Consider the following 109,537-nt stretch of genomic DNA (forward strand, 5'->3'; position numbering starts at 1 on the left):
TTTCCACATTTTGTTGTTGTTACAGCTTGAATTTAAAATGGAATAAATTGAGATTTTGTGTCACTGATCTACACACAATACCCCATAATGTCAAAGTGAAATTTCGTTTTTAGAATAAGTATTCAACCCGTTTTGTTATGGCAAGCCTAAATAAGTTCAGGAGTAAAAATTTGCTTAACAAGTCACATAATAAGTTGCATGGAATTACTCTGTGAAATAATAGTGTTTAACATGATTTTATTTTATGACTACCTCATCTCTGAACCCCACACATACAATTATCTGTAAGGTCCTTCATTCAAGCAGGGAATTTCAAACACAGATCCACAAAGACGAGGGAGGTTTTCCATTGCCTAGCAAAGAAGGGCACCTATTGGTAGATGGGTGAAAATAAAAAAAAGCCAACATTGAATGTTCCTTGGTGCATGCTGAAGTTATCAATTGCGCTTTAGATGGTGTATCAATACACCCAGTCACTACAAAGACGCAGGCGTCCTTCCTTACTCAGTTGCCGGATACTGTAGGAAGGAAACAGGGATTTCACCATGAGGCCAATGGTGATCATTTTAAAACAGAGTTTAAAGAGTTTAATAGCTGTGATAGGAGAAAACTGAGGATGGATCAACAACATTTTGGTTACTCGACAATACTAACCTAATGACAGAGTGAAAAGAAGGAAGCATGTACAGAATATAAATATTTCAAAACATGTATCCTGTTTGCGATAAGGCACTAAAGTAAAACTGCAAGAAATGTGGCAAAGAAATTAACTTTTTGTCCTGAATACAAAGTGTTATGTTTGGGGCAAATACAACACAACACTGAGTTACAACCTACATATTTTCAAGCATGGTGGTGGTTGCATCATGTTATGGGTATGCTTGTCATCGGCAAGGACTAGGGAGTTTTTTAGGATAACATTACATTTAATATAGCTAAGCACAGGCAATATCCTAAAGGAAAACCTGGTTCAGTCTGCTTTCCACCAGACAGTGGGAGACAAATTCACCTTTCAGCAGGGCAATAACCTAAAACACAAGGCCAAATATACTTTGTAGTTACTTATCAAGACAACATTGAATATTTCTGAGTGGCCAAGTTACAGTTTTGACTTAAATCATCTTGAAAATCTATGGCAATACTTGAAAATGGCTGTCTAGCAATGAGCAACAACCAGAGCTTGAAGTTTTGCAAAAAGGCTCTTAGAGACTTACCCAAAAACACCCACAGCTGTAATCGTTGCCAAAGGTGATTCTAACATATATTGACTCAAGGGGGTTGAATACTTATCTAATCAAGATATATTATTGTTTTTTTTTCCACTTTCACATTTGATCATTGACAAAAAAAATGGACAGTTAAATCAATTTTAATTCCACAAAATGTGTAAAAAGTCAATGGGGTATGAATACTTTCTGAAGGAACTGTACATACCAGACATATGGTACATCATCTATATGGTACATACAGTAACCCATATCATATATAACATGATCTCAACATTTTTCTGTGTACAGGGTCTGCGTGCCAAAAAACACACCCTATATTCTCTATATAGTGCACTACTTTTGACCAGCCCCTATGGGAGCCCTATGGGCACTGGTTGAAAGTAGTGCACTACTTTTGACCAGCCCCTATGGGAGCCCTATGGGCCCTGGTTGAAAGTAGTGCACTACTTTTGACCAGCCCCTATGGGAGCCCTATGGGCCCTGGTTGAAAGTAGTGCACTACTTTTGACCAGCCCCTATGGGAGCCCTATGGGCCCTGGTTGAAGGTTGTGCACTACTTTTGACCAACCCCTATGGGAGCCCTATGGGCCCTAGTTAAAAGTAGTGCACTATATAGGGAATACGGTGCCATTTGGGATGGAACCCAAGACTCATTCATGGGTGTACTGTACGTTGTACTGTACGTTGTACTGTATTTAACACAGAGGTGTACCGTTTCTTATGAATATAGGATGTGATTGTATAGACAATGGTGGTTGTGTTGTGTCACAAGTTTGTTGTGTTGTTCAATTCCTCCTCATACCGAAAAAAAATGACGTCAAGTGTTCCAGCCACATTAGTCCACACTACAATGAGATTTGTGTAGCAGGCGTCAGGCGATGCCATGAGAACATGAGGGATAACATGTGGCCTTGCAGAATAAGTGTACATTTGTCTTGTATTCAAAAAGTTACAAAACAGGATTCTCCATTTGCTGCCTCTCTTTATGGACTGAAGGAAAAGTCTTTGTTATATCTACAACCATTTTTAAGCTATTACAGTAACATTGCTGTGGTCATAATAATTTATCCTAAGACAGTCAGTCAGTTGGGTATTCCTTGGCTTTCTCCTCAGACAGTCAGTCAGTTGGGTATTCCTTGGCTTTCTCCTCAGTCAGACAGTCAGTCAGACAGTCAGTTGGGTATTCCTTGGCTTTCTCCTCAGACAGTCAGTCAGTTGGGTATTCCTTGGCTTTCTCCTGTCAGACAGTCAGTCAGACAGTCAGTTGGGTATTCCTTGGCTTTCTCCTCAGACAGTCAGTCAGTTGGGTATTCCTTGGCTTTCTCCTCAGTCAGACAGTCAGTCAGACAGTCAGTTGGGTATTCCTTGGCTTTCTCCTCAGACAGTCAGTCAGTTGGGTATTCCTTGGCTTTCTCCTCAGTCAGACAGTCCGTCAGTCAGTTGGGTATTCCTTGGCTTTCTCCTCAGTAAGACAGTCAGTCAGTCAGTCAGTTGGGTATTCCTTGGCTTTCTCCTCAGTCAGTCAGTCAGTTGGGTATTCCTTGGCTTTCTCCTCAGTCAGACAGTCAGTTGGGTATTCCTTGGCTTTCTCCTCAGTCAGACAGTCAGTTGGGTATTCCTTGGCTTTCTCCTCAGTCAGTCAGACAGACAGTCAGTCAGTTGGGTATTCCTTGGCTTTCTCCTCAGTCAGACAGTCAGTTGGGTATTCCTTGACTTTCTCCTCAGTCAGACAGTCGGGTATTCCTTGGCTTTCTCCTCAGTCAGTCAGACAGTCGGGTATTCCTTGGCTTTCTCCTCAGTCAGACAGTCAGTCAGTCAGTCGGGTATTCCTTGGCTTTCTCCTCAGTCAGACAGTCAGTCAGTCAGTCAGTTGGGTATTCCTTGGCTTTCTCCTCAGTCAGTCAGACAGTCAGTCGGGTATTCCTTGGCTTTCTCCTCAGTCAGACAGTCAGTCAGTCAGTTGGGTATTCCTTGGCCTTCTCCTCAGTCAGACAGTCAGTCAGTCAGTCGGGTATTCCTTGGCTTTCGCCAAAGCAGCAGGGTCATTTCAGTCCACCCAAAAGCTGGGTAACTGGCACAGTTGGCACATGCTTGTTTTAAGGAAGGAGAGAGAAAGGGGAAGTAGCCAACTCTGCTCTCCCTCCATCTACATGGTTACGTGTGTCTCAGTAAGAGCAATGGTGCTAGTAATGCCAAGGTCGCAGGTTCGATTCCCGCTGGGATCACAAATCCCCAAAATGTCTGTACTCACTTTACTGTAAGTCGCTTTGAATAATTATCAAGCGTCTGCTAAATGACATATATTAGGAACAGGAAGCCAACCCTGCCCTCCCTGCATCTACATAGCCTCGATTCCAGGCTTAATGTCCCAGCTAGCACCAAAAGTTTTAAGGCCCATAGTGATTGTTAAAGCATGGTGATTGCCCTATGGTTATTTTGCATACGAACTTCCAAGGAACCAAATGTGCTAGCTGGGGTGAAACTACCCTCTAGACGGCGCCATTGTTGTTGCTGTTCTTCAGGACAGGAAGCTCAGGGCAGAAGCAGCCGTTAGTCTTCCAGCTGGTGTCTACGTCGCGGGCCCCGCGTCTCCTCTTTCTGCTCTCCCACCTCCTCGCCACGGGCTCCAGGAAGAGAGAGACAGAGGAGAGCAGGTAACACACCCCCGCCAGGTAGAAGGAGCAGTCGTAGGTCTGGGTGTAGTCATACAGGAAACCTAGAGGATGGAAAACAAAGGGAAGACGTCATTCAATGAAAAGAGAGAAACGGACATCCACATTAAAAGGACAGAAGACACCACCGCGAAGGGAGGAGGCCAATAACATCACCCCTCAATGAGAGAAACAACGGACACATAGATATAGAATTACTCCTCAATATACAACAGCCTGCTCCTCAATATACAACATGCTGTGGCCTGCTCCTCAATATACAACATACTGTGGCCTGCTCCTCAATATACAACAGCCTGCTCCTCAATATACAACACATACTGTGGCCTGCTCCTCAATATACAACATACTGTGGCCTGCTCCTCAATATACAACACATACTGTGGCCTGCTCCTCAATATACAACAGCCTGTTCCTCAATATACAACATACTGTGGCCTGCTCCTCAATATACAACATAATGTAGACTGCTCCTCGATATACAACACATACTGTGGCCTGCTCTTCAATATACAACATACTGTGGCCTGCTCCTCAATATACAACACATACTGTGGCCTGCTCCTCGATATTCAACACATACTGTGGCCTGCTCCTCAATATTCAACATACTGTGGCCTGCTCCTCAATATACAACATACTGCTCCTCAATATAAAACGCACAGCCTGCTCCTCAATATACAACATACTGTGGCCTGCTCCTCGATATTCAACACATACTGTGGCCTGCTCCTCAATATACAACATACTGTGGCCTGCTCCTCAATATACAACATACTGTGGCCTGCTCCTCAATATACAACAGCCTGTTCCTCAATATACAACATACTGTGGCCTGCTCCTCAATATACAACATAATGTGGACTGCTCCTCGATATACAACACATACTGTGGCCTGCTCCTCAATATACAACATACTGTGGCCTGCTCCTCGATATTCAACACATACTGTGGCCTGCTCCTCAATATACAACATACTGTGGCCTGCTCCTCAATATACAACATACTGTGGCCTGCTCCTCAATATACAACATACTGTGGCCTGCTCCTCAATATACAACATACTGTGGCCTGCTCCTCAATATACAACAGCCTGTTCCACAATATACAACATCCTGTGGCCTGCTCCTCAATATACAACAGCCTGTTCCTCAATATACAACATACTGTGGCCTGCTCCTCAATATACAACATAATGTGGACTGCTCCTCGATATAAAACACATACTGTGGCCTGCTCCTCAATATACAACATACTGTGGCCTGCTCCTCAATATACAACACATACTGTGGCCTGCTCCTCGATATTCAACACATACTGTGGCCTGCTCCTCAATATACAACATACTGTGGCCTGCTCCTCAATATACAACATACTGCTCCTCAATATAAAACGCACAGCCTGCTCCTCAATATACAACATACTGTGGCCTGCTCCTCAATATACAACATACTGTGGCCTGCTCCTCAATATACAACAAATACTGTGGCCTGCTCCTCAATATACAAGATGCTGTGGCCTGCTCCTCAATATACAACATACTGTGGCCTGCTCCTCAATATACAACATACTGTGGCCTGCTCCTCAATATACAACATAATGTGGCCTGCTCCTCAATATACAACATACTGTGGCCTGCTCCTCGATATTCAACACATACTGTGGCCTGCTCCTCAATATACAACATACTGCTCCTCAATATAAAACGCACAGCCTGCTCCTCAATATACAACATACTGCTCCTCAATATAAAACGCACAGCCTGCTCCTCAATATACAACATACTGTGGCCTGCTCCTCAATATACAACACATACTGTGGCCTGCTCCTCAATATACAATATACTGCTCCTCAATATAAAACGCACAGCCTGCTCCTCAATATACAACATACTGCTCCTCAATATAAAATGCACAGCCTGCTCCTCAATATACAACATACTGCTCCTCAATATAAAATGCACAGCTTGCTCCTCAATATACAACATACTGTGGCCTGCTCCTCAATATACAACATACTGTGGCCTGCTCCTCAATATACAACACATACTGTGGCCTGCTCCTCGATATTCAACACATACTGTGGCCTGCTACTCGATATACAACATACTGTGGCCTGCTCCTCGATATTCAACACATACTGTGGCCTGCTCCTCGATATACAACACATACTGTGGACTGCTCCTCGATATACAACATGCTGTGGCCTGCTCCTCAATATACAACATACTGTGGCCTGCTCCTCAATATACAACACATACTGTGGCCTGCTCCTCAATATACAACACATACTGTGGCCTGCTCCTCAATATACAACATACAAATCATTAAAATCCAGACAGAAAATATTTACACAAGAAGCAACCTATTATCACACAGTCAAACTCTCATTTCATTTAGTAAGTTCACCATTCTGCCATTCTCACTGTTAAACATCGCACAGTGTTCAACACAACGGCTCTTTATGTCAATCATTTGGTCAATCATCCCCTCAATATACAACATACTGCTCCTCAATATAAAACGCACAGCCTGCTCCTCATTTTAGATTCTATTTTTACGAACACACAAACACACGTTAATAACGTCAGCAATACCAGAGAGAAATTGACATCCCCCGACACAACACGTTATAATGAAAGAAGACACCACAGAAAAGGGAGACCGTTAGTAATGTCATTCAATAACAGCATACGTCTCACACGACGATATATGTCAGAGTTAACGGCACTCTTTTAATCATAACATCAACTGAACAATACATGGTGGGGAGGTGTGTGTGTGTGTGTGTGGGGGGGGGCGTAAACATAACTAACAATAAAGTTTCGGGTACATACTAACAGACAACATTATACAAGCTATGAGCATTTTCAGGTTTAGAACTGAAATACATTCTACACGAGGCTACTCTAAATTTAAGGCCCCAAGATATATTTTAAAAGTGGTGGTAATTTCTGAACGAAACAGAAGGAGACATTGTACATTACGTCCTGAATAAGTAAGCTCTATTTCTGGTCATGTTAGATCTTTAGTTCATCGTTATGTCTCTTTAGGTTACCAGCCTGAAGGGAAGAGAACAGCTAGGGCCAGCCCAGTTCAGTCCAGCAGGAATTGGATAGCTAACACACAGCCTGTATAGTTGTTTGTTTACCTTTATTTAACTAGGCAAGTCAGTTAAGAACAAATTATTATTTATAAATGACGGCCTACCCCGGCCCAACCCTCCCCTAATCCGGACGACGCTGGGCCAATTTTGCACCACTCTATGGGACTCGCCATCACGGCTGGTTGTGATACAGCCCAGGATCGAACCAGGGTCTGTAGCGACACCTCTAGCATTGAGATGCAGTGCCTTAGACCGCTGCGCCACGTCATATATAGCTGGAGGAAGAAGGGGAACGCTAACACAGCATTTATAGCTGGCTGTGGGGAGGGAGGGAGGGAGGGAGGGAGGGGGGGTGCCAGGTCATGGTGGACTGCGGTGAGTTGAGTTCATCCTGCAGGACTAGCAGCATGAATGGCAAACACAGCAGCATGCTATTTCCGGACCCCAATGACCCTGGAATGCAGATCCCCTCTCAGACCCTGGAATACAGATCCCCTCTCAGTTCTCAGGACAGCCTGACAAAGTGGGAGACCCTCCCACCCCTCCCCCAATCCAACCCCCGCTCTCTGTGTCAATCGTGTCGTCGTAGTTCTTGTGTAATTTTTATTATTACTTTAATGTTTTATTATACTTTCTATTACTATCTATATTATTATTATTAACACTGCATTGTTGGGGAAAAAGCTCTAAAGGTAAGAATTTCATTGTACTGTTTTACACAAGTTGTATCCTGTGTACGTGGCAAATATACTTTGAAACTTGGAAGTTCAAGGAGTACCTCAAATCAAATCAAATTTTATTTGTCACATGCGCCGAATATAACAAGTGTAGACCTTACCGTTAAATGCGTGCTTACAAGCCCTTACCCTCTCCTACAGATTGAAGTCAAAAGTCACCAGTTGGGGGAATGCAGTGTTATTTTTCCTGGAAATAGGAACACCAGTGTTCGTATAGCTTAGTATTAGTATAGTATTAGCTTAGTATAGTATTTTTTCATGTGGGAAAAATGAAATGAACACAACATTGTTTGTCTTTTTATTAATTGATTTACTTTTATCTCCCCAGTTGGTAGTTACAGTCTTGTATTGTAACCACCCGTATGGACTCAGGTCAAGAGCCATGCATCCTCTGAAACACAACCCAACCAAGCCACACTACTTCTTGACACAATGCCCGCTTAACCCAGAAGACAGCAACACCAATGTGTTGGAGCAAACACTGTACACATGGCAACCATGTCAGCATCCGGTTCACCACAGGAGTCGCTAGAGCACATCCCTGCCAGCCAAACACTCCCCTAACCCAGACAATGCTGGGCCAATTGGGCACCACCTCATGGGTCTCCCGGTCGTGGCCGGCTGCGACATAACCTGGACTCGAACCAGGATTTCTAGTGACACAGCTAGCAACTGCGATGCAGTGCCTTAGACCAGTGTGCCACTCGGGAGGCCCACAACGTTTTTCTATGGCTTAGCTCGCCTAGAGGGGCTGATGAAATGCGCTGCTATGCATTTCTGTCAATCAACCCACAAACGGCTAACGATAGGTTGATTTTCTCCTGGCTGTTTCTGTTTTCGAAACATGAACACACATGTTAGCTAATCTACTCAAACTTCACCAGTTAGTTAAGAACAGCTGTGGTCACACACACACACGCACGCGCGCGCACACACACACGCGCGCACACGCACGCACACACGAGTGAGTTAAAAAATGAATCACTCATCTGTCATTGTGTGTGCACGTGCATGCAATGCGTGTGTTTCAAGTTCCACGTTTTTATTGTCACGTGCACAAGTCTTTATTGTGTGTAACACTCTCTCACCTGCGAGAGGAGGTCCTGTCAGACAGCCGAGGCCTACGAAGAACATAGAAAATCCCATGGAGTTGTTGAGTTTCTCTTGCCCTACCAGATCCACCTGAGGAAAGAATTAACAAAGAAACATTACACACCAGTCCTAACTAACTAGTGTTAGTTTGGTAACAATCTAAGTAGGAACACAACCCAGGTATAATACAGTGCCCTCAAAGTATTCACACACCTTGAAATCTTCCACATTTTGTTGTGTTACAGACTGAATTTAAAATGGATTAAATTGAAATTGTGTCTCACTGGCCTACACACAATACCCCATAATGTGTCAAAGTGGAATTATGTTTGTAGACATTTTTACAAATTAATGAAAAAATGAAAAGCTGAAATGTCTTGAGTCAATAAGTATTCAGCCCCTTTGTTATGGCAAGCCTAAATTTGTTCAGGGGTAAAAATGTGTTTAACAAGTCACATAATAAGTTGCATAGACTCACTCTGTCTGCAATAATAGTGTTCCTGAGTGGCCGAGTTACAATTGTGACTTAAATCAGCTTGAAAATCTATGGCAAGACTTGAAAATGGCTGTCTAGCAATGATCAACAATCAACTTGACAGAGCTTGAAGAATTTAAAAAAGAATAATGTGCAAATATTGTACAATCCAGGTGTGCAAAGCTCTTAGAGACTTACCGAGAAAGACTCACAACTGTAATCACTACCAAAAGGTGATTCTAACATGTATTGACTCAGAGGTATGAATACTGTAAATTCGATATTCACATAACCAAATTTCATGGTCCCATGTCCATGGGTTCAGTTCTTATAGCCCTGGTGTGTTATGGTGACACCTAGTGGTGTAGCTTGGCCGACTTTGAGTGCAGCGCATTAGCGTATGTGCTATCCTGCATCTAAAATGTACAATGTGGCCATTTTTGAATGCAGCAACAATTTTTCCCATTAGAGTCAAAATGCTAAACTTGGAGTGAATCTGACGCATGGTTCATGAGGAAGAGATGATTGTAGATCATTTTGAGCATTAGCGTTACACAAATGTTGTTAATAGTTTCCTTGTTTTTTGAGATATCTTTACGAAATGCAGTGTGGGTCATATTTGGGACATCCATGATAGCGATGACAAGTGTCAAGTTGATAGGCTACTGTGGAGTGGATTTACAGTGGTTTAAATGGACATGTAAAATCCTTTTTTTTTTTTACTCGGACATCTTTTAACCGATCCCTTAGCTTTTTTTTAAGTAAGTTGAGACATGTACAATGGTCCCACGTTCCACATTTGGTGTCATTTGGTCCTATGGTTCATGAGAAGAAGGTATTTGAAGTATTTTTGAGCATTTTTGTGCTCATGTATGTGCTCATTTGTATCTACAGGTATAGTGTGTTCTTCTTTGAAAGCATCAACATTATTTTATTAAACTCTTTAGGGACTATTATGATGAGTCCAAATACCACATTTGGCTTGAATCTGACTTTTAGTCCATGAGAAGAAGATTTTGGATGATTATTTTACATAGTTACATAGTTGAAAAAGTTAATGGTTAATAGTTTGCTTATTTTTAAGATATCAATGCCAAACTTAACATGGTTCCCAGCAAGCACATTTGATTCCATTGGTTCTGGGAATGAAGCCATAAGTTTCCTGATCGGTAAAACTGAACGTTTTTAAAACGTTCTGAGAACGGAAGTGAAAACTTAGCCTGTTCTAGGAACGTACATTTTTAAATTGCAGGGAGGTTCTGAGAACATTTTACTATGGTTCCCTGAAAGTTTTCCTGTAAGGTTGTATTAACGTTCTGAGAACGGAAATTCTAGATTATTTGAAGGTAATTAAATAACGTTCTGAGAACATGTTTCAATAAGACTTCTAATAACACTGCTAGTTTGGGTTAACTGTTTTTGACACCAAGCATAGGCCACATGGAAATTAATTTGCTTAGACATTAATAATGCAAACACATGTATTTTTTATTGTGATACAGCATCAGTGAGATTTGAACCTATGATGTTCTGTTCTTTATCCATGAAATTAGTCCACCACGCCAACAGGATGGAGCTAGCAGACCATGTTTCTTTTAATTCAAACAAAGCTGTTAATTTTAGTATTCTCAAACAGACCCCATTTACAAGGAAACAAGCACTCATTAAGATCAGGTGTGGCCAATTAGTGGGCATGGCCAACACACCTGAACACACTTAACAAGATAGAGGAAAGAGAGAGCTTTGTTGACGCTGAGAACGGAATTTATGTTTTAAAATAACATTCTTAGAACGTTCTTTGAACATTACTAATGTGTTATTGTTGTTTTAATGGAAAGTTGAACCTGACTTTAACCCTTTCCAGCCCCTCCATAAAAAGATCTGAAAGATTTTTCTGATGGTTGTCACGTCAATATATCTGTACTAAAATAACTTTTTTCTCTCATAAAATCTCCTTTAGATAGGTTACGATATCTGCATTAATAAAATATGATTGGTTTAGGGGTTACGGGGCAGGAATTAGGCTCTCTCTCAAAAGGAAAAACTCAACACGAAAATGGCTCATTTGATGCTGCTGCCAGAGGGAGGCGCCGCTCCCCCTCTCAATCTGACAGGTTGTGACAAACTTTGGCAATGCCATCATTCAGATTTGGACAACAATATCAAGGTAAACAAACTGTGTATAATAAATTTTTATGTTGGTAATGATAATATTTACATCTTAGAGTATTTTTTCTGAAAGACAAGATGACTCTTTGAAATGAAATGTTGACGCCTGGTGATCTAACTAGCTATCACACTGAGTAGACTTGAAAAGTAGAATCAGCTTGAAAGTGAGTTTACAATTTATGAGGTAAAAATGTATAAGTACATGAAAAGCTTTGAATCAGAAATGTAGTTTTATCTATCTAGCAAGATTGCTTGCTAACTATGATGGCTAGTTAGCCTGTGTTGGTCAAGTCAGTCACCCAAGACGGAGCAATGTAGCCTACTTCATTTAACTCGTCTTGTCTTTTTGATGTTAATGTTTTCTTTGATAACTGTACAAAATAAAAATGTATTTGTCATTAGGTATTAGAGCTAAAAGAAAATGGCTGGCTAATGATTATATTTTGTCCCTAGCTAGCCAGCAAAAAGAGAGAGGGGTGCTGTGAAGGAAAATTGGATGGCTATATTTTACTAGCTAAACCTTATGATAATAGCTTATAAATAATGACATTGTGGTGGTCAGCTTGGTAACTAAATGTTCCTGGTCTAGCTGGTTTGCTACTTAAAGGCATAAATTGATCATAATATTTCAGTTATGGACTATCAGATATGCAATTATATGACATGTTTTCTCAAATGTGACTCATTTCAGGAAACTAGGTATACGTTGCAAGTCACTACTTCACAGGAGAGGCACTTGAACGTAAAATAAATGTTTTATCAAAATGTAGAAATGCCTTCTGGAACATGTGAACTTTCATGTGCTTTAATAACAAATGTGTATTCCATCCGTAAATGCTTATTAAATTGTTAAATTACGAGCCTAGTTGGTTTAGCCACGGAAAAAGGAAGGAACTTTCCTGCTAGCCATGATTGGCTGTGATAATGGATAGGCTGGACATGCCGGGAGATGAGTTTGGATTGGTCTGTCATGTAGCATGCTTCCGTTTATAATGTGAGCTGCATCGAGAACCACAAAAGTTTTGCTACTGTTCTCAACAACATTGATGCCCTGAATTTAGCAGGCGTTATCGACAGATCAGTTGCAAAAAGTGGCGGACTACTTTCTGCACACTCCACGGTCAGTGTGAACCAGAGTGTCTTGACATAACGCAGGCCAAAACCAAACGGAGTTAAATGGTCCCAGTCTGCCGTGAAGCGTTCATCCATGTATACCGGTAACCGTCTAACTACATTTTCAGATATTATACGTTTCAAATTTTGTCAGAAAGTAATTTTCATTGCAAGCTAAAGTGTACCGTTCGCTAGCTAGCGAACTTTAGCTTGCTGGCTTGCTAGCGAACGTTACGTGTACGATCTGTGAAGTAATATTATTAGAATCAGAAATCCATTTGAATTGCTAGTTATAGCCTAATGTTAGCTAGCTAACATTAGACCTAGTTGGTTAGCTCTTTAGCTACCTGGAGATTCATACTACAGCTATGACAATGTTTGTATTGGTAGTAGTATGAGTTGGGATTATGCCGGTTCATTGTTTCGATATCTAGCTAGCAACATGTGTAAACGAAAGACTTCACTTTGCGAGTGGAGTTAGCCAGGTGTGTCTGGGGGTAATTAAGACCATCTATTGTATTTCACAAACGTGTGTACATGTCTAGACAATAGTGACCCATCTAATAAGCTAGATGTGGCTGTGGGGTGGTTATAGCATTTCCTTCACAGGACCCATCAATTTAGACAAGTGTGTAAGGTAAGCGTCATCTAATAATTAATATTTTATACCGCTTACGCCTTCTGTATCCTGTGCATATGACAAATAAACATATATGTTATTTGATATAGTGTGTGTTTACCAGAGACAGTAATGTGAAGAACAACATGAACTGTACCAAAGTCAGATTAGGATATAGGCCAAGTATATTTTTACCTGGAGTTTTAAAGTTTTAAAGAATTCCTCATGAAGCTGGTTGAGAAAATACCAAGAGTGTGCAAAGCTGTCATCCAGGCAAAGGGTGGCTACTTTGAAGAATCTAAAATCTATTTTGATTTGTCTAACACTTTTTTGGTTACTATATGATTCCATATGAGTTATTTCATAGTTTTGATGTCTTCACTATTATTCTACAATGTAGAAAATAGTCAAAATAAAGAAAAACCCTTGAATGAGTAGGTGTGTCCAAACTTTTGACTGGTACTGTGTACTTAGATATCTCTCGCCTTGAATCTAAATCTTTCTGTTCATGCTCCATGTCCTTGTAAGCGTAAACGCTCTGTCTTGCCCGATAGCACATTTCAGTCGTATGATGTTGATACACAGGCACCGGAATCCATCCCTTTCAGGCCTGAACGTCCAGTTGGTTTAGATCTTGGCAGTGTACGTCAGGCAATCCGGTCGACCACTCAGGAAAGACTAAGGGAGATAGACTTCTTGTTGTTGTTGTTTGTCACACAGGCATTGGAGGCAGAGGTTTGTGGGTTCACAAATAGTCCGGGTTGGGGTATTGTTTTGGAGTGCCCGTCCTATGGTGATTCCCTCTGAGCGTGGCTAGAGGTTACACCTACAGAATTCTACCTGTTTCTTGGACTGCTCATTTATACCGGATTTACCGAACTGCATGACCTTCATCAATACTGGGGTACAAAGTCTCCTCAGGGTTCTTGGGCTAGAGCTTTCATGTTGCTTAATCACTTCAAAGCTCTGTTGGCTGCTTTACACGTCATGGATCCTGCCACTGAGGGTAATACAGATAGGCTTTGAAAACTGCAGTACTTACTGCACCACCTGATAACAGACTTGTAAAAAGCTGTATCAGCCAAACCAAAACATAGCCATAGACGAACACATGGTCAAATCAAAAGGGGCAATCAGGATTCAAGCAGTATATGAAACAGAAGACAACTAGGTGGGGATTTAAATGATGGGGCATTGCTCATCTGATACAGGCTACACTTAGACATCAAAGTTTACACCGGCAGTCGGGATGGTCATGTGGTTGAGGAATTAGTTGTGACATATGAAAACCAAGGTTACAAAGTTTGGTTCGACAACTTTTATACATCGTAAGTAGTCAGAGAACAGGGGTTCAATGCATGTGGGACTTGTAGGGTAAACTGGAAACAGTTGCCTGATGCATTTAAGTACTTTAAAAAGTGGGGGCGTCAAACCAAGCGTTGAGATATGTGTTGGTGTAGGATAGGGGGCAATGTATTGGCCATACAGTGGAGAGACACACACGTACTGTTACTTTCCTTTCCAATTTTCACAATGCAAATGATTCTACTCAAGTAACAAGGCTAGTCCGGAATAGGAAAGTGGTCCGCCAGCCTGCTGTAATCCACAATTATAATAGACAAATGTGTGGGGTTGACAAGTCTGATCAGTTGATCAACTCCTAAAATGTTTTGCAGAAGCCCCAGAAGTGGTGAAAAATACATATTTTTTCCCACTGTGTTGACATTGCAGTTGTCAACAGTTACCTTCGGCAGTGTAATCACACACCACCTGGCAAGGAAAATCAGCAAACTGATTAGAGACAGATTACATTCAGAGAGAACCTTACCGTCAGTTAGGAGGTATTTATATTAATGACAGGTATCCATCTTGTGACAGACCTTTGTCTGTAAAAACTATAAGCTCATCTTGTGACAGACCTTTGTCTGAGAAATAAGCACTAGTAAAGGGACTCAGATGTAGCGCAGATGTTCACTAGTAATTTTGCCTCTCTTGCATGTTTCCCTTCCCTGTATGTTTTCCTCTCTTATCCAAGACATCCTGCATGTCAGCCTCCCTTTATGTTTCATGCATGACTCTAATGTCCTTGGTGATGTAAAGGACTTGTAAAAATAATGTTGTGCTTTGGGAATTGTTCCCGTTCTGACTCTTTGTGTAATTGACTATATGCTAGTTGAATGTAGAAATTGAAGTTGTAAAAACTAATAATTGTTGTTATATGCCTTTCTTTGTTTCATATTTTGTAATTCCAGTTCGATTTTGATGATAGTAGCCCTGAAATTAATGTTGTATAATTTTATGATTATGATAGCGATTTAAATGTGTCTTCAATTTCTGGTTTGAATGAGACAATGTAATTCCCTAAGATTATTCTTTCAGCAAACAGGGAACAGATCCATCAAAGATCCTGTTAAGAATGGTTGGTCAGCGCTTAAAAAAAAACGTTCTCTCTCAATAGATATCACTAGCGCTGCATTCTAAATCCGAATCAGAAAACATTATTGCTATGGAACAAATGTTACTAGCAATTTCTCAAGAAATCTCTAATTTCCCCTGTATGGTTACTTTCTTTATCTTCATTGATTGGTGGGTGGTATCTAGGTCACCTTGAAAGAAAATAAGAACTTGCACGCTTTGCCAGTATCAACAGTAGATTATTAAGTATTGGCCTAGTATTGTCTCTCAGCTGAAACACTGAGTAAGTAAGCTCACACGCAGTGTGCAAGTTATTTTCTTCAATTATATAATCTAATTACCCAGTGAGAAGTCAGAAAATATGCAAATGTTTTATATTATTGAATTGGAATTTCAGTTAATTGACTTAAATTCTTCTAATCGACCCCAACCCTGACGGACTGGTTTCTTACCAGGACGGGCAGTAGCAGTGCCATGTAGCTCCCGCAGACCATGGATTAATAGAACCAAAACACTGATATTGATATATTGTATGGTTAGGCTTGTGCCTTGTGTGGTGTGTGTGTGTGTGATTCTTACCAGGACAGGCAGTAGCAGTGCCATGTAACCGCCACAGAAGATGGCAAAGAAGACAGCGTAGACCATGAGCTTGATGTAGGTGTTAGCGAGTGGGGCAAACAGGTTGACCACTCCACACAGGATCAGGTAGGCCTTGTGATAGTGGTACTTATGGAACGGGTTCTTATCCGCTAGCCAACCAGAGCCTAGCTGGGCTATAGTCTCTGTGATACCTGGAGGGAGAAGGAGTGGGAGAGGGGAGGGGGGAGGGGGGAGGAGGAGGGACAAGGAGAGGGGGAGGGAAAAGGAGAGAGGGAGGGAGGGGGAGAAGGAGAGAGTGAGGGAGGGAGTGGGAGAAGGAGAGAGTGAGGGAGGGAGGGGGAGAAGGAGAGAGGGGGAGAGGGGGGAGAAGGAGAGGGGAGGGAAAAAGAGAAGGAGAGGGGGAAGGAGAGGGGACAGAGGGAGAGAGAAGGAGAGGGGGAAGGAGAGGGGAGGGAAAAAGAGAAGGAGAGGGGGAAGGAGAGGGGACAGAGAAGGAGAGGGTAAGGAGAGGGAGGGGAGAAACATCTGTATTAGTCTGTATCAAGACTATTGATGACTTTAATGATGATTTTATATTATGTTCTTTGTCGTCAACGGATCACTTCATTACTCATGTACCTGTCCTATTTAAAGGTTGGTGGGCTGTTGAGTGAGTAGTGCTTCTAGAGACGCACAGACATAACAAGTAGCTTTAGCAAAATGTCAAACCAATGTGCATTCTGTTAGCTTTGTGGCACACATGTTTGGAATGCAAGGAGGCTGTGCTAGCCTTTGTCCAGGTTTCAATCAATCAGTAAATCAATCGGCTTTTTGAGAGAAAGAAAGAGAGAGACCAACCTCTATTAGAGAGAGAGAGAGCGACAGAGAGAGAGAAAGACAGAGAGCGAGAGAGTTCAGCAGCAGTCTTCAAACATGGTGTGACATCTGTGACATCCTCCATCTCAGTCTCCTCCCACACAGTCTCCCACAGAGTTCCCATCTGGAGTCCCGTGTTCTGTCTCGTGTTGGAGAGAATGTCCAGGAACATGTTCCATTTAGCAGGGCACCACGTTGTGGAACACTCCGATAGAAATATATCTAGCCTGAGTGCCAGTCTGTTTGTGCTATCATTACAAGTCCTTGTCACTCATTGTAATGTTTGGCATGACTATGACAGGAATGGAGTAAACAAACTTCTCTTACATGTAGAATACAGAATGACAGAGTCACAATTTCTATTTGTGATGTTTTTATCTGCAGGGTTCTAATTAGTGCAGCGGCTTATCATAAGCAACAGAGTGTTCCTTCATAATGACCTGACTGTGAACCGCTTCCTCCAACAGCTGATGGCAACAGCTGACGGCAACCGCTGACGGCAACCGCTGACGGCAACCGCTGACAGCAACAACAGCCGACAACAACAGCCGACAACAACAGCCGACAACAACAGCCGACAACAACAGCCGACAACAGCTTATGACAACAGCTTACGACAACAACAGCTGACAACAGCTTACTCCAACAGCTGAATATGATAGACAAATCAGTAGATAACAGCAAAACAAATATCCAATGAGTAGATAAGATCTGCATCAACTTCTGTATTCATGATTATCTGTCACATCACAGCTATTGATTATGTGTTGAATTCATTAGTTCTAGTGGCTGATAATGACTGTGCATCTAGAATGGGTTCATCCCAAATGGCAGCCTATTCCCTATAAAGTACAGAACTTTGTGAACACAGATCTATGGGCCCTATATATATATATATGAAAAAGGGTGCCATTCGGGATTGTGGCCTCTCTCTCTCTCCCATCTTTTCTGGAGTCAATGTGAATGTGATAGCTGCTGCAGTGGCTGTATTGATCCTGGGTTCAGAAATAGCTCTGGGCAGGCAGGCAGGCGAGCAGCATCATCCCATTGATCAATGAAATAAAGTAAACAGGTTCCCCATCCCATGCAGTCAAATCAGCGCTAGTCTACGGCCCAAATGGCAGCCTATTGCCTATATAGTGCACTACTGTTGTAGGGAATGGGATGCCATTTGGGACACAACTATAGTGATTTCCACTATAGATGGAGTACTGCAGTGATAAAGGCGCAGTGCAGGGACACACTGCAGTTAGTGGACTTGAATCTACTGTGGACTTATATCAGCTCAGATACTCTGCAGCATTATAGGGTTATCACAGTGTGAGGGTCTAGGAAAAAAATAGTAGAGTTGAGTGATAGCTTTTTTAAGCTGGTAATCTTTTCTAGTCTTATTGATTTGAAAACGTCAACAGCCTTTATCAGAATGAGAGTGTAGTTGGCTGATGGTCTCAAGAAAGGCCATCACAACACATGACTTAATAAAGAGACACCAACAGAGGCTCACTTCGCATAGGCTCGTTGGTCAAAGCCTATGTGGAAATGAATAGGGTTTTCTAGATAAATGACAAAAAATAAGGTCTGAGGTAAACACAGGCTTAGTAGATCCAATACATTTTGTTCTATGAGATATTCTTCATCAGCTAAAGTCACTTTTTGTGAATTTTGAAGCACATCAAACACATAAAGGCTTCTTAGTTCATAAAGATCATGTCAACTGACTAATTAACTCAGCAAAAAAAAGAAACGTCCCTTTTTCAGGACCCTGTCTTTCAAAGATAATTCGTAAAAATCCAAATAACTTCACAGATCTTCATTGTAAAGACTTTAAACACTGGTTCCCATGCTTGTTCAATGAACCATAAACAATGAACATGCACCCGTGGAATGGTCGTTAAGACACTAACAGCTTAGGCAATTAAGGTCACAGTTATGAAAACTTAGGACACTAAAGAGGCCTTTCTACTGCCTCTGAAAAACACCAAAAGAAAGATGCCCAGGGTCCCTGCTCATCTGCGTGAACGTGCCTTAAGCATACTGCAAGGAGGCATGAGGACGGCAGATGTGGCCAGGGCAATAAATTGCAATGTCCGTACTGTGAGATCCTTAAGACAGCGATATAGGGAGACAGGACGGACAGCTGATCATCCTCGCAGTGGCACAACACCTGCACAGGATCGGTACATCCGAACATCACACCTGCGGGACAGGTACAGGATGGCAACAACAACTGCCTGAGTTACACCAGGAACGCACAGTCCCTCCATCAGTGCTCAGACTGTCCGCAATAGACAGAGAGGCTGGACTGAGGGCTTGTAGGCCTGTTATAAGACAGGTCCTCACCAGACATCACCGGCAAGAACGTCGCCTATGGGCACAAACCCACCGTCGCTGGACCAGACAGGACTGGCAAAAAGTGCTCTTCACTGACGTGTTGCGGTTTTGTCTCACCAGGGGTGAGTCGGATTCGCGTTTATCGTCGAAGTAATGAGAGTTACACCGAGGCCTGTACTCTGGAGCAGGATCGATTTGGAGGTGGAGGGTCCGTCATGGTCTGGGGCAGTGTGTCACAGCACCATCGGACTGAGCTTGTTGTCATTGCAGGCAATCTCAATGCTGTGCGTTACAGGGAAAACATCCTCCTCCCTCATGTGGTACCCTTCCTGCAGGCTCATCCTTACATTACCCTCCAGCATGACAAATTCCACCAGCTATATTGCTCGTTCTGTGTTTTACAGCCTCTCTCTCTCTAGCCTGGTCCCAGATCAGTTTGTGCCATCTTGCCAACTCATGACAACTCAAGACCCCACATGAAAAAAAATGCTACAGTTTCCTATAGAATACTACACTACTTACTATAGAATTCCATACTAAACTGTACTATACTGTAGAATACTATACTACATACTGTAGTATCCCTCGATCATGTGTAGTACTTACTATAGTAAATACTACAGTATTATCAGCAAAAAAAGCACTGTAGTAAATACTGCAGTAATGTATGCAAAAACACTAAACTATAGTAAATACTACAGTATTTCATTTGCATATACCCCACCCATTCGTCTTCCCCATATCACAATTTGTGCCACCCATAAGTTATAAACCTACATGCCAAGTATAGTCCATATACAGTGCCGTGAAAAAGTATTTGCCCCCTTTCTGATTTTCTCTATTTGTGCAAACTGACTGTTATCAGATCTTCAACCAAAACCTAATATTACATCAAGGGAACCTGAGTTTACAAATAACAACAACAAAAAATGATATTTTTATTTATTTAATTAACGGAGTTAAGCAACATCCAATGCCCCTGTGTGAAAAAGTAATTGCCCCCTTACACTCAATAACTGGTTGTGCCACCTTTAGCTGCAATGACTCCAACCAAATGCTTCCTGTTAGTTGTTGATCTGTCTCTCACATGTTGTCCAAAAAGTTGACTAAAGTTTGCCAAAAAAGCACCTGGAAGCACCTGGGTGATCATCAAAACTCTTGGAAGAATGTTCTATGGACAGTATAACTTTTTAGAAGACATGAGTCCCGTTATGTCTGGCGAAAACCAAACACTGCATTCCATAGTAAGAACCAAGCATGGTGGTGGTAGTGTGATGGTTTGGTGTTGCTTTGCTGCCTCAGGACCTGGACGACTTGCCTTAATAAAAGAAACCATGAATTCTGATCTGTATCAGATAATTCTACAGGAGAATGTCAGGCCATCCGTCTGTGAGCTGAAGCTGAAGTGCAGCCGGGTCATGCAACAAGACAATGATACAAAACACACAATCAAGTCTTCATGAAAATTGATAGAAAGCAACAAAAATTGAAGTTTTGGAATGGCCTGGTCAAAGTCCAGACCTAATCCCCATTGAGATGTTGTGGCAAGACTTGAAACGAGCATTTCATGCTTTAAAACCCAGAAAAGTCACTGAGTTAAAGCAGTTCTGAATGCAAGAGCGGGCCAAAATTATTCTACAGCGATGTAAGAGACTGATTAACAACTAACAGGAAGCACTTGGTTGGAGTCATTGCAGCTAAAGGTGTCACAATCAGTTATTGAGTGTAAGGTGGCCATTACTTTTTTACCCCAGGGGCATCGGTTGTTGGATGACTTTGTTCATAAAATAAATGAAATAAGTATGAAATTGTTGTGTTATTTGTTCACTCAGGTTCCATTTATCTAATATTAGGTTTTGGTTGAAGATCTGATAACATTGAATTTCAAAAATATACAAAAGTAGAGAATTAGAAAAAGGGAAATACTTTTTCACAGCCCTGCAAAGTATTCCTTACAGGTTATATAATAACTTCACCATCCTCAAAGGGATATTCAATATATATATATTTTTTACCCCTCTACCAATAGGTGCCCTTCTTTGCAAGGCATTGGAAAACCTCCCTGGTCTTTGTCGTTGAATCTGTACTTGAAATTCACTGCTCGACTAAGGGACCTTACATATAATGTGTGGGGTACAGAGACCGGGTTTTCATTCAAAAACACCATTATTGCACACAGAGTGAGTCCACGCAACTTATTATGTGACTTGTTCAGCAAATTGTTTATCCTGAAGTTATAACAAAGGGGTTGAATACTTATTGACTTAAGACTTTTCAGCTTTTGTTTACTAACTCATTTTAAAATATATATATTTCTAAAAACATAATTCAAGTTTGACATTATGGGGTGTGTAGATCAGTGACACAACATCTGAAAAAAGTCAAGGGGTGTGAATAATTTCTGAAGGCACGGCATACCACAGTTTTCATTACTACAGTATTTACACTACAGTTAACTGTAAATACTACACTATACTACTGTAAATAGTATTTAATGTTGTGTTTTTAAAGACTTTAGTCCGGAAAAAAACTACAGTGAATACTACAGTAAAGCCTGCAAAAAACAGTACAGTGAATACTATAGTATTTACAGTATATCATAGTATACTATAGTATGTTTTCATGTGGGACAGCACAAACAGATCTGGAACCAGGACCTCTCTCTCTCCACTCCACTCTTCCTGGAAGCCAAACGGCTTGGGAATGGGAAGTGACAGAGGCTCTCACCTCTGTCAGTCATCCAGTCAGAAAAGACAGGCAGGTGTTTGTGCTACATGCCTCCCAGCGATAACCCTTAACAAGCTCAAGGTCCAACTACAAGGCAGAAGGATTGCTTTTCAATTCCTCTCACTTCAAAGAGACATTTAATCAAATCAAATGTATTTTATAAAGCCCGTTTTACATCGGCAGGTGTCACAAAGTGCTAGTGAGGTTCCCCTGTTAAAGCAGCCCACATGAAAAAATACTACAGTTTATTATAGAATACTGCAGTACTTACTATAGAATTCTATATTAAACTTTATCCCTCAATCATGTGTAGTACTTACCATAGAATGTTGTAGTATCCTGTAGAATACTACAGTAAATACTACAGTGTTATCTGCAAAAAAACAATGTAGTAAATACTACAGTAAATACTACAGTAATGTCCACAAAAACACTTCCCTTTTTTAACTATAGTAAATACTACAGCATTTAATTTGCATGTACCCTGCTCATTTCCTTCCCCCATGTCGCAATTTGCGGCACCCAGAGGTGAGAAACCTACATGCCAAGTATTGTGTTCCCTACAGGTTATTAAAAAAAAGCAGAAGCGCTGTATTATCTATTCAGATCCCAGTCATACATACCTACAGATTCTGGAATATTTGCACTTTTAGAGTTTCTCCAGTAGGTTTCCTGAAGGTGAAACCCTCCACTTCTATGTCAAAAAAGATATATAGTAAACACTACAGTAATATCCATAAAAACACTACAGTAAATACTACAGTATACTGAAGTCTGCATATACTATATTATAAACTGGGTGGTTCAAGCCCCGAATGCTGATTGGCTGACATATTTTTACTGCTCTAATTACGTTGCTAACCAGTTTATAATAGCAATAAGGCACCTCAGGGGTTTGTGGTATATTGCCAATATACCACGGCTAAGGGCTGTATCCAGGCATGGAGAACCTTAGTGGATGGCCTATGCTCTGAGTTAAAGGGTTTAACACAGTGAGGTCTTTAGTCCACAAAAACACTACAGTGAATACTACAGTGAAGTCCGCAAAAACACTACAGTGAATACTACAGTAAAGTCCGCAAAAACACTACAGTGAATACTACACTAAAGTCCGCAAAAACACTACAGTGAATACTCTAGTTTTTATACCATAGTATACTATATAATTTTTTTTAATGTGGGAGGGTTTTAAATCACGTTAGTCAGCCCTCTTTCCCCCCAGTCTTTCTCATTACTAAACAATCTCTGTTGGCTCATCTCCCCACCTCTTTTGTAAACATCCCCACCTCAATGATTATGAGGGAACAAAATCAACCAGAAACTTCAACATTGGACAGAAAATGTATAAATCGGGATGCCCTCCTGTTGCCACAGCAACCACTTTTACACACTAAGCCATTGCCTAGCGACCCCAGTGGATCTGCTGATGGTGGCCTGACATGAGGCCTGGCCTGGAGCATAGAAATGTAAATAATAGAATGAATAAACATGGACTGGAATGGGAATGTGCATTCTATTAATTATATTTCTATGGTCTGGACTATGGTGGCCCTCCTCTCGGTCTGAGCTCAGCTAGCTGAAAGGACCTCTTTCAATGGAGGTGGGGAGGGAGGGAGGGCGGAGGGAGGGAGTGAGGCTGGGGGACATGTTGGGTTTGTTGTGGCGTGCGTGGGTGGGTGGCAGTCTCTCTCTCTCTTTCTCTTTCTCTCTCTCTCTCTCTCCATTTGCTTTCTGGGAACATGGAACATGACATGGCAGCAGAATGTGAGACAGAACGCATGTGTGCTGAGAATAACTCAATGCTATCATCCCTGCTCCTCTCACAGACAGGCTCAGACTGACTTACTTTAATACACAAAGTCTGTGAGCAGCATAGGCCATCCATTTATGTTCTCCATGGCACCCTCTGCTCATTTAGAGGTACTTTGGGTTCAAGACGGAAATAGAGACATCCATACCCGCTGTTGAGTTTGTCTGGGGTCAGCATTCACAGACTGACTGGATCCCGGCCCATATGGACGAACCTCTGTGTTAGACCTACATTCATTCACATACCACTTCCATTCCCTAATCTCAGAAGCCAGAACCAAATTGTGTGCACTAGTTAGCTATCTACTCAATATGACAGTCTGTCACAAGATACATCTCTAGTCATAACATTCCCTCCATTACTACACACAGAGCAAAGGACTGTTGTAACAGACATTCTCTTGGGAAACCGTTTGGCTGAACTAGTTACCCACAATCATAACTCACTAATATAGCACATTCATCACTCCAACTGAAGACACATGAGGTTTAGTCCCAAAAAGGCACCATATGCTCTTAAATAGTGGACTACAAAAGTAGTAGAGATCTGGTCAAAAGTAGTGCATTATATAGAGGACAGGGACCCACTTGGAACAAAACCATAGTTTAGGCTAATAGAGGACAACAACCCATTTGCTAATTAGCTAGTACACTACAGTAAAGATCCATATCACCTACTAACATTTTACTAAAGTACACTACAGCACAAGTTTAAAGTTTTTAATTGTCAGTGTGCACAAGCACATTGAAAAGCCTTTCTTGCTTGCTTTTCCCCAAAAATGCAATACTGGTAAGCTATATACAGGGACAGTTCCAGGGTCAGTGCCAGCACCATATTACAATGTGCAGGGATACATGAGTAGGTGTAACGCCCTACCCAGAGAGAGGGGTTTTTTGTTCTTTATTTTGGTTAGGCCAGGGTGTTACATTGGGTGGGCGTTCTATGTTCTTTTTCTAGGTTTTTGTATTTCTGTGTTTTGGGCCGTGTGTGGCTCCCAATCAGGCACAGCTGAAGTTCGTTGTTGTTGATTGGGAGTCACAAATAAGGAGCATGTTTTTCCTTTGGGTTTTGTGGGTAATTGTTTCTGTTAGTGTTTTGTACCTGACAGGACTGTTTTGCTGTCGTCTTTTGTTTATTTTTGTAGTGTTCTCTTTTTCATAAAAATTTGTAATGATGAACACATCCTGCGCTGCGTATTGGTCCACCTTTTCCGACGATGACTTCTCTGTTTCATCTGACGACGAAGACAGCCGTTACAGTAGGAGGGTTAGATATGTATAGGGTTAAGGTGACTATATACAGGGACAGTTCCAGGGTCAGTGCCAACACCATATTAAAATGTGCAGGGATACTGGAGTGATAGAGGCAGATACAGTATGTATAGGGGTAAGGTGACTAGGCATCAGGATATATGAGTAAACAGAGTAGCAGCAGCTTATATGATGATTGTATGTTCGCGAGTGTAGAGTCAGTATGAATGTGTGTTATGTGTGTGTGAGCAAATTGTGTGTGTGTGTGTGTGTGTGTGTGTGTTAGAGCTGGGACGATACAAGTATTGCAACCTTTTTTTCCATGGCAAAAATGAAAAACACAAAGCAGACCAAACTCTTTGGTCCTTTTTAAAAAACCTTCTGTATATAAAATATTGTGTTCTATAACCTGGGAAATAACTACATGTGACTCTGGATGACATCATAATGATGTTTGTTTCCAACATTAGGGATGTTTTCCTAATGACGTTAAATCCGCTTTGTGTTTTCTTTCCTTGCCACATTAACAACTATCGCGATACTGGTATGGTCCCGGCCCTAGTGTGTGTGTGTGTGTGTGTGTTGGAGTGTGTTTTTGTTCGACCTTATGTTATTTTTAGTTCTACATTGAGTCTAACTATCTATGCATAGTCACTTTAACCCTGACCTACATGTACAAATTACCTCGACTAACCTTTACCCCAGCACATTCACTCAGTACCGGTACTCCCTGTATATAGCCTCGTTATTGTTATTTTGATGTTACTTTTTACTTTAGATTATTTAGTAAATATTTTCTTAATACTTATTTTCTTAAAACTGCTGTAACAGCTGTCTTCAGAAATGGACCAAGGCGCAGCGGGAATGTGGATACTCATGTTTTTTAATTTTAAAAAAAGGAGTAAAGTATCCACTGGACAAAAACAATAAAGACGACAGCAACAGTCTTGCAGGCACATACAACGCAGTGCAAGGACAACTACCCACAACCCCAAAGAAAAACACACACTCCTATATAGGACTCCCAATCAAAGGCAACTCAACACACCTGCCTTCAATTGGGAGTCCAATCACCCACACAACATTTAACAAACACAAACCCCCTGCCACATCCTGACCAAGACTAACACAATTACGCCCTCTGCTGGTCAGGACGTGACAACTGCATTGTTGGTTAAGGGTTTGTAAGTAAGCATTTCACAGGAAGTTCTACACCTGTTGTATTCGGCGCACATGGTAAATACATTGTTGAGTTTAGAGCTTGCAAGAAAGGCATTTCACTGTACTTGTGCACGTGACATTAAAACTTGAAACTTGAAAAACTACAAATAGAAGGATCAAGTCAGATAGTCCGTGTAGCCATTTTGTTTGCTATTTATCAGTCTTATGACTAAGAGAGAGAACTTGTTCAAGAGCCTGTTGGTGTCAGAGATGTAGCTCCGGTACCGCTTGCCATGCGGAAGCAGAGAGAAGAGTCTATGACCTGGGTAGCTGGAGTCTAACAATTTTCCCTGCCTTCCTTTTACTCCGCCTGATATAGTGGTCCTGGATGGCATGGGGGTCTCGGCGCCAGTGATTGTACTGGGGAGTCCGCACCCCCCCTCTGTAGCACCATAAAATCGAGGGAGGTGCAGTTGCCATACCAAGCGGTGTTGCACAGATCCATACCAAGTACTAACATGGTACTCCAAGAGCGTCTGCTAAATTATTCTAATGCAAATGTAAGTGTATGTACTTGAAATTGTTAAAAGCACATTCAGCCATCTGGCTTTAGCTACAGTATGCACGTGGTGTGTACAGCTAGGCTAGCGGTCTGGTCAGAGGAGAAAGATGTTTATACTGGGGTGTTCCCCTATATACTGCACTACATTTGACCAGGATCCTATATAGATAATAAGGGTACCATTTAGGACGCAAGCCTGGTTTTCATACAGAGTGGCCTCAGCCTCATACTACTGAGCTGAACTCGATGGCTCGGGCCACTGGGCCAAAGTTCAGGTTTTATATAAGAACGTGTTACATAAGACTACAGGGTCTGAGTCTGCGCTGCTACAGCACTCACAAATAATTCATAAATAGCGTAAGAACAACAAGATGACTATAGCTGAGGACTATTTTTTTGCCTCACTTCTAAAAACGATTTCTAAAAATCTATCCAACCACAACTGCACAGAAAGCTGGTTCTACCTCTAAACACAGTGCCCTGAAAACTACATATTTGAAGATATAGTATGTTTTGCATCATTTTCTAAAATGAAACCTGTCTCATAACCCCTGCAAAGAAAACTAGGTAGTCGGCTGAGCTCGTTCTACATGACTAGGCATACGAAAAACTGGACATTTGAATCTTGCATATATTCATAGAAACATTGTGGAACATTTGGCTCATTCAATTACTGTACTGGCTTTCCAGATTGATTGCCAATAGCTTGAGGTCGTTTGGATCAATTACTTTGCCAGTCATGCTCTGTTGGTTACATAGGCAAAATTGCCACGGGGGACATGGCAAAATGTGTTGAAATGCAGGAATCTAGCTGTTTTACAAAAACAATCTGCTTTCCCCATAACAATATTGTTATTATTTTGGGGGGGGTTAGGGGTAGGTCCCCCGGAGCCCCACATGCGTTAGTCCGGCCCTGCTCGGAAGCACTGCATGTCCTCTGCTCAGCAACGCAGTCTATAGACATTCGCACAGTCTATTCGCGCTCTTCCCTCACTCATTTCAGTCAGGGGCGATACGAGGGGGGAGGGCCCGAGGTGGCACCAGCCTACCCTGAAATATGATTGGTCACCCTTGGTGATCCCCCCCATTCTCATTGGGTCAGAGCGCAGTCAATCGCGGTCAGACTTGAAGAGGACAAAGACGGAAAGCTCGTTCTGGTTTTCCCGTTGTACGATATGAAAACTGACCCGGCACCTCTGGCAGGCTAAAGCAAAGGCACCAAAACAGTACCACGTCGTCTTCTGGCGCTGACCCGGCACCTCTGGTAGGCTAAAATTAACACACCAAAACAGTACCACGTCGTCTTCTGGCGCTGACCCGGCACCTCTGGTAGGCTAAAATTAACACACCAAAACAGTACCACGTCGTCTTCTGGCGCTGACCCGGCACCTCTGGTAGGCTAAAATTAACACACCAAAACAGTACCACGTCGTCTTCTGGCGCTGACCCGGCACCTCTGGTAGGCTAAAATTAACACACCAAAACAGTACCACGTCATCTTCTGCGCTTCTGTCAGAAGGAAAACTTACCAGAATTACCTAGTGGATACTGACTGAATACGGTCGGGAAACAGACTAGGGAGTCGGGATCAACATTCAACGACACAAATGTCCGTTTTTGTCCATGGTATGTTCACAGTCAATTATTATATACTGCTCAAAAAAATAAAGGGAACACTTAAACAACACATCCTAGATCTGAATGAAAGAAATAATCTTATTAAATACTTTTTTCTTTACATGGTTGAATGTGCTGACAACAAAATCACACAAAAATAATCAATGGAAATCCAATTTATCAACCCATGGAGGTCTGGATTTGGAGTCACACTCAAAATTAAAGTGGAAAACCACACTACAGGCTGATCCAACTTTTATGTAATGTCCTTAAAACAAGTCAAAATGAGGCTCAGTAGTGTGTGTGGCCTCCACTTGCCTGTATGACCTCCCTACAACGCCTGGGCATGCTCCTGATGAGGTGGCGGATGGTCTCCTGAGGGATCTCCTCCTAGACCTGAACTAAAGCATCCGCCAACTCCTGGACAGTCTGTGGTGCAACGTGGCGTTGGTGGATGGAGCGAGACATGATGTCCCAGATGTGCTCCATTGGATTCAGGTCTGGGGAACGGGCGGGCCAGTCCATAGCATCAATGCCTTCCTCTTGCAGGAACTGCTGACACACTCCAGCCACATGAGGTCTAGCATTGTCTTGCATTAGGAGGAACCCAGGGCCAACCGCACCAGCATTTGGTCTCACAAGCGGTCTGAGGATCTCATCTCGGTACCTAATGGCAGTCAGGCTACCTCTGGCGAGCACATGGAGGGCTGTGCGGCCCCCCAAAGAAATGCCACCCCACACCATGACTGACCCACCGCCAAACCGGTCATGCTGGAGGATGTTGCAGGCAGCAGAACGTTCTCCACGGCGTCTCCAGACTCTGTCACGTCTGTCACGTGCTCAGTGTGAACCTGCTTTCATCTGTGAAGAGCACAGGGCGCCAGTGGCGAATTTGCCAATCTTGGTGTTCTCTGGCAAATGCCAAACGTCCTGCACGGTGTTGGGCTGTAAGCACAACCCCCACCTGTGGATGTCGGGCCCTCATACCACCCTCATGGAGTCTGTTTCTGACTGTTTGAGCAGACACATGCACATTTGTGGCCTGCTGGAGGTCACGACGCTCTGGCAGTGCTCCTCCTGCTCCTCCTTGCACAAAGACGGAGGTAGCGGTCCTGCTGCTGGGTTGTTGCCCTCCTACGGCCTCCTCCACGTCTCCTGATGTCTACTGGCCTGTCTCCTGGTAGCGCCTCCATGCTCTGGACACTACGCTGACAGACACAGCAAACCTTCTAGCCACAGCTCGCATTGATGTGCCATCCTGGATGAGCTGCACTACCTCAGCCACTTGTGTGGGTTGTAGACTCCGTCTCATGCTACCACTAGAGTGAAAGCACCGCCAGCATTCAAAAGTGACCAAAACATCAGCCAAGAAGCATAGGAACTGAGAAGTGGTCTGTGGTCCCCACCTGCAGAACCACTCCGTTATTGGGGGTGTCTTGCTAATTGCCTATAATTTCCACCTGTTGTCTATTCCATTTGCACAACAGCATGTGACATTTATTGTCAATCAGTGTTGCTTCCTAAGTGGACAGTTTGATTTCACAGAAGTGTGATTGACTTGGAGTTACATTGTGTTGTTTAAGTGTTCCCTTTATTTTGTTGAGCAGTGTATTTAAAAAGAAACATGGAATGGGCATAAGGTAAGGCGAACTCCACCTATAATAAAACAACTATAATAAAACTCAGTTTTCATCTTTTGTGTCTTCATAATATAAATAAATATGCATGTGTGCATCATTATAATGCAACTCAGTGTTCATATTTTGTGAATTTGTTATATTTGCCTTCAAATACCTTCATTAATGATAATGGTGACTTATCCTTCCACTTACACTGGGTTTACAAAATACCCTTTCATATAGGCCTCAAAATACCCCATCCATACAATCCATTTGGGAAGTTTTCAGACCCCTTTACTTTTTCCACATTTTGATACGTTACAGCCTTATTCTAAAATGTAAATAAATGACTAAATAATAATCTCATCAATCTGCACAAAATACCCCATAATGACAAAGCAAAAACAGGTTTTTAGAAGAAAAAAAAATCATTTTTTTGTGGAAATATCACATTTACATGAGTATTCAGACCCTTTACTCAGTACTTTGTTGAAGCACCTTTGGCAGTAATTTACAGCCTTGAGTCTTCTTGGGCATGACACTACTAGCTTGGCACACCTGTATTTGGGGAATTTCTCCCATTCTTTTCTGCAGATCCTCTCAAGCTCTGTCAGGTTGGACGGGGAGTGTTGCTGCACAGCTATTTTCAAGTCTCTCCAGAGATGTTCGATTTGGTTCAAGTCCGTCTCTGGCTGGGCCACACAAGGACATTTAGAGACTTGTCCCAATGCTACTCTTGCATTGTCTTGGCTGTATGCTTAGGGGTGTTGTCCTGTTGGAAGGTGAACCTTCACCCCAGTCTGAGGTCCTAAGCGCTCTGGAGCAGGTTTTTATCAAGGATCTCTCTGTACTTTGCTCTGTTAATCTTTCCCTCGGTCCTGACTAGTCTCCCAGTCCCTGCCACTGAAAAACATTCCCACAGCATGATGCTGCCACCCCCATGCTTCACCATAGGGATTGTGCAGGTTTCCTCCGGAAGTGACGCTTGGCATTCAGGCCAAAGAGTTCAATCTTGGTTTCATCAGACCAGAGAATCTTGTTTCTCATGGTCTGAAAGTACTTTAGGTACCTTTTGGCAAACTTCAAGCGGGCTGTCAAGTACCTTTTACTGAGGAGTGGTTTCCCTCTGACCACTCGACCATAAAGGCCTGATTGGTGGAGTGCTGCAGAGATGGTTGTCCTTCTGGAAGGTTCTCCCATCTCCACAGAGGAACTCTGGAGCTCTGTCACAGTGACCATCAGGTTATTGGTTACCTCCCTGACCAAGGCCCTTCTCCCCCGATTGCTCAGTTTGGCCGTGCGGCCAGCTCTAGGAAGAGTCTTCGTGGTTCCAAACTTCTTCCATTTAAGAATGATGGAGGCCACTGTGTTCTTGGGGACCATCAATGCTGCAGACATTCTTTGGCACCCTTCCCCAGATCTGTGCCTCGACACAATCCTGTCTCGGAGCTCTACGGACAATTCCTTCGACCTCATGGCTTGGTTTTTGCTCTGACATGCACTGTCAACTGTGGGACCTTGAATAGACAGGTGTGTGGCTTTCCAAATCATGTCCAATCAAATGAATGTACCATAGCTGGACTCTAGTCAAGTTGTAGAAACATCTCAAGGATGATCAATGGAAATAGGATGCACCTGAGCTCAATTTCAAATCTCATAGTAAAGGGTCTGAATACCAAAGGTTTTCTAAAAGCCTGTTTTTGCTTTTTCATTGTAGGGTATTGTGTGTAGATCGATGAGGAAATTGTTGTTTTTTAATACCATTTTAGAGGAAGGCTGTATAGTAACAAAATGTGGAAAAAGTAAAGGGGTCTGAATAATGCACTGTATACCCCTCCATATGCACCCCTCCATATATACCACTCCATATACAGTTGAAGTCGGAAGTTTACATACACCTTACCCAAATACATTTAAACTCAGTTTTTCACAATTCCTGACATTTAATCCGAGTAAAAATTCCCTGTTTTAGGTCAGTTAGTATCACCACTTTATTTTAAGAATGTGAAATGTCAGAATAATAGTCAAGATAATGATTTATTTCAGCTTTTATTTCTTTCATCACATTACCAGTGGGTCAGAAGTTTACATACACTCAATTAGTATTTGGTAGCATTGCCTTTAAATTGTTTAACATGGGTCAAACATTTCAGGTAGCCTTCCACAAGCTTCCCACAATAAGTTGGGTGAATTTGGCCCATTCCTCCTGACAGAGCTGGTGTAACTGAGTCAGGTTTGTAGGCCTCCTTGCTCGCACATGCTTTTTCAGTTCTGCCCACAAATTTCCTATAGGACTGAGGTCAGGGCTTTGTGATGGCCACTCCAATACCTTGACTTTGTTGTCCTTAAGCCATTGTGCCACAACTTTGGAAGTATGCTTGGGGTCATTGTCCATTTGGAAGACGCATTTGCGAGCAAGCTTTATCTTCCTGACTGATGTCTTGAGATGTTACTTCCATATATCCACATAATTTTCCTACCTCATGATGTCATCTATTTTGTGAAGTGCACCAGTCCCTCCTGCAGCAAAGCACCCCCAAAACATGATGCCGCCACCCCCGTGCTTCACGGTTGGGATGGTGTTCTTCGGCCTGCAAGCCACCCCCTCTTTCCTCCAAACATAACGATGATCATTATGGCCAAACAGTTCTATTTTTCTTTCATCAGACCAGAGGACATTTCTCCAAAAAGTACGATCTTTGTCCCCATGTGCAGTTGCAAAGCGTAGTCCGGCTTTTTTCTGAAGGTTTTGGAGCAGTAGCTTCTTCCTTCTTCCTTGCTGAGCGGCCTTTCAGGTTATGTCGATATAGGACTTGTTTTACTGTGGATATACATACTTTTGTACCTGTTTCCTCCAGCATCTTCACAAGATCCTTTGCTGTTGTTCTGGGATTGATTTGCACTTTTCGCACCAAAGTACGTTCATCTCTAGGAGACAGAAGGCGTCTCCTTCCTGAGCGGTATGACGGCTGCGTGGTCCCATGGTGTTTATACTTGCGTACTATTGTTTGTACAGAGAAACGTGGTATCTTCAGACGTTTGGAAATTGCTCCCAAGGATGAATCAGACTTGTGGAGGTCTACATGATGTCAAGCAAAGAGGCACTGAATTTGAAGGTAGGCCTTGAAATACATCGACAGGTACACCTCCAATTGACTGAAATTATGTCAATTAGCCTATCAGAAGCTTCTAAAGCCATGACATTTTCTGGAATTTTCATAGCTGTTTAAAGGCACAGTTAACTTAGTGTATGTACATTTCTGACCCACTGGAATTGTTATATAGTGAATTATAAGTGAAATAAGCTGTCTGTAAACAATAGTTGGAAAAATGACTTGTGTCATGCACAAATTAGATGTTCTAACCGACTTGCCAAAACTATAGTTTGTTAACAAGAAATTTGTGGAGTGGTTGAAAAGCGAGTTTTAATGACTCCAACCTAAATGTATTTAAACTTCTGACTTCAACTGCATATAGCCCTCCATATATAGCCCTCCATATATACCCTCCATACATAGCCCACCACATAAATCCATCCATATATAAGACCTCCATATAGCCCTCCATACATAGGCCTCCATATATACCCCTCCATATATAGCCTCTCTATATACCCCTCCATATATAGCCCCTCCACATAAACCCCTCCATATATAAGACCTCCATATATACCCCTTCATTAACCTGTCATGGTTACTACTCCTGCCCAGAAACTAGAATATGCATATAATTAGTAGATTTGGATAGAAAACACGCTAACGTTTCTAAAACTGTTTGAATGGTGTCTGTGAGTATAACAAAACTCATATGGCAGGCCAAAACCTGAGAAGATTCCATACAGGAAGTGCCCTGTCTGACAATTTGTACTCCTTCTAGGGCATCTCTACTGTAATGTGACATTTTCTAAGGCTTCCATTGGCTCTCAGAAGGCGCCAGAAAGTGGAATGACGTCTCTGCAGTCTCTGGGCGAAAAACAGCAGTCATTTTTGTGAGTGGTCAGGCAGGGAACAATGACACTGGAGTGCGCGTCCATGAGACGACTCCATGTTTTTCTTTCAGTCTATGAATGAATATAACGTCGCCCGGTTGGAATATTATCGCTATTTTACGAGAAAAATCGCATAAAAATTGATTTTAAACAGCGTTTGACATGCTTCGAAGTACGGTAATGGAATATTTTGAAATTTTTTGTTACGAAATGCGCCCGCACGTCACCCTTCGGATAGTGACCTCAACGCACGAACAAAACGGAGCTATTTCAATTTAACTATGGATTATTTCGAACCAAAACAACATTTGTTGTTGAAGTTGAAGTCCTGGGAGTGCATTCTGACGAAGAACAGGAAAGGTAATTCAATTTTTCTTATAGTAATTCTGAGTTTAGTGAGCACCAAACTTGGTTGGTGTCAAATTAGCTAGCCGTGATGGCCGAGCTATCTACTCAGAATATTGCAAAATGTGCTTTCGCCGAAAAGCTATTTTAAAATCTGACACCGCGATTGCATAAAGGAGTTCTGTATCTATAATTCTTTAAATAATTGTTATGTTTTTTGTAAACTTTTGTCGTGAGTAATTTAGTAAATTCACCGGAAGTATGCTAATTCTGAACATCACATACTACTGTAAAAAGTTGTTTTTTGATATAAATATGAACTTGATTGAACAAAACATGCATGTATTGTATAACATAATGTCCTAGGAGTGTCATCTGATGAAGATCATCAAAGGTTAGTGCTGCATTTAGCTGTGGTTTTGGTTTTGTGACATATATGCTTGCTTTGAAAATGGCTGTGTGATTATTTTTTGGCAGGTTACTCTCCTGACATAATCTAATGTTTTGCTTTCGCTGTAAAGCCTTTTTGAAATTGGACAATGTGGTTAGATTAACGAGAGTCTTGTCTTTAAAATGGTGTAAAATAGTCATATGTTTGAGAAATTGAAGTTATAGCATTTTTAAAGTCAGATGCAGATACTCCCAGGTTTACATTGTTGTAACATGCAGGGTGCGGGTCTCCCTCCAGCGATGGAGGAATTGCTCCTGGCAGGCTAGTGCAGTGAGGTAAGGGGGAGGTCCTCGAGTAGGGCTTCCCCAACCCCTACCTGTACGATACCTGACAGGGGTGATGAATATGTCTGCATGTTAGTGCTGAGACTTGACTACTAGGGTTGAGTGGGATGCACCGACCGAGAGTGAACATTATTGGGATGGTCGTGTTGGCGGTTGTTGCTACCAGGTCTCAGGTTCGCCTGAGTGCGAGACTTTACACGTCAAGGTGGGAGCTCTCTCCACGCTCCTCGGAGCATGTAGTGGAATGGCAAGCGGCAATCATTATGTTGACATTACCAGGCCTCAGGCTTGCCTGAGTGCGGGACCTCGCATTGTATAGTGCGATGGTCTCCTCTACGTTCAAGACTCGAGGTGGGAGCGCTCCATGGACCTGGTGGGATAGGCCACTGCACAGTGCAGGCATAAGAGCTTGGGAGACTAGTGCGAGGAGGTAAGGGTAGGGCCCTCTAGCAGGGCCCCATCAGCCCCTCCTGGCAGGACGTCGGCCAAGGAATTAATGTCTCTAGCATGTCAGTGCAGTGAGGTAAGGGGAGAGCACTTAAGGTATTTGTATTTCGCGCCACGCTCTACCATTGGATATTGGTGAGGCGTTCCGCTAGCGGAACGTCTGTCCCTAACAGGTTTTAATACCCCTCCATATATGCCCTCCATATATAGCCCCTCCACATACCCCTCCATATATACCCCTCCATATATAGCCCCTGCCTACTTGCCCGGTATGGTCCTAATGCCTACAGCCTACTTGCCTGGTATGGTGACCTAATGTCTACAGCTTGTCTCAGGGGAAGGTTGATCGACTGTCTGAGACTCACCTGCCACAGAGATGATGAAGGAAGCGTCCATGGCATCTATACCCAGGTTCCTGGCCCGGGCAGACAAATGGAAGTAGGGGATGAAGTAAGCCAGCTGGCTGAACACCACGGACCAAGTGTAGATGCAGAAGAAGGGGTTCTTCAACAGGGAGAAGTCTAGGACTCTGTTATTTTTCACGGCCGGTGGGATGTGATCATCCACAGTGGTAGTGCCATTAGGTGAGGAGAACCCAAACACAGTGGAACCGTTTAGGCTAATGGTACCGTTCTGTTCCATGAGGCTGGGGCTGTCTATGGTGGCCGTGGGGGGTGATGCCTCCTGAACGTGCCCATTCACACTGTTTTGTACCAGCTTGGTCAGTTCAGGGTTTGGTGGAGGTGGGGGCCTGTGGTAGCTCTGACTCAACCCAAGTGTGGAGTCCTTCTCTGAGGTCTCAGTGTCCCAGTGCAGGGGTTGTGGAGTTGAAGGAGAAGAGTCTGATTTGGCGATGCCATTGGTTAACGTTGTGGATCTGTTAAAGCAGCATCCATTCTGAGGGCGGTCCTTCTCCTTCTCTGGACCTATCAGAGGGCTTTTTTGGATGGATGAAGATGAGGATGAGGAAGGGGGTGGTGCAGGCTTCACGTGTATGGGTCTTAGCAGCATCCCAGAGGCCACCAGGTTTAACATCAGGCCTCCTAGGATTAGCAGAGCTCCTATAAGAGGAGCATAGGGGTGTTACGGAGTCATTCTAGAATAGCATTATGATATTCCCATAATAATTAAATCATTTCCACATCCCAACAACAGATGTGTGTGTATATATGTGTGTATATGTGTGTATATGTGTGTATATCTGTGTGTGTGTGTGTGTGTGTGTGTGTGTGTCAGTACCTTGCCAGGCGTACTGATCCAGCAGCAGCTGAGTGAAAGGGGCGAGGGCGAAGGTCAAGCCCATCCCAGATCGCCCAATGGAGTATGCCGTCGCTAACCTCTTACGGAAATATGTTGCCGTGACAACAGAGGTGGCTTGGTACAGGAGTGCAAAACCAAGGCCTGAGAGGGGTTACATGACATACAATAGTATATAGACAGCAGTATGTTGACACCCCTTCAAATTAGTGTATTCTGGCTATTTCAGGCACAACCGTTGCTAGCAGGAGTATAAAACCGAGCACACCGCCATGCAATCTCCATAGACAAACATTGGCAGTAGAATGGCCGGTACTGAAGAGCTCAGTGACTTTGGCACCGTCATAGTTTCCAAAAAGTCAGTTTGTCACATTTCTGCCCTGCTAGAGCTGCCCCAGTCAACTGTAAGTGCTGTTGTTGTGAAGTGGAAACGTTGAGGAGCAATAACAGCTCAGCCACGAAGTGGTAGGCCACACAAGCTCACAGAACTGGACTGCCAAGTGCTGTAGTTGTCCTCAGTTGCAACACACACTACAGAGTTCCAAACTTCCTCTGGAAGCAATGTCAGCACAAGAACTGTTCGTCAGGAGCTTCCTGAAATGGGTTTCCATGGACGAGCAGCCGAGCACAAACCTAAGATCACCATGCCAAGCGTCGGCTGAATTGGTGTAAAGTTCAACGCCATCGGACTCTGGAGCAGTGGAAACGCATTCTCTGGAGTGATAATTCACGCTTCAAATCAAATCAAATCAAATTTGATTGGTCACATACACATGGTTAGCAGATGTTAATGCGAGTGTAGCGAAATGATTGTGCTTCTAGTTCCGACCATGCAGTAATATCTAACAAGTAATCTAACAATTTCACAACTACCTTTTACACACAAGTGAAAAGGAATGAATAAGAATATGTACATATACATATAAGGATGAGCAATGGCCGAACGGCATAGGCAAGATGCAGTAAATGGTATAGAGTACAGTATATACATATGAGATGAGTAATGTAGGGTATGTAAACATTATATAAAGTGGCATTGTTTAATTAAAGTGACCAGTGATACATTTATTACATCCAATTTTTAATTATTAAAGTTGCTAGAGATTTGAGTCAGTATGTTGGCAACAGCCACTCAACTTTTGTCCGACGGACAAATCTGGGTTTGGTGGATGCCAGGAGAACACTACCTGCCTGAATGCATAATCCCAACTGTAAAGTTTGGTGGATGAGGAATAATGGTCTGGGGCTGTTTTTCATGGTTCGAGCTAGGACCCTTAGTTCCAGTGAAGGGAAATCTTAACGCTACAGCATACAATTACATTCTAGATGATTCTGTGCTTCCAACTTTGTGGCAACAGTTTGGGGAAGGCCCTTTCCTGTTTCAGCATTACAATGCCACTGTGCTCAAAGTGAGGTCCATAAAGAAATGGTTTCTCGAGACCGGTGTGGAAGAACTTGACTGGTCTGCACAGAGCCTTGACCTCAACCTCATCGAACACCTTTGGGATGAATTGGAACACCAACTATGAGCCAGGCCTAATCGCCCAAAATCAGTGCCCGACCTCACTAATGCTCTTGTGGCTAAATGGAAGCAAGTCCCCGCAGCAATGTTTCACAATCTAGTGGAAAGTCTTCCCAGAAGAGTGCAGGCTGTTATTGCAGCAAAGGAGGGACCAACTCCATATTAATGCTCATGATTTTGGAATGAGATGTTCCACAAGCACATGTCCACATACTTTTGGTCATGCAGTGTATTTATGATCAAATACATTATGATCATCACAGATTCAGACACAGATTCCGATTTTCTTTTCTCATTAAAAACGGGATTTGTCACCAAATACCAAAATAAAAATGCAAGACAGAAAAAAAAACACAGTTGAAGTATATCAGATACCTAAAGACAAGTACTTTAGAGTATTTTACACATATATTGGACTCCGGCCTACTCTGCTCTGTACCTCTTTTAATCTCTGATAACTTACCCACAATCAGCCCCATGCTGATGTATAGGTATACCACGCTGGTGGCAAAGACACTCATGAGGAAGCCTACACCGACCAGCACAGCCCCAGCTATAGAGGTCACTCTGTTACCCAGCTTCACACACGATACAGCGGCCAGGGGACCTAACACAGGAACAAACAGAAAAACATGAAAATGTATCCCATAATTCATCCATCCAATCACGAAGCTCTTAGTAGGACAGACAGGCGTCAGATGTTGTCAGTGATGCAACACAAGAGCCAGACCCCAGACCCCAGACCCCCCGACCCAGACCCAGACCCCAGACCCAGACCCCAGACCCCTGACCCAGACCCCCCGACCCAGACCCCAGACCCCAGACCCATACCCCAGACCTCCCGACCCAGACCCCAGACCCCCCGACCCAGACCCAGACCCCAGACCCAGACCCCCCGACCCCAGACCCAGACCCCCGACCCCAGACCCAGACCCCCCGACCCAGACCCCCCGACCCAGACCCCAGACCCCCGACCCAGACCCCCAAGGGGCGAGTGATGTGGTCAGACTTTGGTTTTATGTGAACTCTGACCTCACACACACTGCACATTTCACACTGCACACTCACACATCTGAATTAAACACGCACACACACAGATACAGTACAGTGGAGGCTGCTGAGGGGAGGACGGCTCATAATAACGGCTCGAATGGAGTAAATGGAATGGCATCAAACACCTGGACACCATGTGTTTGATGTATTTGATACCGTTCCAATCATTCCTCTCCAGCCGTTATCACGAGCCCATCCTCCCCAATTAAGCTGCCACCAACCTCTGACCTGTGATACAGTAGTAGTCTGAGTGTTTTCATGTCATGTGAACTCTGACCTCCAGAGAGCCGCAGGCTAGACATGATCGAGCCGATCCAGCTGATACTCTCTGCCGACCCTCCGAACTCATCCTGGAATGCCACGAAAAAGATCCCAAAGGTCTTCAGGGTCCCCATCACCAGCACATTCACCTGGAGTCAGAGACAGACAGAGGGACACAGGTAGGCAGACGTACACACACACACACATGATCTGCCACACTACAAAATGCAGGGTTGGGGTTAGGGTTTGGGTCAATTCCCTTTCTATTGCAGTCAATTCAGGAGGTATACTGAAATTCCAAATTGGAATTCGGTTTACTTTTACAAATTGACTGGAATCTAAATGGAATTGACCCTAACCCTGAGTCATTGTATAACATATGAACAATTATATAAAAAGAAATGCTAGAAACATGTCCAATAGATAAACATTTGGAGAACCTCCAAAAACTCAAAGATGAGGAAAGAAGAAGCTGTACCAGGAAGCAGTGAAGTACGACCATCCAGCCCCAGCCACCATCCGGGGAATCCTCATAATGAATCTCCTTCTCTTTCTTCTCCTCTTTCTTCATACAGGCGTTCAGGGCATTATTCCTGTTGAACAGGCTGAGCTTGGCAGCCTTGGGCTCGCTGCAAACATACCACAACAATGCAACACTTTTCAAAGTAAACAATAGCTATGGAACACTTTTTCAAAGTAAAATGTTACAATGTAATGCTTACAAAAAAACATAATGGAACACTTTCAAAGGACTGTAAACCACCGCATCTATGGGCTTAGTTACTCAGCCTCAGCACATTCTGATAATAATCCTAATCATGAGCCGTACAGTAAATCTCAGCTAAACGCTTGATGAGAACATAAGAAAAATGTTCGGTATAGAATTATATAATCTACTGTATACTGTACTGGTATATATTGTACACGAAAAGCTGTGGTCATAAAATTACTTTTTATTTATTTTATGAAATAAGTCTTATTCCAAATGTACTGTATGTAATCAATACAAAAACCTCTAAAAGTAGTGGCTCATTTGACCTCTACTGACAAAGCTTTAGTTGTACAGTAGCTACCGTAGAGACACTGCAATGTCTTCATACGTTAAAGAATAGTTTTAAAGTAATCAACCGTGGCTACTTATTCATTATTTTTATCTCCTCTTGTTGTTATTTGGTTCAGTGATGGATAAGGACAGGTTACTAACTCCTAGTGGTTAGTGCAGACAGAGTCACTGGGCAGATAATTTCAGGGTTGTTAACATTAAGGCCTGTGACGATACCAGTACCATATTATTTTTTTCCATGGCAAAAATAAAAACACCAAGCAGACCAAACTCTTTGGTCTTTTTAAAAACCTTCTGTATGTAAAATATTGTGTTCTATAACCTGGAAAACAAATACAAGTGACTCTGGATGACATCATAATGATATTTGTTTGCCAACATTAGGGATGTTTCTTTAAGAAGTTAAGTCCACTTCATGTTATATTTCTTTGCTAAGATACTAAGGAGTATCGCGATACTGGTATCGTCCCGGCCCTAGTTAACAGGTCACTGGACCTTAGTGTTTTAGGTGTGTTTACAACACGTGTCTGAAGTAGAGTAGATCTCCTTGGTCCGACTGTCTGTGGGTGAATGTGAAGATTTCACACTAGGACCAATAGAATGGTCTAAATTAAAATGTGTAAGGAGTGGAACAAAATCCCTCCTGAGATGTGTGCAAACCTGGTGGCCAACTACAAGAAACGTCTGACCTCTGTGATTGCCAACAAGGGTTTTGCCACCAAGTACTAAGTCATGTTTTGCAGAGGGGTCAAATACGTATTTCCCTCATTAAAATGCAAATCAATTTATAACATTTTTGACATGCGTTTTTCTGGATTTTTTTGTTGTTATTCTGTCTCTCACTGTTCAAATAAACCTACCATTAAAATGATAGACTGATAATTTCTTTGTCAGTGGGCAAACGTACAAAATCAGCAGGGGATCAAATACGTTTTTCCTTCACTGTATAGAGTCCCCCGAGTAAAAGCACTGTCAACAACACTATACTTGTCCCAGGATAATGTACATTTCCTATAGTCACTGGTCAAGTGCAATGCTGCTGACAGCGCTTTACTCGAGGGGCTCGATAGATAGAGAGTTGAGGATACTGAGAGGTTGGGAGTTCTTAGAAACTGTAAATTATCATTTATCACCCATCTAGCTACACATGTTTGTGTGTGTGTGTGTGTGTGTGTGTGTGTGTGTGTGTGTGTGTGTGTGTGTGTGTGTGTGTGTGTGTGTGTGTGTGTGTGTGTGTGTGTGTGTGTGTGTGTGTGTGTGTGTGTGTGGGTCATGGATCACCAGCAAGGACATGAGGTCCCAGCTTTGTGAACATGACTCTGTGTGTGTGTGTGTAGGACCCCAGCTTTGCTAACATGAATCTGTAGCCTTGTGTCGCAAGGTTCTCCCTGGAATTAGGAGTGGTTGAGGAGATTGACTTGGTCATGACTCTTTAAATCTGTCTAAGCCAGCTGTGTGGTGATAATGACTAGCAGCCAACTGTGGGGTGGTAATGACTTGCAGCCAGCTGTGGGGTGATAATGACTTGCAGCCAGCTGTGTGGGCAATAATGACTTGCAGCCAGCTGTGGGGTGATAATGACTAGCAGCCAGCTGTGGGGTGATAATGACTAGCAGCCAGCTGTGGTTGGATAATGACTAGCAGCCAGCTGTGGGGCGATAATGACAAGCAGCCAGCTGTGGGGCGATAATGACAAGCAGCCAGCTGTGGGGCGATAATGACAAGCAGCCAGCTGTGTGGTGATAATGACTAGCAGCCAGCTGTGGGGCGATAATGACAAGCAGCCAGCTGTGTGGTGATAATGACTAGCAGCCAGCTGTGGGGCGATAATGACTAGCAGCCAGCTGTGTGGCGATAATGACTTGCAGCCAGCTGTGGGGCGGTAATGACTAGCAGCCAGCTGTGGGGCGATAATGACAAGCAGCCAGCTGTGGAGTGATAATGACAAGCAGCCAGCTGTGGGGCGATAATGACAAGCAGCCAGCTGTGAGGCGATAATGACTAGCAGCAGCTGTGTGGCGATAATGACTAGCAGCCAGCTGTGGGGTGATAATGACTAACAGCCAGCTGTGGGGCGGTAATGACTAGCAGCCAGCTGTGGGGCGGTAATGACTTGCAGCCAGCTGTGGGGCGGTAATGACAAGCAGCCAGCTGTGGGGCGGTAATGACTAGCAGCCAGCTGTGGGGCGGTAATGACTAGCAGCCAGTTGTGGGGTGATAATGACAAGCAGCCAGCTGTGGGGCGGTAATGACTTGCAGCAAGCTGTGGGGTGATAATGACTAGCAGCCAGCTGTGGGGCAGTAATGACTAGCAGCCAGCTGTGGGGCGGTAATGACTAGCAGCCAGCTGTGGGGCGATAATGACTAGCAGCCAGCTGTGGGGCGATAATGACTAGCAGCCAGCTGTGGGGCGATAATGACAAGCAGCCAGCTGTGTGGCGATAATGACTAGCAGCCAGCTGTGTGGCGGTAATGACTAGCAGCCAGCTGTGGGGTGATAATAACTAGCAGCCAGCTGTGGGGCGATAATGACTTGCAGCCAGCATGTGGGGGCGATAATGACTAGCAGCCAGCTGTGGGGTGATAATGACTAGCAGCCAGCTGTGGGGCGATAATGACAAGCAGCCAGCTGTGGGGCGATAATGACTAGCAGCCAGCTGTGGGGCGGTAATGACTAGCAGCCAGCTGTGGGGCGGTAATGACTAGCAGCCAGCTGTGGGCCGGTAATGACTAGCAGCCAGCTATGGGGCGATAATGACTAGCAGCCAGCTGTGGGGCGGTAATGACTAGCAGGCAGCTGTGGGGCGGTAATGACTTGCAGCCAGCTGTGGGCGGTAATAACAAGCAGCCAGCTGTGGGGCGGTAATGACTAGCAGCCAGCTGTGGGGCGGTAATGACAAGCAGCCAGCTGTGGGGCGATAATGACAAGCAGCCAGCTGTGGGGCGGTAATGACTAGCAGCCAGCTGTAGGGCGGTAATGACTTGCAGCCAGCTGTGGGGTGATAATGACTTGCAGCCAGCTGTGGGGCGGTAATGACTAGCAGCCAGCTGTGGGGTGATAATGACAAGCAGCCAGCTGTGGGGCGATAAAGACAAGCAGCCAGCTGTGGGGCAATACTGACTAGCAGCCAGCTGTGGGGCGATAATTACTTGGCTGTGCCAGCTGTGGGGCGATAATGACTAGCAGATAGCTGTGGGGTGATAATGACTAGCAGCCAGCTGTGGGGTGATAATGACTACTACCAGTGTGTCCCAAATGGAACCCTATTCCCTTTGGACCAGTGTACTATAAAGAGAATAGGCTGACATTTGGGACAAAGCCCAAGCCTGGACTTGGTCGCTCCATAAACCAGACAAAAACACTTTAACATGCGAACAAACTTGGCCTGAAACCAGTACCTTCCAACTACGTTGCAGACGCTGCATTGTTGGGCAACCAATTGCTACAAATATAGGATCTTAACTTGATTACCCTGTTGCAGGAGAGCCTACCTGAGGTTTAAAAAGGCTTCTGAACTATGACATTTCACCTATGAAATGTCAGACTTGATTTTCTCGTACGAAAAACATTTCGACCCCATACAAAAATGTTGATTAATTAATTATAATATACATTTCCTGTTGCTGCATGATTATTTTCTTGCTGGAGCAACCTGGCTCAAATTAAGATCCTACATCTGTATATCATATGATGTGGTTAGCTGGTATGCCAGTCTGCAATGTAGGTCAGCCTGGCCAATGTTTGGTTGTGTTGGTGAAACACAAAAGCATTCCAAGAAACACCTCCACATTTCCAAGACTCCTGCCAGCCCACCCCAGCTGCCCCAACTTCTTTCTTCAGGAACATCTATCCCAGTTAGACAACAGGTCCCCAATAGCACCTAGCAGTTTGCACTTGTATTTTCTCACTAAATCAAATCAAATTTCATTGGTCACATACACATGGTTAGCAGATGTTAATGCGAGTGTAGCAAAATGTTTGTGCTTCGAGTTCTGACAATGCAGTAATATCTAACAAGTAATCTAACAAATTCACAACAACTACCTCATACACACAAATTTAAAGGGATGAATAAGATTATGTATATATAAATATATGGATGAGTGACGGCCGTGCGGCATAGGCAAAGATGCAGTAGATGGTATAGAATACAGTATATACATATGAGATGAGTAGCACTAGCACTGCCTTTGCTGCTAGCTGCCTTATTGAGGAAAACATTTACTTACTATGACTGTGATATGTGGTTGTCTCACCAAGCCACCAACTAACTGTAAGTCACTCTGGATAAGAGTGTCTGCTAAATGACTCAGATGTAATGTGTAATCAACAGCCATACACTGAGTCAACAGTCTTCAAGTGAAATACATACTGTATCCTCTCATACAACAACCAACACGTTGCAAAATATTCCACACCTCCATTGATTACTGACACAATCCTGAACTAAGGCCAGAGGTCAAAGTCTCTGAGCTACAGAGGGTCATTCAAATCAGCACACAGATAGGTGATGGATACTGTCTGACCCCTGACAACACTTCCTTTTGGTGTCTGTTGACCTCGGTTGGTACTTTGCATCATACAACCCTTATATAATTCAAGGCACTTTGATGAATAGACCATTTAAAACACCTTTTATGGATAGGCCAGGATAAAAACGACCTGACGCATTGTAGTAGTTAGGCCTAGGGTAAAGATATCCTATGGAGGGCTTGGTTTTTATTCACATGAAAGGGAAAAATAGCAATCTTTTTTCGTTTGTTGGTCTATTCGTCAGAGTGCCTTGAATTGAAAATATACTGCACATCCTAAAACACACACACACACACACACATCCATACTTGCAAACTTCATTTGGCTTGGTCAAGTATCCGCCCCTACTCGCATACTTCATTTGGCTTGGTCAAGTATCCTCCCCTACTCGCATACTTAATTTGTCTTGGTCAAGTATCCATCCCTACTTGCATACTCAGTTTGGCTTGTTCAAGTATCCATCCTTACTTGCATACCTCATTTGGCTTGTTTAAGTATCCGTCCCTACTTGCATACTTCCCTTGGCTTGTTCAAGTATCCATCTCCAAGAGAACCTCTCAAAATTGCTTACCAAAGATGCACTTCTCCAAAAAAACACATTTTACCATTACTTACAGTACATTTGGAAAGTATTCAGACCCCTTGACTTTTTCCACATTTTGTTACGTTTCAGCCTTATTCTAAAATTGACTAAATATTTTTCCCCTCATCAATCTACACACAATACCTCATAATAACAAAGCAAAAACAGGTTTTTAGATATAATTTCTTTTACATTTATTAAACATAAAAAAACAGAAATACCTTATTTACGTAAGTATTCAGACCCTTAGCTATGAGACTCGAAATTGAGCTCAGGTGCATCCTATTTCCATTGATCATCCTTGAGATGTTTCTACAACTTGATTGAAGTCTACCTGTGGTAAATCAAATTGATTGGACATGATTTGGAAAGGCACACACCTGTCTATATTAGGTCCCACAGTTGACAGTGCATGTCAGCAAAACAACTAAGCCATGAGGTTGAAGGAATTGTCCGTAGAGCTTCGAGACAGGATTGTGTCGAGGCACAGATCTGGGGAAGGGAGCGACAAGTGGCCTGGTGGGTAAGAGTGTTGGGCCAGTAACCGAAAGGTTGCTGGATCGAATCCCTGAGCTGACAAGGTAAAAATCTGTCATTCTGCCCTTGAGCAAGGCAGCTAACCCACTGTTCCCTGGTCACTGTGGATGTTGATTAAGGGAGCCCTCCACACCTCTCTGATTCAGAGGAATTGGGTTAAATGCAGAAGACACATTTCAGTTGAATGCTGTACAACTGACTAGGTATCCCCTTTCCCTTCTTAAATGAAAGAAGTTTGGAACTACCAAGACTCTCCCTAAAGCTGGCTGCCTAGCTAAACTGAGCAATTGGGGGAGAAGGGCCTTGGTCAGGGAGGTGACCAAGAACCCGATGGTCACTCTGACAGAGTGCCTGATTGGTGGAGTGCTGCAGAGATGGTTGTCCTTCTCCCATCGCTGCAACACTGTGTGTGCCTTTACTGAGTAAAGGGTACTTCTGTAAATGTCATATTTCCTTCTTTTTATAAATGTGCAATAACCTGTTTTTTTTACATTTACATTTAAGTCATTTAGCAGACGCTCTTATCCAGAGCGACTTACAAAATGGTGCATTCACCTTATGATATCCAGTGGAACAACCACTTTACAATAGTGCATCTAAATATTTTAAGGGGGGTATTCCTTAAAGAGGTGGGGTTTCAGGTGTCTCCGGAAGGTGGTGATTGACTCCGCTGTCCTGGCGTCGTGAGGGAGCTTGTTCCACCATTGGGGTGCCAGAGCAGCGAACAGTTTTGACTGGGCTGAGCGGGAACTGTGCTTCCTCAGAGGTAGGGGGGCCAGCAGGCCAGTGGTGGATGAACGCAGTGCCCTTGTTTGGGTGTAGGGCCTGATCAGAGCCTGAAGGTATGGAGGTGCCGTTCCCTTCACAGCTCCGTAGGCAATCACCATGGTCTTGTAGCGGATGCGAGCTTCAACTGGAAGCCAGTGGAGAGAGCGGAGGAGCGGGGTGACGTGAGAGAACTTGGGAAGGTTGAACACCAGACGGGCTGCGGCGTTCTGGATGAGTTGTAGGGGTTTAATGGCACAGGCAGGGAGCCCAGCCAACAGCGAGTTGCAGTAATCCAGACGGGAGATGACAAGTGCCTGGATTAGGACCTGCGCCGCTTCCTGTGTGAGGCAGGGTCGTACTCTGCGAATGTTGTGGAGCATGAACCTACAGGATCGGGTCACCGCCTTTTTCTCTGTCACTATGGGGTATTGTGTGTAGATTGATAAGGGAAATTTAAAACATTTCAGAATAAGGCTGTAACGTAACAAAAGTTGTAAAAAGTCAAGGGGTTTGATTACTTTCCGAATGCTCTGTACACAAAATACAAGGCTCCTGTATCGTTGCCTATGTGCAAGGCAGACTCAATTTTTTTCCCCCATTAATATGGCATTATAGGAGGACTGAATAGTTTTAAGGAGCGTGTCTTTGGTAATCGGACGAGGGCGCTCTTTGAAAATGGGGATGGATAACCTACTTGAACAAGCAAAATGAAGTATGCAGGTGAATTGTGAATCATGAAAAAGCATGAAGGCAAAAAAAAATCTAAAAAATGTCAAAGCACTTTCAGTAGACCATTTAAAACCCCTTTATTCATAGGCTACTTAGCTATTTTTTATGTTTCGAAATACAACATCCACTTCCATGGGTCTTGTGTGTCACTGCTAGACAGGCTGCACTTCCGCTCTCAACTGTGTTACCGTTAAAACCTGCTTTTTGTGAGTCTTAAAATTGTCGCTTTGCGATTGTTTTTAAGGACAAACCTCAAATATTGCCACCGCTCCCACCTCAGTACAAGCAAGCTGATGTTAGACAGGTAAATTGACGAAACTGTCCAGGGTGTGCCAGTTTTTACATGACGGAACTGCAAACTAATGTGCGTTTGACACTTACGTCTGAGCACTAGCTGAAAATAGAACCCTTTAGTGAGAGAGAGAGAGAGAGAGAGAGAGAAGAGAGAGAGAAACAGAGAGAGAGAGAAAAAGAGAGAGCAAACAGGTCGATCAGGCTGATCAGAACATGACACTGGTTGGTTCACTTGTAGTGTGTGTGTGTGTGTGTGAGGAATGAGAGAAGAGTCATGTTTAGCTTCTATAGATCAAAATGCTGAAGGTGTGTGAATCATGTTCATTGTATGACATAGTGACACTAAGTACTGGGATGATGAGGAAACACTGCAGAGAATATTCCCATAAACACATCAACAGACTTGACAGATTTACACAGTTAACCATCAGTCATTTCTTTAAAAACAAAATAATGTCATATTCTGACAAGTAGATGTACTTTTCAATTGAATGGACATTTTCCCACAACATTTGTAGAAGTAATATTGTATCAAATCAAATCAAATTTTCTTGTTCACATTCACATGGTTAGCAGATGTTAATACGAGTGTAGCGAAATAGTTGTGCTTCTACTTCTGACAGTGCAGTAATATCTAACAAGTAATCTAACAAATTCACAACAACTACCTCATACACACAAGTGTAAAGGGATGAATAAGAATATGTACATATAAATATATGGATGAGCGATGGCCGTGCGGCATAGGCAAGATGCAGTAGATGGTATAGAATACAGTATATACATATGGGATGAGTAATGTAGGAAATGTAAACATTTTTAAAGTGGTGTTATTTAAAGTGACTAGTGATACCTTTATTAAGTCCATTTATTAAAGTGGCCAGAGATTTGAGTCTCTATGTTAGTGATGGCTGTTTAACAATCTGATGGCCTTGAGATTGAAAAAGCTTCTGTCTCTCGGTCCCAGCTTTGATGCACCTATACTGACCTCGCCTTCTGGATGATAGCGGGGTGAACAGGCAGTGGCTCGGGTGGTTGTTGTCTTTGATGATCTTTTTGGCCTTCGTGTGACATCGGGTGCTCTAGGTGTCCTGGAGGGCAGGTAGTTTGCCCCCAATGATGCATTGGGCAGACCACACTACCCTCTGGAGAGCCTTGCGGTTGAGGGCGGTGCAGTTGCCGTACCAGGCGGTGATACAGCCCGACAGGATGCTCTCAATTGTGCAGCCGTAAAAGTTTGTGAGGTGAAAAGCCACATTTCTTCAGCCTCCTGATGGTTGAAGAGGTTCTGTTGCACCTTCTTCACCACGCTGTCTGTGTGGGTGGACCATTTCAGTTTGTCCATGATGTGTACGCCGAGGAACTTAACTTTCCAACTACTCCACTACTGTCTCGTCGATGTGGATGGGGGGTACTCCCTCTGCTGTTTCCTGAAGTCCACGATCATCTCCTTAGTTTTGTTGACGTTGAGTGACAGGTTATTTTCCTGACACCACACTCCGAGTGCCCTCACCTCCTCCCTGTAGGCCGTCTCGTCGTTGTTGGTAATCAAGCCTACCACTGTAGTGTCGTCTGCAAACTTGATGATTGAGTTGGAAGCGTGCATAGCCATGCAGTCATGGGTGAACAGCGAGTACAGGAGAGGGCTGAGAACGCACCCTTGTGGGGCCCCAGTGATGAGGATCAGCGGGGTGGAGATGTTGTTCCCTACCCTCACCACCTGGGTGCGGCCCGTTAGAAAGTCCAGGACCCAGTTGCACAGGCCGGGGTCGAGACCCAGGGTCTCGAGCTTAATGACGAGTTTGGAGGGTACTATGGTGTTAAATGCTGAGCTGCAGTCAATGAACAGCATTCTTACATAGGTATTCCTCTTGTCCAGATGGGAAATGGGCAGTGTGCAGTGTGATGGCGATTGCATCGTCAGTGGATGGGGCGGTAAGCAAATTGGAGTGGGTCTAGGGTATCAGGTAGGGTTGGAGGTGATATGATCCTTGACTAGTCTCTCAAAGCACTTCATGATGACAGAAGTGAGTGCAATGGGGCGATAGTCATTTAGTTCAGTTACCTTAGCTTTCTTGGGAACAGGAACAATGGTGGCCATCTTGAAGCATGTGGGGACAGCAGACTGGGATAGGGATTGATTGAATATGTCCGTAAACACACCCGCCAGCTGGTCTGCGCACGCTCTGAGGACGCGGCTAGGGATGCTGTCTGGGCCGGCAGCCTTGTGAGGGTTAACCTGTTGGGGCTAGGGGGCAGTATTTGCACGGCTGGATAAAAAACGTACCCGATTTAAACTGGTTACTACTCTTGCCCAGAAATGAGAATATGCATATAATTAGTAGATTTGGATAGAAAACACTAAAAGTTTCTAAAACTGTTTGAATGGTGTCTGTGAGTATAACAAAACTCATATGGCAGGCCAAAACCTGAGAAGATTCCATACAGGAAGTGCCCTGTCTGACAATTTGTTCTCCTTCTGTGGCATCTCTATCAAAAATACAGCATCTCTGCTGTAACGTGACATTTTCTAAGGCTTCCATTGGCTCTCAGAAGGCGCCAGAAAGTGGAATGACGTCTCTGCAGTCTCTGGGCGAAAAACAGCAGGAGTTTTTGTGAGTGGTCAGGCAGGGAACAATGACACTGGAGTGCGCGTCCACGAGACAACTCCATGTTTTCAGTCTTTGAATGAATACAACGTCGCCCGGTTGGAATATTATCGCTATTTTACGAGAAAAATAGCATAAAAATTGATTTTAAACAGCGTTTGACATGCTTCGAAGTACGGTAATGGAATATTTTGAATTTTTTTGTCACGAAATGCGCTCGCGCGTCACCCTTCGGATAGTGACCTGAACGCACGAACAAAACGGAGCTATTTCAATATAACTATGGATTATTTGGAACCAAAACAACATTTGTTGTTGAAGTACAAGTCCTGGGAGTGCATTCTGATGAAGAACAGCAAAGGTAATCCAATTTTTCTTATAATAAATCTGAGTTTGGTGAGGGCCAAACTTGGTGGGTGTCAAATTAGCTAGCCGTGATGGCCGGGCTATCTACTTAGAATATTGCAAAATGTGCTTTCGCCGAAAAGCTATTTTAAAATCTGACACCGCGATTGCATAAAGGAGTTCTGTATCTATAATTCTTTAAATAATTGTTATGTTTTTTGTGAACGTTAATCGTGAGTAATGTAGTAAATTCACCCGGAAGTTTGCGGTGGGTATGCTAGTTCTGAACATCACATGCTAATGTAAAAAGCTGGTTTTTGATATAAATATGAACTTGATTGAACAAAACATGCATGTATTGTATAACATTATGTCCTAGGAGTGTCATCGGATGAAGATCATCTAAGGTTAGTGCTGCATTTAGCTGTGGTTTTGGTTTTTGTGACATATATGCTTGCTTTGAAAATGGCTGTGTGATTATTTTTGGCAGGGTACTCTCCTGACATAATCTAATGTTTTGCTTTCGCTGTAAAGCCTTTTTGAAATCAGACAACGTGGTTAGATTAACGAGAGTCTTGTCTTTAAAATGGTGTAAAATAGTCATATGTTTGAGAAATTGAAGTTATAGCATTTATGAGGTATTTGTATTTCGCGCCACTCGATTCCACTGGCTGTTGACTAAGCGTCCCACCTTGCCCAGGGAGGTTAACACGTTCAAATGTTTTACTCACGTCGGCCACGGAGAAGGAAAGCCTACAGGCTTTGCTAGCGGGCCGTGTCAGTGGCACTGTATTGTCCTCAAAGCGAGCAAAGAAGTTGTTTAATTTGTCTGGGAGCAAGACATCGATGTCCGCGACGTGCCTGGTTTTCTTTTTGTAATCCATGATTGACTGTAGACCCTGCCACATACTTCCCGTGTTTGAGATACTTTGTCTCTATACTGACGCTTTGCTTGTTTGATTGCCTTGTGGAGGGAATAGCTGCACTGTTTGTATTCGGTCATGTTTCCAGTCACCTTGCCATGATTAAAAGCGGTGGTTCGCGCTTTCAGTTTTGTGCGAATGCTGCCATCAATCCACAGTTTCTGGTTAGGAAAGGTTTTAATAGTCACAGCAGGTAGGACATCTCCGATGCACTTGCTAATAAACTCACTCACCGAGTCAGCGTATACATCAATGTTATTGTCTGAGGCTATCCGGAACATGATCGAAGCAATCTTGAAGTGTGGAATATGATTGGACAGACCAGTGTTGGATAGACCTGAGTACGGGCGTTTCCTGTTTTAGTTTCTGTCTATGGGCTGGGAGCAACAAAATGGAGTCATGGTCAGATTTTACGAAGGCATGGCGGGGGAGGGCTTTGTATACATCGCAGAAGTTAGAGTTGCAATGATCCAGAATGCTAGAGGCTCGTGTCACACATTCGATATGCTGATAGAATTTAGGAAGTATTGTTCTCAGGTTAGCTTTGTTAAAATCCCAAGCTTCAATGAATGCAGCCTCATGATGTATGGTTCCCAGTTTACATAGAGTCCAGTGAAGTTCTTTCAGGGCCGACGTGGTATCTGCTAGGGGGGGTTTTACACGGCTATGACTAATCAAAGAGAATTCTCTTGGAAGATAATGCGTCGACATAAGGAATACTAGGTCAGGTGAACAAAAGGACTTGAGTTACTGTATGTTGTTGTGATTACACCATGAATCGATATTCTTAAGGCATACACCCCCACCCTTCTTCTAACCAGAAAGATGTTTGTTTCTGTCGCGCGATGCATGAAGAAACCGGGTGGCTGTACCGACTCTGACAACATATCCCGAGTGAGCCATGTTTCCGTGAAACAGAGAATGTTACAATCTCTGAAAGGCAACTTGTGCCCTAATTCCGTCCACCTTGTTATCAAGAGATTGGACATTGGCGAGTAATATGCTTAGAAGAGGTGGATGGTGTGCTCGCCTTCTGAGTCCGACCAGTAGGCCGCTCCGAATGCCTCTCCTGCGGGTTGTTTTGGGTCAGCCTCTGGGATAAGATCCCATGTCCAGGGTGAAGGTCAGAACAAAGGATCCGCTTCGGGAAAGACGTATTCCTGGTCGTAATGTTGGTAAGTTGACATCACTTTTATATCCAATAGTTCTTCCCGGCTGTATGTAATAACACTTGAGATTTTCTGTGCTAACAATGTAAGAAATAATACAAAAAAAAATAACTGCATAGTTTCCTAAGGGCCTGATTTATGCTGTTTTATACATATTATTATTAGTAGTTAGATGAATTAAAAGCAGCCATAGGATCTCTACAGTCATTAGTGGTTACAGGTACAGATACAGGCGGAGGTGTCATTTACCTGTTGTGTTCTTTAGGTAGCATGGTGAAAGCAGCAGCAGCAGAGATGTTACAAGAGAGAATTGAAAAGAAGATTTGTTGTCTACTGTAGCGTCATCCTCTGGTGTGTCTGGATAGGGAGATACATCTACAGCTGTATCAAGGTTAGCCTTGCACCTGTAACAACATAAACACAAGTTAGAAATAACTTGAAAATCACCCTAGAAAATGTTTAACCTCAAGGGTCTTTTATGGTTCGATAAAAGCTAAATGAAATGAAATTCATGGCAACAGTATGACTTGTCTTGAGAGAAAAACTTTCCCTGGTTGAAGTTAGCAAGCGTTGTACAGTCGTGGCCAAACGTTTTGAGAATGACACAAATATTAACTTTCACAAAGTCTGCTGCCTCAGTTTGTATGATGGCAATTTGCATATACTCCAGAATGGTATGAAGAGTGATCAGATGAATTGCAATTAATTGCAAAGTCCCTCTTTGCCATGCAAATGAACTGAATCCCCCAAAAACTATTCCACTGCATTTCAGCCCTGCCACAAAAGGACCAGCTTACATCATGACATAGATTCTCTCGTTAACACAGGTGTGAGTGTTGACGAGGACAGGGCTGGAGATCACTCGGTCATGCTGATTGAGTTTGAATAACAGACTGGAAACTTCAAAAGGAGGGTGGTGCTTGGAATCATTGTTCTTCCTCTGTCAATCATGGTTACCTGCAAGGAAACATGTGCCGTCATCATTGCTTTGCACAAAAAGGGCTTCACAGGGAAGGATATTGCTGCCAGTAAGATTGCACCTAAATCAACCATTTATCGGATCATCAAGAACTTCAAGGAGAGCGGTTCAATTGTTGTGAAGAAGGCTTCAGGGCGCCCAAGAAAGTCCAGCAAGCACCAGGACCGTCTCCTAAAGTTGATTCAGCTGTTGATTCAGCTGCTGATTCAGCACCGCCAGTACAGAGCTTGCTCAGGAATGGCAGCAGGCAGGTGTGAGTGCATCTGCACGCACAGTGAGGCGAAGACTTTTGGAGGATGGCCTGGTGTCAAGAAGGGCAGCAAAGAAGCCACTTCTCTCCAAGAAAAACATCAGGGACATATTCTACAAAAGGTACAGGGATTGGACTGCTGAGGACTGGGGTAAAGTCATTTTCTCTGATGAATCCCCTTTCCGATTGTTTGGGGCATCCGGAAAAAAGCTTGTCCGGAGAAGACAAGGTGAGCACTACCATCAGTCCTGTGTCATGCCAACAGTAAAGCATCCTGAGACCATTCATGTGTGGGGTTGCTTCTCAGCCAAGGGAGTGGGCTCACTCACAATTTTGCCTAAGAACACAGCCATGAATGAAGAATGGTACCAACACATCCTCTGAGAGTAAATTCTCCCAACCATCCAGGAACAGTTTGGTGATGAACAATGCCTTTTCCAGCATGACGGAGCACCTTGCCATAAGGCAAAAGTGATAACTAAGTGGCTCGGGGAACAAAACATCGATATTTTGGGTCCATGGCCAGGAAACTCCCCAGACCTTAATCCCATTGAGAACTTGTGGTCAATCCTCAAGAGGCAGGTGGACATACAAAAACCCACAAAGTCTGACACACTCCAAGCATTGATTATGCAAGAATAGGCTGCCATCAGTCAGGATGTGGCCCAGAAGTTAACCTGTTGGGGATAGGGGGCAGTATTGACACGGCTGGATAAAAAACGTACCCGATTTAATCTGGTTACTACTCCTGCCCAGTAACTAGAATATGCATATAATTATTGGCTTTGGATAGAAAACACCCTAACGTTTCTAAAACTGTTTGAATGGTGTCTGTGAGTATAACAGAACTCATATGGCAGGCAAAAACCTGAGAAGATTTCATGCAGGAAGTGGCCTGTCTGACAAGGTGTCGTTCTTCTTGTCTCTGTTTATTGAAGAGTGAGGATCTTAGCTGTACCGTGACACTTCCTACGGCTGCCATAGGCTCTCAGAAGGCGGCAAAATGCTGAATCGTGGCTTTGCAGGCTCTGGCTGAAACAAAGTAGTGCATTTGGGTAGTGGCTGGTTACAGTACTGTGAGACTCAGGCTCGTGCCCGCGTCGACTCAAAGCTTTGTTTTCTTTCCTCTGTTTAGCTAAATGGAGATTCCCGGTCGGAATATTATCGCTTTTTTACGAGAAAAATGGCATAAAAATGGATTTTAAACAGCGGTTGACATGCTTCGAAGTACGGTAATGGAATATTTAGAATTTTTTTGTCACGAATTGCGCCATGCGCGCGACCCTGATTTACCATTTCGGATAGTTTCTGGAACGCACGAACAAAACGGCGCTATTCGGATATAACGATGGATTATTTTGGACCAAACCAACATCTGTTATTGAAGTAGCAGTCCTGGGAGTGCATTCTGACAAAGACAACAAAAGGTAATCAAACTTTTGTAATAGTAAATCTGATATTGGTGAGTGCTAAACTTGCCGGGTGTCTAAATAGCTAGCCCGTGATGGCTGGGCTATGTACTTAGAATATTGCCAAATGTGCTTTCACCAAAAAGCTATTTTAAAATCGGACATATCGAGTGCATAGAGGAGTTCTGTATCTATAATTCTTAAAATAATTGTTATGCTTTTTGTGAACGTTTATCGTGAGTAATTTAGTAAATTGTTAGTGAATTCGCCGGAAGTTTGCGGGGGTATGGTAGTTCTGAACGTCACATGCTAATGTAAAAAGCTGGTTTTTGATATAAATATGAACTCGATTGAACAAAACATGCATGTATTGTATAACATAATGTCCTAGGGTTGTCATCTGATGAAGATCATCAAAGGTTAGTGCTGCATTTAGCTGTCTTCTGGGTTTTTGTGACATTATATGCTAGCTTGAAAAATGGGTGTCTGATTATTTCTGGCTTGGTACTCTGCTGACATAATCTAATGTTTTGCTTTCGTTGTAATCGGACAGTGTGGTTAGATTAACGAGAGTCTTGTCTTTAAATAGCTGTAAAATAGTCATATGTTTGAGAAATTGAAGTAATAGGATTTTTAAGGTATTTGAAAATCGCGCCACTGGATTACACTGGCTGTTGCGTAGGTGGGACGAATTCGTCCCGCCTAGCCCAGAGAGGTTAATTGACAGCATGCCAGGACAGATTGCAGAGGTCTTGAAAAAGAAGGGTCAACCCTGCAAATATTGATTTTTTGCATCATGTAATTGTCAATAAAAGCCTTTGCCACTTATGAAATGCTTGTAATTATACTTCAGTATTCCACAGTAACATCTGACAAAAATATCTAAAGACACTGAAACAGCAAACTTTGTGGAAATTAATATTTGTGTCATTCTCAATTTTTTTTAGCCACGACTGTACACAGATAACCACCCATCAAAACGTGAGCATGAAGACACAGTATTTAAATGAGATCCATTTGATTGACTTCTCACAATGACCACCTTTGCAGAATGATGCAACTTTCTTTGTGCCTTTCCAGATTCTCTTCAGGGTGATCAAATAGATCTAACAGGTCACGAAGGAGGACCCAGGGATCAAGACGAACTAGTCTTGAGATAATGAACGAGGCAAGATCCCCGTTTTCAAAAACACTAGGCTGGATGTCAACGATGACCACTAGCACAACGACCATTTTTCTTTGAGAAACTCTGAAAAAGCAGAGACATCTCTGGACAAACAGACAGAGAGACAGACATAAGGTAGGCGAGGGGGACAGACAGACCTAAAGCAATAGTCTAACCTTAGCACTCTTTCACCAGCCAAAAGGTTTGAGAAATTATGATAATCTATAGATTTGTTTTGTTATATTATATTATTAAAATCAAATTGGAGAGTCAGTTGGAAGTCAGTTGAAGCTGTCCTACAAAAACTGTCATGTCATTACAGTGCATCTTAATATTACTCTACATTTTGCTTTAAGAGCACGAGCAGGTTCAAACTAGATCATGCCAGATTGGATTTCCTTCCTGCAAGCCAGGGCTGAAGTAAGCTAAATGTCACCTCTGGCATGCATGACATGCATTGAACCACCACAGACCTGGTGCTCAGTCTGTCGGGTTATACCAGGGAGGAGTTGTCTGTTGGGTTATACCAGGGAGGAGCTGTCTGTTGGGTTATACCAGGGAGGAGCTGTCTGTTGGGTTATAGCAGGGAGGAGCTTTCCAGCACTTATCATTATCTCTGAGTTTCTATGCAGTGTTAAGGCCCCTGGGGTGGAGGCGTGCTAGTTATTGACACATACTATAGTATGTCACATTATACGCCACATAGCTGGCTGTGTGCTATGTCTGGACAGCTACCATATCCATCTTCTGTGTGAAGAGCTAGCATGTCTGGATAGCTAAGTTAGCATATTAATTTCCTATATTAAGACCAAGGGGCTCTGGTCTCATCTGTCTATCTATATAAGAACCCTATGATGGAAACCTTCAGGTCAGCCAAAATGTTAGTTAGAATCTTTCTCGCTGGGCAGAAACTGGATGAATAGCCGCTGTTTCCACGTTGTTTCAACTAAAATTCTATGTTTTTCCTGAAAAACGAATTGGATTTACCAAAAAGTAATCAAAGTAAACTCCTTTCAAGAATTGTTTCAAAAAAAAATTCACCCAACTTTTAACCTAAGTCCAATGATATGATTGACATTTTTATTGCCTTCACTTTGAATTCACGTAGACGTCGAATTGACGTTGGCTATACCCAGTGGGTTCAGTTACAGCATCCAACTCCCTTTGGAGTGTTGCGTCAACAATGGCTTAACAGGCAATTAATTACAATAAATTAGGCATGTCGATTGGTTTGTCCTGGAGTAGATCAGGTTGGAACAGGATATTGGTCATCAGGCAACCATAAAAGTTCAATTAAAAGAACAAAACCTGTTGAACTCATTATTCCATTGGAAAATGAAAGATTCTCTCATTTCAGAGTAATTGTTCTCATCAAGGTTTTTCCAATATTTGAGAGCAAACAACTAAAATGAAAGATATTTGATCATTGTAAGTTTTGAATACAATAGCCTGAGATAATGTATCAGTTTCCTTTAAAAGGATTTACTGTACGAACAAGCTCTGTGACCACAGATCTATAGCCACAACTAGTGTAGCTTTACCTCCCCATTAGACTCCATATTACTGTAATACAACACAATACTAATAGCCACTCTCACATTCTTGAATCCGCTCTTTTGGTGTTAATGAGAAAAGCAAATTACATTAGTCATGAGGAATGGTGAGATTAAGTTGCTAAGAAGCTGCTTGGTGATTAGGTGAAAAAGCTTTTGGCTTAGTTTATTATCCCTGAAAAGGAGAATGGAACGACCATACACCACAGTATTGTGAACTCATACGCCACAGTATTGTGAACTCATACGCCAAAGTATTCAAGTACTATTTGAAATCTTTAAAATACGTTGAGTGTTTGCATGTCCTCACCTGGAGTGCCAGGTGGTCAGGGTTTTATATTGGCTCCACTTGTGGTCAGAGCGTTGGACTAGTAACCGAAAGGTTGCAAGATCAAATCCCTGAGCTGACAAGACAAAAAATCTGTTGTTCTGCCCCTGAACAAGGCAGTTAACCCACTGTTCCCCGGTAGGCTGTCATTGAAAATAAGAACTGGTTCTTAACTGCCTTGCCTGGCAAAAAAAAAATGAATTAAATGAACTGGGAGAGTTTAAAACATTTTTTTTTTTTTAAATACTATTTGAACCGAGGTATGGACCATACACCATAACAGTATTGTAAATATAAACTCATAGAGAGGTCTCTTACCATATACAAATCTGCTGGACCAGTTGTTCTCTTTTTAGATCAGAGTTTTCTTGTTGCATTGTGGCCCCTCACTCACCCTACAGTCACAACTCTGTTTGGGGAAAAAATAGATAAATCACTACCCACTAGCTGTTTGAATTCAGTTAGAGGAACACAAAGGTCATAAACGTATGTTTGAATTCAGTTACAGTAACCTTATAACAACCAGGTGACCAGGTCAAGAACACAGAAATGAACTGAACATTAAATGGGCAATCTGGGATTGGCACATTACTTTTGGGACTTTTAAATGAATGACTTAAAATAAATGAATGACATATAGCCAGATCCCAGATTGCTTCATTAAGTTATTATGTAAGACCATATGAACATATCCCCCCCCCCCCCAAGTATTTCACACAAGATGAATAATCCAGGGGCGGAAATCCCGGGGGGGACGGGGGGGACATGACCCCCCCATCCTGGAAAAATATGATTTGTCCCCCCCAATATATCACTGAAACATAACTATGTAATTTAAATAATATTAATAATACGCAATGAAAGCAATTGTGCTGATTATAGACACTTAATAGCTTGTTTTTAAGTTTCAAAAGATTGCGACCCCCCCACCCTTTGCCTCACAATGGTTTGATCCACTGCCAGTTCCTTAGCTTGCGAGGTAACGTAGAGGTCGTATCTACTGTCTGAAAGGCACTCAATGCACGTAACTGACGTGAGGTTAATCCAGTCAATTGCGCACACACACTAGCTGAATATGCAGAGCTAGCGCGCAAATATGAACTATTAAGCTAGCTAGTACCTATTCCATTTATGTGGCGTCGTCAAAGATGGAATCTTTGCTATCGTTAATTTATTCCAAGATCAGCATGCATGTAAGTTAGTGCTTCAAAGTCCCTGTGATAAGGTTAGCGATAAACTGAACAGAACTACACTCTCTTCTACCATTGTTTTAAATATATTTAACGGTCTCGTTGCAAAAGCTAAATTGTCGCAAGGGAACTTTTATTTATATATTTTATTTCATCTTTATTTAACCCGGGTAGCAAAGATTATAGCAAACACCACTGAATTGGTGCTCGCTAGCTTTGCAAATTCAGCTATTGTTAGAAGCCAGCCAATATGAAACAAACTATTAAAATTACAAAAGGTTGCAGCATATGTTGTGTAAATGGTGAACTCATACAGCTGTCAACTCTTGTCACTGCAATCCGTTTCACATTTGCTAGCTACCTTTTAGATCGAAGCCCATATAGAATGATAGAAGATAAGATGATAGAAGCCCATCTCCTACTGTAAATAACCTACATACTGTGTGTGTGTAGCCAACCAGGTAGAAAAATGGCAGAAAAATGGCAGAAAAAAGACGGACATCAGAGTATTTTTCAGTACACCAAAACGCAAAGTAAGAACCCTAGTAGCCTAATATCTCAAAGACTAGTTGATAAAATGTTCACAAGAAAAAAATGTAATTCTAATGGGAATGTTTCACAATGATGTCATTAGGCAGAGCAGGCAACAGATGGCACACAGACAGCAGAGTTGGGGACAGATATGCAGGGACAGACTGGCAGAGACAGGGAGTCTCAGGTAAGTTTGTTGAGTCTTTGTTTGGCAACATTATGAAAGGTTCTCAATTTTTTTTACTTGTAAAATAGGAACATAATTGGAAAATGCCATGGATACCCCCACTCTCAACTTAAACTGGTGACTGAACTAAGATTTGTTAAAGGCAATGGTATTGCTGTTGTGATTAGTTGTGTAGTTTTGGGTACCGGTAGTTAGGAGTACGGCAAACACCTTATTTCTTTGGTTCCTCAATATACATTTACCATATTAAACGTAGGCTATGTGTTACAGCACTACTTTTGGTGTCCCCCTCAGGAATTGCTCTTGAGAAAATGTAATGTAATTGTCCCCTCCAAAGTTGATATCAGATTTTCGCCCCTGGAATAATCACGACTAATTGTCACCGCTAATTCATTTAATAAAGGACTTCTGGGTTAATAGATTCGATCAAACTACATCGGTGCAGTGCCCGGGCACTCCAAATCGCACATGATTGAAATTACAACAAATAAAACGTTGTGTGTAGCAGCAATCATTAATAGTAGGCTACAGCCAACAACAAAACATAACTTCAAAATAGACTAATATAAATGATTATGTGTTTGTGACTTTTTTTTAAACAATAAAAGCATATCCCCAAAGCCCTATAAAAATAAATACAGAAATGCAAAAACACTTCAGTATAGAACACTTAGATATTGATTCATGAAAACTGAAATTACAGTCTTTAACATACTTATATACATACCTTAATCTTCCATCAGATTTTGCAGTGTTTTCCTCTTGATCTCAAATAGTAAGCAATATCGACGGTGTTCTGCGCTCGAAGAGCTAGATGGGAGATTCCTACATTTTAGGTGCACCCTCTGTCCTTTTGATTGTGCACTTAATAGGCTGCTCCTACTTGGAGAAGTTTCCTTGGCATATACATCGACATAACAGGACCCGTTCCTTTGAGGATGAATGAGACATAACTTTAGTTAACTGTGTGTATTCCCCCGTCAGAGTTCAACAGAACATTTGCGATTAATTAAGAAGGGTCGCACGAACCAAAGTCGCTCTCACAGGGGCTGACACGTGACTGGCACGTAACGATCGCTCTGAAAACCTCCCAAAAGGTAGAAAAACGTCTCACTGCTCTGTCAAAACAGCATGTTAAAAACACTGTCTTCACCAGTAGGTTTTCTAGGCTAAAAGTTGAGCACGAACAATGTTAGTTGGAGATGATCGGAGATAGGGGGTCTTTCTGCAGGTTGACAGCCAGCCTAGGCGTTATCGCTGACTGCAGTGTTCTCGCCGCATGTAACCGGACATCCCATCCACTGCAGAGGAACTTTAGCGAAGGTCTGTATGACCTGAACTCCAATTGTGTAATAATAAGAGATTATTTAAATGGTATAAAACCATGTAACGACTAGGATTTGAAACTAATACATTCCACATTTAGGCCTATTATTTGCACAGAATTACCTCAGCAGGATGCCAAGAGAAATGCTGAACCATCTAAAGGAGAAAATAATGGACCCATGACACGAAGGTCAGAAGATTAAACCGGCCGGATCCCAGTTAAAGTTTATCGACCTGAAATGCCCTAGAAATGCATTGAACTGGAAATGTGTTCACTGAAAGCATGTGCACCTGCTGGGACAGTGAAGAGATACAAGTTGCAGACATGTGAACTGTGTATGTTCACTGTAGTAAAACATAATAGATGGAATTAAAACGAGGGAGAGAAAGAGAGAGCTAAATGAGAAAGCAGACCATCTATAAACATCTCACACACCAAGAGGCATCATGCAACTCATTTTATGAAGGGAGCACTTGTGACCAAATTCCATATCTGTGAATTAACTCTGAGTAAATATTTTCTTTATTTTTCCAGAATATGAATAGATACAACTAGGGGGAATGCGATGCATCACACACAGACCTAAGATAATTCAGTTGCTCACTGTGCTAGTCACAAACAAATAGCACCCCAGCCACTATATAGTGAACTACTTTTGACCAGGGCCCATTATATAGGGAATAGAGTGCTATTTGGTACAGAGACAATGAATCACTGACATTGACCTCTGACATTAGCTGCATTAAAAAGGTCAGTGCATTCTGAGTCTGGGGTGGCCTTTAGATTGGTGGGAGGTGACAGGGGGGTAGTCTTCTGGCTGTAATGGGGACTGTGAGGCATGGCCCAGACTCAGTGTTCAACTCCTGTAGGTCATGTTTACTTACTGGAATTGTTTGCATTTTGATAAATCACCTGCCTAATGGGCCAATCACAGAGCAGGTTCAACTTGTATGACCTCTCAGATCACTTGCCCCAGGCAATAGGGCAACCCTTAATGTCAAACCTTTAGTGGGGGAAATGCAAAACAGACAAGACCAGCATCTGGGGGGGGGGGGCAACTTAACCCTACAGTTAAAATCCTAGAAGACTCAGTTCAGACATACCGTATGACACGAGTCCCCCCTTTGACACACTACATTTAAAAACCAGATAGCGCAGTACAATATAGAAGTACAGAGTATCACGTTCAGCTCCTCTAGGCCAAGTTTACTGCAGTATCCCACGAGAGTGAAATTTGTCATTATACTTGAAAACATATACCACACTAAAAAGGTAGTGTAAGTCCAGACACACCATACAGTACAAACACAACCAAGTCCCCCTGACTTTGCAGAAATCATAGAAACCATTAAACTGTGACAAATTGTTACATTGCTTTTAATATGAACATATACAATATTTCTACATAGATTTGAAAAAAAAAAAACAATCGGACCTGATTTCAGATGAAAAATGTCCAAAAAAGTATTAGCCATTTATTGAATAAGAAATAAATCATCCCAAAAACAGATCAGACCCTATTAACATATACAAAACATAACTCATAGTATGTACTTGACTTTTAAATATGACTCTTGGCCAAACAGACAGTGGAAAAAAAATTAAAAATACAATCTTCTATGTGACCTCCCAGATCCAGACTTTATATTGGGTATGATTATTTAGCATTAGTGAACAAACAGATTTACAAACAGCCTCGTCTATCTTCATTAGGTGACCTCATGACGCCATCTTGTGAACAGCTATGGTGATGGTTCCATGTGTTCTCACTAGAATATTCCTGTGGGGGGGGGCATAAACAATCAATGAAATGTTTAACATAGTAAAAAAGCCTGTGGCCAATCAATTGCATTTCAAATCAAGACATGACTAAATAAATAACGCAATATTCAAAATCACTAACCAACAACAAAAATACTGACAGTATGCAAATAAACATCACCATTAAAGCAGTATAATATTACTACTGTTTGCTTTGTTTTGGAGATGAGGAAAAAGTTACCACAGCAAACTTGTCATGTCATTCAATACCATAGGCAGATCATCCGGGCCCGTATTAATAAAGCTTCTTAAAGTAGGATAGCAGCTCTCACCTGTCCATTAGCGTTGCACGGCATACCGAAGCTTAGGTACTTTTTCATAATAAATACAACAAAAAATACTGGAATTTGTTTTACGGTCGGTATTTGTCAAATGTATCTCACGTGATTGAGAGGTTAGTCTGTCAGCACAGCCCCTTTATAGCGTGAAGAGCAAAGTGCCTGCTCCAAGTACTAATTTATTGCTAGAGTTGTCAGAGCTGCATTAGCTCCCCAGTCCCCACTCCTGCTGCACAGAATTTAACACACTTGAATAAAGCAACACGAAATGTTGAAACTGTTTGCAAAAACAATGTCCATACAGGCTAGAACACTTATACAAATGCAAGACAATACCGGTAGCTGAGTTTCCAGCTTTAAAATTGTAGGCTAACTTTCCTTGCTAGCTTACAACTGAATTCACCACCTAGCAGTACTTTGTGATAATATGCAAACCATAGTGCATATAATACACTGATTTCAAACCTGACTGTCACCAAAAACTTGATTCAATTCATCTCACTTGCCACCAAAAACTGCTTCACTTCTTTTTCCTTTGCCTCGCATCTGGTTTCCAATAGATTCCTTTATTTTGAGCTTTTTTTCCCCCATTTTTTTCTTTTTTTAATTGCAGAAAAACAAAGTACACATACAAGAAGTATACAAACAGACATATGATAACATATGCTAGGGGGCACAACAAATTACTGATTATAACAAATACCTTAAAAGATGCACACACACACATTGATTGTTTTAACAGCTTTCTTATTAGAAGAATGTAGAATGGTCAAGAATATTAACAATGATAAAACTATGAATATCTTTCCATAATTTCTTTACATGTTGAGCAGGTATTCCCAAACTGGGGTACGTGCAATGCCGTCGTTTTTTTTTTTTCCTTTCTTCACATTTTCAAACAGTACATTTATATTTTCCAACGGGGCTATACATTTGGGAGAGTTTCCCCCCAAGGCACTGTTCCTAGGCCGCCATTGTAAATAAGAATTTGTTCTTAACTGACTTGCCTAGTTAAATAAATATGAAGTGGTGCACATACTTATGATATCCACAAGGTGGTAGCACAGTCAAAGAACTAGACAAATCTACATTTTATTTGTCACATGCTTTGCAAACAACAAGTGTAGACTTTAATTTAACCTTTAACTAGGCAAGTCAGTTAAGAACAAATTCTTATTTACAATGACGGCCTACCGGGGAACAGTGGGTTAACTGCCTTGTTCAGGGGCAGAACGACAGATTTTTACCTTGTCAGCTCGGGGATTCGATCTTGCAACCTTTCGGTTACTTGCTCAACGCTCTATCAACTAGGCAACCTGCCCCTCCTTAATATTCATGTTGACAAAGACTGACTCCCAAGGCCATTGAGTTTATGAATGTTTTCAGCTCTATAGATTTATCTAACATGTTACTGGGCCCACCCTACCAAGAGGCTTTCTATTCATATAGCTTCTATTGTTGATGTTGCTTCATCTGATCACCACTATTTTTTTACTACCTTTAGGGTAATAATGAACACGTTAAGAAACGCCATCTTACCTCTGAAGTTGCTACAGATTTTGAGTGTATGTACAATACTCCAGCAGCTATTCTGCCTTCCTCTTGTGATGATTTAGTTGATAACTTTTAATAGCAAATGAAGGGGTGGCCATGTGCTGTTATAATCTCCACCCGGCACAGCCAGAAGAGGACTGGCCACCCCTCATAGCCTGGTTCCTCTCTAGGTTTCTTCCTAGGTTTTGGCCTTTCTAGGGAGTTTTTCCTAGCCACCGTGCTTCTACACCTGCATTGCTTGCTGTTTGGGGTTTTAGGCTGGGTTTCTGTACAGCACTTTGAGATATCAGCTGATGTAAGAAGGGCTATATAAATACATTTCATTTGATTTGAACCACTGATGCCATAGCTCCAGTACGGTTGAAAAAGTCCACATCCAAACAGAGAGGCCCTTGGATGAGTGAGAAAACAAATCAATTAAAAGGGAAATTGCAGAAAGGTAGAGTTGCAGGTCCATTATGATATTCTGAAAAAGTCTGAGCCAAAGCAGAGAGAATCTGGCCGCACATTCACGGGTAATAAATATAAAACACCAGCTAAAAATCACACATTAGGAATGTGACCAAAAATAGCTTTTTACTACCTGAGGAACATTGCCAAGGTGCGGCATTAACTACTGTAATGCTCTCCTGTCTGGTCTACCAAGAAAGCCATTGGTCAACTGCAAAACACAGAATGCTGCAGCACGGGTACTGACAAAGACCAGATGAAGAGCACACATTACACCCGTTTTAAGGTCTCTGCACTGGCTGCCTGTTAGTTTTGAATTTAAGATTCTTCTATTGGTTTTTAAATCAATCCAAGATTGCACATCTAGATAAGAGCGTCTGCTAAATGACTTAAATGTAAATGTAAAATACATGTGAGACATGCTTTTAAGTTACGTACCCAGTAAGTCCCTCACGTCCTCTGGCACTGGCCTTTTAACTATCCCAAAACCCATGCCCAAGAGGTATGGAGAGGCAGCCTTTAGTTATTACGCCCCCAGCCTCTTGAATAGCCTGCTAGAGAACCTGGTCCGAAACTGTGGCCATATTTAAAATAGATCTTTAAAAAACACCTTTTAAGCTTAGCTTTTTAGTCATTATATTGTTATTCTTTTGTTTTTAAATCCTCATGTCTGTTGTGTATTAAATATTTCAGTTTATTTTTCTCTTCTTCTGTGAAGCACATTGCATTCCATGTCTGAAATGTGCTGTATAAATAAAACTTGATTTGATGCATTCACCCACAAAAATGAAATGCTAATTAGCTGCTAATGTGGCTGTCATCCTGAACTACAGATGCCATGATGATCTGGATGAGACTGCTGAGTCGAGGAAAAGGGAAGAATCTCTGGATTAACTAACTCAATTTAGTAATGAATAAATTGGCAACATTACCTTAAATTGACAATTCTTGCGAACGGTCTTGGGGAAGTTTAAAATTGACAATACCCGTTAGCGAAAGATGACGTGCAGGAGCTTGCATGATGTCTACTTTCATAGTAATTAGCATTTTCTAATCGAGTGTAAATAGAGCTGAATATATTGATGAAGGTCATCTTGGCCGAGAGAGATTTTGGTTATCAAAACATCACGCCACGGTAAGCCTACACGAAACACAGCCCTTATTTTAAGTGTTTTTTAAATCCTCCATGGGAAAAATGAACGGTGGCAAAACGATTGGAACCATTGCCCTGTTTGACCGCTAGGTTTTATGGGAATTATGACACGTCCACTGTGGGGCTCAATACATATCATAATGGCACCTAAGCATCTTGATAATATTTTCCGCATTGACTGACCTTTATGTCTTAAAGTAATGATAAACGACAGTCTCTCTTTGCTTATTTGAGCTGTTCTTGCCCTGATATGGACTTGGTCTTTTACCGAATAGGCCTATCTTCTGTATACCACCCCTACCTTGTCACAACACAACTGATGAGCTCAAAAGCATTAAGGAAATAACTTCATTTGTGGAATTTAACAAGCCACACCTGTTAATTGAAATGCATTCCAGGTGACTACCTCATGAAGCTGGACGAGAGAATGCCAAGAGTGTGCAAAGATGTCATCAAGGCAAAGGGTGGCTACTTTGAAGAATCTCAAATATATGTTGATTTTAACACTTTTTTTGGTTACTACATGATTTCATAGTTTTGATGTCTTCACTATTATTCTACAATGTAGAAAACAGTAAAAATAAAGAAAAACCCTTGAATAAGTAGGTGTGTCCAAACTTTTGACTGGTACTGTAGGTATTACAGACAAGGTCAGGGAGAGGTTGATCAGCGAATGCTCCGAGTACGTGTACTGTTTAAAGATCTTCCCACTTTGGCTACGGGGCGCAAGATCAGTTGTCCGGAACAGCTGGTGCTTCCATGCATGGTTCAGTGTTGCTTGCCTCGAAGCGAGTATATAAGGCATTTAACTCCTCTGGTAGGCTTGCGTCACTGGGCAGATGGCAGGCTGGGGTTCCGTTTGTAATCCGTGACAGTTTGCAAGCCCCACCACATCCAACAAGCATCAGAGGCGGAATAGTAGGATTCGATCTTAGTCCTGTATTGACACTGGTGGTTCGTCGGAGGTCGTAGCAGGATTTCTTAAACTGGTTGGTTCTTTAGCAACAAAAATGACACGCAACCATGAGGCAAAACAGAGGTTGGCTTAGATTGTTGACAACATGTAAACTATATTTAGTCTCCAAGGTTTATTGAAAACATACATTTGCACAATGACCTTGTCTCTCAAATACATTGTTACAGTTGTTGGTTAGCTAACGAATTTTTGCCATATTAGCATTAACATGAAATCAGTCAAAACAAGACATGGTATCAACAAGATGAAATAAGCTGAAACGAGCCACTTACGATTCCCCACATGGCAGTTTCATGTTATTATTGCTAGCAATATGGCCATCCAGAATCACAACAGGCTAACTTCTACCCCATGGAAGCATGCACATTGTTGTTTTTTTATCTATAACCATCCGGATTAGTGTCCCGCTCTTTGAAAGCTGCAGCGCTAGCCTTTAGCTCAGTGCGGATGTTGCCTGTAATCCATGACTTCTGGTTGGAATATGTACGCACGGTCACTGTGGGGACGACGTCGTCAATGCCCTTATTAATGAAGCCGGTGACTGATGTGGTAAACTCTTCAATGTTATCAGATAAATCCCAGAACATATTCCAGTCTGTGCTAGTGAAACAGTCCTGTAGCTTAGCATCTGCTTAATCAGACCACTTACGTATTGAGCGCGTCACTGGTACTTCTTGTTTTGGGGTTTTTGCTTGTAAGCAGGAATCGGGAGGATAGAGTTATGGTCAGATTTGCAAAAGTGAGGGCGACGAAAGCTTCTTATGCAGTATCCATTTCTGTGTGCGGAGTAAAGGTGACGAAGAGTTGTGTCACCTCTAGTTGCACAGGTGAGATGCTGGTAAACATGAGGTAAAACTGATTTCAGTTTCACAAGACATGCACTTTGCAAATAAGCTCCCAGTCGAGTCCCAAATCCACCCCTAGCTCCTGCCTATGCTTGTCATGTAGATGTGAAAAACTTGCAAAGGTATTAGCAACATGATAATAGCTTGGCATTGCCCTCTGACAGACTGGGAAGACTTTGCACTATTATCTATTCAACGCTTTCAGAGCCTCTGCCAAAGAAACAGGGACTAGAAACCTTATTTGTAAATAGTAACTGGTCATATAACTATCCGAAGGCGAGTTTGTTTTGCATCGCCGGGTGTCCTGGGTTTGCACATTTTAGACCATTCCATCATTCCCTAAACTGAAATCCCACCCACTCGGGGCGTCCAAGCGATGCAAAACAAACTCGCCCTAATATTGACTGGATGTGATTCCTCACCCTGAATCTGACTCCAGGCACACTGTGGGACTGTCTGTAGGGTCTCTGGTGAGAGAGGCTGCCTGTCTGGCCAGTACAGATACCACTCCCCCATGCTCATCAGACAGAGAGCCACGACCTGAAATAAACACAAGGAGACAAAGTGGACTCCGATTCAGTCATATGGAAGGTCAAAATGTAGGCTGATCTTGTGATAAGTTACCTAGTATCAAAAGTAGGCCTGATACATTAGCTAGGCATTACCGGAGATAACAGGATTTGGCTAGGCTACTATTATTTTTTTACTTATGGCATTGTCTAATATCTGTTATTATTGCCATTTCAAGGGTATATTTTTATAGTTTTCAAATATTCAGTCTTTTGTTGAAGTGTCAAATGTTAGAAGAGGCAGTTACCAGACATAGGCTGCAAAACACTTTAGCTCGCTAGCAGCATTTCCCCCAATGACGAATGATGGGCAGCTATGGAACCCTGACCTGTTCACCGGATGTGCTACCTAGTACCTTGTCCTGGAAGCCGACTGAGAGTTACTCTTGAAGTACTGATCTGTTGCACCCTCTATAACCACTGATTATTTGACCCTGCTGATCACCTACGAACATCTTGTAGAACGATCTGGCCTTAGTGGCCATACACTCTATAATCGCCACCCGGCATAGCCAGAAGACGACTGGCCACCCCTCGGGGCCTGGTTCCTCTAGGTTTCTTCCTAGGTTCCTGCCTTAATAGGGAGTTAATTCCATAGTTGCTGTAGTTCTCTGGGTATCTCTGTATAAGCACAGTGACAACTGATCATACATGGCATTATGAAATACATGTTATTGATTTGACGACTGCGTGTGGTCGTCAGTCAAACATTTACCTGCTGAATAATCAGATAAATAAAAACAGCAACAAGAAATGTATGAACTTTACTTACATCCTAGAATATGTCCTTGTTGGTCCGTGCAGAGAACTCCGACAATGGCTGGATTCTTCATGCTATATCAAAACAACATGAGGAATATTTTCACATAATTCAACGATTGAGTACAATCAAATAAGTTTCGATCAAATAATCACTTACGTATCATCCAGATGTTGCTCGAGAGTCGACTCCATGGTTATGATAGCGTTAGCTGCAATTAATAAATGTGATATTTGCAATTATTTGTTTGTGATTGTCTGCTTTCTGACTTCTCGAGTCAGTCAGCTGGTGCGCATTCATACGGAAACCAGCGAAGGCTAAATTACACCAAACGCGATTTCTTTTCTGGAATGGAAAGGAGGGGGGAGATTTTTTAATTTTTTTTACAAAATAATAACAGTTGCTTCTCTCCCAAAAGCAATAGACATACAACAATATACTCTTGTTGGTAAGCTACCCCCTTTACAGTAGTGGTTCTCAAACCTCTCCTCAGGACCCTTCTTCTGTAGGTTTTATGGCAGACTACAACCCAAAAAGGTGTGTTACCGCCACCAACTGGACAAGGTTGAGAAAACCAAGGCAAAAAATAAAACCCATACGTGATAGGGAGAACTTAATCCACCCAATATAAAACAATTTAAAAAAACACATTAACAAAACCAAAACCCCCACTTATTCCTTCCTTAAAATCTCCATATCTCCCTTTTCAGGCTCTATGACCTCACAGGGTGGTACGGCTTGTGAAAATACTCCATGCAACTCCTCCGCTGAGAAGTACTTTCAGTCCCAGGAACCATTCCGTCGCATCCACAATGATATCTATTTTCCTGGACTCCCTCTCCACCTTGGCAGTGCCATTAATCACCATAGCTATAAAGGCCATCTACTTAACCTTTAACATATCTGGGTCCTGCTGCTGAACGACAACCCCTGCAGCCTTCAGTGAAGGTCTATCCACCATCATGGATTCTTCAGGAGCACCATTCGAAACCACAACCCCTTTAACAGCTGCTGCATATGAAATGCTCTGGACAGCTCTGTCTTTGGCCATCTCATTCTCTTTTACCCTTGTTGGGCATTCCAACGATGTGGCTTCATGGTTCCCACCACAATGGCAACATGTCACACTTTCATCACTTTTAAAACACAGGATATTATCTTTTCCACAACTTGGCTTCTCCCTTCTGCAAACACTTGAAACATGTCCAAAAGCTTTACAGTGATCACACTGCATTGGTCTTGGGATACATGCTCTGACTCAGTAGTTTATATACCCCCAACTGCACTTGAGTAGGGAGAGACTCCATTTCAAAAAAACAAAAAAAGATACTCTTCACTTTTTCCTCATTGACCATACGATTCATCCGACAAGCATCAATCACTCCAGGAATATTTTCCATCTCTGCAACATTGACTTCCCAAAAGACGCCAGATATTACCCCCTTTAGGGGTGCTCTGTTCCAAAGAGACACACAGGACACATCAAACTTTTCAAACCTGGTGAGACGCAACACACGCTTCTTCTGCTCCTCAGATGAACAAAAAATCTAAACAAGCCTGCCTCTCGTGATCTTCAAAGCCTTCACTTTACCCAGCACTCTCTCCACCAGTTTGGGTATATCAAATAGATTCTTCAAAATTGGTAATCCAATCAGCTGCTCCTCGTTAACAAAATGTATTCCTACAGGATAAGAAGGGACATTCTCATCACTGTATGCTAATTGCTCCGTTTTATATTATTTTGGACAATATTCCAATTCTCCTTGATTACCCCGCCATTATATTCACGCTCCACATCAATGTCCGCTTCCATCATCTTTTTTCAGTATCACTCTCCTCAAGATCCCCCAGCCGTTCCATGTATTTTATCATCTATTCCAGAGCTAGCACACCTGATTCAACTTGTTACCTAATCATCAAGCCCTTGAATAGGTGAATCGACTGAGCTTGTTCAGGGCTACAACAAAATTGTTAAAAGTCTGAGGCTCCCCGAGGAGAAGTTTGAGAACCACTGAAGATTGATATCCTTTACCAATTAGGCCTAAGTGATTGATAAATAAACAAAATATGCATACATCCCAGAGTCATTCCCCTGGTGAAAATGATTCCAAACTCAAATTTGACCCTTTTTATATAAATATATAAGCATACTGTGTATATCTCACGCTGAGTTACAGCCTCGTTGACACTGTGCATTTAGCTACAGTAAGCAAAACGAGAAGAGCACTCTGGGACTGCAGTGCCATCAACCACCCTGATGTATCGACTTTAGCCTAGGGTAGAGTGGGGTAAGATGAGCAAAATGTTCAGCATCACACCGTCAAGGGAAATACAGTATTCTTTCAAAAATAAATATCTATAAATATTTCAGGATGTTGTGTATCCCTGGAAATAATCAGAATTCATGTAAACATTACAGTTTTGAAAATATAGCTTGTCCAAAAAAAGTTCTCTCTTGGCACAACTTATGGGGAAATGGGGAAAGTTGAGCCACGGGACAGGGTAAGTTATGCCACCTACAATGTTCTGTACTGAATGGAATATTACCACTATCTTTTTAAAACCATGTTTATCTTTATTTCCCAAACACAATAACAATGGCTTTTTTAAAAACTTTTAATCATCGTAAGTATCTTTTAACACAAGTTTAATTAGGTGATAACGCCCGAGAAGCCGATGTTTGTAGGATATATTGGCACGGGTGTTACTAGGCCAGAGACGAAGTTGGCGGCCGGCAAACTGTGTCAATATATACTCCAAACACCAGCTTCAAAGGCATTATCACTTTTATACAATGGGTTACCAACATATTCAAATAATGATTGACATATCTTCATAAAAAATGTTATTTTGATGAATTTATTCATACTATTTCATCCTTACACAAGATATAATCCCAACACAAATCTAGGTTTGCTACCCAAGCCGGCTGGTCATTCGTTCTATCGGTTTGGTTGCCAGAGACGTGACCCAGTCGTTCAGTCTTTTTGTTCCGTATCTATGGACTAAATGTTCCATTGCCATACTGGCTGTCAACATTCTTATCCCTTACTTGCTAGCTAGCCAATTACGGCTAACTTACAGTCACATCAAACAGAGCAGCCAGAATAACAACAGTAGCTTCATTTGTTTAAGCTGTTTTCTAGTGACATTTATTTGGATACATCCATAACAATGAGCTAATGAGGTGTGATTTCGCCTGGCATAGAAAGTGTGCTCTCTCGTCAGGACACTGTTGTTCAGAGGAGCTAGCCAACAACACAGCTAACACAATCACTTCAAACTGAAGCTGGAAAGACTGCAAACTAGCTGCACTTCGTTTCATTTGACCTTTTTTCCAATAGACATTTCTTTGTATGTATCCATAAAAATAATGCCTGCTGATTCATGATTTCAGCTGGCTGAGAAAAGCTGCCTGCCTGTCTGTCTCGTCCAGACTCCCAACACACTCATTACTATGGGACAGCTAGAGATCAAATTTGAATATTGAAACAATGTTGCAAATATCGGAGAGACAGACAGCAAGGTTTATACAAATCTCCGCTGTGGAAAACTAAATGTTAGTCTGAAAGAAATGTGAGATAATGTCTGGATGCTTTTTAGAGTGGAGATCAAGTTTATAAATTGCCTGGCTTGGCTGATGAGACAGTGGATTGCGCAGTCAAATGGAACAGAGCAAATAGGTATTTTAACATAATAGATTTAGTCGGTGGTAACTTGTGGAATAGACACCGGCTGGAATGCGGTTTTAACCAATCAGCATTCAGGACTAGACCCACCCGTTGTATAACACCTAACAAACACTTTGTACTTAAAAAAATATGTTTAACATAGGCCCTAATGTTAACCCATATCCCAGCGATAATGCATTGCATTACGCCTGGGAAGAAAACACTTCAATTTGCTCAACTTGCCATTTGCTTAACCATTGGCTCAACTAACCCCAAGGCAAACATTTTTACTATATTAGCCCACACAGCTACAAGGATGCACTTTCATGCTAGGTTTAAGACCTCATATTATAGAGACCCCAACTGATGTATAGAACAATCTTAAAAATATCTACTTTGGTTTAGATACAATCTTGAAACCTCGAACATAAATACATTTCACTTGGCGAAAATACTTTTTTTGGGACTTAACTTGCTTACTTTTTCCATGTGGTTTCTTCCTTCACAGACTCCATGAAATGATGACCTCTTCCTAAATATTGGGTCAAATCAAACAAGGGTGGCTCAACATATCCCTTTGGCTCAACTTACCCCACTTTCCCCTACATAACATGTTTCATTTACACTTATTTCATGTTTTAAAGTCTTCTCTCAGCGTCTCAACAAATCAATCTTGCAACATGACATGTGCATAATTATTTTGACTATGTTTGGTGAGGGTGGAAATATATCACCTGTGTTTGGTAAGGGAGAAGAAATATCCCCTATGTTTGGTGAGGGAGTAAAAATATCAGGATTGTCTTCAACTGGTGCTCGACAGTGCTTTTAGGTACAGGTAACTGCCAAAATAATGGAAACACTTGAGTAAATGAGGAATACAAAGTATATTGAAAGTAGATGCTTCCACACATGTTGTTCCTGAGTTAATTAAGACACTTTATGTCGGTGTTTCCTTTATTTTGGCACTTATCTTCTATGATAAGATCGTATCTGAGCCACCACCAATCTGTGTCCTTATCACGGTGCTATAAAACACCTATTCTATTCAACTCAACAGAAGTGTCTGGTAAATATTTGAAAAGGGATGTTGATTCTTATCTGCAATCTGGACAAAGCCGGCTGGCCAAGCTAGCTAACTGCTGTGACACATAGGGTACTGCCTGCTACGTCAACAATGTCTCTCTCTTTGTGTTCACTTACAGTATAAGCTCACACTGAAGAGCTCTCATCTCAGGATTCAGATAATGGGATCTACATGAAATAATATAACTATATTGTTATTTATGAAGGCAATATCCATATAGGCTTTGCAAATTGATTCATGCATTCATGAGTGGCCTATAAATACGCAACAGTACCGCTATGAAAGATTTCAAATCATATCATTCTTCCTGTAAAGATTGCGTCGACAGAGAAGAGCAACATTTCAACCGAGCTTGGGCTAGTTAGTTACTTTTTTTTCGTGTTTATCTTTACTTTTTTACAGAAAGTTCATACCATTATCACATATGACCGCCAAGCACTTCTGGACATCAGATCGACAGTTACTAATGTCCATTTCGACTTCAACTCCAACTCAGCTGTTCCTTGTTCACACCAGACCCCATTCCTTTGTTTCATAGGCTACCAAAGTGCTGCAGGAGTAGACACGGAAGAAGTGCCAGCACATCCTGTTGAAATTGAGAGGAAGAGAAAACCGACCGGCACTCCCCAACGTTCTATTGGAAAATGTCCAGACAGATAGATGAGATTTGTTCAAAAGTCTCCTATCAGACAGAATTGAAAAGCTGCAATATTATCTGAACAAAAATATTAATGCAAAACGCTACAATTTCAACGATTTTACTGAGTTACAGATCATATAAGGATATCAGTCAACTTAAATAATTTCATTAGGCCCTAATAGATTGATTTCACATGTCTGGGCAGGGGTGCAGCCATGGGTGGGGATAAACCCACCAACTTTGGAGCCAGGCCCAGCCAATCAGTGAGTTTTTCCCCACAAAATACTCCTCAGTTTCATCAGCTGTCCTGGTGGCTGGTCTAAGACGATGCCGCATGTGAAGAGCCTGATGTGGAAGGTCCTGGGCTGGTGTGGTTACACGTGGTCTGTGGTTGTGAGGCCGGTTGGACGTACTGACAAATTCTGTAAAACGATGTTGGAGGTGGCTTATGGTAGAGAAATTAAAATAAAATTATCTGGCAAGAGCTCTGGTGCACATTCCTGCAGTCAGCATGCCAAATGCATGCTCCCTCAAAACTTGAGATATCTGTAGCATTGTGTTGTGTGACAAAACTGCACATTTTAGAGTGGACTTGTATTGTCCCCTTCCAAGCCCATCACTAAGCTGGGGACCTGGGACTGGACACCTCCCTCTGCAACAGGATTCTGGTTTTCCTGATGGCTCCAGGTGGTGAGGGTAGGTAACAACACCTCTGCCACGTGGACCTTCAACACGAGGGCCCATCGAATGTGTTTCAGTCCCCTCTATACTACCTGTTCAGCCACGACTGTGTGGCCACGCACATCATCTATTTTGCTGACGACACAACTGTGATAGGCCTGATCTCCGACAATGATGAGACAGCCTACAGAGAGGAAAGCATAGACTTAGTAGTGTGGTGCCAGGACAACAACCTCTCCCTCAATGTCAGTAAGATCAAGGAGCTGATTGTGGACTACAGGAGAAAGAGAGGATAGCACGCCCCCATCCACATCGACAGGGCTTTAGTGTAGCAGGTTGAGAGCTTCAAGTTCTTTGGCATCCACATCACTAAGGACTTAACATGGTCCACACACTCGTGAAGAGGGCACGACAGCTTTGACCACGTTTTGTTGTGTAACAAGGTGGGATTAAAATGTATTTAATTGTCATTTTCTGTAAACAATCTTCACAAAATACTCGTCAAAGTGTAAGAAAAATTATAACATTTGTTAAAAAAAATATATATAAAAAAATAAACACTAATATATATTGATTACATAAGTATTCAACCTCCTGAGTCAATACATGTTAGAATCATCTTTGGCAGCGTTTACAGCTGTGTTTTTGGGTAAGTCTCTAAGCGCTTTGCACACCTGTATTGTACAATATTTGACCTATTATTCTTTTTAGAACTCTGTCAAGTTAGATGTTGATCATTGCTACACAGCCATTTTCATGTCTTTCCATAGATTTGAAAGCAGATTTGAGTCAAAACTGTAACTAGGCCCCTCAGGAACATTTGAATGTCATCTTGGTAAGCAACTCCAGTGTATATCTGGCCTTGTGTTTTAGTTTATCGTCCTGCTGAAAGGTGAATTTGTCTCCCAGTATTTGTTTGAAAGCATACTGAACCTGGTTTTCCTCAAGGAATTTGCATGTGCTTAGCTCTATTCAGATTATTTTACAACAACAAAAAACTCCTTATCGTTGACAAGCATACCCACAACATGATGCAGCCACCATGATGCTTGAAAATATGAAGAGTGGTACTAAGTAATGTGTTATGTTAGATTTTCCCCAAACATAAAGCTTTGTATTGAGGACATAGAGTTCACCATCCAAAGTTTAATTAATAACTTCACTGTGCTCAAAGGGATATTCAATGTCTGTATTGTTTTTTTATACATCTACCAATAGGTGCCCTTCTTTGCGAGACATTGGAAAACCTCCCTGGTCTTTGTGGTTGAATCTGTGTTTGAAACTCTTATTTAGGCTTGCCATAACAAAGGGGTTGAAAGCTTATTGACTCAATACATTTCATCTTTTCATTTTGAATTAATTTCAAAACATTTCTAAAAACATAATTCCACTTTGACGTAATGGGGTATTGTGTGTAGGCCAGTGACACAAAATATCTATGTAATCCATTTTAAATTCAGGCTGTAACACAACAAAATGTGGGAAAAGTCAAGGGCTGTGTGAACTTTCTGAAGGCACGGTATCCTGATGCCTAGTCACTTTAACATGTCTTCATTTACATATTTACCTAATACCTCTGCACATTGATCTGGAACTGGTACTCCGTATACGTAGCTCCATTTGTGTGTATTTTATTTTATTTTATTCCGTTTACTGATTTTCTTTTTATTATAATTTTTTCAACTCTGTATCATTGGGTAGGGATCGTAAGCAAGCATTTCACGGTAAAGTCTACACCGGTTGTATTCGGCGCATGTGACAAATAACATTTGATTTGATGTGTCATTTTATTGACTTGACCCGTATTGTGTACACATCTCCTTCCGATTGATGTATAACTTTAATAAGCAATGATAATATCTTTCTCTCCTGTGTCCTGTGAGATTACTACTAAACATTAACTCGTAGAAGCCTCATCTTTGAAAATAATAAATTCATCACCAAGTCTTTGTTCATGCATGCATATCCATTGTTTGGTTGGTTGGTTCTTCACCTGTTTGTTAGAGAGCACCCATTATGTCACGTAGACACATTCTGAGAAAAGTCACCGTAACCCAAGTTGAACCAGATGCTTTCAGGCAGACAGATATCAACGTGCAGAGAAACAGAGACTGATGATTGGAGTGAATGGTGATTGAAAAAAGTACAACCCATGAAATACACTTTGACCTCCAGAAGATATGTCACACGCTCCCCTATCAGATATCAGTTATGTTGGATGGTCAGATAGCTGGTGTGTCCATCCACTCAATATTGAAAGAAAATGTAGGACTTGAAGCTAAAACACTTATAACATGGGACGAGTCACTGGAGTTCAGTCAGGACATGAGTATATCCCGACTCAGCACATAAAGTCTCATAACATTGGTGAACATTTTCCTATCTAACTATTCCATATCTCCCAAATGCATGTGTTTGGCCTATAGTGTAGAGCCTACAGCAGTCTATACTGTGTAGCAGTGGAGGCTCTTCAGAGGAAGAGGGGGAGGACCATCCTCCTCCGTGAATTTCATAAAAATAAAAATAGTGAAACATTAAAGTTATCCTTTTTAGATAAAACTATGCTAAATATATACACATCACCAAATCATTTATTAAAACACAATGTTTTGCAATGAAGATCTACAGTAGCTTCAACAGCAGTCTGTAGGGTAGCACCATGGTGTAGCCGGAGGATAGTTAGCTTCTGTCCTCCTCTGGGTACATTGACTTCAGTACAAAACCTAGGAGGCTCATGGTTCTCAACCCCTTCCATAGACTTACACAGTAGTTATGATAACTTCCGGAGGACTTCCTCCAACCTATCAGAGCTCTTGTAGCATGAACTGACATGTTGTCCACCCAATCAAAGGATCAGAGAATGAATCTAGTACTGAAAGCATAAGCTACAACTAGCTAGCATTGCATACATGTATTATTTTTTTTTTAACCTTTCTTTAACTAGGCAAGTCAGTTAAGAACAAATTCTTATTTACAATGACATCCTACCATAGTAATTTAATGTGGTGAGTAGTTGACTCAAGTGAGAGAATGACAATTTGTCGAACAGTTTATAACAAATTCATTTCTTCCAAAATTAAGGAGAAGAGAGGGAGAGAGGGAGAACTAGCTATATTTCGTAGTACTGTATACAGTTGAAGTCGGAAGTTTACATACACCTTACCCAAATACATTTAAACTCAGTTTTTCACAATTCCTGACATTTAATCAGAGTAAAAATTCCCTGTCTTAGGTCAGTTAGGATCACCACTTTATTTTAAGAATGTGAAATGTCAGAATAATAGTAGAGAGAATTATTTATTTCAGCTTTTATTTCTTTCATCACATTCCCAGTGGGTCAGAAGTTAACATACACTCAATTAGTATTTGGTAGCATTGCCTTTAAATTGTTTAACTTGGTTCAAATGTTTCGGGTAGCCCCTCACCCCCTGGGTATGGCAACTGCTCGGCATCCGACCGTAAGGCACTACAAAGGGTAGTGCATATGGCCCAGCATATCACTGGGGCCAAGCTTCCTGCCATCCAGGACCTTTAAACTAGACGGTGTCCGAGGAAGGCCCAAAAAATTGTGAAAGACTCCAGTCACCCAAGTCATAGACTGTTCTATCTGCTACAGCACGGCAAGCGGTACCGGAGCGCCAAGTCCAGGTCCCAAAGGCGTCTTAACAGGTTCTACCCCCAAGCCATAAGACTGCTGAACAACTAATCAAATGGCCACCCAGAATATTTGCATTGACCCCCCCCCCCCCCTTTGTTTTTACACTGCTGTTACTCGCTGTTTATTATCTATGCATAGTCACTCTACCCCTACCTACATAGGGGTAGAGTGACCCCTACCCCTACCTACATTACTTTAGTTAATTTAGTAAATATTTTCTTAACTCTATTTTCTTTCAACTTGTTTGTTGGTTCAGGGCTTGTTAGTAAGCATTTCATGGTAAGGTCTACTGCACCTGTAGTATTCGGCGCATGTGACAAATGCAATTATATTTGATAAACATACCTGAATTTGTCCAATAGAAACTCTAATTTGCATCTGTTGGACTAATGATTACAACCAAGATCCAATTCAATACTTGCACAGGCACCTTGATTACTCTAATTTCTCTCGACCTGTGCACCTACTGTACGTTGTAAACTTTCATTCGTAGGCTTGGTTGTAGCAACCTCATTATGGGTTTAGGGAACATTTGACTATCATGTAGTAGCCAAAATCTATTGATGTTACATTGAACTGGGTGAATGGAATAGGAATTACAGTCATCCAATATGTTGTAATAGAAATAAAGTCAGGGTCATAATAAAAAAATAAAAAATGTAATTAGCATCTTCCTCCCTCCTCTTAAATGGCACCGACCACCACTGGTGTATAGCCTACAGCAGTCTATGCCTCATGACACAGTGTGTAAAGCATTTTGCTTTTGTCTAATCATATCACTGTGTTTTTGCTATCGAGGTAGTCATTATCCTTTTAGGCAATGATTTGTTATGGTGAGCCCTATCCTTCCTGTTATTCGACCTCTGCTCATATTGCATGTGTTTACCTTTACCCAGTAACCAGGACATGATGACAGGGTTCACGTCTCTGGGTGATTTCTGTTATTTCTGTGTTTTTCCTAAAGATAGACAGAGTATCCTTTTACCTAGAAGTCAGAGGGGTATCTTACGAATCAGTTTTGATGAAGTACTTTACTGTTGATTGTTTTCAATTAAAATGATCAAATGAAACAAATATCTTCTATGCAAAGAAACATTTCTCAAACAAGGACTGTCTGCGTAGGGAGGGAAAAACTGAAAACTAGCTGTTGGCAGAGAGGTTTGGAACTTTTTCTTATTTGTCTATTAAACAATTTACCACCTGGTGATGTCACCAGGCAGGCCAAAACTCCATCCCACCACAACAGTGTAACGAATGTCGTACGGAGTAGACCAAGGCGCAGCGGGTTGAGTGCTCATCTTAACTTTTATTGAACACTGAACAAAACAAAACAAGAAAACGAACGAACGCACAGTATTGCAGGCTACACACAGCTATGCAAAAACAACTTCCCACCAACAACAGGTGAAAAAGGGCTACCTAAGTATGACTCCCAATCAGCAACAATGATGTACAGCTGTTCCTGATTGAGAGCCATACCAGGCCAACACAAAGAAATATACAACATAGAAAACCATAGAAATACAAAACATAGAACAAAACCCCAAAACCCCGACAACGCAAAACAAACACACCCCTGCCACGCCCTGACCAAACTACAATGACAAATAACCCCTTGTACATTACCCCCCCCCCAAGGTGCAGACCCCGGATGCACCTGAAACAAAACCCAACAAAACAAATACCCACAACAACAACAAAAAATACCAAAACTACATGGGAGGGAAGGGAGGGTGCCTCTGCAACACCCCCCCCCCCAATACTCCCCCCTACAGAGGTGGCTCAGGAGTGGGACGCAGACCCCACTCCACCCCTGGCTCACCCCACTTACATGATGTCTCTAGAGCGAGGTCCCTCTCCGTCGACCCCGGACTGGGGACCCTCGCAACGGGCGACTCTGGCTGCGCCGGCTCCGGACTGTAGGGCGACTCTGGCTCCAGACTGTGGGCCGTCTCGGCAGGCTCCGGACTGTGGGCCGTCTCGGCAGGTTCCGGACTGTAGGCCGTCTTTGCTGGCTCCGGACTGTGGGCCGTCTCTGCTGGCTCTGGACTGTGGGCCGTCTCTGCTGGCTCTGGACTGTGGGCCGTCTCTGCTGGCTCCGGACTGTGGGCCGTCTCTGCTGGCTCCGGACTGTGGGCCGTCTCTGCAGGCTCCAAACTATGGGCCATCTCTAGACGGGGCACTGTCGCTGGAAGCTCTGGATGGGGCACTGTTGCCAGACACTCTGGACGGGGCACTGTTGCCGGACACTCTGGACGGGGCACCGTTGCCGGACACTCTGGGCGGGGCACTGTTGCCGGACACTCTGGACTGCGCACTGAAAGCCTAATGCGTGGGGCTGGCTTAGGAGGCGCCAGCCTAAGGACACGCACCACAGGGCTAGTGCGAGGAGCAGGACAAGCTGGACTGGGCTGACGCACTGGAGGCCTGGTGCATGGGGCTGGTAGTGGAGGTACCAGTGTTAAAAAATTGTAAAACGTTAACATACCTATTACATTATTTAGTAATGACAGAATGCATTTGAAACTTCATGCACAGTAAAACTTTTGTATGACAAATACAATTATTATTATGATAAAATTATTTTAAAACGACAGGAGTGGGGGAAAAAAAGGTGCTCATGCTTTGACAAGCATACCAGAGACGGAATTAACGATAAGTCATCAAATAAAGCCTGCTGAACTAGCAAGATAAATGTTCTTTCATTTTGATTTCTCCCACCAATGAAAATGTGGCACTGACCCACCCAGGGATTGATGTTTCAGCATTATTTCAATGAAAAACTTCAGTGTTCGACGAGCCACGTGTGACATGAATACGCAAGCAATGTTCCTTCTCATTTTTTGGGGGCACTGATCAAATTTCAGGTCTGCGTAGCACAGACTTGAATGTTGCGAAAGATCTGTGCAACTTCCAGTGCGCATTTACTGTGAACACTGAGGCTGTACCCGCTTTAAGTTACAGTTTTAGCAGTGGCCAAGTAGACTACTGTGGCTATTTGATCATAATGTAGGCCTACCAGAGTAGCCTACCATAAAAAAACATTGGAGAAAATGCATCCCATAACATTTTAACATGGAAATAGCTGTTCTATCATTCAGCCTACAGTAGCAGCCAATGTGTGGTGTTCAATGTGGACCTACATTCCATGACATTTCTGAAAAAACATGCAGGGCTTGACATTAATCTGTTTATCCATGTGTCCTTCAGACAAGGAGAAGGCTGAAAATATTGTTGTTGTTTGATGCAAGAAACTACTACAAAATAAAATAAAACAAAGAATCAGACAAATTTTGTTACCCTCTGCCTATTGGCTATTTAGCTTATTCAGACCTGTCTCAAAATACAACAGTGTCCCTTTAAGACAAAAACAAAAAGCAAAAAAAGCTCTTTACCTGACTCGCTTTTCAAAGATGTTGAGAAATGTACAGGTTTTGTGCTCTTGTGGGAAGCAATCACTCCCCTATTGCTGAGTACAAATTATCTATAACTGTTATTTGTTGACAGTCTCTCTCTCTCTAGTCATGGTTTTAAATGTTTTTAAATCTCACAGTAACAACTCTGCTGTAGCTTTCTTTAATGCCTGCTAAATTACTGCAGACACGGTAATCCGAGCCTTCCGATCAGCCAGCGGTAGGCCTATAGTGTGCTTGATTTGCCAGGAAAGCAGAGTTCTTACCTTCAGACAAAATGGCAGCAGTTTGCCTACCCGGCGCGCAGGGCAGCTGAATCAGGTGCACCTACCTGCCAACAGCCCAAGACAAATAAAATAAAATATGAACAGAAGGATTTATCGTTGGTTGGTGACCACTGCTCTAGTTCAGTCTTGTGCTTTTCTCTGTGGGCTGATATTTCTTTTGTGTGGCAATCCCTGGGGGAGCTATTGCACCACTGGGAGCAGTTTAGAGGGAACATTGGTTTACAAGCCTGCTAGAGTTAGCAGCAGGTGGACGTGCTGGTTAGGTTTAGAAAACTCTGAGTAGATCTAGCTGACTTCGTAGGACACCCCTCAGATCAGCTAAGGCACGATAGATCTCTGGATGATTTCTGTCCTTCAAGGTTTTCAAAAAGATAAAAACATTTAAAATGTTGTGTTATCAGCTCTGTACGGTGTTTTAACAATGTGCAAATATATGAAGTGCCAACGGTAGGGGAAGATAAATACACAGACACCTCACCCCATCAGCCCACAAACACACCTCTCAATCCCCTCAGCCCACACACACCTCACCCCCTCAGCCCACACACACCTCACCTCCTCAGCCCACATGCACCGCTCACTCCCTCAGCCCAAACACACCTCTCACCCCCTCAGCCCACACACACCTCACCCCCTCAGCCCACAGACACCTCACCCCCTCAGCCCACACACACACACACACCTCAACCCCTCAGCCCACACACACCTCACGCCCTCAGCCCACACACCCTTCACCACCTCAGCCCACACGTACCGCTCACCCCCACAGCCAACACACACCGCTCATTCCCTCAGCCCATAGACACCTCACCCCCTCAACCCACAAACACACCTCACCCCCTCAGCCCACACACACCGCTCACCCCCTCAGCCAACACACACCGCTCATTCCCTCAGCCCATAGACACCTCACCCCCTCAGCCCACACACACTGCTCACCCCTCAGCCCACACACACCTCACCCCCTCAGCCCACACACACCTCACCCCCTCAGCCCACAATCACGCCTCTCAATCCCCTCAGCCCACACACACCCCACCCCCTCAGCCCACAAACACACCTCTCACCCCCTCAGCCCACACACATCTCTCAGCCCACAGACAGCTCAACCCCTCAGCCCACAATCGTACCGCTCACCCCCTCAGCCCACAATCGCACCGCTCACTCCCTCAGCCCACAATCGCACCGCTCACCCCCTCAGCCCACACACACAGGTAGTCCTTCCTCGTCCACATTATGGCCAGAGAGAGGTGGTGAAAAGATAGGTGGTGAAAATTAACAGGTATCTTAACTACTATTTGCTACTGTATATTAATCAGCAGTGCACCTATCTGTCTACAGACGGGCCTTGGTGTCACGTCCTGACCAGCAGAGGGCGTAATTGTGTTAGTCTTGGTCAGGATGTGGCAGGTGGTTTGTGTTTGTTAAATGTTGTGTTGGTGATTGGGACTTCCAATTGAAGGCAGGTGTGTTGAGTTACCTTTGATTGGAAGTCCTATATAGGTGTGTGTGTTTTTCTTTGGGGTTGTGGGTGGTTGTCCTTGCACTGCATTGTATGTGCCTGCAAGACTGTTGCTGTTGTAAGTACTGTTTATTGTTTTTTTCAAGTGGATGCTTTACGTGTTTTATTTAATAAACATGAGTGTCCACAATCCCGCTGCGCCTTGGTCCTCTTCTCTCCAGTACGACATATTGTGTGACAGAACCACCCACCACCAAAGGACCAAGCAGCGGAAGAGGAGGAAGCCACAGGAGGAAAGTTGGAAGCAGCGCGCTCGGGAGGTGATGGATTCCTGGTCGCTGGAAATACTGGAGGAGAGGATTGACTGGACATGGGAGCAATTACGGGTGCACTGCGACAACCTGCCTGGGAGGCAGGTAGAGCCCGAGAGGCAGCCCCAATAATTTTTTTGGGGGGGCACAAGGGCTGTTTGGCGGGGCGAGATGGGAGACCCAGGCCAGCTCCCCGTACCCTTTTTGGAAGAAAACACACTGGACAGGTCCCGTGCTTTGGGGTAGGTGCTGTGGTGAGGCCTGGCATTTTCAGGCCGGTAAGCGCAGTACCAGCGCCCCGCATGTGCCAGGGGAGTGTGAGCATCGAGCCTGAAGGGGTGATGCCAACCCTGCGCTCAAGACCGCCAGTGCGCCTCTACGGTCCGGTGTTTCCCGCTAAACGCACTAGCATTGAGGTGCGTGTCTCCAGGCTGGCATGTCCAGTACCAGCCCCACGCATCAGGAGTCTAGTGCGTCAGCCCAGCCTCGCCAGTCAACAGTCACCAGAGCTGCCCGCCAGTCAAGAGTCACCAGAGCTGCCCGCCAGTCAACAGTCACCAGAGCTGCCCGCCAATCGTAAGTTGCCAGAGCTGCCCGCCAGTCAGGAGTCACCAGAGCTGCCCGCCAGTCAAGAGTCACCAGAGCTGCCCGCCAGTCGTAAGTCGCCAGAGCTGCCCGCCAGTCGTGAGTCGCCAGAGCTGCCCGCCAGTCGTGAGTCGCCAGAGCTGCCCGCCAGTCGTGAGTCGCCAGAGCTGCCCGTCTGCCCGGAGATGCCAGAGCGGCCCGTCTGCCCGGAGATGCCAGAGCGGCCCGTCTGCCCGGAGATGCCAGAGCGGCCCGTCTGCCCGGAGATGCCAGAGCGGCCCGTCTGCCCGGAACTGCCAGAGCGGCCCGTCTGCCCGGAACTGCCAGAGCGGCCCGACTGCCCGGAACTGCCAGAGCGGCCCGACTGCCCGGAACTGCCAGAGCGGCCCGACTGCCCGGAACTGCCAGAGCGGCCCGACTGCCCGGAACTGCCAGAGCGGCCCGACTGCCCGACTGCCCGGAACTGCCAGAGCGGCCCGACTGCCCGGAACTGCCAGAGCGGCCCGACTGCCCGGAACTGCCAGAGCGGCCCGACTGCCCGGAACTGCCAGAGCGGCCCGACTGCCCGGAACTGCCAGAGTGGCCCGCCTGTTCGGGGCTGTCAGAGTGGCCCGTCAGTCGGGATCAGCCCGAGGGGTCCTCCTGTCCTCCGGCCCAGCCCGAGTGGTCCTCCTGTCCTCCGGCCCAGCCCGAGTGGCCCTCCTGTCCTCCGGCCCAGCCCGAGTGGCCCTCCTGCCCTCCGGCCCAGCCCGAGTGGCCCTCCTGCCCTCCGGCCCAGCCCGAGTGGCCCTCCTGCCCTCCGGCCCAGGCCGAGTGGCCCTCCTGCCAAGGTCCACGTCCTGCACCTGAGCCACCTCCAGGATAGGTGGGTTGGGGAGGGAGGGTGTAGCACAGTGCTGTCGGTGACGGCAGCCACCCTCCCTTCCCTCCCTTATTGTTTAGGGGTTATTGTTTGTTGGTTTTGTTGGGGTATTGGGGATTTTCTTGTGTTTTTCTTTTTTTAGGTGCATCCCGGGGTCTGCACCTTGAGGGGGGGGGTACTGTCACGTCCTGACCAGCAGAGGGCGTAATTGTGTTAGTCTTGGTCAGGATGTGGCAGGTGGTTTGTGTTTGTTAAATGTTGTGTTGGTGATTGGGACTTCCAATTGAAGGCAGGTGTGTTGAGTTGCCTTTGATTGGAAGTCCTATATAGGTGTGTATGTTTTTCTTTGGGGTTGTGGGTGGTTGTCCTTGCACTGCATTGTATGTGCCTGCAAGACTGTTGCTGTTGTAAGTACTGTTTATTGTTTTTTTCAAGTGGATGCTTTACGTGTTTTATTTAATAAACATGAGTGTCCACAATCCCGCTGCGCCTTGGTCCTCTTCTCTCCAGTACGACATATTGTGTGACACTTGGTCCCTTGAATGACCTTTAGGTCACATTGAGTCATCACACCTGGTATAGCACACCTGGTACACATGGTATGATGTGTGTCACACAATATGGCATTTTGTCCTGAATATTGCCATGCTAAACCTCTACTCTATTTAAAGGATCCTCTTCTAGACAACAGATCATTCATCATGCACAGAGAGAGCCTAGTTAAATAAAGGTTAAATAAAATAAAACATATACTGGGTTTGCATCCCAAATAACACCACATTCCCTACATAGTGCACTACTTTCAACCAGAGATTTGAGATAACTCTAATGAAAAGCACTATTCAACATAAATGTATTGTTATTTTAAGTAGTGCGCTATATGGGACACAGGGTGTAGTTCCCTGTGACCTGCTGCAGATTCACCCTGTGACCTGCTGCAGATTCACCCTGTGACCTGCTGTAGATTCACCCTGTGACCTGTTGTAGATTCACCCTGTGACCTGCTGCAGATTCACCCTGTGACCTGCTGTAGATTCACCCGGTGACCTGCTGTAGATTCACCCTGTGACCTGCTGCAGATTCACCCTGTGACCTGTTGTAGATTCACCCTGTGACCAGATTCACCCTGTGACCTGCTGTAGATTCATCCTGTGACCAGATTCACCCTGTGACCTGCTGTAGATTCACCCTGTGACCTGCTGTAGATTCACCCTGTGACCAGATTCACCCTGTGACCTGTTGTAGATTCACCCTGTGACCTGCTGCAGATTCACCCTGTGACCTGCTGCAGATTCACCCTGTGACCAGATTCACCCTGTAACCTGCTGCAGATTCACCCTGTGACCAGATTCACCCTGTGACCTGCTGTAGATTCATCCTGTGACCTGCTGTAGATTCACCCTGTGACCAGATTCACCCTGTGACCTGCTGTAGATTCACCCTGTGACCTGCTGTAGATTCACCCTGTGACCAGATTCACCCTGTGACCTGCTGTAGATTCACCCTGTGACCAGATTCACCCTGTGACCTGCTGTAGATTCACCCTGTGACCTGCTGTAGATTCACCCTGTGACCTGCTGCAGATTCACCCTGTGACCTGCTGCAGATTCACCCTGTGACCTGCTGCAGATTCACCCTGTGACCTGCTGTAGATTCACCCTGTGACCTGCTGTAGATTCACCCTGTGACCTGCTGCAGATTCACCCTGTGACCTGCTGTAGATTTATCCTGTGACCTGCTGTAGATTCACCCTGTGACCAGATTTACCCTGTGACCTGCTGTAGATTCACCCTGTGACCAGATTCACCCTGTGACCTGCAGTAGATTTATCCTGCGACCTGCTGTAGATTCATCCTGTGACCTGCAGTAGATTTATCCTGCGACCTGCTGTAGATTCATCCTGTGACCTGCAGTAGTTTTATCCTGTGACCTGCTGTAGATTCAGTAAATATAATGTATGTGTGTGTGACAAAAGAGATCAGATCACTGTATTTCCCAAGGCCTCATTGTCTTCAGTAGACAGTTGGGGTCTGTTTTTTAGTGAGGTCCGTAAGAAATTTAACGAAAGTTTTAGCTCATTATACAATTAAAAAACTCTAAAATTGGAGAAGAGGAAAAACAAGAACAAATGACCCCAGCCATTATCACATTGGTTGCTGTAGCTTCATTCGCCTCAGTCGACCTACAAACAAATAGCCTATTATTTTAGGGGGAATGATGAGCTCTACAGCAGAGTCTCACAACTTAATCGCTGGATGAAAACTGTTTTCTGCCCCTCCCAAAAGATAGAATGTGTAGATAATTGACCCACTTTCTGGGACTCGCACACAAACAGGATCAAGCCTGGCCTGCTGAGAAGTGACGGCCTCCATCCTAGTTGGAGGGGTGCTCTCATCTTATCTATGAACATAGACAGGGCTCTAACTCCTCTAGATCCACAATGAGATAGGGTGGCTAACAACCTGCTGCCTGGCCTGCACCCTACCAGCTTAGTGGAGTCTGCCACTAGCGTAGTCAGCTCAGCTATCCCCATTGAGACCGTGACTGTGCCTCAATCTTGGTTGGGTAAAATGAAACATGGCGGTGTTCGCCTTAGCAATCTCACTGGAATAAAGACCTCCTCCAATCCTGTCATTATTGAAAGAGATTGTGATATCTCACATCTCAAAATAGGGCTACGTAATGTTAGATCCCTCACTTCCAAGTCTATTATAGTCAATGAGCTAATCACTGATCATAATCTTGATGTGATTGGCCTGACTGAAACATGGCTTAAGCCTGATGAATTTACTATGTTAAATGAGGCCTCTCCTCCTGGTTACACTAGTGACCATATCCCCGGCGCATCCCGTAAAGGCGGAGGGGTTGCTAACATTTACGATAGCAAAATTTCAATTTACAAAAAAAAAGACTGCGTTTTTGTCTTTTGAGCTTCTAGTCATGAAATCTATGCAGCCTACTCAATCACTTTTTATAGCTACTGTTTACAGGCCTCCTGGGCCGTATACAGCGTTCCTCACTGAGTTCCCTGAATTCCTATCGGACCTTGTAGTCATGGCAGATAATATTCACATTTTTGGTGACTTTAATATTCACATGGAAAAGTCCACAGACCCACTCCAAAAGGCTTTCGAAGCCATCATCGACAAAGTGGGTTTTGTCCAACATGTCTCCGGACCTACTCACTGCCACAGTCATACTCTGGACCTAGTTTTGTCCCGTGGAATAAATATTGTGGATCTTAATGTTTTTCTACCATTTTATTACATTTGCAATCGCAACAAATAATCTGCTCAGACCCCAACCAAGGATCATTAAAAAGCTCTGCTATGAATTCTCGGACAACCCAAGATTCCAAGATGCCCTTCCAGACTCCCTCCACCTACCCAAGGACGTCAGAGTACAAACATCGGTTAACTACCTAACTGAGGAACTTAATTTAACTTTGCGTAATACCCTAGATGCAGTCGCACCCCTAAAAGTGAAAACATTTGTCATAAGAAACTAGCTCCCTGGTATACAGAAAATACCAGAGCCCTGAAGCAAGCTTCCAGAAAATTGGAACGGAAATGGCGCTACACCAAACTGGAAGTCTTCCGATTGGCTTGGAAAGACAGTACGCGCAGTATCAAAGAGCCCTCACTGCTGCTCGATCATCCTATTTTCCAATTTAATTGAGGAGAATAAGAACAATCCAAAATGTATTTTTGATACTGTCGCAAAGTGAACTAAAAATCAGCATTCCCCAAGAGAAGAGGGCTTTCACTTCAGCAGTGATAAATTCATGTACTTCTTTGACGAAAAGATCATGATCATTAGAAAGCAAATTACTGACTCCTCTTCAAAGCTCTGTTGTCCTGAGTCTGCACAACACTCCAGGACTTAGGATCAAGGGAGACACTCAAGTTTTTTAATGATATATCTCTTGACACATTGATAAATAGTCATGGCCTTTAAACCTAAAAGCTGCATACTGGACCCTATTCCAATCAAACTACTGAAAGAGCTGCTTCCTGTGCTTGGCCCTCCTATGTTGAACATAATAAACGGCTCCTTATCCACCGGATGTGTACCAAACTGTCTAAAAGTGGCAGTAATAAAGCCTCTTTTGAAAAAGCTAAACCTTGACCCCCCAAAAAATAAAACCTATCGGCCTATATCGAATCTCCCATTCCTCTCAAAATTGCTTTACAAAAAATGAAAAAGGAAAAAAGAAAGAAATATATATTTTTTTAGAAAAAGCTGTTGCACAGCAACTCACTGCCTCCCTGAAGACAAACAATGTAAACAAAACGCTTCAGTCTGGTTTTAGACCCCATCATAGCACTGACTGCACTCAAAGGTGGTAAATGACCTTTTAATGGCGTCAGACTGAGGCTCTGCATCTGTCCTCGTGCTCCTAGACCTTAGTGCTGCTTTTGATACCATCGACTACCACATTCTTTTGGAGAGATTGGAAATCCAAATTGGTCTACACAGACAAGTTCTGGCCTTGTTTAGATCTTATCTTTCAGAAATATATCAGTTTGTCTCTGTAGATAAACCATCTGACAAATCAACAGTACATTTTAGTGTTCCTCAAGGTTCCGTTTTAGGACCACTATTGTTTTCACTATATATTTTACCTCTTGGTGATGTCATTCGGAAACATAATTTTAACTTTCACTGCTATGTGGACGATACACAGCTGTACATTTAGATGAAACATGGTGAAGCCACAAAATTGCCCTCCCTGGAAGCCTGTGTTTCAGACATAAGGAAGTGGATGTTGGCAAATGTTTTACTTCTTACACTCGGACAAAATAGAGATGCTAGTTCTAGGTCCCAAGGAACAAAAATATTTTCTGTTGGATCTGACAATTAATCTTGATGGTTGTACAGTCATCTCAAATAAAACTGAAGGACCTGGGCATTACTCTGGACCCTGATCTCTCTTTTGACGAACATATCAAGAATATTTCAAGGACAGCTTTTTTCCGTCTTCGTAGCATTGCAAAAATCTGAAACTTTCTGTCCAAAAATGATGCAGAAAAGTGTATCCATGCTTTTGTAACTTCTAGATTAGACTACTGTAATGCTCTACTTTCCGGCTACCCGGATGAAGCACTAAATAAAGTTAGTGCTAAATACAGCTGCTAGAATCCTGACTAGAACCAAATAATTTGATCATATTACTCCAGTGCTAGCCTCCCTACACTGGCTTCCTGTTAAGGCAAGGGCTGATTTCAAGGTTTTACTGCTAACCTACAAAGCATTACATGGGCTTGCTCCTACCTATCTTTACGATTTGGTCCTGCCGTACATACCTACACGTGCGCTACGGTCACAAGACGCAGGCCTCCTAATTGTCCCTAGAATTTCTAAGCAAACAGCTGGAGGCAGGGCTTTCTCCTATAGAGCTCCATTTTTATGGAATGGTCTGCCTATCCATGTGAGAGACGCAGACTCGGTCTCAACTGTTAAGTCTTTCTTGAAGACTCATCTCTTCAGTAGGTCCTATGATTGAGTGTAGTCTGACCTAGGGGTGTGAAGGTGAACGGAAAGGTACTGGAGTGACGAACCGCCCTTGCTGTCTCTGCCTGGCCGGTTCCCCTCTCTCCACTGGGATTCTCTGCCTCTAACCCTATTACGGGGGCTGAGTCACTGGCTTACTGGTGCTCTTCCATGCCGTCCCTAGGAGGGGTGCGTCACTTGAGTGGGTTGAGTCACTGACGTGATCTTCCTGTCCGGGTTGGTCCCCCCTCGGGTTCGTGACGTGGGGGAGATCTTCGTGGGCTATACTCTGCCGTGTCTCAGGGTAGTGGTTGAAGATATCCCTCTAGTGGTGTGGGGGCTGTGCTTTGGTAAAGTGGGTGTGGTTATATCCTGCCTGTTTGGTCCTGTCCGGGGGTATAGTCAGACATGGCCACAGTGTCTCCCGACCCCTCCTGTCTCAGCCTACAGTAATTATGCTGCAATAGTTTGTGTCAGGGGGCTAGGGTCACTATGTTATGTCTGGAGTATTTATCCTGTCTTATCCAGTGTCCTGTGTGAATTTAAGTATGCTCCCTCTAATTCTCTTTCTTTCTCTCTCTCTTTCTCTCTCTCTTTCTCTCGGAGGACCTGCGCCCTAGGACCATGCCTCAGGACAACCTGGCCTGATGACTCCTTGCTGTCCCCAGTCCACCTGGTCATGCTGCTGCTCTAGTTTCAACTGTTTTGCCTGCGGATATGGAACCCTGACCTGTTCACCGGATGTGCTACCTTGTCCCAGACATGCTGTTTTCGACTCTCTCTCTACCACACCTGCTGTCTCTAACTCTGAATGATCGGCTATAAAAAGCCAACTGACATTTACTCCAGGGGTGCTGACCTGTTGCACCCTCTACAGCCACTGTGATTATTATTATCTGACCCTGCAGGTCATCTATGAACGTTTGAACATCTTGGCCATGTTCTGTTATAATCTCCACCCAGCACAGCCATAAGAGGACTGGCCACCCCTCAGAGCCTGGTTCCTCTCTAGGTTTCTTCCTAGGTTCTGGCCTTTCTGCGGAGTTTTTCCTAGCCACCATGCTTCTAAATCCGCATTGCTTGCTGTTTGGGGTTTTAGGCTGGGTTTCTGTACAGCACTTTGTGACGTCGGCTGATGTAAAAAGGGCTTTATAAATACATTTGATTGAAATTTGATTGATATTAGCTATACAATTAACCGCTACACATTAACTAACATTAACTTAGCACCTGGATTAAAAACTATAATTCAGGGGGCCTCCCGAGTGGCGCAGCGGTTTAAGGCACTGCATTGCAATGCTAGAGGTGCCACTACAGACCTGGGTTCAACCCTGAGCAGTATCACAACCGGCCATGATTGGGTGTCCCATAGAGCAGTGTACAGTTGTCCAGGATAGTGGAGGGTTTGGCCGGGGGGGCTTTACTTGTGCTCTAGATACTCCTTGTGGTGGGCCGGGTGCCTGCAGGCTGACCTTAGTTGTCAGGTGAACTGTGTTTCCTCCGACACATTGGACATACAACTATATATTGTATTATCCACTGCAAAAAAATGTTTTGTAGGCTACATCTTAGATTTGCTCCATTATTTAAATTAGATTTGCTCCATTATTTTTCTATTCCACCATTTCAAGAGAAAGGCTCATGTGTATTATTGAAATGAAGAGATCGCAAGCTTTCCAAAAGTTTCTCCGTTTTACCTTCCAATAATGAATGAAATATGAGCTGTTTAAGTCCTCAGGGGTCTGTGCACTGTGTGCAGAGGAAAGCGCTTCTCTCGTTCACTGGCGGATATGCAGTTCAATGAGAGCCTCTTGCTACTCTCTTGAATGCATTGTTTTTCTTTCTCTCACATTTTTTTTAATGAAAACTGCCCCCACTGTTAAATCCTGGAGGAAACACTGAGTCGACCTGTACAGTAGTAGATGTTTGTTCATCTAAGCAGACGAAACAAAATGTGAAAATGACCTCTTACCTTTAATGATGATTCCCCATCCCATAATTCTCCCATCCTTTTTCAAGATTTTGGCAGTTCTGTTGAGAGTAACCTACATTTCAGAACAATTTTAAGGGGAATTTGATTAAAACACTAACACATTGTTTAACAAAGCAATAACTCTTTGTTACCATGAAGAGGGTATATCATGAATAACCAATGACTCTTAACCAATCAGATTGCGAGGTCGGAACTACCCCTTGTATAATCGTCCATAACTACGTTCATGTTCTTACTCACGGTGACGCTCTGTGGCTTTCCTCTCCCTCCTTCCTGTTCTCTTAGAATTGCCATAAAACAAGAGACGGGAGACAAACAGAAAATATGAAAGGCAAATGATCTGCTAAATTAGATGCATCTATTGAAATGATCAAATAAATACTGTTGATGATTGTATAATTAGATTTTCTTTCTCCTTTCTTGGACTTGGTGCAGTTCTCTGCTGATTTGTTACTCTGCAAATTGGTAAACAATACAAACAGTTAAATTAAAACTTTATAAAATAAAAACTATGTAGATGCAAGCTGGGAGTCATCAAAATTGCAGACATTTTTGCTTCAATTACATGATCAAGAAGGCGCTGCAGAGCCTTCCAGAGCCCGAAATTGTTGGGAAAGACCAGTAGGATATCACCAGCATCCATTTCCAGCAGGTTACAGCCTGGCCTGGAAAATAATTAACAGTTAACCTCTTACATCTAGATGTTCCGCTAGTGGAACACCGCTCCAATATCCAATGATAGGGCGTGGCGCGAATTACAAACACGTCAGAAATCCAAAAACTTCAATTTTTCAAACATGTGACTATTTTACACCATTTTAAAGACAAGACTCTCCTTTATCTAACCACATTGTCCGATTTCAAAAAGGCTTTACAACGAAAGCAAAACATTAGATTATGTCAGGAGAGTACAGCCAGAAATAATCACACACCCATTTTTCAAGCTAACATATAATGTCACAAAAACCAAAACCACAGCTAAATGCAGCACTAACCTTTGATGATCTTCATCAGATGACACTCCTAGGACATTATGTTATACAATACATGCATGTTTTGTTCAATCAAGTTCATATTTATATCAAAAACCAGCTTTTTACATTAGCATGTGACGTTCAGAACTAGCATACCCACCGAAACTTCCGGTGAATTTACTAAATTACTCACAATAAACGTTCACAAAAAACATAACAATTATTTAAAGAATTATAGATACAGAACTCCTCTATGCACTCGCTATGTCCGATTTTAAAATAGCTTTTCGGTGAAAGCACATTTTGCAATATTCTAAGTAGATAGCCCGGCATCACAGGGCTAGCTATTTAGACACCCACCAAGTTTAGCCCTCACCAAAGTCAGCTACCCTAGATACCAATACCAGCAAAATATGTTTTACATCGCCTATTTCTCTTAACGTTTCCTCGCTAGAAAATGTAGGGCCGCTAGCAACTCCAGTTCTGTCTAACGTTAGTCAAACTCACTGTGAAGAGCATCAGCAATTTGAGAATGGTTCTCTGCTAAACTGTCCCACAATACGTCTGTTGTCAAGCCTCTGTACTTCTCACAGGTCATATAATATGGACCAGAAGACTTCAGGAGAAGCAAGCTAACTGTAGTCTAACTTATCTAGTCTAGCTAGTGAAATGCTCTTTAGAATCAAAGGCAGACTAGCAAGCTAGCTAGCTGTTACCTAGCTGGCTAGTTAGCTAGCTAACATGAATGGTTACGTTGTTAGCTAGCATTAGCTAGATCAACAGTTAGCTACCAAGCTAGTTTGATACTATACAATTTGGCAGCTTTTAAAAATATAGCTAGTTTACCTTTAATTATTGGTATCTATGTCCATTTTTACTCTTTGTCTTGCTTGCTAACAAACGGTGCAGTAGAGAACCTAACGTCCACTGACTTCAAAAATGTCAACTGTCACCTCACGAAACCACATTCACAAGGAGATGTTTTTGTGCTTGTCACTAGTAAATAAAAATAAAAAACTCGTGCTTGTGGTTTTCGCATGAAGTGCAGTGCCATCATTAGTCGAAGGGATGCAGTATATTTAAGAAGCGCCATGTGTTCCTTAATCGGCACTTAATCAGAAAACTTAAGGATAAACAATCTCAATGAATGTAAAATTAAGGGCATGCTGCATACATCCTTAACCTCTCCTTTAACCCAAAAAGCAAGGAGAGCTATCAAACATTTTGTAGTAAGGTATTATTAAGTATACGTTTCCTGATATCCTTGATATATCTCTCTCCACTGGCTTCCAGTTGAAGCTCGCATCCACTACAAGACCATGGTGATTGCCTACGGAGCTGTGAAGGGAACGGCACCTCCATACCTTCAGGCTCTGATCAGGCCCTACACCCAAACAAGGGCACTGCGTTCATCCACCACTGGCCTGTTGGCCCCCCTACCTCTGAGGAAGCACAGTTCCCGCTCAGCCCAGTCAAAACTGTTCGCTGCTCTGGCACCCCAATGGTGGAACAAGCTCCCTCACGACGCCAGGACAGCGGAGTCAATCACCACCTTCCGGAGACACCTGAAACCCCACCTCTTTAAGGAATACCTAGGATAGGATAAAGTTATCCTTCTAACCCCCCCCCCTTAAAAGATTTAGATGCACTATTGTAAAGTGGTTGTTCCACTGGATATCATAAGGTGAATGCACCATTTTGTAAGTCGCTCTGGATAAGAGCGTCTGCTAAATGACTTAAATGTAATGTAATGTAAATGTAATATACCCATACATTGAAAAATAAAGGGCACTGACCAACAATTGAAATTAAGGTATGTTTAATGGGTCCCCTTTTGCCTTTTAAAATTAAGGGACATTTTAAAGGCCAATTGTTTAATTGAAGGGCGAACTTAATTCATATTAAGGGCTTTTGGCATGCTTTAATGGAAAATTAAGGTACATTTAATACTAATTTAAGGTAGTCCATTTTCCTAGTGGCAGCAGCAGCAACAGAGTTGCTCGACCCTGTTAGATAGAACTCAGATTTGGCTGAAAGGATGTTAGCATTGTCAAAAATGCTACATAAAAGGCCTCCCTAGTGGCGCAGTGGTCTAAGGCACTGCATCACTACAGCCTGGGGTTTGATCCCAGCCGTGACTGGGAGTCCCATAGGGTGGCGTACAATTTGCCCAGCGTCATCTGGTTTAGGGGAGGGCTTGGCTGGGGGGTGCTTTACTTGGCTCATCGCACTCTAGAGACTCCTTGTGGCGGGCCGGGCGCCTGCATGCTGACTTCTCTTCTCGGTAATGGCCAGACGGCTCATGACGAGAAGCGGGGAGTGTGTTGTGTACCTCCAATCAAGCTGATTTGTGAGTTTTCATAAACATTGGTGTCATATTGGCTTAGAAATAATGGTAGGGAGATATGAATTTAACATTGAGCTTCAACCAATGCTTACTATAGTCGCACAGGTCTCTCAACAGTAAATTGAGACCCCCAATTTTTTTACAGAGGTCTGGACCTCTGTGTCCTCACATGTAGCTCTATCCGTGTCAGTGATTTACCTGCAAGCCCCATCTTACACTTGGAGAATGGACTGACCTGAAGAGTGGGCTGTTACAACCACAAAACAACAATGAGATTCCATTTCTATGGTTACAACTTTGGGGTTTTCTATGACTGGTCCTGTCTCAGCACAAACAAACAGATAGACACCTTAGTTGTTCCTTTACCACCAGCGTCACAGATATCAATCCATTTTAATCATAAAGCCCTTTCAACAGATATGATGGTTAGTCAGTCACCACTGTTGATCACACACACACACACACACACACACACACACACACACACAAACACAAACACACACATACACACACATACACACACACACACTCTACAGCCGAAATGAAGATAATATCAAGATCTTGGCAGCTTGGCAGTTGTTGCTTAGGAAAAGCTGATAACTTCACAAGTTATTGATTTGTTTTCATCCTGAATCAAACTAATGGAAGTAATACATCACTTTGATCGACTGGAAATCGACTCAGCCTCCAGACAATTAGTTCACTCCACAATGTTTATCTCTGGGAACTGACCACTGAATGGTTCTCGAATTTCCCATCTGGATAGTTCCATAATCTCTCCTTGCTATTAGTTGGTTGAGTTTGACCAAGTCTGTTCATTTAGCCCTAGAGCTGTTGGCTCAATGTGATATAATGGATCCTAATACAGTTGAACTGAAATAATGTGTTTTATTCCAGGTGCCCTATCCAGGAAAAAGATAGCATCACACCTGTCCATGTCTTCCTCACTTGGTCTGTACCAGCTACAAAGGTAGCAAATACAGGTGTACGAACAACTTCAAAAACCTAGACTTTTGATGACAGCGGAAGAAAAGGCGAGAGAAGAAGAGGACATCTCAAAGGAGATGCAGAAAGATGGAACACAAAGACAGCAGCACAATCAGTCACACATCTTATCTTCACACACTGACCCTTTTAGTCTTTGTTCTATGCACTGCAGGCACTGTTATATTGCATGTGTTTTCAAAACATTACATCTGTAAATACACCTCACTGTGCCCATCTGGCCAAAGACAAGATATACACGCTAAACTGTGCCAAGACAATATATACTGTACATGCTAAACTGTGCCAAGAAAGATACATAGTTGATTTTTTAAATGTGTGTACCAATCACAGACTGTAGGTTTAATACAAGCCTGGCAAAAATCTAAATGCAAATAATAATAATTTAGTGTTTTATTCATATGCCCATGTTTTTATTTATATTCTAAATTGTAGGTACAAATGCTAATAAAACTCACTCTATTATATCATTGTGAAAAACATGCACTCACTCTCTTTGTTGTTTCTGTCTTGTTCATTATATTACCCTTTGTTGCCTCTGTCTAACCGGTGTCTGTATGTAGCCTCGCTACTTCTGTAGCCTCGCTACTGTATATAGCCTGTCTTTTTACTGTTGTTTTATTTCTTTACTTACCTATTGTTCACCTAATACCTTTTTTGCACTATTGGTTAGAGCCTGTAAGTAAGCATTTCACTGTAAGGTCTACACCTGTTGTATTCAGCGCACGTGACAAATAGTCTTTGATTTGATTTGATCTTGTTCATTATATCACTAACGTTATAAGTGCATACGTCTTTGTTTTACTTGAGTATCAAGTGGTCGTAGTCAGCCTCTTCAAAACTCTCTTGATGCCTTTCCTTGGACTGAAAACACGTGAGAATCAATGTCAAATCAGGCCACAACAAAAGTTGTATTGAACATGTGTTGTGGCCATAGAAAACTAATTGTGAATAATCTGATTGTCAAAACAATTCATGTATTCATAGCCATAGAAAAAGCTACATTCTGATAAGATGTTTGTTAACAAACAAAGTCAACACATATTCCCAGTCGATCAGTCAGTTACAAACCATCATAGTGAGTACTGCACATTACAGCATCATCAACAGTAGAGGAGAGGCAGATATTGGTACTAATCAGTGGTGGCTGCTCAGAGGTGGAAGAGGAGGACTATCCTCAGTGAATTTCATAAAATACAAATTGTAAAACATTTAAAAAGTTATCCTTTTTAGATAAAACTATGCTAAATATATTCACGTGACCGAATAATTGATTAAAACACACTGAAGGTCTACAGTTGCAATGAAGGTCTACAGTAGCCTCAGCAGCACTCTGTAGGGTAGCACCATGGTGTAGCCGGAGGACAGCTAGCTTCCGTCCTCCTCTTGGTACATTGACTTCAATACAAAACCTAGGAGGCTCATGGTTCTCAGTCCCTACCATAGACTTACACAGAAATTATGACAACTTCCGTACGTCTTTCAACCTATCAGAGCTCTTGCAGCATAAAGTGACATGTTGTCCACCCAATCAATGGATCAGAGAATGAATCTAGTACTGAAAGCATAAGCTACAGCCAGCTAGCACTGCAGTGTGTAAAATGTGGTGAGTAGTTGACTCAAAGAGAGAGAAAGACAATAGTTGAACAGTTTTCAACAAATGAATTACTTAAAAAATGAAGGAGAAGCAAGAGAGAGAGAGATTACATCATTTTTGTCATCTTTTCCCCACTTTCAGTTTCACTTACTTAGCTAGCAAAAGCGGCTAGCTAGTTTAGCCTACTCACACACACAGCTCAAATAGAGGGATGCCATGTTAGCTAGCTGGCAATGACTATCCAACACAACACTGGAACTGTTCCAAGTCAAGGTAAGCTTTTGGTTTTATTAATTTATTGCCACCGGGGCCCAGTGGTGTAAATGTTAAACTGCTTACCTACTATACACTGTAACGTTACTGCATTTTTGTAGAGGGTTTACTAACGCATTAGTTCTATTAGCTATGTTGACTAGGACGTTACTTTAGCTAATATGGTGACAATGCAGGCTGTGTGTAGCAGTTATGATATGGTTTGGCATGAAAAGGTTTTTTCTCCTGGTCACATACAGCGGATGTTGTGCATTGAAGTCCACAAGCGACGAAGTGAAAAGGTGAGAGAAGGAATACAACGTGGCTGCTAAGAAAGTGAAATGTGTTTACACGTGATCAGGGGTGTATTCATTCCACCGATTCTGTTGAAAAAAAATTCTTAAACAGAAGCAAACGGAACAGGGATAAAAAATACCTGAATTTGTCTAATAGAAACTCTCGTTTGCAACTGTCGGATTAATGATTACACACTAAATCAGCTACATGCAGGCAAGAGTGTGCAAGGCGGTATTGAATGTGTCCCTTTCTGTCCATGTGTCACTGTCTGTCATCTCAAATTTTTCTCTTGACTTGTGTGCACCTACTGTACGTTGTAAACTTTCATTCATAGGCTAGGTTGAAGCAACCTCATGATTGGTATTGGGAAAATACTACTAAACCTATCAATGTTACATTGAACTGGGTGAATGGAATATGAATGACAGTCGTCCAATATGCTGTAATAGAAATAAGGCCATGCTCGTGAAAAAAATTAATAGTCCTCCCTCATCATAAACGGCACTGACCGCCACTGGCACTAATATAATGAAACTCAAAGCCTGTCAGTCTCCTGCAATAGGGAAGAGGACATTGTGACAGATTACAATACAGTGTATACCAACTGTCATGACGTGGCCCTTTCTGGGTATAGATCGTGGCATCCCCCTCTCTCTCCTACACCCAGGTTCTGTTATCTCAGGTCGTAAATTCCAGGAGGAGACTCTCTCCTCCTGGCCATGCAGTATAGAGAGAGAGAGTTTCACAATAGAACAAATGAACTTCTTCTACATCACAGAACTTGAGAACTGAACAATATCCATGTTTTGGAGAATGTGTAAACGGTCGGTGGAGAAGCCAGCTACGACCCGGTCCATTTTGTTTCATGTTTGTGACCTCATGAAAGACAATACAGCCACATTACCATAACTCTGTTTATACAGGTGCCTCAGTTATGAGGTTTGCATCTAATTCTTGTGTAAAATGAATGAGTAAAGATGAAACTATTTGTGAAATGATGTAAGGTGATGTTAAACCTTTAATGAAAGAGAATTGTATTCCCTTTAAAGTTTAACCAAGTCATTGGCCCGCCCCCGTGAGCACAGACATGATCTGGCATCATGGAACAGCCCTTTTCTACTCTTACGAATAAAACCCCCTCCTGAAGAAATCCTCTCCAGACCACGCGTACCTCGATGGACACCGAGGGGGCACAGGTTGAGTTCAGACCACAAAAACCTCAGTGTCCGCTAAGGTTACAATGGTTGTTGAATTCCTAACCATACCACATGGAGCATTGGCTACACAGGTGGAAATGGTTAAACTCTGAGACTATCGATCCCGACAGAATAAGAGCAAATCTTAGATACTAATTACTAGTCTGCAGCTAGAAATTATGTCAACCTGTGATGCGAAGACCGACAACCGCCGAAACAGCTATTCTATGAGAACATTTCTGAATGGTACTCTGAAGTATCCATTCTAACCACAAAAAACTTTTGATCTTCAGGGAGGCAGAGAGAGAGAGACGATGATGAACTGACTCTCCAACAGAAGGACAGACGATTCCAACAGAGATCACGACGACACACTGGGCATAAAAATATATATTGACTGCAATTATTCCCGAATGAGTGAGCGTTCATGTGCAAAGGTTTAGCATTTAAATGAATATAATTATCAACTGTGTAATGACTCCTTCTGTTCTTTCCTTCCTTTTCAGTCCACACCCACTTACCTTTGTCCACCAAGCCGTCATATCGGCTTAGCCCACTAGGGAACCTCCCCTATAATTTCCTTGTAACCATATCTACTGCTTGTTTGTTTATGCATTTCTGTGATTATTTAGTTAGTAAATAAATGATTAAGACAATTGATGTATGGATGATTCATAGTAAAGTCTGGGTTCGTGCAGATAACCAACAATTTACGACGTTTGGAATGAGACTAACGTGAGGTAAAGAATAATTCATTAATAAGAAGATTAATTGATCAGATATTAAAATATCTGAAGAGTTATATTAGAAAAATTATAACTTTGTAATCTGAAGATTTCCCTTGGTGCCATGACTTCCTACTTAATTACATTTACGTGATTAGTTTAATCACGTAATAATAATTACAGAGAATAGATTTGATAAAATAACAGTCTTCACTTTAATGATGCCAAAGACATGACACAACATACTTAAGAATAATTTAATTACGTAGCACTGTAAACTCTATTATTTAGAAATAATATATCTACTCATATTTTCTAATTCAGATAAAAAATATTCCCAGTTACATTAGCGTTTTATTGATATTGCGGAGGGTGACATACTGAAGCAGTAGATCTCCTTTCAATAGTTCAAATTGTGTCCTGCAGGTCATCTTTATGTTATTGGGGAAAAAAGCATTTTCATCTTTAATAAAATGGTTAAAATGTGATCTTTAAAATGTATTGTCAGAGACTACCTCCACACTGCCAGACATTATGTTTAATGAACTGATAACCAACGCCTGATTACAGACCAATTGTTCATTAATGACTTGTAGATAACTTTGTGTTATATTTGATCGGTCAATATACTACATATTGGCTGGGACATTAAGGCCTAGCGCTAAAGCAATAGCAGACACTGGCATAGCACCAAGGTAAAATTAGTTTTATATTGGATATTCAATAGCTATTGAACCAAGCACGTCATGACTATGAAGATGGTATATTCTGAATCGGGTGGAAGGAGAAAAATCCACCCAATTTTTTTGTAATAAGATTTCAGATTTTTATCTTCCCTATCTCTTACACAAAGCACACCATGACTATGATAATGATATATTGTGAAGTAGGGGAGGATGGACAAAACTCCACTGCTTTTTTTGGGGGGGGGAATTCAATCTTAAATAGCTTCAATAGCTCTTAAACAAAGCCAAAGCGTGTCATGACTACTAAAATGATATATTCTGGATGGACAAAAATCCACGGCTTTAGTGTTTTTGAAATGTATTATGATTTTCTTTGCTTTCATTCTTCAATAGCTCTTTGACAAAGCATGCCATGACTATGAAAATGACAAAAATCCACTTTTATTTAGAAGAACAACATTTTTTCGGCCTACAATCTTACAATCTTGCCATGACTATTAAAATTGCCATGACCATGAAAATGAAGGATAAGGCTGGACAAAATCCACTTATTTTTTGTTGTTGAAATTTTGAAAATCTTCATAAAATGTATCATTTTCATAAAATGTATCATTTTCATAGACATGGCATGCTTTGTGTAGGAGTTATTGAAGAGGGAAAACCACCCTAAAAAAAGAACATCTAAACGTCAACATCCTCCCCTGATTCCAAATATATCGTTTTCATAGTCATGGCACGCTTTTCGTTTTAATAAATCACATTTAAACAAATAAGAGGATTTTTGTCCATCCTCCCCCGATTCACAATATGATTTTCATAGTCATGGTACGCTTTGTCTAAGACAGGCCTGGGTAATTCCAGTCCTCGGGGGCCTGATTGTTGTCTCACTTTTGCCCCAGTCCCAGCTAACACACCTGACTCCAATAATCAACTAATCATGATCTTAAGTTAAAAATGCAATTAGTTTAAATCAGGTGTGTTTGCTCGGGATGGGGGGGAAAGTGTGACACCAATCAGACCCCCGAGGACTGGAATTGCCCAGGCCTGGTCTAAGAACTATTGACGATTGAAAGCTAAATAATTAATTTTAACAACCTAAAAAAAAATCTGTGGATTTTTGTCCATCCTCCCCTGATTCAGAATATATCATTTTCAGAGTCAAGTCAGGCTGGGTTCAATAGCTATTGACAAGAGAACTGAATATCCACCAAATATCCAGTGTAAAACAAATTTGACCTCAGTTCACATAGATAATGTTTTGGAGGTGTATCTGCTTGGATCTGTCAAGTCGTTAAGCAGCTGTGCTTGATCATTGTCAGGAAGCCACACCCGTCCAACTCACGTAAGTTTAGAATGAGCAAGTGTAGGCTATAGGCCAGAGGTATTCAACTCTTACTATGCTGTTTTTTTGTTCTACCTGATTTGCATACACCTGGTGATCTAGGTCTGAATCATTCCCTGATTAGAGGGGAACAATGGAAAAAAAGCAGTGGAACTGACTTCATTGTGCAGAGTTGAATTTGAGGGCTACAGGCCTATAGAAATATTGACACTAAGATTGAAAATCATTAAACAAAATAATGAAGATTTCTGTCAGCTTAATCAAGGTGTAAATTACATCTCACATTGGGATTCATCTTAATGTTCTGTGCAGCCAATGGCAATGTCTGCTTTAGGTATAGTGTCAGGAGCCACTTGTGGATTTGACAGCTCTAAAGCAGTTTCACCTCCAACACCTCCAAAACAACCATGTCAGCGGATCTGATTGAATATGTTCTTGTGGAATGCTGTTATTAAATAACTTTGGCAATGGCAAGCTAGTCTACATAGTTTCCATATGGAAACATGGGACATTTTGATAAGGTAATGCAAACGGTCCAGCATATAATACAGTGTTGCTCTGACAAGCGATGTCATTCGTTGAGTACTAGGGGTGAGTGGGGTATGTTGAGCTATTCTTAACATTCAGCATCACTACGTTAAGGGAAATACAGTATTCCTTCTAATGAAGATATTCATGTAAACATAACCGTTTTGAAGACATAACTTATCCCCAAAAAACGGGTCTCTTGGCACAACTTACCCTGGGTATGGGGTAAACTGAGCATTTCTAACACTTAGTACTTTTTTAAAACACAACATCAGCACAGGCCCTGGTGTAACCTCATATCCCAGCAAAAATGCCTTGCAATACGCCTGGAAGAAAACACTTCAATTATGGCCTATAGGGAGGCAAATCAAATCAAATTTCAAATCAAATGTATTTATAAAGCCCTTCTTACATCAGCTGATATATCAAAGTGCTGTACAGAAACCCAGCCTAAAACCCCAAACAGCAAGCAATGCAGGTGTAGAAGCACGGTGGCTAGGAAAAACTCCCTAGAAAGCCCAAAACCTAGGAAGAAACCTAGAGAGGAACCAGGCTATGAGGTGTGGCCAGTCCTCTTCTGGCTGTGCCGGGTGGAGATTATAACAGAACATGGCCAAGATGTTCAAATGTTCATAAATGACCAGCATGGTCAAATAATAGTAATCACAGTGAACAGGTCAGGGTTCCATAGCCGCAGGCAGAACAGTTGAAACTGGAGCAGCAGCACGGCCAGGTGGACTGGGGACAACAAGGAGTTATCATGCCAGGTAGTCCTGAGACATGGTCCTAGGGCTCAGGTCCTCTGAGAGAGAGAGAGAGAGAGAAAGAAAGAAAGAAAGAAAGAAAGAAAGAAAGAAAGAAAGAAAGAAAGAAAGAAAGAAAGAAAGAAAGAAAGAAAGAAAGAAAGAAAGAAAGAGAGAATTAGAGAGAGCATACTTAAATTCACACAGGACACTGGATAAGACAGGAGAAAAACTCCAGATATAACAGACTGACCCTAGCCCCCCAACACATAAACTACTGCAGCATAAATACTGGAGGCTGAGACACGAGGGGTCAGGAGACACCGTGACCCCATCCGATGATACCCCCGGACAGGGCCAAACAGGCAGGATATAACCCCACCCACTTTGCCAAAGCACAGCCCCCACACCACTAGAGGGAAACTTCAACCACCAACTTACCATCCTGAGACAAGGCCGAGTATAGCCCACAAAGATCTCCGCCATGGCACAACCCAAGGGGGGGGGGCAACCCAGACAGGAAGACCACGTCAGTGACTCAACCCACTCAAATCCAACTGAGGAAGGCATTTTTCATCATTTGAACCTGACTAATCACACAAATGGGAGGTGTCTTCAAAATAGTATGCATATTATACATACAATTGTCAAAATGTGATCATTTGTATGCGGTATATTGATTAGCCATTGGCTCAACTTGCCACACAGCTACAAGGATGCACTTTCATGCTATGTTTAGGAACTCATATTGTAGCTTATAGAGACCACAACTGATGTATAAAACAATCTTAAAACTACAATGCCTTCATAAAGTATTCACACCCGTTGACTTTTTCCACATTTTGTTGTGTTACAAAGTGGGATTAAAATGTATTTAACTGTAATTTTTTTGTCAATGATCTACACAAAATAATCTATAATGTCAAAGTGGAAGACAAATGTGAATATTTTATTGTTTTTGTATGGAAATTAAAACACTACTATAGCTTGATTAGATAAGTATTCAACCCCCTGAGTCAATACACGTTAGAATCACCTTCGGCAGCGATTACAGCTGTGAGTCCTTTTGGGTAAGTCTCTAAGATCTTTGCACAACTGGATTGTACAATATTTGCCCATTATTCTTTTTAAAATACTTCAAGCTCTGTCAAGTTGATTGTTGATCATTGCTAGACAGCCATTTCCAAGTCTTGCCATCTATTTTCAAGCTGATTTAAGTCGAAACGGTAACTAGGCCACTCAGGAACATTCAATGACTTCTTGGTAAGTAACGCCAGTTTATATTTGGCCTCGTGTTTTAGGTTATTGTCCTGCTGAAAGGTGAATTCCTCTCCCAGTGTCTGTTAGAAAGCTGAACCGGGTTTTCCTCTAGGATTTTGCCTGTGCTTAGCTCTATTACTTTTCTTTTTATCCTAAAAAAACTCCCTAGTCCTTACCGATGACAAGCATACCCATAACATAATGCAGCCACCACCATGATTGAACATTTGAAGAGTGGTTCTCAGTGATGTGTTCTGTTGGATTTGCCCCAAACATAACACTTTGTATTCAGGACAGAACATGCATTTCTTTGCCACATTTTTTGCATTATTACTTTAGTGCCTAATTGCAAACAGGATACATGTTTTGGAATATGTTTATTCTGTACAGGCTTCCTTATTTCACACTGTCATGCAGGTTAGTATTATGGAGTAACGACAATGTTGTTGATCCATCCTCAGTTTTCTCCTATCACAGCCATTAAACTCTGTAACTGTTTTAAAATCATCATTGGCCTCATGGTGAAATTCTTGAGTGGTTTCCTTCCTCTCCGGCAACTGAGTAGTAGTAACTTGGTGTATTGATATACCATCGAAGTGTAATTAATAACTTCACCATGCTCAAAGGGATATTCAGTATCTGCTTCTTTTTTTTACCCATCTACCAATAGGTGCCCTTCTTCGTGAGGCATTGGGAAACCTCTCTGGTCTTTGACTGTGCTTGAAATTCACTACACGACTGAGGGTCCTTACAGACCTCGACTGATGGACCTTACCGTATATGTGAGGTACAGAGATGGAGTAGTCATTCACAAATCATGTTAACCACTATTATTGCACACAGAGTGAATCCATGCAACGTATTATGTGACTTGTTAAGCAAAAATGTTACTCTTGAACTTATTTAGACTTGCCATAACAAACGGGTTGAATACTTACATTTTTTATTAATTTGTAAACATTTCTAAAATCAAAATTCCACTGTTATATTATGGGATATTGTGTGTATGTCAGTGACACAAAATCTCAATTTAATCTATTTTTAATTCAACAAAATATGTGAAAAGTTAAGGGGTATGAATACTTTCTGAAGTCACTGTATCTACTTTGGTTTAGCGTCATGAAACCCATAACACAATACATTTATTTGACTTTGTTCATATCACATTTTTTGTACCTTACTTGCTTACCACTTTTTCCATGTGGTTTCTTCCTTCGCAGACCCCATGAAATAATGACCTCTTCATAAATAATTGGTCACAGGATTCATTTTGTATATGGTTTCCTAGAAAGAAATTGTGGCTTAACTAACCCATTAGCACAACTTAACTCACTCTTCCCTACATATACAGTATGTATAGAAAAGGAAGTTATATTTACATGTGAAAAAAGCAAACATGGAACACACTTTGGAATATTATTCCACTGTTTATGTTTTTGTTAATTTGTCCCTTCGACTATTTGATGATATACAAATATGTTTTTTTTTTTCAATTACGAAACAAGGGTGATGGTGACTCAGACTTGTATCAGCTATTTCCCAAGATTAGATAATGACAATGACTGTTCATTAACATTGTTCCAAAGCATATTTACTTTTGCTACTAATGCGTTTTATGTTTGTAACCATCTGAAGTTATGTTATCTTCTGTGTTCCAAATGGCACCCTATTTCCTATATAGTGCACCACTTTAAACCAGTGCCCTATGGCACCCTATTCCGTATATAGTGCACTACTTTAGACCAGAACCCTATGGCACCCTATTCCGTATATAGTGCACTACTTTAGACCAGAGCCTTA

The 109,537-nt window shown here is 42.6% G+C and overlaps 2 protein-coding genes, 1 long non-coding RNA gene and 1 other non-coding gene across 12 annotated transcripts; 2 read left to right on the forward strand and 2 right to left on the reverse strand.

The window, feature by feature from the left end:
• Nucleotides 1-3,121: 3,121 nt before the first annotated feature.
• On the reverse strand, nucleotides 3,122-62,395 carry LOC106566395 (monocarboxylate transporter 5). 6 transcript variants are annotated; one of them, XM_045692902.1, is made up of 11 exons: nucleotides 61,942-62,395; nucleotides 61,640-61,842; nucleotides 59,323-59,413; nucleotides 40,245-40,395; nucleotides 39,783-39,915; nucleotides 38,916-39,059; nucleotides 36,913-37,074; nucleotides 36,039-36,734; nucleotides 16,206-16,417; nucleotides 8,832-8,925; nucleotides 3,122-3,945 (listed from the first exon to the last, which is right to left on the reverse strand). In XM_045692902.1, exons 3-11 carry the CDS (start codon nucleotides 59,379-59,381, stop codon nucleotides 3,719-3,721), a joined length of 1,878 nt encoding a protein of 625 aa, XP_045548858.1. In that variant the 5' UTR covers nucleotides 59,382-59,413; nucleotides 61,640-61,842; nucleotides 61,942-62,395; the 3' UTR covers nucleotides 3,122-3,718. The 6 variants fall into 6 exon arrangements, with proteins under 6 accessions (XP_045548858.1, XP_045548859.1, XP_013989845.1 ...); XM_045692903.1 differs by adding an exon at nucleotides 53,570-53,724 and having other exon boundaries at nucleotides 40,245-40,422; nucleotides 61,640-62,395; XM_014134370.2 differs by adding an exon at nucleotides 53,570-53,724 and having other exon boundaries at nucleotides 61,640-62,394.
• On the forward strand, nucleotides 22,775-22,828 carry LOC123726254 (U7 small nuclear RNA). Its single transcript, XR_006758645.1, has one exon. It is a non-coding gene; the product is annotated as a U7 small nuclear RNA (small nuclear RNA).
• Nucleotides 62,396-63,598: 1,203 nt separating the features above from the next.
• LOC106566397 (ragulator complex protein LAMTOR5) lies at nucleotides 63,599-75,932 on the reverse strand. 4 transcript variants are annotated; one of them, XM_045692906.1, is made up of 5 exons: nucleotides 75,814-75,932; nucleotides 70,805-70,856; nucleotides 70,658-70,719; nucleotides 69,739-69,856; nucleotides 63,599-64,019 (listed from the first exon to the last, which is right to left on the reverse strand). In XM_045692906.1, the coding sequence occupies exons 1-5, from the start codon at nucleotides 75,872-75,874 to the stop codon at nucleotides 63,959-63,961; spliced, it is 354 nt and encodes a 117-aa protein (XP_045548862.1). In that variant the 5' UTR covers nucleotides 75,875-75,932; the 3' UTR covers nucleotides 63,599-63,958. The 4 variants fall into 4 exon arrangements, with proteins under 4 accessions (XP_045548862.1, XP_045548864.1, XP_045548865.1 ...); XM_045692908.1 differs by lacking the exon at nucleotides 75,814-75,932 and adding an exon at nucleotides 72,797-72,815; XM_045692909.1 differs by lacking the exon at nucleotides 75,814-75,932 and adding an exon at nucleotides 72,143-72,161.
• A 6,823-nt stretch (nucleotides 75,933-82,755) lies between these two features.
• Nucleotides 82,756-99,578, forward strand: LOC123726189 (uncharacterized). Its single transcript, XR_006758489.1, has 2 exons — nucleotides 82,756-82,831; nucleotides 99,004-99,578. It is a non-coding gene; the product is annotated as an uncharacterized lncRNA (long non-coding RNA).
• The last annotated feature ends 9,959 nt before the right edge of the window (nucleotides 99,579-109,537 follow it).

This window comes from Salmo salar, chromosome ssa13 (assembly GCF_905237065.1).
Source record: "Salmo salar chromosome ssa13, Ssal_v3.1, whole genome shotgun sequence".
NCBI classification, from domain to species: Eukaryota; Metazoa; Chordata; class Actinopteri; order Salmoniformes; family Salmonidae; genus Salmo; species Salmo salar.

Coding starts and splice junctions, on each gene's coding strand:
- LOC106566397 (XM_045692906.1), bottom strand. CDS start 75,874: ATGGACATTAGTAACTGTCGATCTGATGTCCAGAAGTGCTTGGCGGTC. Junction 70,857..75,813: donor GGCGGTCATATGTGATAATG/GTATGAACTTTC, acceptor TATTAATTGCAG/CTAACGCTATCATAACCATG. Junction 69,857..70,657: donor ACAAGGACATATTCTAGGAT/GTAAGTAAAGTT, acceptor TGTTTATTTCAG/GTCGTGGCTCTCTGTCTGAT.
- LOC106566395 (XM_045692902.1), bottom strand. CDS start 59,381: ATGCAACAAGAAAACTCTGATCTAAAAAGAGAACAACTGGTCCAGCAG. Junction 40,396..59,322: donor GTCCAGCAGATTTGTATATG/GTAAGAGACCTC, acceptor GTATGTTTGCAG/CGAGCCCAAGGCTGCCAAGC. Junction 37,075..38,915: donor CAGCATGGGGCTGATTGTGG/GTAAGTTATCAG, acceptor AACCCCTCTCAG/GCCTTGGTTTTGCACTCCTG.